General features: G+C 41.2%; 2 protein-coding genes across 5 annotated transcripts; one reads left to right on the top strand and one right to left on the bottom strand.

Moving 5' to 3' along the window:
• The first annotated feature begins 9,209 nt into the window (after positions 1-9,209).
• Positions 9,210-52,598, top strand: UBXN8 (UBX domain protein 8). Of its 3 annotated transcripts, XR_014014137.1 has the most exons (11): positions 9,210-9,323; positions 12,707-12,829; positions 14,368-14,438; positions 20,753-20,875; positions 22,934-23,071; positions 24,771-24,812; positions 31,913-31,987; positions 35,181-37,940; positions 38,215-38,430; positions 52,046-52,102; positions 52,459-52,598. XR_014014137.1 is itself a non-coding variant. In XM_081221224.1 (8 exons), exons 1-8 carry the CDS (start codon positions 9,236-9,238, stop codon positions 35,346-35,348), a joined length of 828 nt encoding a protein of 275 aa, XP_081077350.1. In that variant the 5' UTR covers positions 9,210-9,235; the 3' UTR covers positions 35,349-38,138. The 3 variants fall into 3 exon arrangements, 1 of the variants encoding a protein (XP_081077350.1); XR_014014138.1 differs by lacking the exons at positions 52,046-52,102; positions 52,459-52,598 and adding an exon at positions 42,798-42,907; XM_081221224.1 differs by lacking the exons at positions 38,215-38,430; positions 52,046-52,102; positions 52,459-52,598 and having other exon boundaries at positions 35,181-38,138.
• Positions 52,599-52,945: 347 nt separating this feature from the next.
• PPP2CB (protein phosphatase 2 catalytic subunit beta) lies at positions 52,946-85,916 on the bottom strand. Of its 2 annotated transcripts, XM_081220744.1 has the most exons (9): positions 85,782-85,865; positions 66,164-66,210; positions 65,952-66,058; positions 64,586-64,795; positions 62,574-62,747; positions 60,529-60,618; positions 60,253-60,414; positions 58,265-58,383; positions 52,946-53,643 (listed from the first exon to the last, which is right to left on the bottom strand). In XM_081220744.1, the coding sequence occupies exons 4-9, from the start codon at positions 64,700-64,702 to the stop codon at positions 53,571-53,573; spliced, it is 735 nt and encodes a 244-aa protein (XP_081076870.1). In that variant the 5' UTR covers positions 64,703-64,795; positions 65,952-66,058; positions 66,164-66,210; positions 85,782-85,865; the 3' UTR covers positions 52,946-53,570. The 2 variants fall into 2 exon arrangements, with proteins under 2 accessions (XP_081076870.1, XP_081076869.1); XM_081220743.1 differs by lacking the exons at positions 65,952-66,058; positions 66,164-66,210 and having other exon boundaries at positions 85,782-85,916.
• Between the last annotated feature and the right edge of the window lie 17,439 nt (positions 85,917-103,355).

Raw genomic sequence — 103,355 nt, 5'->3', positions numbered from 1 at the left:
GGGGCTTCCCTGGTGGCGCAGTGGTTGGGAGTCCTCCTGCCGATGCGGGGGACGCGGGTTCGTGCCCTGGTCCGGGAGGATCCCGCATGCCGCGGAGCGGCTGGGCCCGGGAGCCATGGCCGCTGAGCCTGCGCGTCCGGAGCCTGTGCTCCGCAACGGGAGAGGCCACAACAGTGAGAGGCCCGCGTACCGCAAAAAAAAAAAAAAAAAAAAAAAGTAATAGAGGGAAAGAAGGGAAGGATCCTCCTTCCACTAGGCTGCCATGTAATAAGTGTAGAAGAAACAAGAGAAAAATCATCACTTTACAGCTATCATAGTGATCACTGTCATTAAACATCAGTGAATGTTAAAACCACTGGGTGAAAGTTTGGTGAGGAAAAGGTTGTTTACAGTCAGACTATGTCCCCACAGATTGCTTATTGATCACAAAGGGGAAAATGGTGGCTTTACAGTGGGCCACACACCACCTTATCCAAGTGGTCAAAGGTGAATATTGCCGGGAATGAGACAGCTGTCATCGTGTGCCTGGTGATGCGATGCAGTAAAAAGTATACAACTTCACTTGCGCAATAGTCCTGCTAAAAATCCATAACCTGAGTCTATTCGTGAGGTAACACTCAGGGAAAGCCACATTGAGGGAAATTTTCAAATAACTGGCCTGTACTCCTTAAAAGCTGTCAATGCGTTGAAAACAAAACAAGGCTTCAACTTCCCTGGTGGCGCAGTCGGTAAGAATCCGCCTGCCAATTCACGGCACACGGGTTCAAGCCCTGGTCCAGGAAGATCCCATCCGCGGAGCAGCTAAGCCCATGCGCCACAACTACTGAGCCTGAGCTCTAGAGCCCGCGAGCCACAACTACTGAAGCCCGGGTGCCTAGAGCCCGTGCTCCACAACAAGAGAAGCCACCGCAATGAGAAGCCTGCACACCACAACGAAGAGTAGCCCCTGCTCGCGGCAACTAGAGAAACCCCGCACGCAGTAACGAAGACCCAACACAGCCAAGAATAAATAAATAAGTAAATAAATTTTTAAAAACTTAAAAAAAAAAAGGCTAAGGAACTATTCCAGGTTAAAGAAGATTGAAGAATTATGAGAATGAAAGGCAAGGTTTGATCCTGAATGGGATTCTGGATGGGGAAATTTTCCTATAAAGGATGATTGGTGAAATTTGAATATGGCCTGTATAATATATAATGATACTACATCGATGTTAAGTTTCCTGGGTTTGAGAATTGTACTGTGGCTAAATAAGAGAATATCCTTGTTCTTAAGAAATATGCACAAGTATCTAGGAGTAAAGAGTGAGTCAGAGAAACTTGGTTTCATATCCCCCCACAGGTGCTGTCATAGTCACTTAATCCCTCTGAGAGTCAGTTTCTTCGCATGAAGTAGGAAGGCTGACAAAGGAGACAGGCTTGTCAAACAAGAATAGCTTACAGTGGAGGAAATGAGCTAGCACTAACTGGAGGAAGTAAGCAGAGCAGTGCCGACCGGCTGAACTGTAGGCAACTTAAAGGGGATAATGGGAGGTGGGTGGTGTGCTGGAAAGCCTTGCTAGTAACCAGGGTAAGGTGTTTAGACATTACTCCAGAGGCAATAAGGAGTCTCTGGAGATTTCTCAGGGGTGTCTTTCCCTGGAAATAGATGAAATGGATTGGAAATGGTGAAACTGGCAGGGTAGGAGGCAAAGGTAATAGGTGGTGGTATTGAGAACAGGCAGGAAGAAACAGATTGGACAGACATAAGGAAGTGAAATTGACAGGGTGTAAGAGTCAAAGATGACAAGTCTTGAACCAGGAGATACGGAAGGACAATGGTGCCATAAAGCAAACCTAAAGAAGATGAAAGGAGGTCTACGTTTCTGCTAGTTTTAACAGAGGAAAGAACTTTTCATCAACATTTTCATTAAATACATAATCCCATGCAATATGTTGAAACCAAAGGTTCATAAGGTATTATTTGGGACTGTAATATTTTACATTCATGTAAATGCTTTTCCTCTTTGAACTTCTGACTTAGGTGGGAAGGGGAACGGGTAGCCATATCCCCAACACTTGAAGACTTCAGACTGTATCTAAACTTTCTCTTCTTCAAGCAAAGAAATATCAGCTAAAGTAAAAATATAGTCAATGTAGTTAATAAGAGGTAGTTTCAGGATATTAAATGCTGAGAATGAAAATCGACTAAGTTATCATTCAAGTGTGCAGTCTTATGACATCATTATAAACTAGCATGACTTGTGAGGGACAGCAGAGCCCCAAGGGATTATTTCACATTTTAATAATTCCATCATTAAATTTTTCTTTTGAACACTATACAAATTTAGGTGATTTCCACAAAGACACTGAAATATTTGTCAAAATAATAAGCCAACGATTAGTATAGATTGAACTAAGCACTGTCCTTAAGAACTTTATTAGGCACGATGCTAAGAGCTTTCTGTTACCCCCTCCTCAACCCAAGAAATAAATACTATTATTACCCCCATTTTGTAAATAGACTAAGGCTCAAAGAGAGTAAATGACTTAATAACTTGCATTAGATTACACAGCTGGTGAATGGCAGAGCTGGGATTCAAATCCTGGAGGCCTGGCTCTGAAGCCTATTCTCTTAACCATTACTGGAAAGAAACCATCAAAGATATTGTCCTATGGTGAAAATACAAGATCCAAGATTTTTTTTAATGGTATTTTTTGTAGGAGAAAATGTTGAACATCACTTATTTCATTTAAAAAATTGTAGCCTCTCTCCCTCTGCATTTATTTTAAATATTTACATGATGCAAATGCCACACACTGTTCTAGATCCTTTAATATTTTATTCGCTTATTTTAAAATTTTTTGGCTGCATTGGGTCTTTGTTGCTGCACGCCGGCTTTTCTCTATTTGCGGCGAGCGGGGGCTACTCCTTGTTGCAGTGCATGGGCTTCTTACTGCGGTGGCTTCTTTTGTTGTGGAGCACAGGGTCTACGCACGTGGGCTTCAGTAGTTGCAGCTCGTGGGCTCTAGAGCGCAGGCTCAGTAGTTGTGGCGCAGGGGCTTAGTTGCTCCACGCCATGTGGGATCTTCCCAGACCAGGGCTCAAACCCGTGTCCCCTGCATTGGCAGGCAGATTCTTAACCACTGAGCCACCAGGGAAGTCCCTCCCTCTGCATTTTTTCCTAAAGTGTAACTTATAGGAAATGTATTCATGTCTCATAAGTAACTCATTGATATTACAACTCTGTGTTCTTTTAAGGTTATAGGTCAAGACCTATTATGTTAGAAGGAAGGTGGAAATGGTACTTTTATAGAAGTACTTTTATAGATTGTTTATAGACAATCTGCGAAGTCTGTACAGGAAATAATACAGGAAATAGTACATAAAGAAGCTTGCACATCTAGGTTGCTCAATGAAATGTATTTCTCATGACGCGTATATGAAAATAATTTCAGTCATTTATAAGAAGGATAAATATAATACGAGAAAAGGAATTAAATAAAGATTACTAAATTGCAATTTGTTTAATATTGAGGCAACGAATAATGCTAATAATTGCCATACAACCAAGCAATTGCACTCTGGGGCGTTTATCCCAGAGAAATGAAAACTTAAGTTTACATAAGAACTTGTAAACAAATGGTTATAGCAGCTTTATTCATAATAGCCAAACCTGGAAACAATCTAGATGTCCTCCAAAGGTGAGTGGTTTGTCAAACTATGGTACATTCATATCAAGGAATACTACCCAGCAATAAAAACGAATACACATAACAACTTGTATGGATCTCAAGGGGATTATACTGAGTAAAAAGCCTATCTCGGGAACTTCCTAGTGGTCCAGTGGTTAGGACTCGGCACTTTCACTGCCAGAGCCTGGGTTCAATCCCTGGTTGGGGAACTAAGATCCTGCAAGCCACACGGTGTGGCAGAAAAAAAAAAACGGAAAAGCTATCTCAAAGGCCAATATCAAAAGCTTTAATATGCCTCAGTTTGTCTTTTAACAATGCTTATATTGGAAGTCAAGGAATGGTACAGTTAAGATATGTGCATGTCATTGTAGTTAATGAATGCTGTATGATTCCACTTACATGATATTCTTTTTTTTTTTGAGGTACGCGGGCCTCTCACTGTTGTGGCCTCTCCCATTGTGGAGCACAGGCTCCGGACATGCAGGCTCAACGGCCACGGCTCACGGGCCCAGCCATTCTGTGGCATGTGGGATCTTCCCGGACCGGGGCACGAACCTGTGTCCCTTGCATCAGCAGGCGGACTCTCAACCACTGCGCCACCAGGGAAGCTCCATAATATTCTTGAAATTACAAACTTAAAGAGATGGAGAACAGATTAGTTGTTGCCCAGGGTTTAGTGAAGGATAGAAAATGAAGTGACTGTGGCTACAAAAGGGTAGTGCAAGAGACTCTTCTGAAGGAACTGTTCTGTATCTTGACTGGTGGTGGTCACGTGAATCAACACAGGTGATAATATTGCATCCAACTAAATACACATCCACAAATGACTGTATGTAAAACCGGTAAAACCTGAATAAGGTTGGTAGATTGTGTCAATATAAATCTCCTGTTTATGATATTGCACTATAGTTATGCACGAATTTGCCAATGGGGGAAACTGAGTAAAGAATGCATGTGATCTCTCTCTATTATTTCTTATAACTCTCTGTGAACCTATAATTATTATCTCAAAATAAAAAGTTTTAAAAAATTATGATGTGGGCTTCCCTGGTGGCGCAGTGTTTGAGAGTCCGCCTGCCGATGCAGGGGACATGGGTTCGTGCCCCGGTCCGGGAGGATCCCACGTGCCGCGGGGCAGCTGGGCGCATGAGCCATGGCCGCTGGGCCTGCACGTCCGGAGCCTGTGCTTGGCAACGGGAGAGGCCACAACAGTGAGAGGCCCGCATACCGCAAAAAAATAAAAAAATAAAATAAATTTAAAATAAAAATCAAGTTTCTTTAAAAAAAAAAATTATGATGTGTGTACAAAGCCTAATCCAAACAGCACATTTTATATAATTCCATTTATAGAAGTCCTAGAAGAGGCAAAACTAATCTATGGTGGAAAAAAAAATCAAGACAGTGGTTACTTTCTAGACAAAATCTTTTATCTTGCTCTAGTATATGCTGTTAAGAAACAAGACAAGAGGCCTAAAATGGAGTTGCTTATGCTAAACCCCACACCACCAAATGCAGAATTAACTTAATTAGTTTGGGCTCTCCCAGAAATGGAATCACTTGATCAGCACTAGTTAGGTAATCTGCTTGTTCGACCCCTGCAATCCCCTAAAGGAAAGTAAACTTGCAATAACCAATCCACTTTTTTGCCTGGAATAACTTCCTTGTCCCTGCTCCCTTCTGGCTAGAAAAGTCTTTCATTATACAGCTCCAGCTCCTCAGAGCTCCTTTCTATCTGCTATATTGGATGCTGCCTGATTCAAATCAATGTTTGCTCAAATAAACTCTTAAAAATTTTAACATGTTTCAGTTTATCTTTTAACAATGCTTATATTGGAACTCAAGGAATGGTAGGGTGAAGATGTGTGCATTTCACTGTAGTTAATGACATACATGCTGAAATATACATATCATATGAAGTATGCATATGCACATAATATAGTTAATGATATGCACGCTGAAGTATTTTGGAGGAAGTGTACTAAAGTCTCCAACTATGAAATGCATCAAAATAAGACAGATTGATGAATGGATAGATTGATAGATATGTGACAACATATATAATAAAATGTGGTGGGTATATGGATAGTCACTGTAAATTTTTTTCAACTTTTTTGTCTGAAAATTTTCATAATAAGATATCGGAAAACTTTACTAGTTGATTTTTTTTAATGCAAAAATTCCAAATGTTAGGTCACAAAAGCAGTTTGGATACACTTAATACATACAATTCAGGCTACATTTTAATTAACATTTGTCCCCCCCAACCAAATATGATTATATGTAATTAAAAAATGTGTCGGAACTTCCCTGGTTGCACAGTGCGTAGGACTCTGTGCTCCCAACGCAGGGGGCTCGGGTTCGATTCCTGGTCAGGGAACTAGATTCCATATGCATGCCACAATTGTGTTCGCATGCCACAACTAAGGAGCCCATGTGCCGCAACTAAGGAGCCCTGGAGCCGCAACTAAAGGAGCCCACCTGCCGAAACTGACCTGCACAACCAAATAAATAAATAAATAAATAAATAAATAAATAAATAAAAATGTGGGACTTCCCTCATGGCACAGTGGTTAAGAATCCGCCTGCCAATGCAGGGGATATGGGTTTGATCCCTGGTCCAGAAAGATCCCACATGCCACGGAGCAACTAAGCCCGTGTGCCACAACTACTGAGCCTGTGCTCTAGAGCCCGTGAGCCACAAATACTGAGCCCGCGTGCCACAACTACTGAAGCCCGTGCACGTAGAGCCCGTGCTCTGCCACAAGAGAAGCCACCGCAATGAGGCGCCCCTGCACCGCAACAAAGAGTAGCCCCCATTCGCCGTAACTAGAGAAAGCCCGTGTGCAGCAACGAAGACCCAGTGCAGCCAAAAGTAAATTAAAAATGTGTTGACAATCCTATTTCTTTATACATAAAGAAAACAAGTAGCAACACTTCTTAAATTTAAAAAAATGTGAAATTTGTATCTGAAGAATGTTAATAGAAAATGATTTAATATAAACTATCAAGATTTAAAAGTCCCTTCCTCTTATACAGTATTCAAGGTATTCATAAGATTTTATTGTGAGAACTGAGCCATCTATAACCCATGGCTTAATTATGATCACTGAGAACTATGACCTTAAATCAACATAACTTTACTGTTTGTTCCAGGAAATTCTTGCCAACAAGGACAGGCTGTAAATCAGTACATAATTTCATTGTTAGCTTTAGAAGCTTCCTGAAAATCCATTCATCTGAACAACAGGTTGCTAATCTGGATAAAAAGCTTCCCTCTCAGGCACTGAGAAGTTGAATTGATCACTTAACTGGGCAAATGCCCTTTCTTATCAAAAAGGGGCCACATCTGACTTCAAGTCCCTCATCTTGCTGTGTCCAGCAGCCCTAAACGATTATACCATGTACTATGTCCAATCCCAGTAAGATCCCCACATCGAAAAGGCCACCTTAAACTACTCCAATCTAGACTCCAAAAACCCTATAAAAATCACCCTTGACTTCCCCTCTGAGTCACTACAAAGATTATGTCACAACAGTGTTCTCCCTTAAATCAGTAAGTGAGAAACTTGGTTTTAGATGAATAGGTTATTTTGGTGGTCTTGGGGAGGGGGGTAAGAGTAGATAAATGCAGTGAAGAGACTTCACAATCAACAAAGTTTGGGAAATGTGTAAGACCCCATGCAAATCTGGAGTACGTGGGAGCCGCCACTTTATTGACCTGACAGAGATTCACTGGTGTCAACAGATTATACTAGGAATATAGAAAGAGGCAGAAAAATACCTGAAGGAGGAAATCATACCAAAATGAAGACGTTTAAGAGGTGAAGAACTTCCTTTCTTTCCTGTCTTCACGTAGACGAGAACCTCTGAATGAGTCAATATAGTTAATTATTTAATTGGTATGTCATGTTAGAATTTGTATTACTTCACCTCGACTGATTTTGAGATTTTGCCCTCATATCTTGCAACTTCACTTCCAGGATAAAGTTCTTAGCCTACGCACAAAGCCAAGCCCTCTCTGGTCCAAGCTCCAAACTACCTTAATGCACCTCCACTCAAACGTGGAACTGCAGTATTTTAAACTGCTGCTTGTTCCTCTGCATTCACAGTTTCCTAAATTTGCAATCCCATTCTTCCTTTTGCCCCCTTCCCCAATTCCTAAACTTTACCGCACAATTTGGGCATGGTTTCCTTCAGGAAAACATTCAAGCCCTCGCTGGGGATAGGGTTCCACAGACCCCTGTGCGCATGCGAATCACAACACTCAGGCACTGTATATATCTGTTTACAGGGCTCTTTCCCACTAAACTGACTTTCTGAGCTTCTTGAGGACAAATTCAGTAACTTACACATATTTGTGTCTCCAGGAGTCCTTCTGTACCAAATTGTGGGGCTCAATAAATGTTAGCTGAAGTAAACTGAAGGGTGGGAAAATTGATGGCTAGGTCAGAAAATGAATTTTCAAGCAAGAAATCTTGCAAATCGTGATGATCTCTGTAGCTTAATTGCGTTGCAGGTTGGCAGAAGCACCAGAGGTGTATCATGGGATGGCAATGAGGTAATAGAACTGTGAGGCTGAGTTAAGTCATTAACAGTAACACCTGCTGGCAAAACTAACGAGGAGTGGAGCAAGGGGTAGTGGGTCTCCAGGAGTAGGTGCCAGGCCCCACTTCTGAGTCATCTTCCCACAGGTACTAGAGACATGAAAGGGGCCAGGGATCGTTACAGTGATAAAGAAGGTGCTTCAGCAGAGAGTGATGCTCAGTTGTCTGACCCAAAAGCCCACAATCACCCACTACGGACACAAGGCCCAGGGGCCAGGCTGCCCCCAACAGCGTCAACACCCAGTACGCTTTCTCTTCAGGTTCATTTTACTTTTTTTTTTTGGCTATGTTGGGTCTTTGTTGCTGCGCACGGGCTTTCTCTAGTTGCAGCGAGCGGGGGCCACTCTTCGTTGCGGTGCATGGGCTTCTCATTGCGGTGGCTTCTCTCGTTGCAGAGCATGGGCTCTAGGCTTGCGGGCTTCAGTAGTTGTGGCACAGGGGCTCAGTAGTTGTGGCTTGCGGGCTCTAGAGCGCAGGCTCAGTAGTTCTGGTGCACGGGCTTTGTTGCTCCGCGGCATGTGGGATCCTCCCGGACCAGGGCTCGAACCCCTGTCCCCTGCTTTGGCAGGCGGATTCTCAACCACTGTGCCCCCAGGGAAGCCCCTCATTTTATTCTTCAGCTCTTTCTCAGTCTCCAGAATCCCATGGCCAAAGACGCAGGTGCAGCCAGCCTCACTGGAGCCCACGTTTTGCTTTCATAGAACTTGGTTAGACGGGCACCAGCAAGGCCGTCTCCCCTGGACATCACGTGACTTGAGGAGGTGACCTGCATTTGTTCTAAGGCTACAGATTATGAGTTCAAAAACCTGGTCTTATCTCAGTCCGACCAACGACCTGGCTTTAGGGTCTAGCTGTCTCCCCAAATTCCTCCCTTAGGCAGGGTTCCTCCACTCCACCTTCCAAGGGAGGAGCAACCGGAAGGGGCGGGCCTTCCGCCCGGAAGCGGGGCGCCCGCCACTATGGCTTCTCGTGGCGTTGTTGGCGTTTTCCTCCTTGCTGCTCTCCCGCTCTTGTGTTTGGAGCTCCAACGTGGGATCCCAGATCTGGGTAAGTGTTGGCTTTTCCCTCTTGGTGCTCATACCCAGGTGACGGTCCCGTGAACGTTGCGTAGAATTTCCGTTTCCCAGCCGCGTCCCCTCTAGGCAGCTTTGACTACGATTCCCAGGCTGCACCGCGCCTGCCTCCCTTTTCCGGCGCGGGTCCTTGCGGGGAGCGAGACTTCCGCCGCCTTGGTGAGGCCGACTCACCTTGGGGAGGTCGACTCCCTTTGGCGCGGCCGACTCCCTCTGGCGCGGCCGACTCCCCTTGGCGCAAAAAGTCTCTCCAGGTCTGGTGAGGTTTTGCGTGAAAGGGGACTGAGGCAGAAAGCACAGGAACAAGTATATGCACGACTTTCAAATTGTGTTGAATGCTCAAGAGGAAATAAACAGGTTGATGTGATGTAGGCCTACTGAGGAATTTAAGCAGAGATTTAAATGATGGTAGGAACCACCACTTTGAAAAGCCGGGAGAAAACATTCCAGACAAAGGAACTGTGATGTGTTTGGAGGAAAAGGATGAAGAAAATTGAGGCTGGACCAAGGAGACTAAGAGGGAGACTGGCTCAAGATAGAAACATTCATTGAGCACTTACTGTAAACCAAAGTCTAAGTGTTTATTCATTATCTCATCTAATCTGCTTTACAGTCATAGAGGGTGGGTACTATTATAATCCCTTTTTTACAGTTGAGGAAACTGAGATATAGGGAGGTTAAGGGACTTACCTAAGGTTTTAAAACAGGTCACTGGGTTCTGTGTGCAGAATGTTTTGCAAGGAAGCTGCAGTGGAAGCAGTGAGGCATAGGCTTCTGAAGTAGGGAAGTCGTGATGATTGTTTGATGGTTGGCCTGACTAGGATAACAGAGGAGGTGAAATGTGCACAGATTTGGGATATTAGCCAACTAGGATTTGTTGATGGATTAATGATTCGGGTGAGGGAAAGGAGAGATTCAGGGATGGCTCCTATATGTGGAGTTGAACAACCGCAAGTCGTTGGTGGTGCCAGTGATAAAGGAAAAACTGAGAGGAAACTGGTGGACCAGTGGAGAATCAGTTCATTTTTGGACATATTATTGATCAGTTTACATGTCTGTTTCCCTCCCTAAACTCAGTCCTAAAATTAGAGACCGTGATGAAACCGAGCTTGTATATTTCCTCTCTTTCTCCCCATCCCCAAGAAGTCAGGTACCCAGAATGTTGCTTGAAATAAGAAATTAAAATAAAATGCTTTTTATAAAATCTACAGAGATTCTCCAGAAGTCTCAAGCAGTATTGGAATCTAACAAGACCTTTATCCAGATGATATACAGAAATGTTAAACTCACACTTATTCCAGAATTTACCTGCTCCCTTACCTTAAGGAATTCACCCTTACGCTGCTCATCTAGAATCTTCTACTTTTGCACTAATATTTGAGTCACTAGTCAATGAGAAGATGTTTACCCAGGGTTGTAGAAGGAGATCTGTTCACATGATCAGCTCTGACCACAGGGGAATATACTTCCTGAGAGCAGAGACCCCTCCTCCCCCTCCTCCCCTCCTCCCCCTCCTCCCCTCCTCCCCCTCCTCCCCTCCTCCCCCTCCTCCCCTCCTCCCCCTCCTCCCCCTCCCCCTCCTCCCTCTCCCCTCCTCCCCTCCTTCCCCCTCCCCCTCCTCCCCTCCTCCCCCTCCTCCCCTCCTCCCCTCCTCTCCCTTCTCCCCTCCTCTTCCTTCTCCCCTCCTCTTCCTCCTATTGAATTACCAAAGGGAGGAGGAGTGTTCATTCACCTGGGCTATATTTTTGGACATGTATTGAAAAATGTTCACCTGTCTTTTTCTACTCTGTAAAGGCCTTCATTGCTGATACATTTTTACTTGTACTTAAGCTAAATACTTTAATGCTGGTTCCTCATGTTTGTTATCCTTTGAAGTGCCCTGCATATGGGCTCTTGAGAATAGGTATAAACAACGCAAAACAAAACACCTCAACTTACTTATAAAAATTTCTGGGGCTTCCCTGGTGGCGCAGTGGTTGAGGGTCCGCCTGCCGATGCAGGGGACACGGGTTCGTGCCCCGGTCTGGGGGGATCCCACATGCCGCGGAGCGGCTGGGCCTGTGAGCCATGGCCGCTGGGCCTGCGCGTCTGGAGCCTGTGCTCCGCAACGGGAGAGGCCACAACAGTGAGAGGCCCACGTACCGCAAGGGAGAAAAAGGGAAAAAAAGAAAAAAAAAAAAAAAGAAAAAAAAAATTTCTAATTGAGAGGTGCACACATTAATCTAGTTCTTTTGTATTCCCATATGACATTTGAAATTGCTTGCTTGCTAGAACAAAAAGTAATATATGGAACATAAATCCTATAACACAACGGTTTCTCTAAATACCAATACTCTGTGTCAGATTACTTTTGAAATGACCATAGTTACCTGAGATTTAATCATGTGGCATATTGAGCAATACCTGAATCAGTAGTAATGCTGGCAAAGGTTGGAAGGGCCGTAATTCAAAAGAAAAAAAAAAAAACCTTCGCTAAACAACTTTAAACTGATTTTTTTTTAAAAAAAGGATGATATATATATATGTATCTGTTTTCAGTTAAAAATTAAGTCTGTATATATAATTCCTTCTTTAATTTTCAGTTAATTGACTAACTGCCAGCCCCCATCACATTGGTAAGATGGTTCCTCTGTACGTCTGCCTGGTAACTTTTGAGAATTATAAAACAAAACTAAAAATTCCTGGAGGGTAGAAACCATTTTTTATACTACTTTATATCTACACTCCCTCACCATTTGGCAAGCTGTATTACACAAAGTAGGTACTTGTTACATTTCTGCTCATTAATTTTCATCTTGTTCTTAAGGTAATACAAAACCAAGTTTTTTACTTTTTTTCTAGGCAAACATGTATCTAGTAATTTTATTTACATATGATAGAATAAATATTGAGAAATAGAGAAGTACAGAGTTGTATAATTTAACTGTCAGAAATAAGAATTTGCTGTTTCAGTGAGAGTGACTGTTTTTAAATAGAACTAGAATTTGATAAGATGATACCATCACGATTTAATTCCCAATTATGTGGATAATTTTCTTCCCTTCTCTGGGAAGAAGGGAAACCAGAATTTATGCATTGTTGATAGTCATATATTTATAATGTAGCCAATCACTCGAATTCTACTTATATTCCTGAGACATAAGATGTTCTAGAATCATTTTCTGAAAACTTGCTCTGGTAATGGCAGTCATTATGAATTTTGGCACCCAAAGGAGACTATATGAAAAATTTTAAGACAATTGTGTACCTTAACTTTTACTGTACTTTTCTAGTACAAATGATCTTCTAATGTGTTAATACCTAGTATCAAGAAAAATGTTTTGAATTTTAATTGTATTTTTTTTTAACCTTTATAAGGAATCAAAGATCTAATTTTGCTGTGTGGCCGGATTTTCTTACTGCTTACTCTCCTTACATTAATTATTTCTGTGACTACCTCATGGGTTAACTCGTTTAAATCTTCCCAAGTTTATCTGAAAGGTAAGTTTATTGTTTATGCTACCCTTTTATACTTTTCTACCGAAATTTCTTTCCTTTATTTATTCTAGAACTTTGCACAGTAAGAATCATTTTACCATTAATTTGTGCTGTGTAATTTCAAGGTAGAGTAATCATTACAACTTTAGTTACAATTTTGGATAGGCTATAAATCCCAATATTTTTATGAGAAATTATACTTTTTTCTTGTATATACATTTGAAACTATAGCATTTCTGCACGTTCGCTAATTTTAAATTGTGTGTTTGTGCAGCTTAACTGCTGTTTGGTATGTACAGCTTGTAAACTGTTCTACAAATGGTAAATATATCTATCATTAAGATTAAGAGTTAAAGATAATTTATTTTTCATTCCATTCTGGCAGTTTTTATTTACGCACTTATATTGAATGTATAGTTAAGTGCTCTTAATTTTAGGAAACCATGCTTGTTCTTATTTTTGTTTTGTTTTTGTGGGAAGTAAAAGTTTGTGTTAGAAGCCTTTTAAAACAATATTGTAGTGACTTCCCTGGTGGTGCAGTGGTTAAGAATCCACCTGCCAATGCAGGGGACACGGGTTCGAACCCTGGTCCGGGAAGATCCCACATGACAGAGCAACTAAGCCACAACTACTGAGCCTGTGTGCCTAGAGCCCGCGCACCGCAACAAAGAGTAGCCTCCTCTCACTGCAACTAGAGAAAGCCTGCATGCAGCAACGAAGACCCAACATAGCCAAAAATAAATAAGTAAATAAATTTATTAAAAAAACAAAACAAAACAAAAAACAATATTGTAGTTCACCTCAGAACAGGTAAATCCTGAAACTAATGTCTACATTCTTATATCCTATTAGAAAGAAGCTTGCCAATAGTGAATTTGGTGCATTATGTTCTGTTTTACTGTTTATTTATTTATTTAAATTTTATTTATTTATTTATGGCTGCATTGGGTCTTCATTGCTGCACGCGGGCTTTCTCTAGTTGGGGTGAGCAGGGCTACTCTTTGTTGCGGTGTGCAGGCTTCTCATTGCGGTGGCTTCTCTTGTTGTGGAGCCCAGGCTCTAGACGCTTGGGCTTTAGTAGTTGTGGCATGGGCTCAGTAGTTGTGGCTCGTGGGCTCTAGAGCGCAGGCTCAGTAGTTCTGGTGCATGGGCTTAGTTGCTCCGTGGCATGTGGGATCTTCCTGGACCAGGGCTCGAACCCGTGTTCCCAGGCTTGGCAGGTGGATTCTTAACCACTGTGCCACCAGGGAAGCCCCATCATTATTCTTGAAGTCTCCTCACCAAAACTGTAACATACAATACATGTCAGAGAATTTTAGTTTTCAGAATAGACCTTTTCTTACAGAAAGAAGTTTCTTGCAGATTTCCTGGTTTCAGCTGTCTGCATGTATCTCATTTTCATTATTTGAAAAATACAGTCTGTTTTTTGAAGGCTTTTCTCTCCCAAAATGTGAAGATCTGCAGAAGATTGTCAGAGAAAATAACATTCAACGTACTGATACTTGGGAATTAAAAAGTACTTATATGTTTTGATGTCTTAGAAGAAGACGAGAAGAATGAGAAAAGGCAAAAACTTGTGAGGAAAAAACAGCAAGAGGCACAGGGTGAAAAGGTAAAGCATACATTTCGGAGAGTATATAAAGGGAATACAAAAATGTCTGGGGCATTTTAAATTTAGGTCTGTTGCTTTATGTGTTTGTGTTCAGATTTTTTTATTATTGAGGTCAAATTCTCATGACATGACTATCTTAAAGTGTATAATTCAGTGGCAATTAGAATATTCACAATGTTGTGCAACCACTACCCCTGTCTAGTTCCAAAACATTTTCTTCACTGCAGAAGAAAACCCCATACCCACTAAACAGTTATTTCCCCATTCCCCACTTTTTCCATCCTTTGGTAACCAACATCTGCTTTCTGTTTGTATGGATTTATCTATTCTGAATATTTCATACAAGTGGAATCATATAACATGTGACCATTTGTGTCTGGCTTCTTTCACTTGCATAGTGTGTTCTGGGGCTCATCCATATAGCATATATCAGTACTTCTTTCCTTTTTATGGCTGAGTCATATTCCATTGTATGGACGGATCAGAATTTGTTTATCCATTCACTGATAGACATTTAGGTTGTTTTCACCTTTTGGCTATTGTGAATCGTGCTGCTGTGAATATTTTTGTGCAAGTATTTGAATACCTGTTTTCAATTCTTTGGGGTATATACATAGAAATGGGATTGCTAGGTCATATGGTAATTCTATATTTTAACTTTTTGAGGAATTGCTGAACTATTTTCCACACTGGCTATACCATTTTGTATGCCCACCAGCAGTTTCTGAGTGTCCCAGTTTCTCTGCATCCTCACCAACATTTATTATTTCCACCCCTCACCGCCCCCAGTACTCATCATAATGCATACGAAGTGGTATCACATTGTGGTTTTGATTTGCATTTCCCTGTTGACTAATGATGTTGAAATCCTTTTCACGTACTTGTTGGACATTTGTATATCTTCTCTGGAGAAATGTCTGTTTAAGTTCTTTGACTGTTTTTAAATTGGGTTGTTTGTCTTTCTGTTGTTGAATTATAGGAGTTCTTTATATATTCTGGATACTAAACTCTTATCAGATATCTGATTTGTGAGTATTATCTCCCATTCTGTGGATTGCTTTTCACTTTTTTGTTATTGTCCTTTGATGCACAAAAGTGTTTTTAGTTTTGATGAAGTCTAGTTATCTTTTATTTTTTTTGTTGCTCATGCTTTTGGTGTCATATTTAAGAATCCATTGCCAAATCCAAAGTCATGAAAATTTACCCCTATATTTTCTTCCAAGAGTGTATAGTTTTATTTTTATATTTAGGTTATTAACCTACTTTGAGTTAGCTTTTGTGTATGGTGTGAGATGGGAGTCCAATTTCATTCTTTTTCATGTGGATATCTAGTTGTCCCAACAGCATTTGTTAAAGAAACTATTCTTTCCCCATTGAATGGTCTTGGCACCCTTGTTGAAAATCAATTGGCCATAGATATATGGGTTTATTTCTGGGCCCTCACTTCTATTCCATTGCTTTATATATATATATATCTGTCCTTGTGCCAGTACCATACTATTTTAATTACTGTAGTTTTTTAGTAAGTTTTGAAATCAGGAAGTGTGAGTCATCCCACTTTGTTTTTCTTTTTCAGTATTGTTTTGGCTGTTGAGGCTCCTTGCGATTCCTTATGAATTTGAGGATTGGCCTTTCCATTTCTGCAAAAAAGGGCTTTGGGATTTTGAGAAGGATTGCACTTAAATCTGGAGATTTCTTTGGGTAGTACTGACATTTTAATGATATTAAGTCTTCTTTGCTGCGAGGAGTATTGGCATCTTAATATTAATTCTTGCAATCCATAACCATGCAATGTCTTTCCATTTATTTCTGTCTTTAATTTCTTCCAACAATGTTTTGTAGTTTTCAGTGTACATAGCTTTCACCTTCTTGACTAAATTTATTCCTAAGTATTTTATTCTTTTGGCTGCTATTATAAATTCAATTGTTTCCTTAATTTTCTTTTTTGATTTTTCATTACTAGTGTATAGAAACACAAATGATTTTTGTATATTGATCTGTGTGCAGCAATTTTACTTATTTTTTATTAGCGCTAGTGGTTTTTGTGTGTGGATTCTTTGGGATTTTTAATGTATAAGATCATATCATTTGAGAATAGGGATAGTTTTACTTCCTCATTTCCAAAAGTGATGTCATTTATTTCTTTTTCTTGCCTTATCACTCTGGCTAAAACTTTAAACAGTGTTGAACAGTAGTGTTGAAAGTAGGCATCCTTGTCTTATTCCTGATCTTAGAAAACTTTTAATCTTTCACTATTGAGTATGATGTTAGCTATGGATTTTTTCCTAGATGCTTGTTATGTTGAGCAAGTTCCCTTCTATTCCTTGTTTCTAAATAGTTTTAGCATGAAAGAGTGTTAAATTTTGTCAAATGCTTTTTCTTCATCAATTCAGGTGATCATGTGGTTTTTTCCCCCCTTTGTTTTATTAATATGTATTACATTAATTGATTTTCTTATGTTGAACTATCTTGCATTTTTGAGATAAATTACACGTGGCATTGGTATATACTCCTTTCAATAAGCTGTTGGATCAGTTTGCTAGTATTTTGTTTAGGATTTTTGCATCTGTATTCATAAGGGGTATTGGTCTTTAATTTTCTTGTAGTGTCTTTGCCTTGCTTTGGTATCAGGATAATGTTGACCTCATGGAATGAGTTAGGAACTGTTCTCACCTTGTCTGTTTTTTGGAAGAGTTTGAGAAGGATTGGTGCTAATTCTTCTTTAAAGGTTTTATAGAATTTAGTGGTGAAACCATCTGGTCCTGGACTTTTCTTTGTTGGGAGGTTTTTAACTACTGACACAGTCTTATGTTAGGTCTGTTGAGATTTCCTATTTCATATTGAGTCAGTTAGTTTAGGTAATTGTGTGTTTCTCAGAATTTGTCCATTTCATCTTGGATATCTAATTTGATGGCATACAATTGTACATCTTTATAATCCTTTTTATTGCTGTAGGGTTGGTAGTAAATTCCCCACATTCATTTCTGATTTTAGTTGTCTTCTCTTAGTCAAGTTAAAGTTTTCTGAAATTTGTTGATCGTTTTAAAGAAACAATTTTTGGTTTCCTTAGTTCTGCTGTTTTTCTATTCTATTCTCTGTTTATCTCTTCCTTATTATTTGCTGCTGTGTGCTAGCTTTGGGTTTAATTTGTTCTTTTTCAAGATTTTTAAGGTGTAAAGTTAATGATTTGATATCTTTTCTTCTTCTTTAATTAGATATTTACAGCTGTAACTTTACCTCTGAGCACTGCTTTTGCTACATCCCATCCAAGTTTGGTTTTGCTAGCTAGGAATTGCATTTACCATGGATGATTATCTAACAGTTATTTTCGTGACCTTGAAATGTCAGGTAGCATTTGCACAGTTGCCAGATTGATGATTGACCTTTGTAAAAGAGGAGACTCATTGTGGACTTTTACCGAAATATTAAACATAAACCCTTTACAAAGGCCTAGGTAGAAAGGCATTAAAATTTTGACATCTACCACTTGTTTTTCTGGTGAGCAAATTATTCCTTTTTTAAGTAAACAAGTGAAGGCTGAAAAAAGATCCCAAGAGTAAAAGCCTATATATTTGTTAGGGGGTGGGAGTAGTTACTGTTCAATACATTTGTAACTACCCTGATCTAAATTCAGTAGCAAGGAAAGTGTCCCTGCCAGATCTTTTTTTTTTTTTTTTTTTTTGCGGTACGCGGGCCTCTCACGTTGTGGAGCAAAGGCTCCGGACGCGCAGGCTCAGTGGCCATTGCTCATGGGCCTAGCTGCTCCGCGGCATGTGGGATCTTCCCGGACCGGGGCACAAACCCGTGTCCCCTGCATCGGCAGGCGGACGCTCAACCACTGCGCCACCAGGGAAGCCCCTTGCCAGATCTTTTGTAAGAAGTTCTCTTGTAAATATTTGAGCTTCTAATGTTTAATGTTATTTCCTGTGGAAGTTACTATTCATTTTTAAAGATTTGCATGCGAGATGGATTAGTTAACTGTAATTCCACCTATATGCCAATTATATACTAATTGGCATCTGTAATTCCTGAGGGTTCAAAAAAAAAAAGGTTGGGATTCTTCTGTTTGGCAAAAGTCTAAAAACTTTAACCCTCTGTCTCCTCTCTTTGGACAAAGGGAAACTAATAAATCAGTATCTCACAATGTATCTGTGTGCATGGTGAAGTGCCCAGCCTGGGCAGACATGTGCCTGGTGATGCATAAGATTTTTGAGTCTTTGGATTCTAAAAAGGTGATTTTTCTCCTCCGACACGATTGATAGTTTGATTTGGTATAGAATTACAGGTTGAAAATCATTAGAATTCTGAAGTATTGCACCATTATCCTCAAAATTCCAGTGTGGTTTTTCACGTTCCCTTTTTCTGTTTGTTAGTTCTAGTCTCCATTTTTCGCAGGAGGCTTTCCTTAATCATCTGGTAATTCTTGGCTCCATCCTTCGGTTTAGGAATGATACACTAAAAGCTAACGGATGGTGTAAGTATTTGTAGAATTTCATCAAGCTTTGTGTTTTACTTCAAAGAAAAAGGAAAATCAAGCTAATTGGAATTTCCGTGTATGGGAGCAAAGCTTGATGGGTTGTCTGCTGATGTAGGGTAGACACCGATTTAACTGTAGGGTTACTGAGGAATAAGTTAGCTTTGTCAGTATCTCCGTGTTTCTCTTTTGCCGTTCACCTCCTCTAGACAATGCATCTCCATTCTCCCAGGTGCGGGGGTGGGGTGGGGTTGGGTGGGGGTTAAGGCCTGGCTGCCAGCAATCTGAGTCAAGTTGGGAAGGGCTGGGGAGTGTCACCTTCCAGTGGGTGCGTTTTCACCTGCTCTTTCTGTTTTTGTTTGCATTCCTGCCCTCTACTAGGCCTGGATCTGTGACTCAGCATCCTTTCTGATTCATATTCCCAAAGAATAAACCTTCATGCCTGGATGTGTGGTAGGGTAGTGGGTCTGGGGGTCCAATAACTCTTTTTATAATTTTCCCCCTTTTCTCTAAGAAACTCAGATGCAAGGAATTGGAATAGTCCTAATCCTTGGTTCATTACAAACTCATTGTGAGACAGGCTGGGACCTGGGACCCTTTACTGCAGTTCTTGCCCCTCGACAAAGCAACAGAATACAAAGAAAGTATAAGGGACTAAAAATAACTGCATGCCTGTGCAGTTGGGACAAATTATGAACAATAAGATACAAAAAGGCCAAAATCCAACTGCCTCTCCTGAGGTGCCAGGAGCAGAAGCAGGGTACTGCTCACGACCCCTGCACACAGCACCACCATGGGGGTGGGCAGGCCACGTAAGCGCCCCTCCAGGCCTCCTCTCACCCTATTTAAGGGACCAGCTCACCCACCCCCACCCCCTCACCCCAGGGAGTGAGCAAGGGAACCTGCTACTTGTTCCCGCTCCCAGGTGCTGCAGCAGGAATCCCAATAAAGCATTGCCTGAATTTCTCATCTGGCTTCTTACCAACTTCTGTTGATTAGAGTCCCAGAACTCAGGTTGGTGACACTTGGCTGATGCATGGTTTCCTTCGACACCCCCAATATTAGCTCTGCCCCTCACCCTGTGTCCCCGCCAGGGAGCCTGGTGTCTCTCTTCCTGAGCTGTTCCAGTCTGTGGCGTGCACGCCTGGCTTCCTGTTGCTGTCATCCTTTGCAAGCACCTAGGTTGCAGTTTTCTCACTCAGATCAGTTATCATTCCTCTATCTGTCCTTATGTATAGTGGTTTGGGGGTTATAGTGTTTCTCTGTTTTTCATTGGTGATGGAATTAGGGTTTCTGTTTCTTGTTCCCTTGGTTGTTTTGGGGTGATTTTTCAAGAGGCAAGGGAGGCAGAAATAATTTCACTCTGTGATCTTAAAACCAGAATCTCCGTGTGTTTTGAGTCCAAAAATATTTTCTACTTTACCATGATCGAGCAACATTTAATTAATGCTCTTCCAAACCAGTTCATGCCTTAGGCATCATGCCTTGAACAAACAGCTTTGGGTTTAAGCTTTGGAAGTCTAAGGCCTTGTCCTCTGCATCTTTGTATTCCAGCCCCTCATAAATTTTTTGTTGCATTGAAAACACATTAAAGGATATATAGGTAGACTGCCATACAAGCAGAAGTGTAGAACATTTGTTTTTATTTGCATTAAGCACGAATGCAAATTTTTAGAGAGTGATGCAGAAGTGGAGGATGTTGCTTTTTTGGCAAAATTGAATGAGTGTGAAAACACCGTTTCTTACTTGGTTCTTATTTACAACATTATAGACAATGTAAATAAAATCTTAGGAATGTTAATGTATAGTAACACCACCTAATTTATGTTTTTTGGAACAGGCCAGCAGATACATAGAGAATGTTCTAAAACCACAACAGGAAATGAAATTGAAAAAGCTGGAAGAACGCTTTTATCATATGACGGGTGAAACCTGGAAGTTAAGCAATGGTCATAAACTTGGGGTTAGAAAATATTATATTTTGAATTCTGCTATTGCTTAGGTTTCCTTTAGCATGTATTGATTTTTTAAAAGTTGCAAATGATTAGTCCAGTCTATTTTTTAGGAGTCTTTGTTTATAATGATTGTATATCGGTTTTTATTTAGCATATTAGTATGTCATGTGTTTAAGTGGTTTTTGATGTCTAAAGAGTATATAACTTAGATCCTCGAAAAGCTCTAACATAAGGCAGTTTTTGAGAAAACTGTTGACCAAATCACATCTTTTATTTGAGGGAATTCAGATCTCTAAGGTATTATAAGCTCTCATAATATTCATCATGTTTGGCTTTATTTTTTTAAAGCCCAGTTGACCTTTGACTCTTTTTTCCTTTGGCATTAAGTATGAATTTTGTCATTTGCTAGTGGATGTTTACAATGTTAAGTTTTCTTACAGAGAAAAAAAGGATATTCATAAAGGAATTCAGTTTTAGAACTGGCCACAGACTTTTTGTGTAAGATCCTTTCTGTCCCAAAGACATTTTTGTTTTGTTTTGTTTTGCTTTCTGTTTATATTGCACCTTTCACCATTTTGTAAAGAAAATGATCCAGTAGAGGTAAACAGGATCCTGACAATGAAGCAGAGTGTTTGTATTCATTTCCTAATGATAAATATGTCATAAAACAATCAAGGGTGGGTAATAAAATTAATGGGAAAGACGACAACATAAAATGCAACTACTCTATGTAGTGACTTCACTTCTGAGTTGCGTTTGTCTTCTGCTGGTTTTGTATGTTAGTCATTGCCAGCCTGACCTTAGCCTGCCACGTTTGTTTCTGAAATGGTCACGGTGTGAATTAGTCATTCTGCCCCTTGCTTTTAGGCTATGTCTCCTTGGTACTACTACTATATATTTTAACCTAATTAGTGGAGACAAAAGAAAGTCAGGGAGCGAGTAGACTGTTGGTGTTATGACCTGAAACTCTAGGAAGGAAAATGTACCCATTGCTGATCCAGCCCCTAGTTTGCAGTGGGGGCTTAAGTTTGGCCAGTTAATTGTTCAGGATCAATATCTCTTTTTTTTTTTTTTTTTTTTTTTTTTTGCGGTACGTGGACCTCTCACCGTGTGGCCTCTCCCATTGTGGAGCACAGGCTCAGCGGCCATGGCTCACGGGCCCAGCCGCTCCGTGGCATGTGGGATCTTCCCGGACCGGGGCACGAACCCGTGTCCCCTGTATTGGCAGGTGGACTCTCAACCACTGTGCCACCAGGGAAGCCCTAGTATCAATATTTCTTGACTCCCATGCCCCATGCTCCTTCCAACAAATTCTCTTAGGATAAAAGAATGGGGAAAACAGCCCACCAAAATGGTGCCCATTTTTAGTTTGATAAAGAGAACTTTTCAAAGGTCAGTACATATAGAAGAAAGGCATTATTGAACTAATAAGTATATATTTGAGACTTTGACATTTAAGTGAATTATCTTGCTAAAGAAAAGGTTTTAATAGATAATATTAATAAAAAGTAATCTTTAAGATTTCTGGAATAAAATCCTATCCCTCCTAAAGTGATTAATTCAAATGGAAGATCAAAGTTTGAATTTGAGAGCTAAAATATTTATATATAACAAGGTACTAGGGCCACACGCAGCTATGGAAGTATTGCCTGGTCACACGCAGAGACCTGTGTTTTTACACACATGTTCTATTTTCACAGACTTTTTAAGAAACAATCTCTTGCACTGCTTTGCTTCCTTTACTGCAGGGAGGAAAGGATATCATTCAGGTTTTCTTCTTTGTTCTTACTGAAAAACTTAGGGGTCAATTAAAATGGAATGGTCCCTCTCAGCCTTGTACTCTCAGAGGGAGCCCCAGAGCTGGATCAGGGTGGTTTCTATGAGACGTTAGTTAAGTTCCATGTTTTTTTTGGTCTAAGGAGATAATGCTTTAAATTTCTGGGTCTAATAATGACTTAATTATATTTTTTTTACTGAAATGCCATCAGGGTAAAAGAAATAACCATTGTGAATAGAATAAAGTCGATAGAGAGCATCTCTTTAGAACTTGTCTTGTTTTTGCCCAGGGTGATGAAGATTCGGTGCTTGGAAGGGAGAGTCAAACATCTTCTGAAACATCAAACAGAGAAGCAGCAAAGAGACGGAATTTGCCTAAGCCTGTAACCAAAGTTTCACCACCCGCTGAGCAGCCCATGCAGAAGGAGGTTCATTACTTAATGCCTGCTCACTGAGCTGTATCCGTGTGCAGTAAGAGTATTGTTCTGTGGGTGAAAGTGTTACACTGAGGGAAGATTAGGACTGGCTTTTAATCCAGATGGTGTCTTCATCTGGATTCATTAAGCTTCAGCTTCATTAAGAGTCACTTCTCCGGTTTAATATTAATATTAATGTTCTGAGCCAAACTTTAGAAGGAATCTAGGAAGATAAATGGTGATAAATTTAGAAAATAGTTCTTTTGAGGAAGTAATTAAATTATATAGAAATGAAAAATATTATGTTTACTAAGGGAAATATTCCTATGGGTAGTTAAGACACGATGAAGTCATATTTAGTGAGTGGCTAATATTATTAACATGAGTGTATCGCTGTTCTCCGCGGCCCTTCTAGGGAATGAGTGAGCAACTGTTCACTTTGGAATGATGCCCAGGTTTATTCCTTTTTTTCTCTCAAATCTTTAATCCCTAAGTTAACTATGATTTGGAGCTGGTTAAGGTTGAAATAAGTCTGTTTTTATTGAGTCTTAGGGAAAGCTAGTAGGCTATCCAGTCCCTAAAAGTAGTTTCTAACATATTGCTTTTCAGTCTGAGCTTTCCTGGTCCCTTCGTGGAGCTTGAGAGTAAGAATCAGATCATTGAACTGTGTCTAACATTTAGTCCATAGGACTAATTAAAATTTCAAGAGTCTTTCTTTTTTGTTAATAGCACAAATTATCTCATGCTGATGGTAACCTTTGGTTGACTGTCACATATGCTTTTTATACCAAAGAAAAACAAATGGTTTATTTAATAAATGCAGTTAATGTTTGTTAGACAAAATGTTATAAAACATGGAATCTATGGTATTAAAAAATAAAAAGCATCCCTGGAGGTGAGGTGAAATTGTTCATAACAAGTGTTTTAATGAGAGAAAATGGTCTGTACATCTGTTTTTTTAATAGATTAACAGAAATAGGGAAACATGAGTAAATCATGAAAGCAACCAAAGTGAATGGTGGTTATCCAGTCCCCTAGAAGATGCTGGTGAAGAAAAATAAATATGCACTCATCTTACTGTGTATATGTATGAACCAAAATAATTTGGGGGTCTTATTGAACTTAATTAATATTTACCCTGTTTCTGTAAGTAGTACATTTTTGTATAATGTCTTGGAACATCATAAACACGGAGTTCTTTAAATGTGTATAGATTGGTAGCTATCATCTCAAATCCTGTTTTTATGATCTACTGTTAGCACAAAGTTGCTTACCCAAAAATGTTTATTAAGTGAGTCTCGTTCTCACTGTAAATGTTTTTTTTTTTTTTTTTTTTTTTTTTTGGGTTTTTTTTTTTTTTTTTTTTGCGGTACGCGGGCCTCTCACTGTTGTGGCCTCTCCCGTTGCGGAGCACAGGCTCTGGACACGCAGGCTCAGCGGCCATGGCTCACGGGCCCAGCCGCTCCGCGGCATGTGGGATCTTCCCGGACCGGGGCACGAACTCGTGTCCCCTGCATCGGCAGGCAGACTCTTAACCACTGCGCCACCAGGGAAGCCCTGTAAATGTTTTATAAATATATATTAAAAGTAAATATTTCATTAAGGATAGATATGTCCAAACACTATATCAAAGGAACTCTTCATGTTGAGATTATTTTTTTCTTCTTCAAACTGTTTACATTCCTGTTACTAAATACTTATTTTTCTTTAGGTTCTTGATTTACCTGAAGAACCTCCTGAAATAGCTGAAGAAGTAAGCTTATTTTTTTTCTCTTTGAAAATTAAATATATTTTCTATTTTCTTTAATATCAAGTAAGTACATTTTATCTAAATTTGGGTTTAGATGGGAATTCCCTGGTGGTCCAGTGGTTAGGACTTGGCACTTTCACTGCTGGGGCCTGGGTTTGATCCCTGATCGGGGAACTAAGTTCCCACAGGCCGTGAGGTGTGGCCAAAAAATAAATAAATAAATAAATAAATTTGGGTTTAGAAAGGAGAGACAGCATAGTGTTTATGTGATTGCACTACGATTAGACCTTGTTTTGAATATGGGGTAATATCAAACTCCTCATTGCGAGTCCTATTTTGGAAGCCTGCTGTCTGCCGAGCTTGTGTTTTAAAGCCCTCCCACTTCTTCAGGCAGAGATAGGATGCTTGGGCTTTTCCAAAACTTTAGGTCAGCAAATGAGTTACCTATTAAAATAGAGTCAAAATAGGCAGATGACTTCAAATTGTAGTTTTCCCCTTAAAGAGAAAATGAAGAATGCAGCTACTTTGTAGGTGTTAGAATTGAAGGCTGGTTTGGTGTTTGAGCGGGAGGGTTGGACTGAGCCCCCCACTCTGCATTGAGCTGCCCTCTGCCCAACTTTGTCATAATCTATGCTGCCTTCCTGCAGTTGCCCAGCTCAGTTTCAGACAGTCTCTAATGTACGGGAACACGTGTCTTTAAAACCACGAAGTGGCTTAGGCAAAGGAGAGCTGGATGGTTTTCCATTTCCCGAGGCTCAGCAACTGTTACACTCCCTGAAAACCATTTTTGAGGCAGCCATGAAAGCCGTAGGAGGGTCTCTTTTTTGTCAACACATTTGCAACATTAAAGTTTAGTATTTTGGATGTCTGAGGAAAATCTGAAAGTCATACAGAAATAGAGACAATGAAGTGTGCAATCAATCCCCAGGAGAATCACAGTCCCCGGGAGAAACTCAATTTAAGGAAAAACCAAACGTCTAATTCCTCCCTGTTACACCCATCAAATCCATACCGATGACATGTTTGTCCTGAGCCTCCTGCACCCTCACCTCTCCTTAAGCTCTGGGTTGGTATCCATAATAACCACTTACAATACAGGAGTGATTAAGTACAGCTCAGGTTGACAGGGAACACCTCTTAAGAAGTTAATGGGGCTTTAAAGCACGTGATGTTACTCCTACAGGACAGCAGTCTGTCACCAAAGGTGATGATAGACATCAGGTTGTCAGTGAATCCTTTGAAATTGTACCTTTTTGTGATTATAGGTAGAAGGACAGTGTTCTTCTTCAGAATCTCAGGTCTGTGCCCCTAAAAAGGTCAAGAGACCTCCAGCCAGAGGCAGTGGATGTTGCTCTCCTCTTTATAAGAGTTATTCGTAGTTATTCCACTTTGTTTCTTTTCTACCCTTTTCCCATACTGGGTAGATGACGTTTTGTGCTACACTTAGTAAAGTGTATGTCAGAGTAATGAAATTTTAGAGCTGGGATGAACCTAAATGAGATCTCATCCTGTCTCCTCACTTGAAGCTGAGGCCATAGGCAGGAGTTTCCGAGGTCCCTGCTGGGAGAGCCCTGGCCCTCTGGCTATGCCAGAACTTCTCCTTTATTTTCGCTACAAGCAGTACTCTATCCCTATTTTCTTCTCCCTGCTCCTATTTGCTTTTCCTCTGGCTCTGCTCTGATTTTTGGTCCTCTTTGCTCTTTTTTTGGTTAATAAAGTCAACAAAATTAAGGTAAATAATTGTTACCTGAAAATTACATGTTAAATGTATGCACCGTATATATATATATATATATATATATATATATATATAGTATATATATAGTTAAATGCACTGTATAGATATAGTATTAATGAGGTACAAGCAACTTTATATTATGTAATGAAGCTTTATGAAGAGTGCTGCTAATATATGGTTGATACTGGTTGATACTTTTACAGTGTATTCTACACTAATCAAGAAAAGCAGGGCTTCCCTGGTGGCGCAGTGGTTGAGAGTCCGCCTGCCGATGCAGGGGACACGGGTTCGTGCCCCGGTCTGGGAGGATCCCACATGCCGCGGAGCGGCTGGGCCCGTGAGCCATGGCCGCTGAGCCTGTGCGTCCGGAGCCTGCGCTCCGCAGGGGGAGAGGCCACAACAGTGAGAGGCCCGCATAACGCAAAAAAAAAAATAAATAAATAAATAAAATAAAAAAAAAAATAAAAAAAAAAAGAAAAGCAAATAAGGGGCTTCTCTGGTGGCGCAGTGGTTGGGAGTCTGCCTGCCGATGCAGGGGACGTGGGTTTGTGTCCCGGTCTGGGAGGATCCCACGTGCCGCTGAGCGGCTGGGCCCATGAGCCATGGCCGCTGGACCTGCGCGTCCGGAGCCCGTGCTCCGCAAGGGGAGAGGCCACAGCAGTGAGAGGCCCGCGTACCGCAAAAAAGAAAAGCAAATAAGTATTGGAACATTTTGATTCTATTAGAATCATCATTGGGCAAGGCATTTTCCACCTGTGCAGTTGCTACTGCTCATAGATTTCTAAGAATTCAAAGCATAAATTCCTAATTCCCGCTAACCATTCACCAGCCACTAGTTTTACCTCCTTGGATGATTCTCAGTGTCCCAGTCCCTCTTTCAATAACGCTTCTGTTCTCATTGACCTTGTTATCCTACTCTTGATCTAATGACCTGTTTCTGGGCAGTTAGCCTGGTCCCTCTGGACATCTGCCTGGCTTTTCCCCTCCCTTGTGGTTGACTGTTTCCTAATAGTGAAAGTAGACCTTAAGTGTGGAGTGTCATTATCATCATCAAAGTTAAAAACAAGAAAAAGAAAGCATTTTAGTTTGGGGAGTGTGCCTTTCTAACCCATCCTTCACCCTATCACCCTAAAGAAGTGTTTTCAAAGTTAAAAAGGCACACTTGGAGTAGGCAATGAGTGCTTTGCCACAGTTACCCGAGATTTTAGGATGTTTATAAGTCATGTAGTCATATTGTTTCTGGCTTTCTGCAAAGTACCATTTTGTATTTGGCCAACTTTGCAGCTTTGCTCTGGTATCATAATCATGAAATATCATCATACATAAAGCTTGCCCTGTCATAACTAATATATTTTAATCCTCAAGCCACACAACTATTTCATGAATCCATATGTAAAAGAATAATTTCACTTTTAGGAATACTGGAGGTTATAATTTTCAGGAAATTCTCTATTTCCTTATTAAAGTTAGGCCCATTAAATGTGTGGTGTCCCCCACAGAATAGAGGGACTTTTTTTTTTTAATTTCTATTGGAGTATAGTTGATTTACAATGTTGTTTTAGTTTCAGGTGTACAGCAAAGTGAATCAGTTATACATATATCTACTCTTTTTTTAGATTCTTTTCCCATATAGGCCATTGAGGGACATCTTTTTTTTTAATATATGAATTTTATTTTTTTATACAGCAGGTTCTTATTAGTTACCTATTATATACACATCACTGTATACATGTCAGTCCCAATCTCCCAATTTATCATACCACTATCCCCAACCCCCGCCACTTTCCCCCCTTGGTGTCCATACGTTTGTTCTCTACATCTGTGTCTCTATTTCTGCCTTGCAAACCAGTTCATATGTACCATTTTTCTAGATTTCACATATGTGATATTATACGATATTTATTTTTCTCTTTCTGACTTACTTCACTCCGTATGACAGTCTCTAGGTGCATCCATGTTCCCACAAGTGACCCAATTTCTTTCCTTTTTATGGCTAAGTAATACTCCATTGCATATATGTACCACATCTTCTTTATCCATTTGTCTGTCCATGGGCATTTAGGTTGCTTCCATGACCTGGCTATTGTAAATAGTGCTGCAATGAACATTGGGGTGCATGTGTCTTTTTGAATTACGGTTTTCTCTGGGTATATGCCCAGTAGTGGGATTGCTGGGTCATATGGTAATTCTATTTTTAGTTTTTTAAAAAATATGGAACACTTCATGAATTTGCGTGTCATCCTTGTGCAGGGGCCGTGCTTATCTTCTCTGTATTGTTCCAATTTTAGTATATGTGCTGCCGAAGCGGGCACTATTTTTAGTTTTTTAAGGAACCTCCATACTGTTCTCCATAGTGGCTGTGAGGGACATCTTTATAATTCTTTGTTGCTCGGGAAGGGACTAACATTCATTTTAAAGGTTATCAGAACAGAATGAAGTTTTCACTGTGTGTGTGTGTGTGTGTGTATGTGTGTGTGTGTGTGTGTGTTTCTGTATATGTAGTAGCTGTGGCTCTATAATAATGAGCCATATGAGAAAATTCCTGTTATAGTGGAAGCCTGCTTGGACTTAGGAGCAGACTAATAGATGAATGAACTAATGGCTAACATGGATTTCTGATAAGGGAGTGGGGAATCTGAAACATAAAGCAAATCTTAAGCATTATACCCTGATTTTTTTAAGTGCCTGTTATGTGTTTCGTATTCCAACTATCCACAGAGTTCTAAAATAATACAGTAAGATTTTTTTAAATGAGAGGAAGAACTAACTCATGGTAGCCTAGAATTCACAATGGAATAGTCACCATATGTTACTCTTCTGCTTTTAAATTGAAAAGACAATAAGTGTAGAATTTAAGATAATTTGAAAATAGTTTTGTAAATCATCATTATTGTTACCGTAATACCATAGCAACTATTCTCATGATTGTATGCTATCTTATTTTATTCTAAGGGGAACTACATTTTAATTATTGCTGCTACTTTTCATTTAGATTTCATTTAATAATCTGTGTTTGGGACCGTGATTTACTTTCCAATTTGCACTGTGTCCCAGGCCTTTTACCCATTCATAGGCCAGTCCACTGGACTGTCAGTAATCTTAGGAGAAATTGTACACCCACCTTTCACAGTAATTGTAATAACAGAACAGTAGCTGGGTTTCAAACAACGATAGTTCATTTCTCTTAAGTATTTAATCATAATAGAAAATGTTAACTCACTGTATTTTTTTTAAATTAATTAATTAATTAATTATTGGCTGCGCTGGGTATTCGTTGCTGCGCACGGGCTTTCTCTAGTTGCGGTGAGTGGGGCTACTCTTCGTCGCGGTGCGCGGGCTTCTCATTGCGGTGGCTTCTCTTGTTGTGGAGCACGGGCTCTAGGTGCACAGACTCAGTAGTTGTGGCTCACAGGCTCTAGAGCGCAGCCTTAGTAGTTGTGGCTCATGGGCTTAGTTGCTCCGCAGCATGTGGGATCTTCCTGGACCAGGGCTCGAACCCGTGTCCCCTGCATTGGCAGGCGGATTCTTAACCACTGCGCCACCAGGGAGGTCCTGACTCACTGATTTTAACCTTAGTTTTTCTTAAAGCATTTGGCTTTAAGTATCCTATCAGATCATTAAAGTTTGAACAAAACCTCACTGTAAAAGTTAAGTTTTATTGTTTCTAAAAATAAGCAAAATTGGCTTTTAATCAGTGATTGTTAGTTTGTGATTTCTTTGTTTTATAAAATTTTCTTTAGTAGAACTACTGACAGAGCTAAAGATTGCACTGATTTGGGTATGAATCAAACACCTTACCTACTTGAATAGAAATATTTTCTAACGTGGCTTTCCTGAAGGGTGGTGGGTGCTGCTATAAAACCACCACTTCTGCAAACTGTGCTGCCACAGAACTCCCAGGACAGTTGGGATAATGTTGACCATAGTAAAGGGTTTCCTAACGGTAAATAATGAACATGAGAATTAATAACTAAATCGTCATCTTTTCTTGTTTTTAAGTTGAAGTATAGTTGATTTACAGTGTTGTGTTAGTTTCTGGTGTACAGGAAAGTCACTCGGTTATACATATATACACATATTCTTTTTCATATTTTCCGTATGGTTTATCACAGGATTTTTTTTTTTTTTTGGCTTTATTTATTTTTGGCTGAGTTGGGTCTTTGTTGCTGGACATGGGCTTTCTCTAGTTGCAGCAAGCGGGGGTTACTCTTCGCTGTGGTACACGGGCTTCTCATTGCAGCGGCTTCTCTTGTTGCGTAGCATGGGCTTCAGGCGTGCGAGCTTCAGCAGTTGTGGCTTGCAGGCTCTAGAGCGCAGGCTTAGCAGCTGTGGCACACGGGCCCAGCTGCTCTGCGGCATGTGGGATCTTCCTGGACCAGGGATCGAACCCATGTCCCCTGCATTGGCAGGCGGATTCTTAACCCCTGCGCCACCAGGGAAGCCCTATCACAGGATATTGAATAGAGTTCCCTGTGCTATACAGTAGGACCTTGTTGTTTATCTCTTTTATATAGAGTAGTTTGTATCTGCTAATCCCAAACTCCAATTTATCCCTCCCCGTACCTGCTTTCCCTTTTGGTAACCATAAAGTTTGTTTTCTATGTCTGTGAGTCTGTTTCTGTTTCGTAAGTTCATTTGTATCATATTTAGATTCCACATACAAGTGATATCATATGGTATTTGTCTTTCTCACTCCACTTAGTGTGATAATCTCTCGGTCCCTCCCACTCTTTTCTTCTTAGAGTGTCCTTTAATATACTAGCACATTGCAAGCCCTTTTTAGCTGTTTAACTCTCTTATCAGAGGAAAGATGGTGGGGAAACTCAACATGTAAAACGGACAAAGCTGCTCCCAGGAGGGGGGGTCTCCTGCAGACCCAGCAAACCAGGACCAGCTCCAGGCTTGTCTCTCATTTGCGCACATGATGTAGGCATGGAGCACAGCCTACAGTGCTGGAGTGAAAAGGGTAGCTGTTTGTTTCCTTCCAGTCTAGTGTTCATCTTGTCTGCAGACTCTGAGGTGGCCCTGGATCTTCTTGGTTTGGTAGGTCACTTTCAGAGCCCAGCTGCAGTCTTGATATTGTCTGGCAGACAGAAGCCTTGCGTCTCGGTGTCCTCTCTGGAAGGCTCGGTCACTGGTCTCCTCAATCAGTGGGAAGATGTTTTTCAGGTTTAGAAGAATTATTTCTGTGTTTAGGGTGAATTTTATCTGGACCTTAGTTTTTGTGTACAGCTCTCAGAGCTAAATTCCTACAAAACTCCACATGAACTCTTAGAACTGTGTACAGGTGTTTCGTAGGAGTAGTGGTTTTGGAATTGCAAAGAGCAGTAGTTGGAATTCTCATTTGAACATTTTTATTCCTCAGGTCGTGACTGTTGCTCTTCGATGTCCAAGTGGGCGTGTCCTGAGGAGAAGGTTTTTTAAGTCTTGCAGTTCACAGGTGAGGAGAATCATATTTGGAGAAATTTTTTTTTTTTTTAAAGAAGATGTTGGGGGTAGGAGTTTAGTAATTTATTTATTTATTTATGGCTGTGTGGGGCCTTCGTTTCTGTGCGAGGGCTTTCTCTAGTTGCGGCAAGTGGGGACCACTCTTCATCGTGGTGCGTGGGCCTCTGACTATTGCGGCCTCTCTTGTTGCGGAGCACAGGCTCCAGACGCGCAGGCTCGGTAGTTGTGGCTCACGGGCCTAGTTGCTCCACGGCATGTGGGATCCTCCCAGACCAGGGCTCGAACCCGTGTCCCCTGCATTAGCAGGCAGATTCTCAACCACTGCACCACCAGGGAAGCCCTGGAGAAATATTTGTGTTGAATTTGGCAATAGTTTTTTCCCATGCAGGGAGGAGGTGTTATCAGTCGTCCGTACTCCCATCAGGTGAGGATAAATGGAATTTTTTTTCTTTTTAAATTTATTTTTTTGGCTGTGTTGGGTCTTCGTTGCTGTGTGTGGGCTTTCTCTAGTTGCGGCTCATGGGGGCTACTCTTTGTTGCGGTGCACGGGCTTCTCATTGTGGTGGCTTCTCTTGTTGTGGATCATGGGCCCTGGAGCACACAGGCTTCAGTAGTTGTGGTGCGTGGGCTCAGTAGTTGTGGCTCGTGGGCTCTAGAGTTCAGGCTTGGTAGTTGTGGCGCACGGGCTTAGTTGCTCCGCAGCATGTGGGATCTTCCCGGACAAGGGCTCGAACCTGTGTCTCCTGCATTGGCAGACAGATTCTTAACCAGTGCGCCACCAGGGAAGTCCTGGTAAATGGGATTTATATGTACTCTACGTGGCAGAAATTTGGAGAATTAGGTATGCTGAGCCTTCTTGAACTGTGATTTTTGCATTCAGATTTTTTCTGGTTCTTTTTTTAATTTGTTTTTTGTTTTAATTACATTTTCACAGCTTGGTGGGTAAGATGCTTTCAAAGCTTTTGGAAGCAGGTGGTATTAACTTTGTCCTTATTATCCTTGATGGATTATTAACCTAAACCCCATTGCTTGTATGTAGTTTTCAGATCATTCTTTAAAGCTTGTTTCTTTTTGTTCTAATAGACTTATTTTTTTCTTTTGAAAACAATACTGTGTTCACTAGCAATAATTTGAAAAATGTAGAAAAGTAGAAAGAAATTTTAATCTGCAGTCTGGCACCAAAGCCAATTACTAATATTTGGGTGTATTTCTACGTTTAAGTGCCTTTGAACATAGTATGTGTGTGTTAAAAATTTCTGTAATTGGGGCTTCCCTGGTGGCGCAGTGGTTGAGAATCTGCCTGCCAATGCAGGGGACACGGGTTCGAGCCCTGGTTTGGGAAGATCCCACATGCCGCGGAGCAACTGGGCCCGTGAGCCACAACTACTGAGCTTGCGCGTCTGGAGCCTGTGCTCCGCAACAAGAGAGGCCACAACAGTGAGAGGCCACGACAGTGAGAGGCCACGACAGTGAGAGGCCCGCGCACTGCGATGAAGAGTGGCCCCCCCCTCGCCGCAACTAGAGAAAGCCCTTGCACAGAAACGAAGACCCAATGCAGCCAAAAATAAATAAATAAATAAATAAATTTATTAAAAAAAAAAATTCTGTAATTATCTAATTTTCTATCCTTACTGTTGCATTTAACCTTCTATGTCAAGAATATTATAAAGCATAATAGAAAATACTGACAGATTTGACTACATAAAAATTTTTAAATTCTATAAAGTTCATCAAGTTAAAAATTTGGAAAAATTATTTTTTTCTATAAGGAGCTTATACAAATCAAGGAAAAGAAATACCTTAGTGGGCTTCCCTGGTGGCGCAGTGGTTAAGAATCCGCCTGCCAATGCAGGGGACACGGGTTCGAGCCCTGGTCTGGGAAGATGCCACATGCCACGGAGCAACTAAGCCCATGTGCCACAACTACTGAGCCTGCGCTCTAGAGCCCATGAGCCACAACTACTGAGCCCACGTGCCACAACTACTGAAGCTTGTGCACTAGAGCCCGTGCTCCACAACAAGAGAAGCTACTGCAACGAGAAGCCTGTGCATCGCAACGAAGAGTAGCCCCTGCTCACCACAACTAGAGAAAGCCTGCACGCAGCAAAAAAGACCAAACACAGCCCAAAAAATAAAAAAATAGAAATACCTCAGTAGAACATTAGGCCTCACTTAGAATCAGAGAAATGCAGATTAAAATGGATACCGTTTTCTACCTATCAAGTTGTCAAAGATTAAAAAGAATAGTACCCAGTTTTGGCCAGTGTGTGCAGAAAACAGGGATTCTTATTGTTCACGTGAATGTAAGTCAGACCACTGTTCCTGTGGGATAATTTATCAGTATATATTTTAAAATACATCTTTTGGCCCAGTAATTCCATTTATGAGAACTTATTCTTTGGAAATAAGACAAATGGTCAAAGGTATAAGTGTTTATGGAAGGATTGGTTAAAAGAAGGCATATTCATATATTGGAAAATTACGTCACTCTATGACATAATACACATTACATGGAATATCAGTAGGTACATGGATGGTGGTAGAAGTCAGGGATTACCTATAATTGATACACCACCATCCCCTGAGAACATTCTGTCATTCAGCTTTCTTCCTAAACCAACAAACCATCCTTTAGCAGGCATTGTTTTTAGGCAATAATAAGTGGAAATTTGGACAATTACTAAGGGACTCTTCATGAAAGGAAATGTGATACATTTATAGGGATGGCCCATTGAATATTGGGTTATCAAAAGGCAGAGTCTCTGGGACGTGGACATGTCTGTTGTGACAGTTCCTGGGTGATTTCGATGTGGACTGTTGGCTTAGATTATAATCTAAATGACTTTTTTCCCAAATGCTAACCTTTTGTTCTTAACCTTTTTATTGGATAATCTTTCCATTCCGTTTGGTTGGGGCTTTCCTAATTGTTAAATGCTTCTGTCTGTAGGCGCCAGTAGTCCCTAGGCCTTGTCTGAAACCACAGCTATTAAAGGTCATTCACATCTCAAAATTCATGGCGTGCTCTTTTCCTTTAAACTCTTGAAAGTTCCTTTGAAAGGTATGAAAGTTCTGTTTCATGACTCCTAGGGGCATGATTTAACAATGAAAGAATCGTAAAATATTATGGTGATCTAGAGGGACACAATTTTGTACAGTATTTGATAACTAAGCTTTTTCTCTTTTAGGTCTTGTTTGACTGGATGATGAAAATTGGGTACCACACATCCCTATACAGCCTTTGCACTTCCTTTCCCAGAAGGGCTCTGGGAGTGGAGAGAGGCTGGTCACTGCAGGACATAGGAATAACTGTGGATACTGTACTCAATGTGGAAGAGAAAGAACAGAGCAGCTAGTTAAGAAACGCGAACTACCTGTTCTACATTAAATCAGTTATGCCGTGACCTTACGGGACAATAAAGGATTCACATTAAAATCATGCCGTACCTTGATTGCACTCAAGGCAGTAAACACCTTAATGTTGATCTCCATGGAAGTATATGGACATAAAGGATTGGAAAAGGATTGCTCTCCGCATGTAATGATTTTTGGAGTGTGCCATCTTACAGTGTGCCAAATGAGAACGAGATAGACATGTACACAGTAAGGTGCTCATTCATTTGTATTTTTGCTAGCTGATGCCATTTATCAGTTTCTGCCTCTTCAGTTGGTTTTGCCACATTGAACATTTCACAGTTCAGCCAAGCTCTTTAAAGTCTTAGCAGCAGGAATGTTTTTTCTGCTGTAATTCTAGAAATTAAACTTTGAAGACGTGTCAAAGCTCTTTTAAGGCTTTAAAGTTCTTTTTGATAGTAAACATTGTATGTACTAATGTTAACTAATGTTTGAGATTTATTTCATTTTGTCTTGCACTGAAGTGTAACATTTACAACATTCCAGGTGGATCAGTATTTTTAAAGATAAAACAATGAAACCAGTGTAGGGGAGTTTTTAAAATATATCTGGTCATTTCATTTCCCTGCTTATACTCCTGTAATGGTGCATCCACGCACTGTAATGCCAAGTCCAAACTCCAAGGCTGGTATAAAGGCCCTTTGTTGTAGCCATGCCATTTCTCTTTCCCATCTGTCTTAAGGAGTCAGTTTAAGTTGGCTCCTCTGTGTATTGCCCTTTTTTTTTTTTTTTTTTTTTTTTGCGGTACGCGGGCCTCTCACTGCTGTGGCCTCTCCTGTTGTGGAGCACAGGCTCCGGACGCGCAGGCTCAGCGGCCATGGCTCACGGGCCCAGCTGCTCTGCGGCATGTGGGATCTTCCCGGACCAGGGCATGAACCCGTGTCCCCTGCATCGGCAGGCGGACTCTCAACCACTGCGCCACCAGGGAAGCCCTATTGCCCTTTATTTAATGCTCCTTTATTCCTCTTCTGTAGAATTTATTACATGTATTATAGCTGTGTTTTTGTCTTCCCAAATACATAATTCCTTAAAAGCAAGGATTATATCCTTTTTTCCACTTCAGAAATACCTAGTGTCTAGTAATGCTTCATACAAAATGTTTGAAAATAATAAGTTGTCTCAACCTTTACCTTTTTTTGTCTCTGGCATATTCCACATTGAAAAAAATGAAAAAAAATTCTGATTATAAATTAATTATAAAAGCGTTGGGAAACCAAGTTACAGAAACAAAAATAAAATCACCCATAATCTCAATACCCAGAAATAAACATGACTGACATTACGAATCTGCAGGTCCTGCCAGACTTTTCTCTGCTTATGTGCCATCGATTTAAAAAAGAACAAAAGACCTCATGTTTTTAGACCTTTTGGAAAAACCGATTATTGTAAAAGCTACCAAGTAATTATGCTACTTAGGAGATGTCATAGCAGGCTCCGAGGTGGTCCCCAATGATCCCTGCCCCCTGGCTGCCACATCTTAGTGTGCTCTTCTCTGTCATTGTACCAGGGCTGGTCTGTGCAGCCAATTAAAGGGAACAGAAATGGTGTGTGTCACTGAGATTAGGTTCTACAAGACTGTGGCTTCTGTCTTGGTGTCTGTCTGTCTGGTCACTCACATGGGGGAAGAAGTCATGTTGCGGGCAGCCTCGTGGAGAGAGGCCTGTGTGGCACGGAACTGAAGCTTGCCAACAGCAACGGGGCTTGTGAAGTTATGTGGGAAGTGGAAAATGGAGCTAACGAATTAAGAGATCTAGCTAAATATATTCCCAACCAGATTATTGAAAATACCAGTGGTTTCTTCTTGCTGCTTATAGTAAAAATGTGAGAGCAAAGAGAGAAGTTAAAGAAGGGACTTAAAGAGGAACCAGGCTCACTGGTTTGCAAGATGCCAAATAATGCAAAATTAAATGCCTTCAGGGTGAAGATTAAATCAAGAGCACTCTTAGGAAAGCACAATCTAAAGATTAAGCCAAGAGCGTAAATGTAAAGTCCTTTGTTAAGATCTGAGACAGATCGAAGGTGATGCCTCAGAATAAGACTCACAGATGATTCAAAGCTTAAAAATATATATCAGCGGTAACCTGGTCAGCTTGGACTGAAAGAGAGAAGTGAAAATGAAGAGAGGTCTTTGGACCCCCCAAATTCTACTGCTGGGAAGCAAGCTGAGAAAACGGCTTGGCTCCGTTGTAAACCTGTCCAGTAAAAGAATGACTCAGAAGGTGAGGCCAAGGCCTCTGAAGGCCGAGTCAAGAGCCGTTGGAAAGTCATTTCCTGGCAGGAGGACTGAGTTCTAGTCAAGGAATTTCTAACACTTGCCCAGCTGGATTTCAGAACTGCTCACCAACCAGTAACTTCTGTGTGCCGTTCATTTTCTGTCTTTCTGAGCAGGAATCGTGCTGTGTGATCAGCATTTATACTGGGCAAGGGAAGGGGGAATAACGTCTCTATTCACAGGCCTACAGATCTGGAGGAACTGCTTGTGAGCTGCGCTTATGAGCTACGTATAGCCCCATCTTCGCCTGGACCTGATTTAGGTAAGATGCTGGACTTGGAGCTGATGCCGTAGTGGGTTGAGACTTTTGTGTCCCTTGGGAGGGGGTGGGCTGTGGAGCCAGCCTCCCAGATGGCCCCAATGATCCCTCTGTCCTGGTGTTCACACTGTTGTGTTCCTGCTGTTCCCTCCTGTGATGTACCGGGGTTGATCATAGGAGCAACAGAATTAATCGGAAATAATGATATGTCCTTTCTTAGATTAGATGACAAAGGACAGCGCTTCTCTCTTGGTTCTCTCTGTCTCTGTCTCATCAGTTACTCTGACGGAATCATGCTGTTCACAGCCCGGTGGAGAGGAGCCCTTGTCGAGCAATGGGAGCCTCCTGCCAACAGCTCTGCAAGTGAGCGTGGAGAGAATCCTCCAGCCCCAGTCACATCCAGAGACTGCAGGCCTGGCTGACACCTTGACTGCAGCCAAATGAGAGACCTAAGCTGCTTCTGGTTTTCGGACCCTCAGAAACGGTGGGAGAGGTAATACACGTTGTGTAAAGCTATAGTGTTTTGGGGAAATTTGTTATGTGGCAATAAATAACTAGTACAAGAAATATTCAGGGCATTTCTCCCAACAATATAAAGACGTCCTTAGGAATGACTTTTACTTTTCTGGATAGATTCTTTGGTTCCTCTAGGTGTTGATATCTCTTTATCAGGGTTCCTTTCAAAGACTTCTTTGAAATAGACTCAAATGCAAATAGAAATGCAAAAGAAAAAAATCCAAACATTTCCGTATTTACCTGTTTCTGATCACAGGCTTTATTTTCAGTTGTCCATCCACATTCATTTCCAAGGGTATTGACTACAGAAAAGAATTATTGCCATTTTAAAAAGATCTGTGTTATCTTTTAAAAAGCTAAAATTTCAGTCATTAACAAATAGGTCCTAAAATTTGTGGAATAAAGGTTCCTCCAGCCCCCCACTCCCCAATTTCTAACACAAAAACATTAGGGCCATTTCTTTGCCTGGCAATACGTTTTTCTTTAAGACAAAGAAAAAACACTATCAGTCATGTGTACAGGTAAAGGGCTAAAAATAGATGGTTAATTGTTTCCTTGGTGACAAAATCTAATTCTTGCTCTGAATTTAGGGAAACTACAGATGCCTTAAATCTTTAGATTCTTTGTTAATATCACTATTCTTTTATACTGTAGTCCTTGTGCAATGAGTTGGAAAAATTAGAAACATGATTAAGGAATTATTTTTTCTAGGTGTGATGATGGTATTGTGGTTGGGTGAGAGAGAGTATGTGGGGATATAGATGAATAAATATTAGAGCTAAGTAAAAGGTACATTGAGGTACCTTATACTCTTATTTCTACTTTTGTATCATTTTCCACGATAAGATGTTTAAAGATATCAACAGCTTAAGATAAAAAAGGGGACAGACTTGTAATTTGTCTAGTGATATATGAGAGAGGTGTGACTTAAAATAGCTTTAGATTTTTTAAAAGAATAGCCCCAGGGGCTTCCCTGGTGGCGCAGTGGTTGAGAGTCCGCCTGCCGATGCAGGGGACACGGGTTCGTGCCCCGGTCCGGGAAGATCCCACATGCCGCGGAGCGGCTGGGCCCGTGAGCCATGGCCGCCGAGCCTGCGCGTCCAGAGCCTGTGCTCCGCAACGGGAGAGGCCACAGCGGTGAGAGGCCCGCGTACCGCAAAAAAAAAAAAAAAAAGAATAGCCCCAGGGAAGAGTAACTTGAATCCTATTTCAGCTTAGCCTGTTTATTATTGTTTTTAATAATATCCTTCAGTGAAGGAGTAATACTGAAAACTTTAGAAGCCCTACATCTTAAGTATACTAAAGAATATTCCGAGTGTCGGCTGAAAAAAAAAATGCACAACGTTTGAGAGTTGTGAGTTAAGTTTTATTTGGGGCAAAATGAGGACTATCGCCCAGGAGGGAGAGACAGCATTTCAGGGAGCTCTGAGAACCTGTAACGGCTGAGAGGCGGGGGGAGGTCGGTGCTCCCCGTGACTTTAGTGACGGGGTGCGTGCAGTGAAGCACGCGTTTTGGCAGAAGCTTGTCAGGAGGAGCAGACGTCACCATCAGGGATTTCAGTGCTTTTCTAGATACGAGGAGATGCAAGAATTGGGCTCATAAAATCGTCTCCTGAAAATATCGAACTCTCTGAAGACCTGTTCTGCCAGTTTTTCCCGGAGCGCAGAGGGCCTCATCTGAACTCCTTTCAGGGGGTGTTGAAGGTCAGCCGCTGCAGCAGCACATGGTTTAATCCTTGTAGAGGTAGATGGCACGTGCCGATTTGTAGTTGGCACGGGTATTTAAAATAGTGCGCAGTCAACATGATGAGGAGTGCACGCTATAACCTGTTTATCTCTAGCACACAAACCACGTATCCTTATTTAGAGAATTTCCCCTCCTTTTATTACTCTTCCTCTCTGTTCCTGCCTCACTTCGTAACTTTTGCCCTCACTGCCATGGACTGATGTGGGAGATCAATTGAATAATTGGGTTTAATGATACAATGGATGCCTGTTATCGAAACAACCTATAAATGTCATTTCAGGCTGTTCTACTATTGACAGTGACACTAAGGTATATTTTGTTGTGGGGAGAAAAGAAAATAAAAAGCATAAAGCCATCTTTATTTGAAGGAAATTTTAAAAGAAATGTGACATTCCTCTTTAAAGGGGCGGGGAGTGGGGTGTAGGGGAAGAGACTAGCCTTAATGAGTTCATTGTTCCCTAGCTGAAATTGAGATCCTGAAAATAGCAAGTTCTAAAGCATACAGCAGTTTTGGACTTGCACTTAGGATCTGAAGAAGTCTACTTAGAAAGCTGCAAAACATGTTTCTCCCACCCTGACAAGAAACGGCTGGATGACAGACAAAAGCGTGACATTTTTGAGCCCTCAGGTGACTGAGGCTGCGAGGTAGACACAGAAGCTGAATTCCAAAGAGGGAAAATCCACGGAGAGGAGAGACGGGGCACACAGACAGACTCGCTTCTGTCTCACATCAATGGGAGAAAAGGTAGCTGCTATATAAGCAGGTAAGAAAAATTGAGCTAAGATTTTAACATTTGTAAAAGCCAAGCGTGGGCTATTGCATCACTTTGGAACGGGACTGGCTACTTAATTTGTGGGTCTTAGTGCAAAATGAAAATACGAGAACGCTTGCTCAAAACTGAAGAATTCAGGATGATGACAGCAGAGCGTGAAACCAGACGCAAGGACCTTCCAAGCGTGGGCTGTTTGTGAGTGCACAGGTCACGTGCCTCGAAGCCAGCGCCCGGACGCAAAGGCGGTTCCCACTCACCTGAAAGCTGTTCGCCCTCTGCCTTCACCAGGTGTCCGCGAGAAGGCGAGAGCACTGCCGACCTCCGTGCAAACGAGGCGGTGATTGGTGCCTGCGCAGGAACAAGCTCAAAGCCCCACTAGCTTCCCGGGATCCTTCTCCCCCGCAGAGCTGGAGTCTTAAGGTGCTGGGGGTGGTACACCCCAACAGGGGTACCACAGTACCCCTGTGGTACTATGGCCACAGGACACTGGCAGAGATTTACTGTTTCTAGAGAAACAGTAAGAGCAAAACCCACCTTCCTCTTCCAGGACGCAGGCGAAGACTTGTTGCTGCTGGGGGAGGGGCAGATACAGATACCAGATGAAGGCTGTCCTGCTATGGGTGGTGCAAAGAACAAGCACCCCAGGCCCACCACAGTTATCAGCCCGAGTTTGGAGGCCACAGGCAGGAGGAACAGGAATGCCAAGAAAACCTCACCCCTGAAGCCAAAGTACAAAGGGCCTGCCTGAGATTTGAGGCCAAATTGGAACAAACAGCGTCTCACCTGCTCGTACCATGAGTTTAGCACCCAGCCACAAGCAACAGCTGTCTACAACCGGGGACGGGGTCAGAGCGTGGAGGAGGACCCTCTCTCTGATAACAGGTATGTGGGGACCATGGAAAGCTGAGGGGGACACAGGGACACAAGGAAGCCTAACACCCAGCCCCTGCCCTGAGCACAAGGTAACAGCAGCCAGCCCACCGTTAGTGGAATTTGAGGCCTCCATAGGCCTGAGGCTCTGAGACTGTGAGTGATACTGAATTCTATACCTAGTGAAAATATCTTTCAAAAAATGATTCATGGGCTTCCCTGGTGGTACCGTGGTTGGGAGTCCGCCTGCCGATGCAGGGGACACAGGTTCGTTCCCCGGTCCGGGAAGATCCCACATGCCGCGGAGCGGCTGGGCCCGTGAGCCATGGCTGCTGAGCCTGTGCGTCCGGAGCCTGTGCTCCGCAACGGGAGAGGCCACAACAGTGAGAGGCCCGCGTACCGCAAAAAAAAAAAAAAAAAAAGAATCATTTGGGAATGCCCTGGCGGTCCAGTGGTTAGAACTTGGTGCTCTCACTGCCGTGGGCCCGGGTTCAATCCCGGGATGGGGAACTAAGAGCCCACAAGCCATGTGGCATGGCCAAAAAAAAAAAAATCGTGAAAAAAATTTTTGGCAGAAAAAAAGAAAAAAAATCAGATTTCAGTTGCCAGGTGCAGTATTGGACATCCAAAAAGGCTGTCAGGCAGGAGAAGTATTTTTTAAGACATACAAAAGCTGAAGGAATTCATCACCAGCAGACTTGCACTACAAGTAAATCTTTAAGGCAGAAGAAGAATTATACCAGAGTGAAATATGAATCTAAACAAAGGCATGAGGAGCCCTGGAAATAGTCTATATTTAAATGACTAAATACATAAAAGTCTTAAAGATTTTTATTATTTATATCCCTTTAAATAATCTACTGTTTAAACAAAAGCAGTAATGTTCTATGTGATTTTTGTTTCTCATTAAAAAAATTTTTTTTTGTCTCTCTTCCCCCCATTCCCCCCCCCGAGCACCACACAGCACTGCACCACATGTGGGGTCTTAGTTCCCCGACCAGGGATCAAACCTGTGCCCCATGCATTGGAAGCACGGAGTCTTAACCACTGAACCACCAGGGAAGTCCCTGTGATTTTTTTTTTTTTTTTTGGCTGTATGTGGGCCTCTCACTGTTGTGGCCTCTCCCCTTGTGGAGCACAGGCTCCGGACGCCAGGCTCAGCGGCCATGGCTCACGGGCCCAGCTGCTCCACAGCATGTGGGATCTTCCCGAACCGGGGCACGAACCCGTGTCCCCTGCATCGGCAGGCGGACTCTCAACCACTGCGCCACCAGGGAAGCCCCCTGTGATTTTTAATATGTGCAAAAGCATCATGTATGACAATAGCACAGAGTTTGGGCAGGGATAAACAGAAATATTATAAGGTTCTTGTATAGTATGTGGCATGGTATAATATTACTTGAAGATAGACTGTGTTAAGTTAAAGGTATACCACAAATCCTAAAGCTACCACTTAGAGTAACAAAACAGTAAGCTAATGAGCCACTAAATAGATAAATGGAATACAAAATATTTAATTAATCCAGAAGAATTAAGAAAAAAAAGAATGTATGGGACAAATAGAAAACAAAGAGCAAGACGATAGACTTAAACCTAACTGTACTGATAATCACATTAATTGTAAATAGTCTAAATACCCCCAGTTAAAGACAGAGTGTTAAATTGGATTTATTTTTTTATTTTGGCTGCCCCGGGTCTTAGTTGCGGCGTGCGAACTCTTAGTTGTGGCATGCATGTGGAATCTTGTTCCCTGACCAGGAATTGAACCCGGGCCCCCTGCATTGGGAGCGTGGAGTCTTACCCACTGGACCACCAGGGAAGTCCCTAAATTGGATTTAAAGAATAGCACCCAACTGTATGTTGCCTTAAAAAAACAGTGGTAATGGATAAACACCTCCAAAAAAAAACTACAGCTAATATGAAATATTGGTTGTCTTAGCTAATAAAATGATGAAACATGTAAGAAAAGTCACAAAGCTTAGGAAGGAAGAAAAGAGCTTTGTATTCACAGACAACATGATTTTGTAATTTAAAAAAATCCAAAGTAATTTCTAAGTATAAGAATTAAGTGTCTTGGGCTTCCCTGGTGGTGCAGTGGTTGAGAATCTGCCTGCCAATGCAGGGGACACGGGTTTGTGCCATGCTGCGGAGTGGCTAGGCCCGTGAGCCATGGCCGCTGAGCCTGCGCGTCCAGAGCCTGTGCTCCGCAACGGGAGAGGCCATGGCAGTGAGAGGCCCGCGTACCGCAAAAAAAAAAAAAAAAAGTGGCTTTAATATGGCTACTGGATACAAGCACGATACTAAAAATCACTTTTATTTTTATTTATTATCAGTAAACAATTAGAAATTAAAACAGAATGGTATCATGTTTTACAACAGCATTTTAACATCAAATAGGAGAGAGAGGCAGAGAAACATGGCTGATGCAGTGAATCCCGGGAAACAGCAGAGAACATGTTAATCTCAGGAAGGGGTGGCGGGCCTGGGGAGGGATCCCAGAGGAGACGTTCTGGAAGCTGAGTCTTAAAAGCCCCCTGCGAGGAGAAAGAGTGGGGCTTGGGGGAGGAGCTGTGGGCTACGTGCCCTGAGTCTGGGGTGAGACTGGACAAGCGCACAGAACTGAGCTAGATAGAGTTTGGGCACAGAGGAGTTTGGGCACAAAGGTTTTGAGAACTTTTCCATGTTGCTGTTGACTTGGTCTAGGGCCCACCTGCTCTGCCAACCCCGCCTGCCTCGTTCCTCCCAGGTGCTCCCCACCTGGGGTCAAGGTACCAGGTGTCTAAGCCAGAAACGTGCGAGTCACTCTTGACCCCTCCCTTGTCCTCACCTCCATCCAGTTAATGATCAGGGCCTTCCCTATCTTCCTCCTAAACCCTCCCCAGGTTCACTGTCTGCTCTCCATCCCCGAGGCCACTCCCCTCCTCCAGACAACCCTCTTCACTCCTGAATCCAGTGGCTGGCAGGGACTGGGTCTCACCACCTCCAAACTCTCACATTAGAGAAATCCTTCTAAAGCACATCTGACCACATTCCCCCTCTGATTGAAAACCCTTTTCATCCATCCATTTAACAAATACTGAGCAAGAGTTTGTTAATGTCGAATTCTGTGGACACAGTGAAGAGTAAAACATAGAATTTAAAGCCGATTGGGGTGGCAGACATCAATCCAGTGATCCTCCACCACCAAAACAATATATAATTACAAACTGGGATGTGTGTCATAGGAGGGCCTGATCTAGTGAGGGAGGTCCTAGAATGCTCCCCAAGGTATCCATCTGAAGTTTGAATAGCAGTCATCCAGATCGAAGAGTCAAGGATGGGGAAAGAGCTGATGCAAAAGCCTTAGAGGTGCTTCTCTAAGTCTCAGTTTCCTCATCTGTATAATGGGGGTATTTAGAGTTGTGAGGATTAACTGAGTTACTATGTATAAAGTCCTTAGAACAGGTCCTAGGACGTAATAAATTTTCAATAAGTGTTAACTATAATTATAATAATAACTACTAATTTTTTTTAAAGTAGAGCTGTTGGAAGCCTATCAGCAAAGGAGTTAAATGAGAAAGCATTTTTTAAAGGTCATTCTGGCTTCAGGGAGCATGGATTGGAACAAAGAAAGAACAGATTTGGGGGATTTAATGAGGATTCTTTTGCAGGGGTCCATTGAGAGCCATGGGACATTTAAACTTAAGGAGGCAGAGGGGACTTGGAGAGATTTTGTGATTTAGGCAGAAGAAACTACTAACCTTGATGTTTGATTGGCGGTGGGATGCCATAAGAGGTGGCAAGGGGCCTCCCAAAATTGTGGCCCTGGCAGCAGGGGGTGGTGGTGATGTTCTTCATGCAGGTCAGGGGAGCCTGGAGGAGGACCAGGTCGGGGAAGTGCTGAGCCCAGTTCTGGACATGTTCAGATTCAGGTACCATGGGGCATCCAGGATGAGGGGCTGCAGAAGCAGTTAACTAGGTCTGGAGTTCAGAGGAGAAATTGTGGCTGCAGACGTAAGATTGAAATTGTTGGCAAATACATGAAAATTGGACCACAATCAACCCTTCTGGAAAAGGTGGGAGGAAGGCAATAGCTACATGATTTTTAAGGTTTCTCCTGGTTCCAACATGTGTAGGATTCCAAGTGTTGAGGTTGGTAGGACCCCAGAGACAAAAACCCCACAAAAATAAATAAATAAATAAATAAATTAAATGAAATATGGTTAGATAGCAACATTTTTTTTTTTTTTTTTTTTTCGGTACGCGGGCCTCTCACTGTTGTGGCCTCTCCCGTTGCAGAGCACAGGCTCCAGACGCGCAGGCTCAGCGGCCATGGCTCACGGGCCCAGCCGCTCTGCGGCATGTGGGATCTTCCCGGACTGGGGCACGAACCCGTGTCCCCTGCATTGGCAGGTGGACTCCCAACCACTGCGCCACCAGGGAAACCCTAGATGGCAAGATTTATACCCCAAATAGTATAATCCGATGTTGAGAGAAATTAAGGAAGACTTAAAGGAGGTATATGCCATCTCCATGGACTGGAAGACTCCACGTGAAAACATCTATTCTCCCCAAAGTGATAGACACTACAGTCCTGGTCAAAAGCCCAGCAGGCTTTTGTTTTTTTCTTCTTCTATGTGTGTGACTATAACAAGCTGATTCTAAAAAGAAAAAAAATTTATTGTGGTAAAATATATAGAATTTACCATTTTAACCATTTTAAAGTGTATAATTCAGTGGCATTAAGTGCATTCACAATGGTGTGCAACCATCACCACCAGCAATTTCCAGAACGTTTTCATCATCCCAAACATACTACACATTAAATAGTAACTTCCCCTTCCCTCCTTCCCCAGCCCCTGGTAATCTCTATTCTACTTTCTGTATCTGTGAATTTGCCTATTCTAGGTACCTCATATAAGTGGAATTAAACATTATTTGTCTTTTTGTGCCTGATTTGTTGCACTTAGCATGTCTTTGAGGGTCATCCATGTTGTAGCATATATCAGAATCTATCCTTTTTATGGTTGAATAATATTCCATTGTATGTATATACCATATTTTCTTTTTTTTTTTTTTTTTTTTTTTGCTGTACTCGGGCCTCTCACTGTTGTGGCCTCTCCTGTTGCGGAGCACAGGCTCCGGATGTGCAGGCCCAGCGGCCGTGGCTCACGGGCCCAGCCGCTCCGCAGCATGTGGGATCTTCCCGGACTGGGGCACGAACCCGTGTCCCCTGCATCGGCAGGCGGACTCTCAACCACTGTGCCACCAGGGAAGCCCAATATACCATATTTTCTTTATCTACTTGCCGGTTGATGGACATCTGGGTTGTTTCCACCTTTTGGCTATTGTGAATAACACTAGTATGACCACTGGTACCTAGTTTAGTCTTTGTAAGATTTAAATGAGTGATTCAATTTCTTTAATAGTAACAGCAGTTAGACTCCATTTTTTTTTTTTTTTTTTTTTTTTTTTTTTTTTGCGGTTCGCAGGCCTCTCACTGTTGTGGCCTCTCCCGTTGCGGAGCACAGGCTCCGGACGCGCAGGCCCAGCGGCCATGGCTCACGGGCCCAGCCGCTCCGCGGCATGTGGGATCCTCCCACACCGGGGCACGAACCCGTGTCCCCTGCATCAGCAGGTGGACTCTCAACCACTGCGCCACCAGGGAGGCCCTAGACTCCATTTTTTTTCCTTTTCCATTATCGTTTATTACAGGATGTTGAATATACAATAGGACATTGTTGTTTATCCATTCTATATATAATAGTTTGCATCTGCTAGTCCCAAACTCACAATCCATCCCTCCCCTCCCCCCCCACCCTTGGCAACCACAGGTCTGTTCTCTGTCTGTGTAGACTCCATTTATTCTTTTTTTTTAAAGTAGTGTTTAGATTTCTATCTCTTTTTTAATTAATTAATTAATTAATTAATTTTTGGCTGTGTTGGGTCTCCGTTTCTGTGCGAGGGCTTCTGCAGCTGCAGCGAGCGGGGGCCACTCCTCATCGCGGTGCACGGGCCTCACACTGTTGCGGCATCTCCCGTTGCAGAGCACAGGCTCCAGATGCGCAGGCTCAGTAGTTGTGGCTCACGGGCTTAGTTGCTCCGTGGCATGTGGGATCTTCCCAGACCAGGGCTCGAACCCGTGTCCCCTGCATTGGCAGGCAGATTCTGAACCACTGTGCCACGAGGGAAGCCCTCCATTTATTTATTTTTTTAAATTTATTTTTATTTTATTTTATTTTTTTTAATTTTTTTTTTTTGATGTTGGGGGTAGGAGTTTATTAATTAATTTATTTATTTTTGCTGTGTTGGGTCTTCGTTTCTTTGCGAGGGCTTTCTCCAGTTGTGGCGAGTGGGGGCCACTCTTCGTCGCGGTGCGCGGGCATCTCACTGTCGAGGCCTCTCTTGTTGCAGAGCACAGGCTCCAGATGCGCAGGCTCAGTAGTTGTGGCTCACGGGCCCAGTTGCTCCGTGGCATGTGGGATCCTCCCAGACCAGGGCTCGAACCCGTGTCCCCTGCATTAGCAGGCAGATTCTCAACCACTGCGCCACCAGGGAAGCCCCTAAATTTATTTTTTATTATTTTTATTTATTTATTTATTTTTGGTTGCGTTGGGTCTTCATTGCTGCGTGCAGGCCTTCTCCAGTTGCGGTGAGCAGGGGCTACTCTTTTTTTTTTTTTTTTTCTGGTACACGGGCCTCTCACTGTTGTGGCCTCTCCCGTTGCGGAGCACAGGCTCCGGACGCACAGGCTCAGTGGCCATGGCTCACGGGCCTAGCTGCTCCGTGGCATGTGGGATCTTCCTGGACTGGGGCACAAACCCGTGTCCCCTGCATCGGCAGGCGGACTCTCAACCACTGCGCCAACAGGGAAGCCCTGGGGGCTACTCTTCGTTGCGGTACGTGGGCTTCTCACTGCGGTGGCCTCTCGTTGCGGAGCACGGGCTCCAGGCACGCGGGCTTCAGTAGTTGTGGCATGTGGGCTCAGTAGTTGTGGCTCGTGGGCTCCAGAGCGCAGGCCCAGCAGCCGTGGCGCACGGGCTCAGCTGCTCTGCAGCATGTGGGATACTCCCAGGCCAGGGCTCAAACCCGTGTCCCCTGCATTGGCAGGTGGGTTCTCCACCACTGCACCACCAGGGAAGCCCCCCTGCATTTATTCTTGAGTCAGTTTGATAAGGTCAAAATACCCTAGGAATTTGCTCAGTACTTCTTTTTTGCTCAGTTTTCAAATTTATTGGCAGATATTATTCATAGTACCCTCTAGACTTTTTAATCACTTCTCTTTTATTCTGCAAATTCATGCTTTTGTTTGTGCCCCTGAATGTTTTCCTTCATTTTATTAATCTTTTCAAGTACCAACTTTGGTTCTGTTGATATTTTCTTTTGAATCTTTTCTTTTGATATTTGCTCTTAACCTTTTAACTTTTATGGAATAGTAAACACTTAGCTCAATTAATTTTCAGCTTTTCCTCTGTTACAATACAAGCATTTAGTTATAAATTTCCCTGTAAAGCCTGGTTTGGTTGCATTGCACAAGTTTTGTTTCTGTAAACAGCTTCATTGAGGTATATTTTACATATGAAATATTCCCATTTCAAGGGTAAAGATTTTTGGTAAATTTACCAAAAGGTGCAATCGTGACCATAAACCAGTTTTATAACATTTTCATCATTCTAACAAAAACCCTCATGCCCATTTACAGTTAATTCCCATTCCCACTGGCCAGGCAACAACATACATTACTTACTTAATTAATTAATTCAGCTAGCTGCACCAGGTCTTTAGTTGCCGCATGCAGGATCTTTCATTGTGCCATTGGAGATCTAGTTCCTTGACCAGGGATCGGACCTGGGCCCCCTACGTTGGGAGCACAGAGTCTAAACCACTGGACCACCAGGGAAGTCCCAGGGCTAATCTCCTTTCTCCATAAATTTGCCTTTTCTGGGCATCTCATAGAAATGGAATGTGTGTAGTTTGTCATGTCTGGCTTCTTTCATTAGCATGTTTTGAAGTTCATGTTGTATTATGTTTCATTTCACTCCTTTTTATTAATACTGGTTTACTATTGTATAACATTTTTGTCTATCCATTGAACAGTTGACAGACATTTAGAATGTTTCCAGCTTTCAGCTATTATAATTAATGTTGCTGTGAACATTTGCATGCACGTCTTTGTGTGAACATTTTTTTTTTGTTTTTTTTTTGGTACGCGGGCCTCTCACTGTTGTGGCCTCTCCCGTTGCGGAGCACAGGCTCTGGACGTGCAGGCTCAGCAGCCATGGCTCACGGGCCCAGCCGCTCCGTGGCATGTGGGATCTTCCCCGACAGGGGCACGAACCTGTGTCCCCTGCATCGGCAGGCGGACTCTCAACCACTGCGCCACCAGGGAAGCCCTGAACATGTATTTTAACCATCTACGCGAGTAACTGTGAACGAGTGGAATTGCTGGGTCATAGTTACTTTACGTTTAAGAAGCTGTCAAGTTTCCCAAAGTGGCTGCACCATTTTACATTTATCAATAGCAATGTGGGAGGGTTCCAACTCTTCCACATTCTCACCAATATTTGTTATTTGTTCATAAATAAGAAAGGCTTATTTATTATACCCTTTCTAATGGGTGTGAAGTGATATCTCAATTGTTTTTAGTTTACATTTCCCCAATGACTAATGATGTTGATCTTTTCATGTATTTATTAGCTGTTTGCATATCTTCCTTGGTGAAATGTCTTTTCACATCTTCTGCCCATGTTCTGATTGTCTTGAGTGGTAAGAATTCTTTTAAAATCTGGATACAAGTCTTTTATCAGATGCGTGATGCAAATATTTTCTTTCGGTGTATGTCTTTTCATTTAAATCTGTCCTTTGAAGCACAAAAGTTTTGAATTCTTTCGCGGTCCAGTTTATCAACTTAAAATTTTTATGTACCATTCTTTTGGTGTTATTTAAGAAATCTCTGCTTAACCCACGTTGTCAAAGGGGTTCTGTATTTCCCTGTTAAAGTTTGATCCATTTTTAGTGAATTTTTGTGTATGTTGGGAGGTAAGCATCTAAGTTCATCCTTTTGCATTTGCATATAACAATTTTCCTAACACCATTTGTTGAAAAATCCTTCCCTTAATGAATTGCCTAGCTATTTTTGTTGAAAATTATTTGACTATAAATATAAGGATTTATTTCTGGACTTTCAATTCTGTTCATTGATCTCTATGTCCATCCTTACATTTTGGCTGCGTTGGGTCTTTGTTGCTGCGTGCAAGCTTTCTCTAGTTGGGGTGAGTGGGGGCTACTCTTCGTTGTAGTGCGCGGGCTTGTCATTGGGGTGGCTTCTCTTGTTGAGGAGCACAGGCTCTAGGTGTGTGGGCTTCAGCAGTTGTGGCTCCTGGGCTCTAGAGCGCAGGCTCAGCACTTGTAGCGCATGGGGTTAGTTACTCCATGGCATGTGGGATCTTCCCAGACCAGGGATCGAACCCCATGTCCTGTGCATTGGCAGGTGGATTCTTAACCACTGTGCCACCAGGGAAGTCCTATACTACACTGTCTTGAAAACTGTAATTTTATAGTTAAATTTTGACATAGGGAAGTGAACGTGCTCTTTGTTCCTGTTTTCCAAAATTGTTTTGGCTATTCTATTTTATCCACATAATTTTATATGTATTTTCATAACCAGTTTTTCTAAATTCTGTTTTACGGAAGTTTAAATTTCCTTTACTTCCTCTTTGACCCTTATTTTTGAAGTTTCAAAATATATAGGTATTTCTATAAATAATATTTTTGCTATTAACCTCTAACTTAATTGCACCATAGAGAATGTCAGTTTTTTTTGGTTTTTTTTTTGCGGTACGCGGGCCTCTCACTGTTGTGGCCTCTCCCGCTGCGGAGCACAGGCTCTGGACGCGCAGGCTCAGTGGCCATGGCTCACGGGCCCAGCTGCTCCGCGGCACGTGGGATCTTCCCGGACAGGGGCACAAACCCGTGTCCCCTGCATCAGCAGGTGGACTCTCAACCACTGCGCCACCAGGGAAGCCCGAGAATGTCAGTTTTTTGAAAGTTTTTGAGACTTGCTTTATGGCCTAATAATTGCCAATTGTTATAAATGTTCCATATGAACTTGACAAGAATGTGTATTCTGTTAGGATACAGAGATGTATATATGTTTATTATATCAATCTTATTCAAATGTGTTGTTCAAATCTTCGTTTTTGTATTTTACTTTATAATAACAGAGAAGAGAGTTGAAATCTGCCACTGTAATGAAAACTTGTCAAGCTTTCTCTGCATTGGTAAGGCATTTTGTTTTTAACATATTTGAGGCTATTTTGGTATATGCATTCAGGTTTAGAATTATGAGATAACTATTTGTATTCTATGCTCTTAAATTTTATCTCAGTCTATTTTACTATTTATATAGCTACTCCAGTTTTCCTTTTAATATCTTTTCTTGGTCTATCCCATCTTCTAATTTCAACCTATCCAAGTCACTTTGCATCTGGTGTGTGTCTTGTAATCAGGTATATAGCTGGATTTTCTAAAAAAACAACTCTTACCCTTTGTTTTTTAACTAGAGAATACAGTTCATTTACTCTGATTATAATTTTGAGATGTTTATACCTATTTTTACCATCTTGTTTTTTTATAGAAAGACAAAAGAGTTTAGTTTTCCTCTGTGTCTTCCATCTCCCCCCTGCAGACTCGGCATGTTCCCTTCTACCATCTGGAATTCATGCTGTACATTTAAACAGCACTACTACTTGTACTAAACTTTATGTGGAGATTAATTTATTCTCATTTCTAGATCAAAAGGTAAAGATAAAATAACATTTTGGTTTTTAAAAGATTCTACCCAGCCATATGATATCCTACAGTTTTTAGCATATCATCCATAGTTTAAAATGTGAATAATATAAATTACCTAATGAAATGATGTTTAGAAATAAGAATGTCTTTCATGGCCTAAGAGTCATCAGGTACTCTTAAAAATTTTTTTCTTCTGAAAGTAAGTCCTAAACAAAGAACACTACATTTAAAGTACCTCAACACAACTATTTATTACAGGTCAAGAGATCTCATATGAAGTTTACAAGAGTAAAACTTTCATTTAAAGTGTACCACAGTAAATCAACATGTTTTTGTTTAAAATGGAAGGTTTATTTGCTCAGTACACCAAATAGAATGCAAGCACTGTCATGACAAATATACAGAAATATGCAGATCAACATAAAATAGTAATTTAGTTTAAAGGAAGGGAAATCTCTTTAAATGTTATGACAACGTACTCCCAAGAATCTTTTTTTCAGTTAATTATACATTTCAATAAAATACACGGTAATGAATTAAGTGGAAGTTAGCTTGTGAATTTTTTTAAAAATAAAAATCCAACCCTATTAATCCATGCCAGTTAAACACTCTAACTAAAATTTCCAAGTAAGTGCAAAAGGAGATGGAGTTAGTTACCTTTTTTGCTTGAACAGTCTCAAGGAAAATGGTTACTACAAACACAGCAGGCAAACTGTTAAGACCGACCGATCTAGAACATAGTGTAGAACTAATTTCAGTCTCAAGTTGTGCTAAATGCTCATCATTAGTATGGCACAGTTTGGTCCATGATATGGTTTAATGCCAAGACAGATCCCAGTTTGTTACAGAAACACATAGATTACTGTTGCTTTTTTTTGTTTTGTTTCTAAATATATATATTTTAAAAAGCCAGGTATACTTCCACATACAAAGGCAGGTTTTCCCAGGAGGAATTTACAGAAAGTAGTCTGGGGTGCGCCGGGTCACATGAGGCTCTCCACGACGAGGTGCTGGGTCAAACTGAAGGCTATAAATGGCAAAAAAGAAAGCAAATGGTTAAAGGATTTGACCCTGCAGGCAAACGAATCAATAAAGAACAAGACACCGAGGTAGAAAGAGCAGTCCTTGTCTCCCACCTTTTCTGTGTTGTTTATGACTGGAATGACCCTGGGTAGGTCACTGCAGGTGTTCTCTTTCATAAAACTATCTCACAGAGCTACGGTGAAGATTTAGGCAGACAAGATGTCTGGTTCATGTCTGGCATAAACGGTTTGTAGTATTACTATCAGTTGAATAGAAGTAAAGAGAGCAGACATGCTTGTTTTAGATTTTAGAGGAAAAGCATTCAGTCTTTCACTATTAAGAATGATGTAATTAGCTGTGGGGTTTCTGTAGATGACATTTATCAGGATGAGAAAGTTCCCTTCTTTGACTAGCTGAGTACAGCTGGCCCTTGAACCACACGGGGTTGGGGTCCCGACCCTCTGCAGTTAAAAATCCGAGTATAACTTAGAGCCAAGCCCTCTGTATACGCGGTTCCTCCCTACCTGTGGTTCCAAAGCCCCTGTAGTGCTGTAGTGTTTAGAGTACTAAAAAAAAAATCCACATACAAGTGGACTCACACAGTTCAAACCCATGTTGTTCAAGGGTCAACTGTACTTTTATTGTGAAAGGGTGCTGGCTTTTGACAAATACTTTTTCTGGCCTTAATGAGATCATGTGGTTTTTGTCCTTTATTAATATGGTTTATTACAAGAACTGATTTTCATATTTTGAACCAACTTCGCATTCCTAGGCTAAATTCCACTTGGTCCGTGTATAATTCTTTTTATATACCTCTGGATTTGGTTAATATTTTGTTGCAGATTTTTGCATCTATACACATAAAGAGTATTGGTCTGTAGTTTTCTTAAAATGTCTTTGATTTTGGTATTAGGGTAATATAATCTTTAAAGAATTGGTTGGGAAGTAATCCCTCCTCTTCTGTTTTTTGTAGGTCTTTGTGAAGGACTGGTGTTAACTGCTTTTTAAACATTTGGTCAATTCACCAGTGAAGCCAACTGGGCCTGGGCTTTTCTTTGTAGGAAGTCTTAAAATTATTCATTTAATTTCTTCATTTGTTACAGGTTTATTCAGATTTTCTATTTCTAACTGAGTCAGTTTTGGTAGTTTTTCTTTTTGTCTTTCTACGAATTTGTCCAGTTTACCCAGGTTACCTAATTTGTTGCCATATAGTTATTGTATTCCCTTACAATTCTTCTTCTTTCAGTACGGCTTGTGGGGATTTTGGTAATGTGAGTCTTCACTCTTTTTTTTTCTTGGCCAGTCTAGTTAAGGCTTTTCAATTTTGTCAGAGAGAAACAGCTTTTGGTTCCGTTGGTTTTCTCTACTATTTCATTTTATTTCCACTGCTAATTTTCTTTCCTTCCATATGCTTGCACTGAGTTAAGTTTGCTTTTATTTTTCTAGATCCTTAAGGTGTACAGTTAGGTTATGGAGGCTGGAAGTTGGAGATCAGGTTGCCAGCATGGGTGAGTTCTGGTGAGAGCCCTCTTCTGGGTTACAGATTGTCAACTTCTAATTCTATCTGACTTTCAATACAGGCATTTACAGCTATAAATTTCCCTGCAAACACTGCTTTCACTGTATCCCACAGGTTTTGGTACACTGTGTTTTCATTTTCACTCATTTCAAAGTATCTTCTCATTTCCCTGGTGATTTCTTCTTTGACTGCCCCCCACCAAAGGTTATTTAGGAGTGTCTTAATTTGTACCTATTTATATATTTTCCAGTTTTTCTTTTGTTATTGATTTCTGATTTCATCCCACAGTGTTTGGAGAACATACTTTGTATGACTCCAATCTTCTTAAATTTTCTAAGGCTTAGGGTTTATAGCCAAGCACATGGTCAGTGTTGAAGAATGTTCCATGTGTGTTTGAGAAGACTCTGTGTTCTGCTATTGCCTAGTGGAGTGTTCTGCAGATGTTAGGTAAAGTTGTAGTGTTTTTCAAGTCTTCTATTTCCTTGCTGATCTTCTGTCTAGTTCTGTTATTGCAGGTGGCATAATAAAGTCTCCAACTATTTTCGTCTGTTTCTTCCTTCAATTCTGTTCATTTCTGCTCCATATATTCTAGGGCTCCACTGTTAAGTGCATATGTTTATATTTTCCTAATAGTCTGACTCTTTATCATTGTGAAGTGTTCTTCTTTATTTCTAGTAACAGTTTTTGGTTTGAAATCTGTTTGGTCTGGTATTAGTATATCCAGTCCAGCACTTTTATGGTTACTATTTGCATGATGTTTCTTTTCTCACCATTTTATTTTTAACCTACTTGTGTTTTGAATCTAAATTATGTTTCCTGTAGACATTATAAAGCTAGATATTTAAAAACAAAAACACCAACTTGATAATTTCTGCCCTTTGATTGCATTGTGTTGATGACTCATTCAGTGTTATTGATATGACTGGATTTATACCTGCCATTTTCTTTTCTTTTTTAAAATATGCCTTTCTTTATTGGTTCCTGCTTTAACTGCTTTCTTTTTAGTAAAATATTATTTTCTAACATAGTATTTCAATTCCTTTAATAACTTTACCATTATTTTTCTTTTTTAGTGGTTGCTCTGGAACTCAGAATACACAACTTATGAAATTCGACTTCAGATTTATAAATTCTAGTGATTTAAGAGGTATTTACTCCTAGATAGCATATAGCTCCTTTCCATTTCCATTCCCCATTTTTGGTATTGATGTTATACACAGTATATGTTACAAACCCCCAAAATTATTATATACACATTTTAATATAATTACTATAATATATAATTACTATTTTATATACTCTTATGACCCTAAAGAAGCTGAGAGAGAAGGAGAGTGAGCGTATATTTATAGATTTTGTTAAATAACCTCATTTTTATTTTCCTCATATTCTTCCTTTAATTCAAATTACCATCTGGTGTCACTTCCTTGCTTTAGTACAGCTTTGTTCCCACCCACCTCCTCTGTGCTGTTACTATCAAATCTACGACTGCATTTCTATATATTGTTTCTTTTAAGTTCAATTATACTACAAATATATCCTTACTGTGTTATGCAACGGGTTTTTAAATCAGTTAAGAAGGTGCAATTCTACCATCTTCTATTATTACTACCTTGTGTGTGCAGTTGACTTACTCTCTGGTATCATTTGCTTTCAGCCTGAAGTGCTCCCTCTAGTATATCTTGTATGGCAGGTCTGCCAGCATTGAATTCCCTCAGTTTTTGTTTATCTGGGGATGCCCTTCTTTTGTGTTCATTCTGAAGTTGTGCTGGATAGGACCTTGGTTTTTTATTTTCAGCACTTTGAGTAGGTTTCATTGCCTTTCTGAGGAAATGTCAGCTGATTATTCAATTGAGGTTCCCTTTTGTAAGTCATTTTTCTCTTACTGCCTTCAAGATTATTTCTTCTAGACTCTCACCATTTTTTTTTTTTTTTTTTTTTTGGTGGTACGCGGGCCTCTCACTGTTGTGGCCTCTCCCATTGCGGGGCACAGGCTCTGGACGTGCAGGCTCAGCGGCCATGGCTCACGGGCCCAGCCGCTCCACGGCATGTGGGATCTTCCCGGACCAGGGCACAAACCCATGTCCCCTGCATCGGCAGGCGGACTCTCAACCACTGCGCCACCAGGGAAGCCCGACTCTCACCATTTTGACCATGATGTGTCTGACTGCTCTTGTGTGGGTACAGCCTAATACACGTGCACAGCCGTCTTGTCTCCCAGAGTTGACTGTGATGATCTCAGGAAAGCTCTTCTTCAGTATCTCTTTCCCTGGTTTTACCTGTTAAAGTTCTCCTTGCTCTCCTCTTTTGCTTGTTGCTACTAGTATCATGGGAGCTGAGAGCCTTCTTCATTAGTCTCCACCATAATACCCACTGTCTTCAACAAAATACTTAGGCTTGCAATTCTCGACCCTCTGTTCTAAGTAAGGTCAGCCCCCTCAGGCAGAGGTGAGGAACTTTTTGTTCTTCATCTCTCTCTGAACAGAACTTCTGTGCCACTGTTCCGGAGTTGCAGGCAGGTATGATGGCCCACTTCTTAGTGACATCCCCTGTTCTAGAGTAGGCACTGAGGCAAGAACTGGGGATACAGCATTCTCTGCCTGCCACACGTGACTGGAACAGAGCCTCCACCCTAGGAGCCAGGGAGGGGAAGGGAGTCTCAGCCTGACCGACCGCACCCACTGGGAGCAGAGCTTCTGTAACCCCGGACTGGGAACTGGGGGAGGGGAGAAGCCCCATCTTCTTGACCACACCCACCCAGGACAGAACGGCTGCAGTGTAGCTTCTGTACAGGGGATCTGGAAACAGGCGGGAACACTTGTGACTCAAATTCCACAGACTCTGGTGTTATACTGAGAGTTAGCAGATCCAGAATAAGTGTTTCTGTATTTGCTGTATACATTTAGGACAAATTCCAAACACTTGAAACAACTGTTTAAAATAACGTTTTCCGGTCCAGTGTTTGTTCCTACTGGGGAGAGGGTTTGCCATGTTCCTTACTCTGCTATTCCAGAAGCAAAACTCCTCTACCTCTAACTTTAATAATCCACATTGCAGTTTTCCTTCTGAAAGTGATTACACACAATTAAAATTTAAAGTTACTTACAAGGAATACTTCAAAGTGTCATCTAATTCCATGATAGCAGCCTGGTTCCCACAACGATAGCAGTAATTTGGTGCACTGAAAATGGTAACCACATTCCGATCGTGACACCAATTGTATCCCTGCAGCATTAAAAAAAAAAAAATCAGTATTTCACCATAAAATCATAATGTTGACATAGCTAAGTTTAGAAGACTAAACTCAAAAGTTACACGAGTATTCTCTGTGGAAATGCAGTCTTCTGTGTTACCTTATGTGGTATCCATCTTTAATATGTACATCTGCACTGAGATTCAGCTATGGAGCTCAGTAACTGTTTTTCTGCTTAATCTATGCTTGAGATCGTGGCTAGGATGTGTATTCAGATTTCTCCCACAATGACGGAAGATGTCTCAATTCTTCCTCATAAATTATGTCAAGTTTTGCTTTATGTACTTTGACTCTATTACTAGGTAAATAAAAATTTAGAATTATTCTCTCCTATATAACTGGGCCACTTTTCATCAGCAAATACCTCTTTTTATTTCTAAATATACTACTGTCTTACAGCCTTTTCTGATTCATATTATTAACTATATTTTGGATAATTATCTAATTGGTATACTAATACACCATTTTCCATCCCTCTATTTCTAGTCTGTGGTATCATCATGTTTTAGATTAAATCCCAAATAATGGGTGAATTTTTTGATTATTTATCCAATTTGAGATTCTCAGTATTTTAGGGAAGTAAAAATTTTTATCCATTCACATTCGTTATGATTATAATGAGGTTTATCTTTACTGTACAAATCTATGTTCTTTATTACCATGCTGTTTACCCCTTCTGCCTCTGTTGGGTTAGTGCAGTTTTCTCTAACATCTTGAAGCCACTCCCTACTGGTTTGGAAGGATTATATTCTATTTATATTCCTTTAATGTTTAAAGAATAGTAACATCATGGTAGAGAAATGTGGCAGGCACCACCTTAACTAAGTGATCCAAATTAGTTAATAGCACCAGCACTGGGAAAGATCCCATGACCTGAAACGATGTGCCAAGAAGGACACATCATCATACTGTGATATGCCCGCCAAAAGTGCATAACCCGAATCATAAGGAAACATCAGCCAAACCATATAAATGAAGGCTATTTCTACAAAATAAAATTGCTTGTAGTCTTCAAAAATGTCAAGATTATGTAAAACAAAGGAAATCTGAGGAATTTCCACATCCAAGGGGACTGAATACAGTGTGATCCTGGATGAGATTATAGGTGCCCACACACATTATTAAATTTTGCTGTAAAAAAATTTTGCTATAAAGGACATTGGTGAGATAATATAAATTTGACTAAAGCGTTTATAGACTTAAAATTTTTTTATTATTATTTTACTTTTTTGGCCGTGCTGCGAGGCTTGTGGGATCTTAGTTCCCTGACCACAGATTAAACTTGTGCCCCCTGCAGTGGAAGTACAGAGTCTTAACCACTGGACTGCCAGGGAATTCCCTGAATAAAGCACTTAGATAATGGTACTATATCAATGAAAATTTCCTGACCTTGATAACTATACTGTGGTTATTTAGGAGAAAGTCCTTATTTTTACAAAACACACATGGAAATTTGGATGTAAAGGAGGATCTCACCTGCAACTGACATTCCAACAGCTAAAAAAAAAAAGTAATGTGTGAGGGGAAAGGGGAATAGGAAGGGAGAGAGAATGATAAAGCAAATATTAAAATATTTATATTTTAGGAATCTGAGTGTAAGACAGAAAGGAATTTTTTGTTACTTTTTTTGCAATTTTTCTTGAAGTCTAAATTAATTACAAAAGAGATATAATTTCGCTCTGGCCAACTAGTACTTTCCCTACTTGCTAAAATCAGCCAAGTTTTTTCTCCTTTCATTTAGGTAATGGGGAGGAATGTTTCTGACATTCTAAGTCATGAAGCTTTATTAGAGAGACATTTATTTGAAACAGAGATCGTCATCCTATAAGAAAAGGACATACCTCCATTACAAGTTGGTGAGCACGAGAAACCAGTGTGAGACCATTGGCATGGTTAAATGTTTCAGAAATATCTTGTCCAAATGTGTAGCCAGCGCCACGTGGTGAAATACCCCACCCACCACGATCATCTGGATCTGACCATAACAGATCACACATTGGGCCCTGGCAAAGAAAATGAAGTATGTGATGTAAGTTATGAGTACTCATATTTAACTAATCTAGGGTTACCACAATGTGGTTATATTTCTTTCTTTTTCATTAAAAAACTAAGTTTACCTCATGTGGAACTTCTTGTAAACGATCCAGGGCTCTTATATGATCCAGTGTATCTATGGATGGGGAGAGGCCACCATGGAGGCAGAATATCTGTTTATGAATTTAAAAAGAAAATGAATGTTTTATTAAATGTTAAAAGTTAATGGAGAGTAAATAATGGTTACCAATGTCAATCCTAGTAGCTTTTCTTTTCAAAATAGCATTTAATAATATTCACAGTGGAAAATGTATAATACACAATGGAAAAAAACGAAAAATGCATGATCAGAGAGAGCTGTTAACATTTAAATATACTTCTTTTTTCTTTATAATCCTAGGTATTTTATATAGTATATTTCCACTTTTTCTAGAATGCGATTTCCGTGCTTGTGACCCACCATTAACTTTTCTGTTGGTTACTGCTGACATATAAAAATTTTAAATTTCTCTTACAGCAAAGACCCTACTGATTCCTGTTATGGGTTGTAATAGTTTTTCAGTTTTCTCAGAGTTTTCTGAGTACATAATCATGTTTGCAAAAATATTCTTGTTATTTTGTTCTCAATGTTTATATCTTTTAATTATTTTTATTGCTCAGTGCACTGGCTAGGACTTCCAAAAACAAAATTAAATAATAAGATTTTCTTTGGGGGAGGAGGGGAGGGGAGAGATATTACTCCCAGGTCCATTCTCCAGGGATTCTAAGACAGAGATAATAAAGTTTTAGAGGGCATTTTTCTCCTGATTTTGAGGAGAAGGTTTCTGATGTTTTGCTGATAAGTACAGTCAGTGTAAGTTTATTCATCCAGTTAGTGTTATTTTACTCCTTAATTGAGGTTTTTTTTTTTTTTTTTTTTTGCGGTACGCGGGCCTCTCACCGTTGTGGCCTCTCCCGTTGCGGAGCACAGGCTCCGGATGCGCAGGCTCAGCAGCCATGGCTCACGGGACCAGCCGCTCCGCGGCACGTGGGATCTTCCCAGACCGGGGTACGAACCCATGTCCCCTGCATCGGCAGGCTGACTCTCAACCACTGCACCACCAGGGAAGCCCCTCCTTAATTGAATTTTAAATAAAGATATAGGACTTTGTTCAAATGGTTTTGGTCTGATTTCATTCTTCTGTGCTTGCCATGTCTGGTTTGGCAATGGGGTTATACTAGCCCTACAGAGTGAGTTTTGAAGCTCTCCACCTCTTCCTAAGCTTTGAAACCCAGAAATGTTATGTTCCTTGAAGGTTTGGTAGAATTTGCCTATAAAACTACCTAGACCTGGTTACTCTCCAATTTCTTCTTAGTCTGATGGTCTACTTACATTGGTCTAATTTCTTCAAAACAATTTAATAATTAATAGTCTGCTATAATAAATTTCATCTGTGTTTTCAAGTTTATTGGAATAAAGCTGCAACTGTTTTTGTGATTCGTAAGTACCTCCATACTTAAGAGTAATGCCTTATTTCTCATTCCCAATGTTTTATGTGGCCTCCCTCTCTTTTTCTAGATCAGTTTTGACTATTAATTTCTTTAACAGACTTTTCAAAAACTGCTTTGGGCCATACTAATCAACTATGTATTTTTGGTATCTATTTCTGCTTTTATTTTTAATTAACCCAAGTTTATTTTACTGTTTCATTCTTTGAATTAAATGTAATTTATAAATAAATGCATTTCCTTGCATTTCATCCCTTACTTACATCTAAAAGTTTTGGTTTACACTATACTTCCACTTGGTCATTTAGAAATGACTTCTATTTTATGAGTGTTAGTAGAAGACTGTGAAAGTTCCCAAGGAGGTACATTTGTTCTACTACTCAGAATCAGAAACTGTCGCTTAACACATGGTGTATAAATAGATGGAAAGGGAAGAAGCAGGAAGATGGAGAGGATGAAAGGAAGAACTTGCTGGTCTCAACGTGTATAAAACTTACCCAGTTCCCTGTTCTGAAACTTTAAGTATAAGGGAAAGAGGCAGAAAAGGCCAAGGAGATGCAGAAAGAATGTCATGTCAATCTAGACCCTAAATTACTAATAAAGAATCTTTTCCTACTTTTATCTGTCCCCACATACATACCTGTCCATCTACTAAAGCGGTAAGTGGCAGATAGTCAAACAGATCTGTAAAGTATTTCCAAACATTGGCATTCCCATACTTTCGCAGACATTCATCATAAAAGCCATATACTTGGGTAATTTGTCGGCTTTCGTGGTTTCCTCTCAATATTGTAATACGTTCTGGATAACGCACCTGAAGGAAAAGGAAAAGGAAAAGAAACCCATGGAAGTATTTTTACCAGTGTTATGCTAAGCACATTAACCTCTGACCCATTTCTTTAAATGGTCCTTCAGTCTGCTAGTACATTAAATGTAAATTCTTTTTCAGAATAAAAAACTTTCTCATTCATCACCAGGTCCTCTTGATTAACCTTTGAAATATTTTTTTATGGCCATCCTTCTTCATACTATGTATCCATACTCCCCTCACTGGAATCCTTATTAACTGGTAACTATTTTATTATAATAAAATCGTATCTGACTCTTTGTCTCTAATATCTTTTTCATACTCAAATTATCACTAGTCTTCTTAGTCTTTCCAGAACACTATGACTTTTTAATGCTCCACAGACACAGAAGAGATCTGGACCCAAGACAAACTCTCTACAGACTAACTTCTCCCTCCCTTTTATTTCCCACAGAAGAATGTATTTGCCGACAGAACACAAAAACAGGCCCTGCCAGGCTGGAGATGAAGATGGTGAGGTGTAGGAAGGGAATGAATAACTTTTTTTTTATATATCTTTGTTATGCTTTAGTTCACTTCCTAGAACCTGTATATTTTACAGTATTATGTTGAAAACCAACTTTTTATGATGCACATGTATTGTTAAAAATTTTCATAAATAATTAAATATTTGACAATTTTGGGGAAAAAAGAAATTTTAGACATGTCAAAAAAAACAAAAAACAAAAAACCAGGCCCTGCCAAAGGTGGGCAAGATTTCAAATGTATTTATATAGTTTCCTTTCCATAACAGAACATAGAGACATACTTTTTGGTTAGCAATGTGTCTGATAAGAAGTATAAAAAAGCATCAGATTCTGCAAACCAAAAAGCTGCAAATGCATACTTCACACGTATTCAACTAAGCATCCATTATATGTCCAGCACTAAGCACAGAGTTCAAATCTAGTACCAGGTCCACACAAATACATGAATTCTGCTGGTTAGGGACTAATTTCACTTAAGGAAGTATGAGAAACAGGGCAATAAAGCACTATGTAACATAAATAAGGGATGGGAGAATACATTTTATGATAATTTAGAGTAGAAGGAGTAAAAGCTAAGGTGGTTGAAGGCTTCATGGAAGAAGTAGGACTTGAGCTGAGTCTTGGCAGAAGGGGTAAGAAATCAGAGACAGAATAATCGTTTGGGGAAATCAGGTAAATATTTGGAGACAGCCAGAGCACTGAAAGACTCTGATCTGAGGCAAAGAGTTTATGCTACCAACTACGAGCAGCAAATTCAGGCTAGACAGTAGAGGACCAGCCGAGGAGTGTGAGCTCGATTCTGCAGGTAACACAGAATCATTGAAGAGTTGGGAACAGTGAAGTAACAAGATGAATGTTAAATGAGAGAGGTTTAGTCGGGCAGCATATGCAAGGTAGATCTGGAGGGGTCAGATCCTGGAGGCAGAAATATTAGCTACCACACTACTGCACTAATTAAAGTGTGAAGTGATGAAGATATACATTGTATGATAGTAAAAATAAGACACAGGAATAACAGATTTTGCAAGGCAAGAATTTTTTAAAAACTTATTAGTTGACTATACATGAGGGATAAGTTGACTAAAAATGATTCCAAGACTTCAGCTATGGATTACCTACAACAATAATTTACCAGAAGTAGGCAGGAGAGGTTTAATGTATCATTTTCATGTCTCTCTCTCAAGAGATGTAAAATGAAGTGTTATTTTAAGGGGCTATAAAGTGAATGGATCATAAACTAGAACATGGGATATGCAATGCCACCACTCTTGCCTTTTGCCGATTAAAGCTTGAAAAAATAAACGTCATTAACCATACCTTTAATGCCACAAGAAGAGTCACAGTCTCCACAGAATAATAACCTCTGTCTACATAGTCACCCATGAATAGATAGTTTGTATCTGGTGACTTCCCACCGATTCTAAAGAGTTCCATAAGATCATGGAATTGACCATGCACATCTCCACAGACGGTAACAGGACAACGGACCTCTTGCACATTTGATTCTTTTGTTAAAATTTCCTTAGCCTGTTAAAAAAAAAATGAAATCAACAATTAAAAAAAAATTCTATCACAATTTTTTTTTTTTTTTTTTTTTTTGCGGTACGCAGGCCTCTCACTGTTGTGGCCTCTCCTGTTGCGGAGCACAGGCTCCGGACGCACAGGCTCAGCGGCCATGGCTCACAGGCCCAGCCGCTCAGCAGCATGTGGGATCTTCCCGGACCGGGGCACGAACCCGTGTCCCCTGCATCGGCAGGCGGACTCTCAACCACTGCGCCACCAGGGAAGCCCCTATCACAAATTTGAAGGCATCATTTCCTGTCTATTAAAAGAAAATGTGGAGGAAAAAACCACCTGAATGTGTATTATAAAATCATAAAACTAAAACCACAACAAGATTCTACTTTACACCTACTAGGATGGCTAAATAAAAAAGAATTACAAGTGATTTTGAGGATGTGGAGAAATTGGAACTTTCACACAGTGTTGGTGAAAATCTAAAATGGTACAACTGCTGTGGAAAACAGTCTGACAGTTCCTCAAGGTGTTAAACATAGAATTACCGTGTGGTTCAGCAATTCCATTCCTAGATATATACTTAAGAGAAATGAAAACTTAAGTTTACACATGTTCATGGCAGCATTACAATAGCCAAAAAGTGGAAACCACCTAAATGTCCATTAACTAATGAATAGGCAAATACGGTATTATTCATTCAATGGACTATTATTCAATAATAAAAAGAAAAAGAAATGACGTACTGACACATGCTACAACTCTGAAAACATATTAAGTGAAAGAAGACAGTCACAAATGGTCATATTTTGTATGACTCCATTTACGTGAATTGTTTAGAACAGACAAATCTACAGAGACAGAAGATTAGGGTTGCCTAGGGCCGAGGGGTAATAACTAAGGGGCATGGGATTTCTATGCCTATTCTCACACCCTATAGGCAGGAATGCACATCTTTGGAAAGCTAACAAAATGTAAACTGACCTGAGGCAAAGACTGCCTAACCTCAATATCCACTATCCCTTTCCTTCTCAATAATTAAACTCATTGTATTCAATCAGATAGTCATGCTCCGAGCTGAAAAACTACATTTCCCAGCTGTCTTAGTGCAGGCTGCCGTAACAAATAACAGACTAGGTGGCTTAAACAACAGAAATTTATTCCTCACAGTTCTGAAGATTGAGAAGCCGAAGATCAAGGTGCCGGTTGATTTGATTCCTGGTGAGGACCCTCATCCTGGTTTGCAGAGGGACGGCTTCTTGCTGTGGACGCCTTCTTCACATGGTATTAAGAGAGAGAGGTCATCTCTCTAGCGTCTCTTCTGATAAAGGGCACTAATTCCATTCATGAGGGCTTTACCCTCATGACCTAATTACCTACCAAAGGCCTCACCTCCAAGTACCATCACACTGGGGATCAGGCATCACCTATGAATTTTGAGAAGATACAAATATTCAGTCCATAGCACCAGCCTCTCATGCAACTACAAATGGCTCTAAGACTAAGTTCTGGTCTGTGTGACGTAAGGAGTGTTATGTGGGAACCAGAAAGTTTCCTTAAAGAGGGGGTGTGCCCTTCATCACTCTCCATCCTGTTTCCTAGAATGTATATGTGATGACTGGGCTCCAGGAGCCACCTCTACCATAAAGAGGGGCTGCTCCCTAGTAAGAGCAAGCAGAGTGCTGGAAGATGTGGCAGGCTGAAAAAACACACTGCAAAGAGATACTCCCTTCCTGATCACCAGAACCTGTGTATATTACCTCGTACGAAAAAGATGTGATTAAGCATCTTGTGGGGGGCACTTATCCTAGATTATCCCAACAGGCCCTAAATGTAATTACATATACCCTTATTAGAGAGGGAGAGGGAGTTTTGAGACAGACACACGGACAGAGAAGTCCATGTGAAGAGAGAGGCAGATTGAAGTGATGTGGCCAAGGAGTGCCAGCCGTCTCCAGACGCTGGAAGAGGCAAGGAACGGATTCTCTCTTAGAGCCTCCAGAGGGTGCGTGGCCCTGCTGACACCTAGGTTTTGGACTTCCAGCCCCCAGAGCTGTGAGGGATAAATGTCTGTTGTTTTAAGCCACCCAGTTAGTGGTAATTTGTTACAGCAGCCCCAAGAAACTAACACAGCAAGATGTCTGGTTTCCTGATACCTCAGTGGAGTTACCACCCCTGGACTGCCTATCTCCAAGTTTTCCTGTACATGGAGAAATACAAACTGCAACCTTGGTTAAGCCTTTATTATTTTGGATTTTCTGTTACACAAACCAAACCTAACACTAACTGATACATGGTTACACACTGGACCAAGCAACTCCACTTCTAGGCATCTACACTATGAATAAAATCAGATAAATATGTATGGATATAAGTAAAGGAATGTTTGCTTTTTTTTTTTTTTTTTTTTTTTGCTGTACGCGGGCCTCTCACTGTTGTGACCTCTCCCGTTGCGGAGCACAGGCTCCGGACGCGCAGGCTCAGTGGCCATGGCTCACGGGCCCAGCCGCTCCGCGGCATGTGGGATCCTCCCGGACCGGGGCACGAACCCGTGTCTCCTGCATCGGCAGACAGACTCTCAACCACTGCGCCACCAGGGAAGCCTGGAATGTTTGCTTTTAAGAAAAAAAAAAACGAAACTATAAATGTACACTGGATAGTTAAGAAAACAAATATGAAACATCCACAGAATGGAATACTAAGTAGACATTAAGAATGTTATAGAAGTATATTTGATATAATGGGTATTTGGTATATAAATGAAAAAGGCAAGTCACAAAACTACAAGATCACCTGTTTAACAAGAAAAACTGTCTAGGAGTTTCACACCAAGAAAACTGCTCTAACCATTTTCAGACATGATCATGTTAGGTTCTTCCAATAGCTGGTTCAGATCACGGGACCAAACTTTCACAGCAGAGTCATTCAAGTCAAGCCCAAAGCATTAATGCATTGGGGTTAAAGACAAAAAGTCCTTAATATAAGAACCAATTTACAGGGACTTCCCTGGCAGTCCAGCAGTTAAAGACTCTGCCTTCCAATGCAGGGGGTACGGGTTCAATCCCTGGTTGGGGAGCTAAGATCCCACATGCCTTGTGGCCAAAAAACCCATAAAAACCATAAAACAGAAGCAATACTGTAACAAATTCAATAAAGACTTTAGAAATGGTCCGCATTAAAAAAAGAAAGAAATCTCTGAAAAAAACCAAAAACCAATTTATAGAAGCCAAATCCCAAAGTTAAAAGGACCCTAGTATAATGGCTGAAGATTGAGAAAACAAGTAGCAGAGGTCTTTCAAGAGCAACATAACCTCCTGCAATGGAACTAACAACTGGAAAAAAGTCACAGCAACAAGCTTAAAAGTGAGTAAAATCATTATGTCATCTGCTTAGCAAGCATCAAGTAATTTGTTTTTCAAGTCAAATGGGAGCAAATAACCAACATTTTCCAGAAATATTTAAAACAGAATCCTCAAGTCATGTAACATTAAGAATTTTTAACAAGCTAACCCTACTTAAAGAACCTACTAAAGGAAGTATTACCAAAAACAGAGGAAAGATTACTTAATATATAGTTCCCACACAGGTCAAGTTAGGAGGCTAATAAACCATTCGCTCTGATGTACACCATACACCTCAATCACGTGACATATCAAAATATTCCTGAAGAGTAAGGTTCATGTATCCATGTCACATCTGTCAAGTAAGTGTCTGTTACAGGCCAGGCACCAGAGATAAAAAGAACAGGTAAACTCTCCACCTCAAACATGCTGGCTTTGATGAGCTCAAACCAAACAAAATAAAAACTTCTGTATACAGAAAGAGATAAAAGAAAAAGCCTGGGGAATTATTTACAGCACACAGGATAACAGAATAATACTGACATCTGCAGTATAAAGATGTTTGTAGAATAAGTTACAATATGCCTCAAAAATAATTGATTCAGTCAATCCTAATTAAGAGGTCGCATTTTTGAGAGGCCCAAGAAAACTGTTTATATGAAAGCATTTGAGAATATAAAGCTCTGAATTAGCCTTCATTGTTTAAACTGTTAAATCAAAGAAGGTTTTAAACTATTTTTATAACAGTTGACTTAAAATGTAAAGTTATATTTTCTGTATTTTAAATCAAAAAGTTAATTTTTAAGTCTAGGTAGGGAGATTTTCTACATTGATGGCTTTATTAGTTCCCAAACTTGTAATAGTGACACTATGAAGTTCTGTTGAAAAACTTTTATTCACTTACTATACTGATCTCCTTAAGTTTTAAGAGTAAAAAGGGGTCACGAGACTAAAAAGCTTGGAAATCATTATATTAATGCATCTGTTCTGTTGACCTACATGTAAGATGAAAGATAAGGGTAAGTCGGTTCACATTACTCCAAAGACATGTATCATTCACCTCAACTTGCTTTCAGTGACTATTTCATCCTATGACACCAGTCCAAAACACTGATGTTAGAATACATAGAACAAAATCCCAACGAAAGTCTGTATACACACTGTTAGAATCACAAAGTCAGTCTGCCTCCAGGTTCATCTATGCCAACTGGATGCACCTAGCCCAGACTTTTAATCGCAAGTGACTCTAAGCAGTAGGGACAGTGGCAAGTTCTACTCCCACACAGTGTTTTCTCCAGAGTTCTAAATCGTTTCTATGGTATGATTTTGACTGTGGCTCCAATCTCTCTTTAATTTCTGCAAAATTTCCAAGCTTGGTTCTCCAGCTTGCCTTCTGATTCTAGGCTACTAAACGTTCTTCTGGCAAATGACATTTCTGCTTAAGTTAGCCTGGTAAACTTCCCAAGAGTCCGTATTTTTCTTCTCTTTGCCCATAATTAGTTAGAATGAGATTATATGTGCAGAAGTCTTCCAGAAAAATGAGTTCTCCCATTTGAAACCTAACTGTGTAACCCTAAGACCTATATACCCTTCAGTTTCTTCACGGAGACTAGGTATCTGTGAGTCTGTGTCTCTCTAAAATGTGAAGTCTTACCTTCCACACATGTAATGTGGAAATAGCTATGCTTTTCCAAACTCAAATTCTCTAAGGGTTGATTCTTAGCTGTGTGGCAAAATACATTATTTTATTATCATCATGTTACTGAAGTATCTTTTTCTCAGGGGGGAAGAGAAGACCTAAACTGTGGGTTTATTTTTCTCATGTAACGAGAAGCCTGGATGTAGGCAGCGCTGGGTTGGTGCAGCTCCTCAAGGGCCACTGGGGCAGCAGATTCTTCCCCTTCACCTTCTCTGCCATCCTTAGTAAACAGAGTCACCATCTCATGGTCATAAAATGATGATGCATCTGTAGGCACTGCATCTGGTATCTTACTCAGCAAGAAGGGGCAAAAGGCCAGAGGGCACATGCCAGTCTAGTCTATCCTTCTCACGAAGTTTTCCCAGAATTCTCACTGGCCAGCTGAGACACATGCTCCCTGCTGCTCGATCAGTCACTGGGATGGGGCGAGAATGAGGGCAGAGCTGCTACAAGGTGTAATTCCAATTAGAACTGAAGGAAATTTTAGAGATTATCAAGCATCTCCTTAAAGGTCTGGCAAATGGCCAGAAATGTCCGAGATCACAAATGAAACGGCATTTTTACCAAGTTTATTCATAAGATAGCTTTCCAATTTTGTTCAGAAAAAAAAAAATCAAACTGAAGAGCATAAGTCATTAGAGCGTTCAACTGGACCCGATGTCTATTTTTGTGATTATTAATTAAAAAAATAATGCTCAGCCGATGGTTCCAACTCTAAAAAGGAAACCTGCTTCATATACGAACATTATCATTACTGTCTCACTTTAAATGTAGAAATAAAAAGCCTCAAAATGTAAATATTATCCAATTCAATAAAAAAAAATTTAGTTTATTTATTTATTTTTGGCTGCGTTGGGTCTTCGTTGCTGTGCGCGGGCTTCTCTGCGGAGCACAGGCTCTAGGCGTGCGGACTTCAGTAGTTGTGGCACATGGGCTCAGTACTTGTGGCTCACGGGCTCTAGAGCACAGGTTCAGTAGTTGTGGTGCACGGGCTTAGTTGTTCCGCGGCATGTGGGATCTTCCCAGACCAGGGCTTGAACCTGTGTCCCCTGCACTGGCAGGTGGATTCTTAACCACTGCGCCACCAGGGAAGTCCCACAATTGTTCTTTTAAGGACATATGGTTATCTTAACCCAGCACAGGTTTTATAAAACTATGAGGATGGGTTAAGATATGTGATTTACAGTGTGTGTGTGTGTGTGTGCGTGTGTGTGTGTGTGTGTTTGCTTTACCATAATACTTCCTAAGCTTTTATCTACATAACAGTGAAGTACTTTGTCAGGCCAGAGCCAGGCCCCTCCAATATTTTTATCTTTACTGTACAGATTCCTAATGTCTCTAAACACTTGATTTATAGCTCACACCCTTTACTGTAAAGTGATCTTACTGTGAGATCACTCTGGCTTGCCTTCAAGGAAAGAATGTGCTGGACTGGCATTAGTAAGTGTACAGTTCATCTGATACTTGGAATTCTCAGTGTAAAAACCCTTGTGTGTCAGGGGTCCCCAAGACCAGCCCCAGGTTTGGTGATGATTCACAAAAGAAGGTCCACACAACTCAGCACGTAGTTGTACTCGTGGCTATGATTTATTACAGCAAAAGGACAGAAAGCAAAATCAGCAAAAAAAAAAAAGGCGCATGGGGCACAGCCCTGAGTAAATTAAGCGCAAGCTTCAAGAGTCCTGTCCCAGTGGAGCTGCAGAGAGTGTGCCTAACACCTGCAGCAACAAGCTGAAACTACACGTGTGAAATCTGTCAGTCACGGGGAAGCTAATTAGAGGCTCTGTGCCCAGGATTTGTAACGGGGAGCTGATCACATGGATACCCCCTGCCTAGCATGTACCAAAATTCCAGACTTCAAAAGAAAAGCATGTGTTCCGCATAAATCACACTGTTTGCATAAACAGTTTAGGCAGAGTGAGCCACGCTTAACAGGGAAGGGTGGGAAGCCTCCCCAGATCCAAGTTTCCAGACACCCAAGACAACCTTGAAATGAGGCCTTTCTACATACAGCGGTCTTAGGACTGCTACACTAACTCCTTTCTGTACACCGTGTAATTCTATCTCACGAGTGCTTTCTAATGTGACTTAGCACCCGAAGTTTAATTACCTCTAAGACTCTGACAAGACCAAGTTTAAACTGTGAAGTGAAGGACTGTGGTGATGGTAAATGCCACCCGGCACAGACACATCCAGGCATAAAGCTTAACAGTATACCCGCAAGTTTAACGCATCGCTGTATACCTATCCATTCAAACTTGCTTCCTTTCTCACCCATTTAAAACATATTCTTTCTTGTTGCTGTAAAGTCAAATCTATCTTAGGAAGAGAATTGAGAAAAATAAAGCTTTGTGAATGACATTCACATATAATACTTTATTTTTCCTCTACCCACATTTTAAGAATGCAGAATATGTAAATGTCAAGTCTCCCCAGCTTCTCAACAGGTGACATTCTATTTTTATTTTTGTGTTGGTGCCCACTGCCAGAGCCATAATCCCAAAAGGCTACCGTATTTGGTTTTGGCAGAGCCAGTATACAAGTTCTTTTCTTTCCCCTCTATTTACACATAAATAATCTGCTATAAAACATGAGAGGCTAGAGGCTCTTACTCCTAGGCAAATTCATCTAAAGAAAGCCATAGAACAGAGTGATCTCCAAAACAGATGAGATCAAATGAAGTTCCAAATCCTACAGGGCTAGGTTAATGTAAGTAGGGTGGCCTGTCCTCCTACAGTTACAAGGTTCTTCCATAAATGAGAATTGACCTTTTTTTTTTTTTTTTCCAATACAAAGAAATAAACCTTTTCTTTCAGTTCAACCACAGTCAAGAGTCTGTATGCCAAGCAGTGTCAAGCTTGGAAACACAAGAATAAATCCTATGGTCTGTTGAAATTAAGAAAGAATGAACTATATGTATGTACACAGGCCAAGACAGATTGTTTGGTTAAAAAAAAAGATTTTAGTATAACTGTGATCCCACTTTAATGAAAACAATACACCAGAAACATCCTCCCTACCCCCCAAAACCCATGTTTTTTGCACACAGAGAACAAGGCCTGGAAAACTACCTAATGTTTGCCTCTGAGGCAGGATGGTAGTGGACAGGGAAGGTGGGTGCAACAGTGGAGAGCATTTGCTTTTCCCCTACATTTCTGAGATGTTCAAATTTTTAAAAAACAAATATGTATTACTTTTTCAATCTGAAAAAAATAACTTTTTAAACTTCAAAACAAATTCCAGATGGCAATAACTTAATTATAAACACAACCACAGTGCTATATTCATATAAGGGAATTTTATTCAGCCACTAAAAGGAGTGAAGTACTGACACGTGCTCAGCATGGAAGAATCTCCAGCCAGACACAAAACATGACACATTACATGATTCCATTCATATACAATGTCTAGAACAGGCAAATCCGTAGAGACAGAAAGTAAATCAGTGGCTGCCAGGGGATGGGGGGAAGGGAGAATGAGGAGTGACTGCTAGTGGGCAGAGGGTTTCTTTTCTGGGGTGATGAAAATGTGCTGGAATTACATGGTGGAGATGGTTGCAAAACTTTATGGATATACTAAAACCACTGAATTGTACACTTTATAGGGCGACTTTTATTGTATGTGAATTACATCTCAATTTAAGAATATGAGGAGGGACTTCCCTGGTGGTCCAGTGGTTAAGAATCCGGGCTCCCAATGCAGGGGGGCCCGAGTTCAATCCCTGGTCAGGGAACTAGATCCCGCATGCTGCAACTAAAGATCCCGTGTGCTGCAACTAAGACCTGGCGCAGCCAAAAGAATACATACATACATACATATATATATATATATATATATATATGAGGAAAAACCCCAAAACTAAATGTGAAATGCTGTTGCAGCTCTGACTTAGCCTTCTTTGAAGATGACAGTGATTTTAATGCCATTTTTCTTAGAAAATCTAAGTTCAGAAATATAGTTTACATAGTCTAAAGTGCAGTGATTGTTTTGGCATTAATTTTATCTTCAATTTCTGGTATTTTGGTTTCCTTTCATCAAAGAGGACTTCATTCACCAAGTCCTTCAGAGCATTTGTCCTGAAAAAAAAAACTGAAGGAAAAATGTCTGCAAGATCTTCAAAGTAGAATAAAAGGCATATGTTGCAAATAAAACTACTCCATGTGAAACATTTATAATGTATCTTCATTTTTTCTATGAACATGATTTTACACATATGTAAAGTCAAGAAGTGATGAACTGATTTTAAAAGGTCTGTTTTCCAGTCATTAGCAGTAGTTCATGCTAGTCTAGTTTGCTTTAGTTTCTTTACCTGTCTGCTATGAAAGGTTGGCTTAGACAAGCACGGAAAATGATGATTTGTTCAGTCAGTAAAATTGGGTTTTAACGTCATATTCCACTGTAATCATGTCATTCTTTGTTATAGTAGAAAGAAACGAGCTACTTTCTATCTATGTTACTGCACTGTGAACTATATCAATGGCCACTAGAGCTGGCACTAACCTTTGCTCAAGAGAAGTTAAAATGAAAGTTAATAGTTAAGCTTTTGGGCTGTTAAGACCACCACGTTTAGCTACAAACTATTAAAGAAAAGTAATCGAAAGAGTTTTCTCGACTCAGAAAAATCATTGATTTTTATTAGGATCTTTTTTTTTTCTTTTTTTCTTTTTTTAGTATTTATTTATTTGGCTGTGCCCGGTTTTAGTTACGGCACGTGGGATTTTTGTTGCGGCGTGCGGGATGTTTTAGTTGCGGCATTTGAACTCTTAGTTGCAGCATGTGGCATCCAGTTCCCTGACCCGGGATCGAACCCAGGACCCCAGCATTGGGAGCGCAGAGTCTCACCCACTGGACCACCAGGGAAGTCCCCATTTTTAACCAGGATCTATCAATAATTTTCTTTAAGATAGTTTAAGGCATTCAACAATTTAAGCATGCTATTTCACATTAATGAAGTAAAGTAACATCCTAAAGATACTTCTGCTTATTTCAACGCTGAGGCCAGGACCCAGGAATCCAACCATTAGCCCAATGTAAACTTTACATGTTTATCTACACAAACCTCAAACGTTTTCTAAGTAGGCACTGTATGATCTCCTAGCACACAAACAGGCTGCATTTCCCTCCTACTTAGAACACCATCACCACCAAGGTTCTTCAGGACAAAACAAAGTTCATCAGGTCCAAGAGCCTGAACACTTGCTCTTCCTGAGGCTCTGCCAAACAAATGTTAAAAATAGTTCCGGGGCTTCCCTGGTGGCGCAGGAGTTGAGAGTCCGCCTGCCGATGCAGGACACACGGGTTCGAGCCCTGGTCCGGGAAGATCCCACATGCCGCGGAGCAGCCCACAATTACTGAGCCTGAGCGTCTGGGGCCTGTGCTCCGCAACAAGAGAGGCCATGATAGTGAGAGGCCCGCGCACCGCGATGAGGAGTGGCCCCCGCTTGCCACAACTGGAGAAAGCCCTCGCACAGAAACGAAGACCCAACGCAGCCATAAATAAATAAATAAATAAATAAATAAAAGTTCTAGTATGGGCTTCCCTGGTGGCGCAGTGGTTGAGAGTCCGCCTGCCGATGCAGGCGACACGGGTTCGGGACACGGGTTCGTGCCCCGGTCCGGGAGGATCCCACATGCCGCGGAGCGGCTGGGCCCGTGAGCCATGGCCGCTGAGCCTGCGCGTCCGGAGCCTGTGCTCCGCAACGGGAGAGGCCACGGCAGTGAGAGGCCCGCGTACCGCAAAAAAAAAAAAAAAAAAAAAAAAAAAAAAGTTCTAGTCACAGAATGTCCTTGACAGTGCCAGACTGGCTCTCCAGGCACACTGTCCTTCTAAATCACTGTGCATACTGCTGTTGCAGAAACAAATGGCAGAAGCAATCTCTCTACACACGTAGGACGAGTCAAATGTGCAATCAGCTGCAAAGATGGACTGCTAATTTAAGTTCATGTTAAGAGCTAGTCGTCTTCTTGGAAGACATGCCTTAACTATTTTATGCAAACTGTTTTTCTCTAGACAGAAATTAATCTTGAAGGCCAGACACACCATATCATTCATACCCATATTTTGCGTAGCTCTTCTCCAACTGGCATTAGGATGGGTTTTATTTTGGCCACTACCTCAAAACAGGGCTTTTTCCAGTACCACTTTGGTCTTAATTTCAGCTGACTCCTTCACGTTTTAGGCAATCTGAGTTATAATAGGAATTTAATTTTGAGGGAGAAATCACCCTCACAATGATGTAACTTTCTATAGAACAGTATTTCTAACAGACTCCAAAAAAATCATGTTACTTAAAAAAAAAAAACCTAAAATCTAGTTACAAAGAATTAAACAAAAAGATGATATTTACAATTAGATTTGACTTTTTACTGTCTCTTATATTCTTTCTATATGCCTGCCCCCAATGCAGGGGACACGGGTTCGAGCCCTGGTCCGGGAAGATCCCACATGTCGCAGAGCAACTAAGCCTGTGCGCCCCAACTACTGAGCCTGCGCTCTAGAGCCCTCGAGCCACAACTACTGAGGCCAACTGCCACAACTACTGAAGCCCGCATGCTCTAGGCCCCGTGCTCTGCAACAAGAGAAGCCACTGTAATGAGAAGCCCGCGTACCGCGACAAAGAGTAGCTCCCGCTCACCGCAACTAGAGAAAGCCCGCACGCAGCAACGAGGACCCAACGCAGCCAAAAAATAAATAAATAAATCATAAAATTTTAAAAAGATATAATGAAACTGCATTTTTCAGAGTTCTAGAACCACTATATAGAAAACCTCTTTTGAAGTACATTCTCCACAGAGAAGTCATATCAACACATCTACTTATTTTGCATCTTTTTCCAAAAGAAAATCGGATGACATTTAAAACAAGATCAAATAGCTACTTTTATTTTTAGCTTTTCTTCATTTAATACTCATTGCTAATTTCTGGTCAGGACTTTACACAAGTAGTATCTTAATACAACCGCCCCAGGAGATCAGCAAGTACTATCATCCCTGTCTTAGATAAGGAGTCAGAGGTGCAGAGACTGGCAGCCATCAAGCTGTGGAGCCAGGGTTTGAACTCAGGCTGCCTACTAGAGTTTGCTATAAACAAACACTGCACTTGGCAGGAAAAAGGCGGGTAGAGGTAGGGAAATAAAATGGAACTTTAGACTAAGGTTAGAAGGCAGAAAATATACACCACAGAGGTTCACCACAGCCGCTAGAAGGCGGCTGCCGCACTAAGCACTGCTCAGGGGGTAATGAGGAAGGGCTACCGTCACTCTTCTCCAGCCCATCGGCAACCCCATCAAAGGGGTGGAGGACAAAGATGAATGACAGGAGATTTTCACTTAAAAAATCATGCTTAGAGCTTCCCTGGTGGCGCAGTGGTTGACAGTCCGCCTGCCGATGCAGGGGACACGGGTTCATGCCCCGGTCCGGGAAGATCCCACATGCTGCAGAGCGGCTGGGCCCGTGAGCCATGGCCACTGGGCCTGCACGTCCGGAGCCTGTGCTCCGCAACGAAAAAAAAAAAACATGCTTAGTGGAAAAGTACAAGTATACAAAGAAAGAAGTGGGTAAGATACCAGCTTAAATATACTTCAGAGGTCCTAGAGATGGGTAGTCCAATTTATTTAGGGGCTGAGGTTAAAATAATCTCTCTGGGCAAACTCAGAAAGCTTGCTCAAGTGATTAAGGCTCAAGTGTGACTGAGCCGAGGTACAACATTCTTCTCCAGGAAGACATCTTAAAATTAGTAGAGGGTCAAAGGTAAAACCAATTCAACTACCAACTTTGCCCATTACTTCAAGTCTACATCTACTGTTCACAGTGAGGTTAACTGACTCAGCTACTTTCAGAACTGGATATTTCACCTGACACTAGAGCCTGAGAGATTGATTTAAAACATATATTCTAAACCATGAAATTATAGTTTATCCTACAAGAAAACTGAATGTCGAACTTGAAGCAGTAAGTAAACAATTTGTTTCAGAAACACAAAAATACCATTTGCTTGGCAGTTCTATTTACAGAACTAAATCCTCAAGTCAACATATAGTTATTTAATAGACTCACAGACACAGAAAACAAACTTATGGTTACCAAAGTGGATGGGGGGGGGATAAATTAGGAGTTTGGGATTAACATATACACACTACTATATATAAAATAGATGAACAAGGACCTACTGTACAGCCCAGGGAACTATACTCAATATCTTGTAATAACCTTTAATACAAGAGAGAATCTGAAAAAGAATATATATATATATATATATATATATGTAAAACTGAATCACCTGGCCCTGAACCAAGATGGCGGAGTAGAAGGACGTGCACTCACTGTCTCTTGCGAGAGCACCAGAATCACAACTAGCTGCTGGACAGTCATCGACAGGAAGACACTGGAACTCACCAATAAAGATACCCCACATCCAAAGACAAAGGAGAGGCCACAATGAGACGGTAGGAGGGATGCAATCACAAAAATATCACATCCCATAACTGCTGGGTGGGTGACTCACAGACTGTAGAACACTTACATCACAGAAGTCCACCCACTGGAGTGAAGGTTCTGAGCCCCATGTCAGGCTTCCGAAGCTGGGGGTCCAGCAACGGGAGGAGGAATTCCTAGAGAATCAGACTTTGAAGGCTAGTGGGATTTGATTGCAGGACTGGGGGAAACAGAGACTCCACTCTTGGAGGGCACACACAAAGTGGTGTGCGCATCGGGACCCAGGGGAAGGAGCAGTGACCCCAGGGGAGACCGAACCAGACCTACCTGCTAGTGTTGGAGGGTCTCCTGCAGACACAGGGGGTTGCTGTGGCTGTGAGGACAAGGAAACTAGCAGCAGAGGTTCTGGGAAATGCTCCTTGATGTGAGCCCTCCCAGAGTCCATCCACCATTAGCCCCACCAAAGAGCCCAGGTAGGCTTCAGTGTTGGGTTGCCTCAGGCCAAACAACCAACAAGGAGGGAACCCAGCCCCACCCATCAGCAGTCAAGAGGATTAAAGTTTTACTGAGCTCTGCCCACCAGAGCAACACCCAACTCTTCCCACCACCAGTCCCTCCCATCAGGAAACTTGCACAAGCCTCTTAGATAGCCTCATCCACCAGAGGGCAGACAGCAGAAGCAAGAAGAACTACAATCCTGCAGCCTTTGGAACAAAAACCACATTCACAGAAAGATAGACAAGATGAAAAGGTAGAGGGTTATGTACCAGATGAAAGAACAAGATTAAACCCCAGAAAAACAACGAAATGAAGGGAGATAGGCAACCTTCCAGAAAAAGAATTCAGAATAATGATAGTGAAGATGATCCAGGATCTTGGAAAAAGAATGGAGGCAAAGATCAAGAAGATGCAAGAAATGTTTAACAAAGACCTAGAAGAATTAAAGAACAAACAAACAGAGAAGAACAATACAATAACTGAAATGAAAACTACACTAGAAGGAATCAATAGCAGAATAACTGAGACAGAAAAACGGATAAGTGACCTGGAAGACAGAATGGTGGAATTCACTGCTGCGGAAAAGAATAAAGAAGAAAGAATGGAAAGAAATGAAGACAGCCTAAGAGCCCTCTGGGACAACATTAAATGCAACAACATTCGCATTATAAGGGTCCCAGAAGGAGAAGAGAGAGAGAAAGGACCCAAGAAAATATTTGAAGAGACTACAGTCGAAAACTTCCCTAATGTGGGAAAGGAAATAGCCACCCAAGTCCGGGAAGCACAGCAAGTCCCATACAGGATAAACCCAAGGAGAAACACGCCGAGACACATAGTAAGCAAATTGGCAAAAATTAAAGACAAAGAAAAATTATTGACAGCAGCAAGGGAAAAATGACAAGTAACATACAAGGGAGCTCCCATAAGGTTAACAGCTGATTTCTCAGCAGAAACTCTACAAGCCAGAAGGGAGTGGCACGACATATTTAAAGTGATGAAAGGGAAGAACCTACAACCAAGATTACTCTAACAGGCAAGGATCTCATTCAGATCCGACAGAGAAATTAAAATCTTTACAGACAAGCAAAAGCTATGAGAATTCAGCACCACCAAACCAGCTCTACAACAAATGCTAAAGGAACTTCTCTAAGTGGGAAACACAAGAGAAGAAAAGGACCTACAAAAACAAACCCAAAACAATTAAGAAAATGGTCATAGGAACATGCCTATCGATAATTACCTTAAACATGAATGGATTAAATGCTCCAAACAAAAGACTCAGGCTTGCTGAATGGATACAAAAACAAGACCCATATATATGCTGTCTACAAGAGACCCACTTCAGACCTAGGGACACACACAGACTGAAAGTGAGGGGATGGAAAAAGATATTCCATGCAAATGGAAATCAAAAGAAAGCTGGAGTAGCTATACTCATATTAGATAAAATAGATTTTAAAATAAAGAATGTTACAAGAGACAAGGAAGGAAACTACATAAAGATTAAAGGATCAATCCAAGAAGAAGATATAACAATTATAAATATATATGCATCCAACACAGAAAGCACCTCAATACATAAGGCAAATGCTAACAGCCATAAAAGAGGAAATCAACAGTAACACAATAACAGTGGGGGACTTTAACACCTCACTTACACCAATGGACAGATCATCCAAAATGAAAATAAATAAGGAAACAGGAGCTTTAAATGACACAACAGACCAGATAAATTTAATTGATATTTATAGGACATTCCATCCGAAAATAGCAGATTACACTTTCTTCTCAAGTGTGCACGGAACTTTCTCCAGGATAGATCACATCTTGGGCCACAAATCAAGCCTCAGTAAATTTAAGAAAATTGAAATCATATCAAGCATCTTTTCTGACCACAATGCTATGAGATTAGAAATGAATTACAGGGAAAAAAACGTAAAAAACACAAACACATGGAGGCTAAACAATACATTACTAAATAACCAAGAGATCACTGAAGAAATCAAAGAGGAAATCAAAATATACCTAGAAACAAATGACAATGAAAACACGATGATCCAAAACTTATGGGATGCAGCAAAAGCAGTTCTAAGAGGGAACTATAGCTATACAGTATAGCTATACAGTATAAGCCTACCTCAAGAAACAGGAAAAACCTCAAATAAGCAATCTAACCTTACACCTAAAGGAACTAGAGAAAGAAGAACAAACAAAACCCAAAGTTAGCAGGAGGAAAGAAATCATAAAGATCAGAGTAGAAATAAATGAAATAGAAACAAAGAAAACAATAGCAAAGATCAGTAAAACTAAAAGCTGGTTCTTTGAGAAGATAAACAAAATTGATAAACCATTTGCCAGACTCATCAAGAAAAAGAGGGAGAGGACTCAAATCAATAAAATTAGAAACGAGAAAGAAGTTACAACAGACACCACAGAAATACAAAGCATCCTAAGAGACTACTACAAACAACTCTATGCCAATAAAATGGAAAACCTGGAAGAAATGGACAAATTATTAGGAAGGTATAACCTTCCAAGACTGAACCAAGAAGAAATAGAAAATATGAACAGACCAATTACAAGTAAGGAAATTGACACTGTGATTAAAAATCTTCCAACAAATAAAAGTCCAGGACTAGATGGCTTCACAGGTGAATTTTATCAAACATTTAGAGAAGAGCTAACATCCATCCTTCTTAAACTCTTCCAAAAATGTGCATAGGAACACTCCCAAACTCATTCTATGAGGTCACCCTCACCCTGATACCAAAACCAGGCAAAAATACTACAAAAAAAGAAAATTACAGACCAATATCACTCATGAATATAGATGCAAAAATCCTCAACAAAATACTAGAAAACAGAATCCAACAACAGATTAAAAGCATCATACACCATGATCAAGTGGGATTTATCCCAGGGATGCAAGGATTCTTCAATATACACAAATCAATCAATGTGATACACCATATTAACAAATTGAATAAAAACCATAGGATCATCTCAATAGACGCAGAAAAAGCTTTTGACAAAATTCAACACCCATTTATGATAAAAACTCTCCAGAAAGTGGGCATAGAAGGAACCTACCTCAACATAATACCTACCTCAACATAATAAAGGCCAGATATGACAAACCCACAGCAAACATCATTCTCAATGGTGAAAAACTGAAAGCACTTCCTCTAATATCAGGAAAAAGACAAGGATGTCCACTCTCATCACTATTATTCAACATAGTCTTGAAAAGTCCTAGCCACGGCAATCAGAGAAGAAAAAGAAATAAAAGGAATACAAATTGGAAAAGAAGAAGTAAAACTGTCATTGTTGGCTTCCCTGGTGGCTCAGTGGTTGAGAGTCCGCCTGCCGATGCAGGGGACGCGGGTTCATGCCCCGGTCCGGGACGATCCCACATGCCGCAGAGCAGCTAGGCCCATGAGCCATGGCCACTCAGCCTGCGCATCCGGAGCCTGTGCTCCGCAATGGGAGAGGCCACAACAGTGAGAGGCCCGCGTAAAGCAAAAAACAACAAAAAACAAAAAAAACCTGTCATTGTTTGAAGATGACACGATACTATACATACAGAATCCTAAAGATGCCACCAGAAAACTACTAGAGCTAATCAATGAATTTGGTAAAGTTGCAGGATACAAAATTAGTGCACAGAAATCTCTTGCATTCCTATACACTAACGATGAAAAATCTGAAAGAGAAATTAAGGAAACACTCGCATTTACCATTGCAACAAAAAGAATAAAATACCTAGGAATAAACCTACCTAGGGAGACAAAACACCTGTATGCAGAAAACTATAAGACACTGATGAAAGAAATTAAAGATGATACCAACAGATAGAGAGATATACCATGTTCTTGGATTGGAAGAATCAATATTGTTGGTATTTGTCCCAAAGCAATCTACAGATTCAATGCAATCCCTATCAAATTACCAACGGCATTTTTTACAGAACTAGAACAAAACAATCTTAAAATTTGTATGGAGACACAAAAGATCCCGAATAGCCAAAGCAGTCGTGAGGGAAAAAAATGGATCTGGAGGAATCAGACTCCCTGACTTCAGACTATATATACTACAAAGCTACAGTAATCAAGACAATATGGTACTGGCACAAAAACAGAAACAGATCAATGGAACAAGATAGAACGCCCAGAGATAAACCCACGCACCTATGGTCAACTAATCTATGACAAAGGAGGCAAGAATATACAGTGGAGAAAAGACAGTCTCTTCAATAAGTGGTGCCGGGAAAACTGGACAGCTACATGTAAAAGAATGAAATTAGAACACTCCCTAACACCATCCACAAAAAAAACCTCAAAATGGATTAGAGACCTAAATGTAAGACCAGACACTATAAAACTCTTAGAGGAAAACATAGGAAGAACACTCTTTGACATAAATCACAGCAAGATCTTTTTTTTTTTTTTTTTGCGGTACGCGGGCCTCTCACTGTTGTGGCCTCTCCCGTTGCGGAGCACAGGCTCCGGACGCGCAGGCTCAGCGGCCATGGCTCACGGGCCCAGCCGCTCCACGGCATGTGGGATCTTCCCGGACCGGGGCACGAACCCGTGTCCCCTGCATCGGCAGGCGGACTCTCAACTACTGCGCCACCAGGGAAGCCCGCAAGGTCTTTTTTGATCCACCTCCTAGAGTAATGGAAATAAAAAAAATAAACAAATGGGACTTAATGAAACTTAAGAGTTTTTGCACAGCAAAGGAAACCATAAACAAGACGAAAAGACAACCCTCAGAATGAGAGAAAATATCTGCAAACGAATCAACGGACAAAGGATTAATCTCCAAAATATATAAACAGCTCATGCAGCTCAATATTAAAAAAACAAACAATCCAATCCAAAAATGGGCAGAGAACCTGAATAGACATTTCTCCAAAGAAGACATACAGATGGCCAAGAAGCACATGATGAAAAGCTGCTCAACATCACTAATTATTAGAGAAATGCAAATCAAACTACAGTGAGGTATCACTTCACACCAGTTAGAATGGGCATCATCAGAAAATCTACAAACAGCAAATGCTGGAGAGGGTGTGGAAAAAAGGGAACCCTCTTGCACTATTGGTGGCAATGTAAATTGATACAGCCACTATGGAGAACAGTATGGAGGTTCCTTAAAAAACTAAAAATAGGACTACCATAGGACCCAGCAATCCCACTACTGGGCATATACCCAGAGAAAAACATAAATCAAAAGGACACATGCACCCCAATGTTCACTGCAGCACCATTTACAATAGCCAGGTCATGGAAGCAACCTAAATGCCCATCGACAGACGAATGGATAAAGAAGATGTGGTACATATATACAATGGAATATTACTCAGGCATAAAAAGGAGTGAAATTGGGTCATTTGTAGAGACGTGGATGCATCTAGAGACTGTCATACAAACTGAAGTAAGTCAGAAAAACAAATATCGTATATTAACGCATATTTGTGGAACCTAGAAAAATGGTACAGATGAACCGGTTTGCAGGGCAGAAATTGAGACACAGATGTAGAGAACACCACGGGCACAAAGCGGTTGGGGGGGGCGGGTGGTGGTGGTGGTGTGATGAATTGGGCGATTGGGATTAATATGTATACAGTAATATGTATAAAATGGATGACTAATAAGAACCTGCTGTATAAAAAAGTACAATGAAATTCAAAAATTCAAAAAAACTGAATCACTTTGCTGTATTCTTGAAACTAACACACTGTAAATTAACTACACTTCAAAAAGTTAATACATAAAGGCCCTAAGCAACATTACACTTAGTTAAAAAACACTATTCTAACTACTTAATATTAGCTATTACTCCTCCATTCCTAAGATGCTTAATTTTAAGGGTACCCTATAAATAATAATGACAAAATCTTTCTTTCTTTAGTGCTTTTCTGGGGCATCCTGACTTCCAAACACAATCATGAAGAAAGTCTTACGGATTTTGGCTTAAAAAAAAAAAAACCCAAAACCCAAAAACATTAAAGAATAACTAACTTCGTTACTCCTTCACATGGGACCTTTTTACATAAAAATTATTTAGTCCAAACTACATAAAAGATGAATGAGAAAAGTAAGATGGAAAGTCCGGAATAATTACAGTGGTTAAGAAAACAATGCACACAGAATTCAGAAAGTTGTCTCAGCTCACACTATCAAGAGCAACAGTAAACCACCTGCATATTTTATTACTTTCTGGAAATGAAAAAAACCTTACATATAATAGAAATAACTTTCTGAAAAGTGCTAGCCTGCACGAAAAACACATACCCCATTAAACATCTCAGGCAAGCACTGTTGCCAAACTTAAGACTTGCCGTCTTGTTTCTGAAAATCAACAATTTTTTGCTTCCAAAGAGCCTCTCAACGTGAAGACCAGTCACCATCTGTCTCAACTAAAGTGAACTTCTATTTTAAAAATCACAGTCTGTCATCACACCCACCTCTCTACAAACAAACGCTTGACGCATACCAATTTACTGATTTTTGATGGGCCCGAGTCACCTGAGAAAAAGCCTGGGTGTATTACCCAGCGCGTTGATAGTCACAACACCCAGGTTCGTTTTCGGTGCATTTTCAATTTCGACACCGCACGAGATTCATCTGCCGGCCAGCTAAAGCGCCACGATTGCTAGTCCGCACGGGAAATGCTGGGGTGTCAGCAATCCCCCCACAAGAGCGTCGGCGACCCCAATCACACTCAGGGCGTGGATTCCGGGTGCCACAATGCCCCCGTCCACCTACCCCGGACCCCACAGGCCAGGACCGGGAGCGTCCGGTCCGGATCGTGGGCTGGGTCTCCGGGGGTCCTGGAAGCGCCCGACCCCACCCGGGGAAGGATGCCCAAGCCGGAGACGCAGCCCTGCGGGTTCCCGGACCGGCGCGCCGGACACAGGGCGGACGTCCCGGGAGGGGAGGGGAGGTGGGGGAGGGCAGAGAGAGGAGGGAGAGGGAGGAGGAGGAACGGGTTCCCCGCCCGCATCTCGCCCCTTTTCTCTCACCTTTTCGCACAGCGTCCGCACCTGGTTCTCGTTCAGTTGTTTACACTCGTTCAGCTGCTCGACCCACTGGTCCAGCTCTTTGGTGAACGCCTTGTCGTCCATGGTGGCCCGAGCCCCTTCCCCGCTGCCTCCCGCCCCCCTCCCCGCCCCCGCGCGCCCCAGCCCCGGGCGCCGCTCCCCTCGCCCGGCGCCGCCGCCGCCGCCAGCTCCCAGCGGGAGAGGAAGGAGCCAGGGAGCGCGACCCCGCGCCCCGCCCAAGCCCCGCGGGCGGCTCCGGGCGCAGGGCCTCCGGGAGACCCCTGGCCGCCCTGGCCCGTCGGGCCGCGCGCCCCAGGAGTCGGTGAAGGGCGCGGGGAGGTGCGGGGCTTCCGCGCAGCTCCCGCCGGACGATGAGCACCTGCCACCGCCGCCTCCCGCCCGCCAGCCGCTACCGGTTCCCTTGCCCCTTGTCTCTCGCTCTTTCTCTCCCCTCCCTCCGGGTGTCCGTCATCGCCCGGGCATTTCCGCCGGGAAAAGGCGAGCAGGCGGCGCCGCCGCGGCCCGGGACGCGGGAAGGGGTGCAGCGCCCCCGTGTGGCTCGGCGGAGAAACGGGCCGAGGGGCCGAGGGTCGCTCCGCTTTCTCGCTCTTCCACTTTGTGTCATCCTTTTCCACTTCGGGTCCGGACCAAGCGCTCCAGGTTCTTCCTTCACATCCTTTTCTCTGGGAATTCTGTCCCCACCTTACTCTCCTGAAGTGCTTTCTCTTTTCTCTCTCATTTTTTTTTTTAGCGCTCTGAGGAGGGAATTGGTAAGCTTGTGTCTCTCCTCGACCGCATAGACCCGAGAGTCTAGCACTCTCCTGTAGCAGGCATTCCGTAGCTATTAAATAAACAAACAAATAAACAAACAAATAAATACTTTCCGGTCTTAGCTCTGTCATTAGCTAGCTGTGCAGCACTATCTCGAACCCTCCCTTTCAGCATCAGAAAGACGAGCCGATTGCTCTGTGGTATCAATGTGTCCCTTCCAACTCCAGCATTCTTCACCGCGTTTATGCAGTGTTTACTCAATTCTGATGATTTGTTCATTCAGCGAACATTTATCGAGCAACTGCTAACTGCCAGATCCCCTGGACCGCAGGTGCTAACCAAGCATACTTCCTCTATCAGAATGTTGCCTGAACCCAAGTGGCAAGCAACATCCTGTATCAGAAGGCAAGGGCTCCCTCTTGGCATTGCCAGCCTCCTAGCCGTGTCCTTGGACAATCACCGGATCGCCCCCAGCCTCAGATTCCTCATTTGTTAAAAGGGCGCGTCAAGGCCTATCTTTTAAGTTGTGATGATTAAATTCTACAAGTGCTTATCCAATAGTGCAGTATGGGAGCCGTGTTTGTTGCCTAATCCTTCCTAGGCAACAGCTACCGAAAGCTTTAGAAAGGTGGCATTCGAACTGAATTTTGAACCTTCTCCCCAGGCAAAACCTTGAAGTTGCCTGGAGAAGAGGAAAGAAACTCTTTTTTGGAGGGTGGCAGAGGACAAATGTGTGAAAGACCGTGGTCAGTTTGGAAAGCTATAAATACTCCTAGCAACAGAAATAAGTCATATGGTGGGAAACAAGGTTGGAAGAGCTCCTGTTCTCAAGTGACTTGTAAATAGCAGCAAACCAACTGAAGGACAGGATATGAAAAGATGGTGAAACAGTACTGAACAGAAGGGGTACCTGCATGATTGCAACAGATTTACAGTCTCTGAGGAGGTTAGTCTGTACATGTGGAAAGGAGGCTGCATCTCAGCGAAACCTGGAAAGCTCAGAATGAGAATGAGAGGAAGAATGGTATTTCTGGAGTTCCTACAGAGGATGGACTGAGAACAGAAAGTATACCTTGAGGAGAAATGGGAACTACGAATAGTGTTTAGGGAGGGAGGTCATTGACATAGAAGCAAATGTGTTTGGGATTAATGTGCAAGAACGCTCTTACAGCTGGGAGCAGAGAGGTGAGTTTGCGAGAATAGGGCTTCTGAAATGTTTAGTCAGGTTATGCTGTAGAGCAAATAAGAATGCCTTTTTTTTTTTTTTTTTTTTTGCGGTACGTGGGCCTCTCACTGTTGTGGCCTCTCCCGTTGCAGAGCACAGGCTCCAGACACGCAGGCTCAGTGGCCATGGCTCGTGGGCCCAGCCGCTCCGTGGCATGTGGGATCTTCCCAGACTGGGGCACGAACCCGTGTCCCCTGCATCGGCAGGCGGACTCTCAACCACTGCGCCACCAGGGAAGCCCAAGAATGCTCTTTTGAGTGTTTCTTATCTGCTAAGTGTTTCGAATGTATTTAGTACTTCAATAATCCTATGAACCAGGGGCTGTTGTTACCCTCCATTTTACAGATGAGGAAACAGAAACAGAGGTTTAAAAATGTGTTCGCGTCACACAGATAGTAACTGGTGGACTAATGATTAATGCCCAAGTCTGTCTGACTTCCACTCTTGTCATTTGTGTTATGTGACCTCTGGACGGGAGTAGGGAAAGCTGGAGGTTTCTTGGTGATTATAATATCATTTTTCAGTATTTTGGTTATGAAGCCATCTTAATTAAAAATAAAAACTATAATTCTTAAAATCTTTCTTTCTTCACTCTTTGCTTCTGTTGTGTATGTATATGTGGTGTGTTTTCTCACGTGGAACATAACCATTATTCTCCAATCCTTGCTAATCGCTTGTCATGCAACACTGCATTTAATCTTAGGTTTGCAGACCAGATCTAAATTTCTTTGTTTTCAAAGAAACAACCAGAAGTGTTTGTATTTTTCTTTTATTTAACCTCTTCCCTTCTGGTCACAGAATTCTTAAATCATTAATTCCAGCAAACCCTTTGCCTTAAAATTACATTTTAGATTTTGTTCCTACACAGTTGTCTGGGTTATTTTAAAATATGTAAATATTGAGGGACTTCCCTGGTGGCGCAGTGGTTAAGAATCTGCGTGCCAATGCAGGGGACACGGGTTCAAGCCCTGGTCCGGGAAGTTCTCACATGCCGCGGAGCAACTAAGCCCTTGCGCCACAACTACTGAGCCTGCGCTCTAGAGCCCGCGAGCCACAACTACTGAGCCCACGTGACACAACTACTGAAGCCCACGAGCCTAGAGCCCTTGCTCCCCAACAAGAGAAGCCACCACAATGATAAGCCCATGCACCACAATGAAGAGTAACCCCTGCTCGCCACAACTAGAGAAAGCCCGCACACAGCAACGAAGACCCAATGCAGCCATAAATAAATAAATAAATAAATATTTTTTAAAAAGCCTATTTATCTAAAAGAAAAAAAAAAAGAAAAGAAAAAAACCGAAATTGATATATGGAGCAGTGGTTGAGAGTCTGCCTGCCAATGCAGAGGACATGGGTTCGTGCCCCGGTCCGGGAAGATCCCACATGCCGCGGAGCGGCTGGGCCCGTGAGCCATGGCCGCTGAGCCTGCGCGTCCTGAGCCTGTGCTCTGCAATGGGAGAGGCCACAACAGTGAGAGGCCCGCGTACCGCAAAAAAAAAAGACAAAGTCAATTTGGAAATGCTTTCTTTGAATTTAAAAACTACAAATCACTGTTAATAAAAAGATCATAGTAGGTGTTTTCACCCTACTGCTCAAGAAACATGCTAAAAAACCTTTTCAAAAGTATCAAAAAAGAATTTTTTTTTCTTTTGGCCACACTGAGCGACTTGCGGGATTTTAGTTCCAGACCAGAGACTGAACCTGGGCCCCGGCAGTGAGAGCAAGGAGTCCTAACCACTGGACTGCCAGGGAATTCCGAGATGGAATTATCTGAACATAAAGGAATCAGTGCAGATGTGATGTTCAATATTTTGTCCTTTTTTGTGGTTGCCCTCAGGAGGCTTGGTTCAAATTCCCTAGCACAGTGGAGTTCTTTACCTTTACACATTTTATACCTGGCTATTTATTATTTTTTTAATTAACGTATAATTAGCATAGAACATTATATTGTTTCAGGTGTACAACATGATTTGATACTTGTATATATTGTGGAATGATCACTACAAGTCTGTTACCCAACCAAATTTGGGTCCTCTCACCCACACGCTATAAAGCCAACCTACTGACACTGGGTTGTGGTGAAGGTGTGTGCAGTGTTTACTGCAGGGCCAAGCAAGGAGTCCAGGTAGCTAGTGCTCAGAACATGTAAACTCTCTGATCGGTTTCAGGGAGGCATGTTTTTTTTTTTTTTTGCCATGCGGGATCTTAGTTCCTGACCAGGGATTGAACCCATGCCCCTTGCAGTGGAAGCACAGAGCCCTAACCACTGGACCACCAGGGAATTCACCAGGGAGGCATTTTTTAAAGGCCAGGTGAGGGAGGGGAGTTGCAGGGTATGTGATCAGCTCGTGCACAGTACTCTGAATGGTTGATGGTGAGGTAACAGGGTGGTGTCACAGGGGTTAACATTATCAATCAATACTCAGACTCCAATAGGTTTGGGGCTATGTTCTCATGGTCATCAAGTAGTTAACTTCTTCCATGTGGTAGGGTTTTAGCATCTGTAAAACAACTTGGGAAATGTGCATCAGATACTGCTATCTAAGTACTTCAGAGAGGAGGTAAAGCAGAGGACAAGGGGGAGGGGTCTGTCCCAGGAAGGCCCCATAGGGTCCTGCTTGATTACAAGTCTAGTCAACATCTATCACCACATGAATCTACAAAATTTTTTTCTTGTAACAAGAACTTTTAAGAACTACTCTTAGCAACTTTCAAATATGCAGTATAGTGTAAGTAACTATAGTCACTATGCTAGACATTATATCCCCAGGATTTAATTATTTTATAACTGGAAGTTTGTACCTTTTTTTTTTTTTTTGCGGTACGCAGGCCTCTCACTGTTGTGGCCTCTCCCGTTATGGAACACAGGCTCCGGATGCGCAGGCTCAGCAGCCATGGCTCACGGGCCCAGTTGCTCCACAGCACGTGGGATCTTCCCGGACTGGGGCGCGAACCCGTGTCCCCTGCATCGGCAGATCTCTCAACCACTGCGCCACCAGGGAAGCCCGGAAGTTTGTACCTTTTGACCCACTTCACCCCTTTCACTCACCCAATACCTAGCTATTCTATATTTCGTGTCTGACAATGCCAACACTGCCATATCTTAAGTGACTAAAGATGTTTCTCTTGCTTCTGCTGACCTTACTCATAGTGGCTTGAACAGATCTGGTGGAAGTACCGTTTGCCTTCCTTGGGAGGCTTCCCTCTAGAAAGCTTGCTTCTATATCTCTGGTAGCCTTAACCCAGTGCCACTACAGCAAAAGTTGTGGCTCAGAATGAGAGTGTCAGTTCCCCCACCTCACTGCTGTTTCAAGGTGCAGAGTCCCTAGAGCAGCATGTCTTTAGGAATCCAGCCTCAGCCAGCTCACTCATCTGGCTGCCATCCTGTGCAGTCAGGCTCCCTGCTGGTTCACCTCAGGCCTTGGCTCTTGGCCTCGTGGCCTCAGTTTCCAGCTGTTTTGTCCTTAGCATCCAGTTCTTCTCAAACCTTCAGATGGCTCAAGCCCCAGATTCTTTCCACTCTAGCCCCAGGTTTTCTTATTCTGGACTAAATTCACACTAGTTTATTTTTTTTGGAAATCTATGGAGACCTATCCTACTTTTGCAAGACCACTGAAGCCTCAGAAAAATGTGTCCTGTCCTGGGTCTGGTTCTTTTGGAGCAGAAGTTCCCTTAGACATTTATAAAACTGGAACTGAAAGATCTGTTTTTTCTTTTTAAATTAATTAATTTTTGGCTGCATTGGGTCTTTGTTGCTGCACGTGGGCTTTCTCTAGTTGCAGTGAGTGGGGGCTACTCTTCGTTGTGGTGCATAGGCTTCTCACCACAGTGGTTTCTCTTGTTTTGGAGCACAGGCTCTAGGTGAACAGGCTTCAGTAGTTGCAGCACACAGGTTCAGTAGTTGCAGCATGTGGGCCCTACCTAGGGTGCGCAGGCTTCAGTAGTTGTGGCGCAAGCTTAGTTGCTCCACAGCATGTGGGATCTTCCCGGACCAGGGCTCGAACCCACATCCCCTGCATTGGCAGGCAGATCCTTAACCACTGTGCCACCAGGGAAGCCCTGAAAGACCTGTTTTTGTTTATTTATTTTGGGCTGCGTTGGGTCTTCGTTGCTGTGCGCAGGCTTTCTCTAGTCGTGGCGAGCCGGGGCTATTCTTTGTTGCTGTGCGCGGGCTTCTCACTGCGGGGGCTTCTCTTGTTGTGGAACACAGGCTCTAGGCTCACGGGCTCAGTAGTTGTGGCTCACGGGCTCTAGGTGCGCAGGCTCAGTAGTTGTGGCTCGCGGGCTCTACAGCACAGGCTCAGCAGTTGTAGCGCATGGGCTTAGTTGCTCCGCGGCATGTGGGATCCTAGTTCCCCGACAAGGGAGCGAACCTGCAACCCCTGCATTGGAAGGCGAATTCTTTATCACTGGACCACCAAGGAAGTCCCTCATATGATTTTTTTTTTAACAATTTGTCCGATTGAGAAATCTTTCAATTTTTTTTGACGTTCATACTGTGTATGTGAATTGTGTTCACCATTTTACTAGCTTTTTCACACCCTTATTATTTCAGGCTGCTTGATATACATGTCAAATATTTTACAGTGTGTTACATGGATTTTATATGTCTGTAAGAGTCTTTCCATACAGAAGTTAAAATTTTTTTTTTCCTAACAAGAGTATTTATTGTCAGGCAGTATTCTAAGTAATTAGATTACTGCCTCGATTATTTGCTTCACTACAACCCTATGAAGTAGGTGCCATTATTAGAGTTTCAATTAATTAACTGAGGATACTGAGGTAGAGAAAATAAGTGACTGGCCCAAGTTCATTCATTTGGAGCTGGGAAATGAAGCCAGGTAGTCAGAGCCGATGGTCTCCAACTTCTGTAATTCTCTGCCACCCATCCTGTCAATAACTTTGCTTAAGGCTGTTTAAAAAGTCTCATCTGCCCCAAGATTACATGGATATCTTATTATGTATTTTATAGACATACATAAATGACATATAGAACTTACTGTAAATTTTATACTAAAATTCCCTTGCAATACCATTTATTTGGGCAACTTTTATGTTGTGGTAAAATATTTACATTTTAACCATTTTTAAGCATATGATTCAACAGCATTAGGAACATTCACAATGTTGAGCAACCCTCACCGCTACTATTTCCAGGACTTCTTCATCATCCCAAACAGCAACTTGGTACCCATTTAAACAATAATTGCCATTTCAGTAGTTGTGGCTCGCGGGCTCTAGAGCGCAGACTCAGTAGCTGTGGCGCACGGGCTTAGTTGCTTTGCGGCATGTGGGATCTTCCGGGACCAGGGGATGAACCTGTGTCCCCTGCACTGGCAGGCGGATTCTTAACTGTGCCACCAGGGAAGTCCCTGCTTATCAGTATTATCACCAGTCTTCTTTTCTACAGGACAATTGGTAAATCTTTGTCCAATATTAGAGTGTAAGATTTATCTTTCCACTTATATCTTTTATAAGCAACAGTGGTAATAATAAAGAATATATATGGTCTTTGACCCTGCTTTCTGGCACAGAGCTTCCAAAAACCCTTGGAATTTCAGAGTGAGAGGAGTATCTTTGTTATACTGATGAGGTAGGTGACTCAGGATCAGGGCTGGTCACCAGAAAGACCAATCCTGTGACTGGTCAGCCAACTTTGGGCCAGCCTGACCTCAGGGGAGGGGATAGGGCTGGAGATGGAACTCAGCCATGTCATCAAGGATTTAATTACACATGCTTCTAACGAAACCCCAGTAAAAACTCTGGTCACCCCAGCTCTGTGGAGCTTCCCAGTTGGTGACCACATTGATGTGGTGGTGGGCTGGTGAGATGCCTGGATCCCACAGGAGAGGGCGCAGGACCTCTGCAGATTCCTCCACTCCTAAAGAATATTTCTCAGTTTGGTTGCTCCTGACCTGTATCTTTTATAGTAAAACTGTAATTCTAAGTATAATGTCTCAGTGAATCCTGTGAGTTGTTCAAGCAAATTACTGAACCTGAAAGGGTTGTGGGAACCCCCAAGTTTATAGCCTAGTTAGGGTACACCTGAGGCTTGTGGCTGGACCCTCAAGAGGGGACAGTCTTGTGTAGGCCTTTGCACTTCTCTTGTGGGCTCTGTGCTAACTCCACGTAGTGTCAGAATTAAACTGAATTACAAGCACTCAGTGTAGAACAGTGCAACACACTATTTAAGTTTTAAAATGTCTTTTGTAATTTAAAAAACTATTAAACAGTTTCTAACACATCTTTTGACAGCTGAACTTATGACATTTACAGTCTTGGTTACAACTATATTTAACTTATTGTCATCTTAACACTTTAAAAGATAAATTTTAAGTTGCCATAGTTACATGATAATTTTTTAAATGCATGGATATAATTTATATTCTTTCATAGTTTGCTATGGAAATTAACTCTCCACTTTCTTTTGAGCCTCAGATGCACAAGTATAATTAATCCTTTTATTTTATGGCACATTGTGAACATGTCTGTGCAAAAACTCGTTTTCCCCTCTCATCCCTGATACACAGTTTCATTTCTCTTCCTTGAAATGTATCCTCTAATGTTTTTGGTATATACACTTAAATTATCCATGTAAAATATATAGTATTATGTACTTAATATGCATAAAAATATACTCATATAGTTCTGTACATTTCATTGTTTCTAACTTCTTTCACTAAATGGTGATTATTACTGTATTTAGTATTTGTATAAACAAGATATCATGTTTAAATCTAAAATGCTTAAAATATAGCGTTCTGTTCACCAAACAATATGGTTTTAAAAAACATTAGCTCTGATTATAGTAGCATCTTCTTGTCTATCATAATCACTGTCTTACTTGCTTTGCTTCTTTCTCCACGATTTTCTTTAACGTGTTCTCATCTGGTATGGGACTCATAACACACCATGCAAACCAAGGGCTACACATGAAACCTTAAATGTGGTGAAAAACCCTTTCGGACAAACATACAATAGTTGAGAAAGGTTCACATTGAGTATTAACTGTGATATCAAGACACCTATCCTGTTTTTGACACTCGGAGCACTTTTAAAAATGTGAGGATTTCCCTGGCGGTCCAGTGGTTAAGACTCTGCACTTCCACTGCAGGGGGCGCAAGGTTCAATCCCTGGTCAGAGAACTAAGATCCCGCATGCTGTGTGGCCAAAAAAAAAAAAAAAAAAAAATGTCTGTGATTGTAATGTAATATTCTATGTATTTTGACGAAGACTTTTCCTATACACCACGTTGTTAAAATGTTACATCAAGCTTGGGGGACATATTTTTCCCAATATTAAACTGGCTGAAAATATATCAAGGAATATATCAAAGCAGGGTCTTGAAAAGATATTTGTGCACCAATATTCACAACAGCATTATTCACAATAGCCAAAAGGTGGAAGCAACTCAAATGTCCATCAGGAATGAATGAATAAAAATGTGGTCTCTACATACAACGGAATATTTTTCAGCCTTAAAAAGGAAGGAAATCCTGACACACCCTACAACATGGATGGGCCTTGAGGCCATTATGAAATAAGTGAGTCACAAAAAGATGAATACTGTACAACTTCATTTATGAGGAGTCTAGAATAGTCAAAATCATAGAGACACAAAGTAGAATGGTGGTTCCCAGGGACTGGGGGAGAGGGGGAAGGAGGCATTGTTGTTTAATGGGTTTACAGTTTGTTTTGCAAAATGTAAAATACAAGTTCTGGAGACTGGTGGCACAACAATGTGAATCTACTTAACACTCCTGACTGCACTGTTACAAATGGTTAAGATGGTAAATTTCAAGGCTCAAGAGGGAGGGGATATGGGGATATATGTATACATACAGCTGATTCACTTTGTTGTACAGCAGAAACTAACACATCATAAAGCAACTATACTCCAATAAAGATGTAAAAAAAAACAAAGATGGTCAATTTCATTTCACTACAATTAAAAATAAAAAATAAAAAGGGAGCCCTGCCAGGAATACCTTAACCAGGGATACGTTCTGTGGAATGAGCCTGTACTTCCTTTCACTCCTGTGGCTAACCCAGGGTTGGGCCAAGGGATGATGCCAAGTCACTGCCCTACACTGACAGATGCTCAAGAATGTTAAATCTATCACGTCTGTCTCTCTTTTTTTTAAAAATTTATTTTATTTTTGGCTGCGTTGGGTCCTTGTTGCTGCGCGCAGGCCTTCTCCAGTTGCGGCGAGCGGGGGCCACTCCTCGCTGCAGTGCGTGTGCCTCTCATTGCGGTGGCCTCTTTTGCTGCGGAGCATGTGCTCTAGGCGCGTGGGCTTCAGCAGTTGGGGCACGAGGGCTCCAGAGCACAGGCTCAGCAGTTGGGGTGCTCGGGCTTAGTTGCTCTGCGGCATGTGGGATCCCCCCCGGACCAGGGCACGAACCCGTGTCCCCTGCATTGGCAGGCAGACTCTCAACCACTGCGCCACCAGGGAAGTCCTGTATCATCTCTCTTTATCAACTTAAATCATCCCATGGGAGGGGGGTGTGATGTATGTCCCTCTCACTTCCCCATGATACCTACACCCACAAATGCCGTATCAGTAGAATACTTCGTTATATTCTCGTATGTGTTTCCTCCATCTAAAGACCTTATTCTCACCTTTCCAGCATGTGTAACTCAAACAGATTTTCAAGATTCACATTAGGGTTGTCTTACTCATAAAAAGCGTTCCTAAATCCAGTTGGATTCATTATATGATTAATTATATGGTAATCCTCTTAAGACCTGTACACCAAGCACTAGCATCTGTCACACCTCACTTTATTTTCACGGTTGGTTTCTTGCATGCCTCTCTCACTCTACACAGACCTTCCAAGCAAGAAATGTCTCACTGATTTTTCAATTCCAAACGTCCAATCACACAGCTAAGCCCAGCAACAACAGAATGTGCTCCATAAACATTGGTTGTTTGTAACTTGGTACTGTATCTACATTGAATGGAATGGATTTTCACTTTTGACTTTATGAAAGTAAACAAACTATTGTCATTCTCACCCTCAAATCTTTCTTTGGATTTTTTTGACTCTGACTTGTATCCAAAAGAAACACTCATGATGAAATGTCATTCATTAACAGATTATTTTTACTTTGTCATTTGATGGATACCAGTAGATGGTTATAGGAAAAAATTTTTTCATTATTGCAGGTTCCTGGGTCAAGAACCCAGAACGCAGGGTAAGAAAATTAGTTTTTAGTCTGACCTAATATTTTGCCCTGAAAAATTGGTGGAAGACCACAAAAGTAACCTAGCTGACTCAGCAGGTTCTATGCGTGCATTTTTCAACAGATGGCATATTTGAAACATTTTTTTATGGTTGACCTGTAAGAAAGGTTAAGAGGGTGGGTGTATCTCTAAGAAACTGTCACAGAAATAATGGTCTTGAGATAGTTTTGAAAATAAGGAAGGAGGAATGGAAGGTAGAGAGCCTGCCTTTCACCAAAGGTTACTGGAGGATAAGCTTCAGGATAGCATCTGAAGAAAGTGGGAGCACAGTCAATTTTGAGAAAATTGTCCTTTTCATTAATATTCAGATGCAGTTGTAGAACACCCTGGTTGAGAATCAGTGGATTAGGAGTCAGTAGTTACTTGATTTAGCATAACTCCCAATACGAAAAATGCATTCACTTCTCAATATAACTAAAATAATCTTAGCCAAAGGACTAGAATTATTTGTATGCACATAGAGAAATTGTTTCTTAATCATATGTGAAAAATCTCAAATTACTGTATTGCTCTTTGCACATTCTATATTCAAAATTTAAAAGAAGGGATTATGTATCAGGTTCACAAGTTGATGGCTGGAATTTAAAAAGCAAATAACATGTCAAAGGAGAGAGATTAAGACAGATCTTATATTCTTTTCAAACCAACAATACTGGAAATATTAACTGATGTTCTCAAAGATGACTTGAGGTGCAACATATCTTTCTTTAAAAAAATATTTATTTATTTATTTGATTGAGCTGGGTCTTTGTTGTGGCAGGTGGGATCCTTAGTTGTGGCATGCGAACTATTAGTTGCAGCATGCATATGGGATCTAGTTCCCTGACCAGGGCTGGAACCCTGGCTCCCTGCATTGGGAGTATGGAGTCTTATCCACTGGGCCACCAGGGAAGTCCCGAGGTGCAAAATATCTTGAAGGGCCTTCTGAATGAATGCATTCATAAAATAAGGGATTAACATTTTCCTTTATGGGGTTGATATAAAGATTAGTTGATACACACACAAGCAGAATAGCATACCTTTAGCACAAATCAAATCATATGTTCAGTAATTGCTGAGTGAATACAATCTTTAATTAACCATGCTCAATTAACTAGACCAGATTTCTCAAAACATAGATTCTCACATTTAAAAAAAAGAAACGAAGGAATTCCCTGGTGGTCCAGTGGTTAGGACTCTGCGCTCTCACTGCCAAGGGCCTGGGTTTGATCCCTAGTCGGGGAACTAAAATCCCATTAGCTGCATGGTGTGACCAAAAAAAAAAAAAAAAAAAAATCTGTCATAGCTCTAAATTATTCTTACCTAACAAAGGAAAATAGACTTTAAAAATGAAAGGAATTACAAATCCTAAGATAAATGGAGTTTCCTGTGACAACAAATTAGAATGCAGTGTATTTTGAGATTTAAGGGTTCCACAGGATATTTCAAAGGAGACTTCTTACAAATACCAGAGGGATTCTTTTAACGGTTAAAAGATTCAGAAACAAGATGGTAACAGTAAAAACAGACAGCAGATCTTTCACCCCAAGAAACGAGTAAAATTTATATCCTCACAAAACGTTCCTCTCTTAATCTCTATCTAATGAGTTCTTTTAAATCTTATTCCCACATGGCATTACGAATCAATGACCACTTACCTTCTCAGTTTCTCTTCATTAGCACTGCTAACTAAGAATTTGCAGTTACTTGGGGCTTCCCTGGTGGCACAGTGGTTAAGAATCCACCTGCCAATGCAGGGAACATGGGTTTGAGCCCTGGTCCGGGAGGATCCCACATGCTGTGGAGCAACTAAGCCCGCGAGGCACAACTACTGAGCCCGTGAGCCTAGAGCCTGTGCTCTGGAACAAGAGAAGCAACCACAATGAGAAGCCCATGCTGCAACAAAGAGTGGCCCTCACTGGCTGCAACTAGAGAAAGCCTGTGAGCAGCAACGAAGACCCAATGCAGCCAAAAAAAAAAAAAAAAAAAAGAATTTGCAGTCACTGCTCCTAGAATTGTATCCATCAGATCTAGTTTAAAGAATGCTTGTCTTCTAAGAATAACTTAATTTTCTTCCTCCACAATCCTTTTTTTCAAACTGCATGGATAATTGGGAGTTTATCATGGTACTCAAGCAATATCAACATTGTATGAATTGAAATCAAACTATGCCTGTAAAAAATTTTAATAGCTTTAAAATACCACATAGACCTGAACGTAAGTTAATTTTTCTCCTAAAATTACTCCCATTGAAAAGAATATGGAGCCTTACTCTATTTTGAAGACTTAAGCCCATTACTTTAAGGAAGGTCTTTGGGGAGGAAATTAGCTTGAAATGACTTCAACCAAAAGTAATTTTAGATATGTTCACAGGTTTAAAAAGCATACATCTCAAAGAATTTAGAAGTGAGGATGATATGCTTTGGAAAACTGTGTCATAGGGCTCCAAAAAGGTCTGATGATGTCAAAGATGCACGAGAGGACACCGAATGAAACTGTTCTATGTGTTAAAAAAAAAAAAGAATTTAAAGTATTTTTATATAACATACAATTGAAATTTAAACATTTCATTTATATCTCTAAAAGTTTATATATTTCAGCTTACCACAAAACTTGTTTTGAGGAATCTTCTCATTGGGGAAATGGAAGTACAGCCTTACATTTGGCTAGATTCAGAACTCAAGTTTTAGAGGCACTTTTACATTATGCATATTAATAGAAGGCAGACTGATGTAACTAAAATATATGAATATGAAAGTTAGTTTGATTACCTCATCAAAGAGGCTCCCCTGAACATTTCAGCTTATGGGTCATCCAGTAATTCTCTATTACTTTGTTTTGTTTTGTGTATGTCACTTCTCACAATGTGAAATAAACTACTGTACTTACATATTTATTACTTGTCTCTCTTGACTGGAATGAGAACGGCATGAGGGCAGGGACTTTGGCTTGTCCTATGAAACTCCGGGCAGGAATGAAGTTTGTCAGTCAGGGGAAAGGAAAGAAGGAGATGAAGGTGGAAGCAGCTGGAGTGAATGGAGTGTCCCAGCAGTTTATTTAATCAAATTCAGTTCTTTGTGGACTCTTTTTCTTATAATGAGTATACGTATAAACAAAAGATTATACGTATATTTGCTCATTAATCAAGAAACACAAAAGGAGAAAAAAACCCCTGAAACTAGAAGGACTAGAAGGAATTCAGCTTATTCAGATAATTCTTCAAGTTCCAAAACAATAATATTTACAGACAAGCAGGTATATTTAAAAATAACGTTCACGGGCTTCCCTGGTGGCGCAGTGGTTGAGAGTCCGCCTGCCGATGCAGGGGACACGGGTTCGTGCCCCGGTCAGGGAGGATCCCACATGCCGCAGAGCGGCTAGGCCCGTGAGCCATGGCCGCTGAGCCTGCACATCCGGAGCCTGTGCTCCGCAACGGGAGAGGCCCGTGTACCGCAGAAAAAAAAAAAACAACAAACATTCACTCAAATTTTAATTTGTTCTTTTTTTTAATTTTTAGAACCAAGACACATACTTGAGGGGAAAAAACACTCCATTTTCCCATGTTCCGTTTCAAAGTGCAGATTTTAAAATGTAACTAAATATTTACAAGGTTTTTTTTTCATTATCTTTCTTTCAAGAAAATAAAACTCAGAAAATAAAAACATCACAAAGACAATATCAACAGAATCTGCAAGTTGTTTAAAGCAAGCATCCTTAATTAGAATATTTAACTTTCGGTTTACCTAATAGAAACATTGTTAATACTAAACCTGTAACATCTTTCCATAACCAAACATAAAACAAATGGCTGAGGCAAAGTCATTCTTTGAATAACAGTTGATATTACTTCTTTAATACCTGTTCAGGAGTTCTGATTTTTACAGAATATTTCCAAATAAAACAACTATCTGGACAAAAAAATATGTTATTTTGATATTGCTTTAATTCTGTAGTATTTTTCCTAATTCCTGTTTTGTTCAGTTGCAGTTCTTTGCTTGATTTTCCCCTTTTAAGATCTGTTTGTTAGAGAAGAACCCTAAAGTACTCTGGACTCCATCCTATTTGGTTAATGTGATTAATGAGGCTTATCCTGGGGGATCTTAGTGTTTTTCTAAATTGAAAAATTAGCTACTCTATAATAAATGCGGCTGAATCACACTCTCTTTGGATGCCTGTATTAGATAACATAAAAAGTTTGCTAACACAAAAAGGCTGCGAAAACACTGAAGCTTTGCTACCTAGCTGTTTAGATTTAGCCAATGCACATCTCTTATCACATTTTAGAGCCCACTAGCACTTGAGAGTCTATCCAGTTGTGAGGGATCTTTCTGACTTGGATCTTACAGAAACCAGGAATGGTTGCTGGTGTGCAGAGAGGTTGCTGAAGACCACAGTTACACACTATAGCCCTGTTGTTTAACGATGATTATTACTGACACTTTTTACTTTCGTGGAATGTTGAAAAGGAAAAAAAAATCTATGATCACAGCATTAAAAAACTTGTATTTGTGCTACATTATTTAAATTACTGAAATACAACTAAACTAATGGCATAAGCTAAAGACATAATTCCCTATTATTTGCTATAAAATCACTAAAAGGACCATTTAAATTGTAAAATACAAATACAAAAGAAATAATCTTGTGGAAAGGGCCCTTCTGGAAAAAGGTGTTAAAAGTGCTTTAATTTCAATATAATGATCTAAAACTGCTTCAAACATAAATATTAAAAAAATCTCTACTCAAGGACAAACACTGAAAATATGTAAACCTAGTTCCCTATTAAAATATATTTTGCAAGTAAAAATTAGAAAATATTAGGCTTCCCTGGTGGCGCAGTGGTTGACAGTCTGCCTGCTGATGCAAGGGACACGGGTTCGTGCCCCAGTCCAGAAGGATCCCACATGCCGCAGAGCAGCTGGTCCCGTGAGCCATGGCCGATGAGCCTGCGCGTCCAGAGCCTGTGCTCAGCAACGGGAGGGGCCATAACAGTGAGAGGCCCGCGTACTGCAAAAAAAAAAAAAAAAAAAAAGAAAATATTGAAGTTAAAGGAATTTGTCACACTAGACACAGAATGGTAAATTACATAAAGTATCAGGAATTATAAAATTATTGGTTTAATGATCAATCTAAGTAAAAAAAATCCTACTTTAATCTAAGTCAAATGGCACAACACTACCATAAACAATGCATCAAAAAATATCAGAGACAGGGCTTCCCTGGTGGCACAGTGGTTGAGAGTCCGCCTGCCGATGCAGGGGACACAGGTTCGTGCCCTGGTCCGGGAAGATCCCACATGCCTTGGAGCGGCTGGGCCCGTGAGCCATGGCCGCTGAGCCTGCGCGTCCGGAGCCTGTGCTCCACAATGGGAGAGGCCACAACAGTGAGAAGCCCGCGTACAGCAAAAAAAAAAAAAAAAAATATATATATATATATATATATATATCAGAGACAAAAACCTTGTTTTGAAGATTTTACTATTGCTTACCCTCATATTAAATGTTACATTTACTCTCCTTATTCCATTAGAATAATCCCAAAGAAAATCTTATATAACTGTAACAGCTGTGATAGCAACATTTCAAAAACTAAATTTCACAATATTGTTAATGTTTCTGAAGGCTAGGTAGGTACTGAAAAATAGCCTAGTACAGAGTTGCTAAAATAACTGCATGGAAATTATTTTGGTATTTTATATGCCAGAAATTGATTTCCTATTGCATTATATGATACACTTTTGCATCTAAACATTTTATCAAGGGCTATAAGGTTCATAATTTACCACATTTACATTTATTTTAAAATGTTAAAATAAAAAAATATGTAAGTAAAAAATACTTGGAAAAACTTGTTAAACCTCTTTTATTTCAGTAGACAAAAGAACTATCTCGAATGTCCTGGCTGAAAGGGTTCTTGATACCATGGAACTGGAAGAAAAAAAAAGCACAAAGATTTGAGATGAATTAATGAAGCAGATGGATGGTACGTAATAGGATAGTGGAAAGAACCCAGTTAAGTTAGAGCCAAAGAGATCAGAGTTCAAACTGCACATCTGCTCTTTACTCGCCATGGGATCCCAAGAAACTTAACAGTATTGCAGTATTTAAGGCTCTCCAAAGAGTAGTTTCCTCATCTGTAAAAGAGCAATAACATCCTTGCAACTCTCTCACATATCTTGTGAGAATTAAACAGAATAAAGGATGTAATGTGGCCCGCACACAGGGCTCTCTCAGCCCTTCCTTTAGTTCCATTATGGTGCTGAATACAAGTATCATGAGCACAACAGTTGGAAGTGGGTCATAGGGATTTTCACATCTTCAGAAGGATGTA

This window comes from Mesoplodon bidens (assembly GCF_964165515.1).
Source record: "Mesoplodon bidens genome assembly, chromosome: 20".
Taxonomy (NCBI): Eukaryota; Metazoa; Chordata; class Mammalia; order Artiodactyla; family Ziphiidae; genus Mesoplodon; species Mesoplodon bidens.
The sequence above is the reverse complement of the archived record's forward strand: the minus strand, read 5'-3'. Positions and strand labels throughout refer to the sequence as shown.

Excerpts from the sequence above, each read along its gene's own strand:
- UBXN8 (XM_081221224.1), top strand. The coding sequence starts at position 9,236 with ATGGCTTCTCGTGGCGTTGTTGGCGTTTTCCTCCTTGCTGCTCTCCCG. Across the intron at positions 14,439-20,752 it reads AAGAGGCACAGGGTGAAAAG|GCCAGCAGATACATAGAGAA; the intron begins GTAAAGCATACA and ends TTTTTGGAACAG. Across the intron at positions 20,876-22,933 it reads GCAATGGTCATAAACTTGGG|GGTGATGAAGATTCGGTGCT; the intron begins GTTAGAAAATAT and ends GTTTTTGCCCAG.
- PPP2CB (XM_081220743.1), bottom strand. The coding sequence starts at position 85,883 with ATGGACGACAAGGCGTTCACCAAAGAGCTGGACCAGTGGGTCGAGCAG. Across the intron at positions 64,796-85,781 it reads TGCGGACGCTGTGCGAAAAG|GCTAAGGAAATTTTAACAAA; the intron begins GTGAGAGAAAAG and ends TTTTTTTAACAG. Across the intron at positions 62,748-64,585 it reads CTCTTCTTGTGGCATTAAAG|GTGCGTTATCCAGAACGTAT; the intron begins GTATGGTTAATG and ends CTTTTCCTTCAG.